This window comes from Canis lupus, chromosome 26 (genome assembly GCF_011100685.1).
Source record: "Canis lupus familiaris isolate Mischka breed German Shepherd chromosome 26, alternate assembly UU_Cfam_GSD_1.0, whole genome shotgun sequence".
Lineage (NCBI taxonomy): Eukaryota > Metazoa > Chordata > Mammalia > Carnivora > Canidae > Canis > Canis lupus.
The window spans coordinates 39092520-39234925 of record NC_049247.1 but is presented as its reverse complement, the minus strand read 5'-3'; the positions used below and the strand labels follow the sequence as shown (position 1 = coordinate 39234925).

Genomic DNA, 142406 nt, shown 5'->3' with positions numbered 1-142406 from the left:
TTTGGGTTTAACACCCAAAGCACAAGCAATAAAAGCAAAAATCAACAAGTAGCAGTACATCAAACTAGGAAGCTTCTGCATAGCAAAAGAAACAAGAGGCAACATATGGCAAGGGAGAAAATATTTGAAAAACCGTGTATCTAACCGGCAGTTGATATCCAAAGCATATAAAGAACTCATACAACTCAATAGCAAAAAAATTTAAAAATTGCTAAAAAAAATAGGCAGAAGACTTGAATAGACATTTTTTTCCAGAGATGTACAAATAGTCAACAAGGACACAAAAAGATATTCAACATCACCCATCATCAGGGAAATGCAAATCAAAACCACAGTGAGAGGTCACCTTGCACCTGTTAAAATTGTTATTATAGAAGAAAAAAAGGGAACAGATGCTGGTGAGGATTAGGAAGGAAGGGAATGCTGGTGCGCTCTTGGTAAGAATCTCAACTGGTACAACCACTACAGAAACCAGCATGGAGGCTCCTCAAAACACTACAAAGAGACCTACTGGGACGCCCGACTGGCTCAGTTGGTAGGACGTGCAACTCTTGATCTTGGAGTCGTGAGTTTAAGCCCTGCATTGGGAGCAGAGATTACTTAAAAATAAGTAAAAAGGGGCACCTGGGGAGCTCAGTGGTTGAGCAATTACCTCGGGCTCAGGGCATGACCCCAGGGTGCCGGGATCGAGTCCCACATTGGGCTCCCTGCATGGAGCCTGCTTCTCCCTCTGCCTGTGTATCTGCCTCTCTCTCTCTCTATGTCTCAAATAAATAAATAAATAAATAAATAAATAAATAAATAAATAAAGTGCCATATGATCCAGCAATCCCACCTCTGAGTATATTTCTGAAGGAGGTGAAATTATTATTTCAAAGAGAGACTTGCACCCCCATGTTCATTGCAACATTATTCACAATAGTCAAGACATGGAGACAACCTAAGTGTCCACCAGTGGATGAGTGGGTAAGCATATATATATACACTGATATTCCTTAGCCATAAGAAAGAAGGAAATTTTGTGGATGGATGCATAGTGTTAACTGAGATAGGTCAGAGAAAGCCAAATACTGTCTGAGCTCCTTGGACATGAAATCTATAACCATCAGACGTAAAACAGAGAGCCAGAGGCTAAGGAGTGAGGGGAATGGGGAGATGTGGTCCCTGAGTACAAACTTTCAGCTATAAGATAAATAAGCCCCAGGATCTAGTGTGCAGCATGTGACTATAGTCACCACTGGACTGCTGCCCTGAAAGGCGCTGAGAGTAGAGCCCTCATGTTCTCTCCAGAACAACAATAAAACGATTGTGCAGCAATCCCACGAGAAACCTAATCTGCAGCTTTGGCAGCGAAGAAAGATAGGCTATTCATTAGTGTGGCCCGCCCTGGAGAACGGAGGGCAGATGTGCAAAGTCCCAAGCCCTCCCGTGGCTTACAAGTGAGGGTTTTTAAAGGCTAAAATTAAAGATCAGGCCTCAGGCAGGCCTGGCATTCAACAGTGAGTTAATACAACATCCTATATTGCGGTAATACATCCTGTGATTCCTATCCCTAGAAATTTATTTATTTTTTTAATATTTTACTTATTGATTCATGAGAGACAGAGAGAGAGGCAGAGACACAGGCAGAGGGAGAAGCAGGCTCCATGCAGGGAGCCCGACGTGGGACTCGATCCCAGGACCCCAGGGTCATGCCCTGAGCCGAAGGCAGGCGCCCAACCACTGAGCCACCCAGGTGTCCCTTAAATTGTTTTTTTTTTTTAAAGAGCTTATTTATTTGAGAGACTGAATGGGGGGAGCAGAGGGAGAGGGAGAAGTAGACGCCCCGCTGAGCAGTCTGCCCAATGGAGGACTCGATCCCAGGATGCTGAGATCATGACTGAGCTGAAGTCAGATGCTTCACTGACTGAGCCACCAGGTGTTCCTCTATTTTAACTACATTTACCTTAAGTGACACATACCTAAAATTCTGCCCCGGGGATGGACACGGGGCCTCCACGCAGGTTAGCAAGCCAGATCTGCTGCCTTTCTTATGCACTGGGCCCTCACCCCCGAAGGGTTCAAGGGCGGCTACTGCGGATTTTGCGGTCCTCATCGTTATCACAAGTGCGGAGTTGCTTGCACATGGTTCCAGATTAAAACGTCTCATTTCAGTGTGTGCTTCCTGAATTTTAGTTTGTGGCATTAATTCCTTTCAGGGTGCGCTAGCGTGGATGCTGTTTGCTGGCTCCGCAGCCAGGGAGCCTCACCTTAGCCGGGGAGGAGTGCACCCCCAGGGGGCTGGGGACCCACTCACGGTCTCCCAGGAGTGCTCTCTGCACCAAAGCTCTGCTGCAGCTGGGACAGGCAGGAGCCGGCTTCCCCCCGCCCCCTGAGCACCCCCTGACCTTCCTGGCCTCTGGGCTTTGGCTCCCAGACTGTGCCCTCTCGCCTGGCAGCCAGCTGGCCGCCGTAAAGCCTCTGCCCTCTCTGGTCTGCGGCACTCCGCACGCTTCTTTAACAGAGGTTGCTTCCTGCTGTTCCAAGGCTGGCCACCCGAGGGTGTCCCGATGGCCCTGCCGCGGCCATCCCGCTGCTCCCTGGCTGATGGCACCTTTTCCAAGCCAGCGGCCTCCCACTCGCTGGAACTCCTCTGATAAATCCTGCGGCAATTACTGCCTTATCACTATTAATAATAATAGTAGCTATTATTTTCTTTAAGATTTTATTTATTTACCCATGAGAGACACACAGAGAGAGAGAGAGAGAGAGAGAGAGAGGCAGAGACCCAGGCAGAGGGAGAAGCAGGCTCCATGCAGGAAGCCTGATGCGGGACTTGATCCCATGTCTCCAAGGTCACGCCCGGGGCTGAAGGCGGCGCTAAACCGCTGAGCCACCCGGGCTGCCCAGTAGCTACTATTTTTGAGACATTTTCATGTGCTAGTAGCCATGGTAACTGCCTGGATGCTTTCCACAAATGTTGTCTTTCCATTTTCGCAGAACCCAGGAGCAGACAGGAGCATCCCGTCCCACGTCTCAGGGGACCTGTGCTTCCCTGAAGCAGCTTACACTTACTGGGTCCTTCTGCCAGCACGTGGGACCGGTCTGCTGGCGCTTCCTTTACACAAGGGGTAGGGTCCCCCAGCCAAGGAGCTCTGAGACTTGCACCTGTGGGGTCATCCCAGGGGGCCGGGCGCTGGGGGTGCTAGCGAGCTAGCCTTTCTCAAAGGGCTACCCAGAGCAGCATTTCTTTAGAGGGACAATATAGGATTGGGCTGCCAGAGTGGTGCCAGCCCACCTACGTGCAAAGATCCAAGTTGTTTATATAGACCGGGGACCCACACAAATGTTTGTCTAGGGCCTGCACAACCCAGGGATGGCCCTGCCCCTAAGGCAAGCATGGTTATGATTGCCATTTTATAAATGAGAAAACTGAGGCTTAAGGGAGCCAAGGAATCTTCACCAGAATCCCCCAGAGGAGCTGAAACTTGCATATTATCCTTGGTGTCAGAGCATGAACTTCCAGCCGCTCTGCGACACCATCCTTCTCTTCCTTTGCTGATCTCAATGTATGCTCAGCCCAAATGCTCCTGCGGGCAGAGGCAAGGATGTGGGAGCCCCGTGACCTCCCGGCTTGGCCTAGCATGGCGCCCCACACACGGCAGCTCAGGAACTGCAGTACTCGGTTGAAAAGCTGGAACGTTCCCCCACAATGAAAGTCAACCCAGTGAGAGTCCTGATCTCCAGGATCCCTAGCTGCTCCTGGGCCCGTGGAGGCCTGAGCGGAGATGCTGAAACGTCCCCAGGTACCAAAAACTTCCCAACTCGTAGGTCTGAGATGGATGAGAGAGACGGTGGGGAGAGGAGGGCCAGATGACCACGGATTTGCTAGAAGTCCAAGAAAAGAATAGGATACCTCTGGAGATGTGCTTTGTGATTCAAAGGTACTATCCACAATTTATTGTAAGTTATTTTTATTGATCAAACTCACTAAATTATAGGAAGTCTTAAAATTCTTTCCATTGGACTTTTAAAACAAGCTTGTTTTCCACGCGCTCCAGCAACCACAGGCTTTCAGTAATGCAACACAGGCTTCGGAGCCCTCGTCGCCAGGCTTCCCCGGGCCATCCCAGCCTGGAGCCAACACCAGTCTCCGTGAGAGAAGCAGGCAAGAGAAGCTAAACTGTTTCTCCGGCTCCATTTCCACCTGCGATAGCAGGATCCAGCCCTGCCCTCCCCACCTCCCACTCCCAGACATCGGTGGGAGCTCCGAGGGGCGTGCACAGTTTCTCCTCCCTGCTCCACGTGCCACAGAGTCACTCCCAGAGCCCGAGCCCGGCCTGTGGTTGGCTGCTTCGGGGCCTGGCCAGGCCGCCTGCTCCCCGGGGACCTGGGGCGAAGGTTGGCACTGAGCCTCTGCCTGCAGCTGAGTCAGCACCCCTGGGCACTGCAGTGATAGTCTCCGCTCCCCTGGGCTATGACGTGGGTGCCCAGCACGGAGAGGGACAGAAGGCAGGTCTGGAATAGAAAGTACTCCCAAAGCCTCCGCTCCCTTCTCACACTGAGCCATGTTCCCAGCCCCTAATTTTTATTCTCTGTCTTGTCTCCCCCTAAATTCTTGGCCAAGAGCCTCCTAGTCATTTCAACAGGGCCCCCCAGAAAGGCCCCACCCCAAGCAGTGACATTGCACACCAGTGAGGACGGGCCCGAGTGCCCCCGTGGCACGGTGCGGTCAGAGACTCTGCTTAGCATAGGCTACGTCTTGTGGCTGGCATCCTGCTCCTCTTGCCCCGGTGCTCACGCACACACACACACACACACACACACATGACCCGTGTACACAGTGTACACACGCGCTGCTCCGTGCCGCGTCAAGGTGGGGATTCCTGCGGCTGCTGTGACCAGTCTTCCCAGCCTTGGCCTCTCAAAGCCGCAGGGACTTGTTTGCCTGGTGCTGGAGGCTGCAGTAGGGATCTGGGTGTTGGCCCTGCCGTGCTCTCGGGAGGACCCTTCCTGCCTCCCGTGGCTCCTGGTGGCTCCCGGTGTCACTGGGCCTGTGGCTGCCTTACCCGGCCTGTGCCTCCACTTCCCCACGGTGTTCCTCCCTGTGTGTCCCCGTGTCTTCTCCTTTCCTCTTACAAGGACACTGGTAAACCCAAGATGATCTCAAGGTCTTCAGCTTGGTCAATGAAAGTTAGTAGCTCCACTGAGCGTGCACTACACGCCAGGCGCTGCACACACTTCATCCAGTTCCCACAACAACCGTGCAAAGGTGGGTGTTATTGGTCCCATTTTAAAGATGGGAAAAGTGAGGCTCAGAAGAGTTGCCTAAAGATGGAGTGTTTTGCAGTGATATCGCTATGGAAAAGTCAAAAAGCAACGTGTGTATCTTATTTGGACTTTTATTCAAACATCCCGACTGTAGCAAGGCATCTTTGAGACAACAGGAATTTTTTTTGATGATTATTTCTTCTTTTTTTTTAATAATAAATTTATTTTTTATTGGTGTTCAATTTGCCAACATACAGAATAACACCCAGTGCTCATTCCGTCAAGTGCAACAGGAAATTTGAATGTGGACTGGTAAATGGCACTGTCGATCCGCCGCATCCGATCGTGGCGTGGTGGCTCTGTTTCTAAAACGTGATTATTTGAAGGTGCCGACTGAAATATTTATGGGTAGATCAAGCCTGAAAGAATGTTGACTATTGATGTTAGATGCTAGATTCCTGTGGAAAGGGCTTTATGCTTTCCTACTTTCATGTGTATTTGAGAATTTCCATAATACAAAGTTCTGGATAGGGGTGCCAGGTAAGCGGGCAAAGGATGTTGGAAGACCCAGTATGTAGATGACGGGGGTCTCGCGAAGAGGGTGTTTTAGCAAAGGCTGCATGGGGCATGGAAGGAGCTAAGTGAAGAATGTCCTCTGGGAAGAAGATTCCAGCAATGGGAGCTTGTGCAGCGCTCCGAGGTGGGAGTGTGAGAAGGGAGGGATTCACTCCAAAGAACTGGGCAAACTGTAAGAAATGGGGGCCCCTGGGGGGCTCCGTGGGCGAAGCGGCTGCCTTCGGCCAGGTCACGATCCCGGGGTCCTGGGGCTCCACGGGGTGTCTGCCTCTCTCTCCGCCCCTGCCCGCCGCCCTGCTCAGCTCTCTCTCTCTCAAACAAATAAAATCTTTTAAAAAATGAAAATATGACAACTAGCTTCCCATCAGCATTATAGATATTAGTAATGTGCTTTATTGTGTTAAGCAATAGAACATTTTCACATGGTATCGCTCACACTGAGTTACTGTTTTGGAATTTCCAAGACCAAAGAAATTTCCCGGCTGGGGCCCAGGTTGCTGACCCTTGTAGCTCAGGAACCTGCTTTTCAATGACTCCCTGGACTCGGACCGAAATTAGCTTGTTTCCTCCCTGGTGTTTTTCTCTGTTGGTTATTAATTTAGTTTTCCTGCTTCTCATGTTTATTTTTTCATTTTAAAACTCTCCTTCACTTTTCCTTCTTTTTTATCGACTTGTCTCTAGTTTGTAAGTATTTGTCTATTTTTGCCCGCCGCTGTGTTTTGGTGTTATCATAAACTTCCTGCAGTGAGCTCCGAACAGGCTCGGACCAAACCTCCCCCCAGCTTCCCCCCAACTGAAGGGAGCTGACCTCAGGCCGCCTTGGGCTCCAGGCGCGGGCTGCGGGACCTCCAGCCAGCTCTGCCGAGGGGGTCCCCACGCCAGTCTCCTCTGGAGCCCTCGCGAGGGGACCTTGGCCACGGTGGAGATGGTCCAGCACATTCTGGGTGGCCAGGTGACAGCAGTGGAGGTCACAGGGGGGCCGCGGGACTCCTCCAGCTTCCAGAGGCCCCGGCAAGGTGGGAGTCATGAAGACAAGGTCACCCCCACAGTGAAATACTCTGTGTCGCTGGGAAGGGCTCTGGTGGGGGGGGGGGGCGTGCGAGCCCCGGGGCTCCGGCGGGAAGAAGAGAGGCAGGAGGCTGCTGCCCCCATCCTGCTGCGGCCTGGGCGGCGGCTCCCAAGGTGCCCAGCCCCGGAAAGCTCAGGGCAGAGAGCCCGCTGTGGGGGGCACGCAGTGCGGGGAGCAGGACTGCACGCTGGGGCTTCAGGACCAGTTCACCTTCACAACGAGCCACGTACCTTCCGTGGCCGCCCCCTCTGCTTGCCCAGGACCCCGGGGCCAGGAGTCCCCCCGCACAGCCCGCTCCACGGCTCCTGCCTTTCGAAGGACAGAAACCCAAAGAGCTCTGCAGTGGGCGCCGAGTAGGACACGCGCCACATTCCGCTCTGGTCAGTGACAGGCTGCTTGGGGACCTCTCGTTCCTAGTCCCAGCAGGAGATGGACTTCAAGACAAACTCTGAAGCTCCATGGACCATGGGGGTCATGAACACGAGGACTAATGCCCTATGCAAAGCCCTGCTCTGGCCGCAAGGACCCTCGGCAGGCTGGCTCGGGGTCCCTGTGTCTTACACACGCAGGGTGGGACCCAAGACCCTCTCACGGGCCAGAAATGCGATGAGATCATGGCCGTGTGTGTGCTCCTGGGTAACAAGATACAAGCCGGAGGGCCACCCGGCCGCCCCGAAGCCAGAGCTTTCAGCTGATCCAACAGTAGCTGGAGCCTCTGCCACCCTCGGGCCACATGACGACCTGCCCTTCCCTCTGTGACCACTGCGCCGAGAGTGTTCAGAGGAGCCACGTGGGGCCCGAGGAGGCCAGGGGACAGGCTGGAGGCCCATGGCACAGCCAGGCTGCCAAGCCCTTCCCTGCCTGCAGCCTGCAGGGAAGGGAGACCCCCGTGCCCCCATCCCCTGCCCCACACCGTGACCTCTCCACCAGCGCAGATCAGAGCAGGAATGCCTCACTTTTGGAGGCCAGGTCTCCATGCAGACCAGGAAAGACCGCTTAACCCCGCCAGGCCCCAGCCCCCAGTCTCCCAGCACCCCTGCCTCACCAACCCAAGTGGGCTGCAGTGAGGCCCAATCAGGCCTCTGGACTGCACCCCACGGAGGGCACCTGTGAGCAGCCAGCGCCAGGAAATTCCCCAGCGTATCCCCAGGGACTCCCATCTACCCACAACATCAGCTGGGGTGGTGGGGCCCCTGGGGTGTCCAAAGCAGAACTCCGGCAGCCCAGATGGGTGCTGGAACCAGAGGTGAGACGCTCGCCTCTCCCTATTGCAAGGTTCACTGTTGGCGGGGATTACGGGGAGCTTCTTCAGGAAGTTCAAGTTCAAACGTACAGGATGAAATCTTTGTCCAAGGTTTGCCAACAAAACTTGTATGAACCTGAAAGAAAGCAAAGAGGGAACGTGCTTTGAGAAACACACTTGGAGTGTGACCCAAAAAGGAAAAGAGTTTCAGGTGGCCAAGCCACATTCCCCACACTTTAGGTGGAGGGCGAAGGTCCTGAGTTCTCCGGAGCCGAGCGAGCTGATGGGGAAGACAGGCTGGTGATCCACGCAGACACCTGCCAGGGCAGCTGCCGTGGGACATGGGCCTACCAGCGCCCTCAGGATGGTCTCCCAGCCCCGGGGCAGTTTAAACATGGATCCTGTACCTCCTTGGCCATCACATCCTTGCTTCCAAACCACCACTGCTCCGGGGCAAGAGGAGGGACTACTCACAGCTGCAGCAAATGTGGGTCTCCTGTTGGCCCTGAGTTGGGAAGGGAGTGTGAGTATAGGGAGGTAAAAAACAAAAACAAAAACAAAAAACCAATACGGGTGCCTGGGTGGGTCAATCAGTTACATATCCAACTCTTGGTTTCAGCTCAGGTTGCGATCTCAGGGTCGTGGGATGGAGCCCTGGGTCCGGCTCCTTGATCAGTGGAGAGTCTGGAGCTGGAGCTTCTCTCTCTCTCTCTCCCTCTGCTCCTCCCCACCTGCTCTCTCTCTCTCTCTCTCTCTCCCATAAATAAATAAATAAATAAATAAATAAATAAATAAATAAATAAATAAATAAATAAATCTTAAAAAAAAAAAGAAAAAGAAGAGGAAGACAGAAGGGAGCAGTCACCGATCCAAGTTCTGCTGCCTGTAGCTTTATTGAAACACAGAGCTCAAGGTGGCCACATCACAGCTTCAGGTTCCAGGGTAATGGAGCCACAAATCAGTGTAGATCCACAGCTCTGGACCTGTGTCCCTCCAGGGAACGTTAACAGCCAGGTGAACTTGTCAAACTTTTCCACTAGAGGAACGTCCCATAACCATTGCCCTTCAGAACCATCCCGAAATGGGGCTGAAGGCTGGCAGCTGTCTACTTTTGGGGGTACTGGCATATCGTATAGAACCATGTATAAATTGGCCCAAATAGTCTCTTCCTTGGTCAGTTAGCCACACGGAACTCCTCATGAGGACACGGGTCATGACTGAGACAGAAGAGAATGTAGTAGGAGGATGGGTTGTGGGAATCTTGCTCCTGTGATTTATTTGTGCCTTTAGGTGTTACAAAGGCTCAATTTCATCTACATCCTTCCACTTGATGGTGGAGAGCTCTTACATGCACCCAACTTGGTAGTTTGATGGGTCAGACTATATCCAATTATCGTGAGTCGTCGAGCCATTCATAACTTGGCAGTTCCTGGTCAAGCACTCAGTCAACTAGAGCCCCGGACAAGCTAGACACTGTTTCTCCAAGAAGAACAGGCATTGGCAGAGGACTGTGCAGCTGTATCCTAAGACCCTAAAGTCAAGCTCTGTGATTCACCTGACAAAGGCTCCCTAGAGCACCCTGATCTGCCACAGGCACTTTGGACGCCATCAAATCTGATGAGTCATGTGGCACAAGTAGCAGAGCGGCCTGTCTACAGTTCAGACATGTTGCAGCTCTTTCTCTTGTTCTGGCCCAGTCAAAACCAGCAGCCTTTAGGGTTATTCAGAAAATGGGCCAAAGAAGCACGTACAGATGTGGTGTGTGTTGTCTCTGAACTCCAAGGAGACCCACTAGGCTGGGTGCCTCTCTCTCAGTGGTCGGAGGGAACAGATGCAACAACATGTCTTTCACATCGGAAGCCACATGTTCAACAGGCCTACAGGCCTCAGACACTGGACTGCTAGAAATGTCATTAAGGAGGCAGAACTCTGAAATGTTAAGGGGCTTTTTTCTCACCTACTCATAACATATGTCTTACCCAGGTGTCTAGAATGGTTGCGACTCCTGCCTGCCACAACTAAATCAGCATAGTGCCACCGCCATCACCCTGCGCCAGCATGAGGTCTGGTCAAATGGAGAAATGATCAGTTCTCTGCAGGGCAAGTTGGGACAGAGGCCTGGAGAATTATATTTCCCTCAGCCTGGGCAGAGAAAGTGGATTTCTTGTCGTGCCAGCTGGAAGCAAACTGCCTTTGTCGGGATTCCTAACACAAATAGAGAGCATAGCACTGACCAGACACACAGCTACATACCGGGTGCCAGAGAATGTGTTGCCTTGCTCTAAAAACAAAAAGGCATCTGGGACAGCAGCTGGAGTGACCACCTGATCAAGTTGAAAATAATCCAATGTCACCAAAATACACCTGCCCCTTGTATAGACACAATTGAGCAATTCTTGAAAAAGGAAGAAATCAGGGTTAAGATTGTGCAATAAACGTCTGCCCAGAATTCAAACCCATCTGCCCGGTTCCAAAGTTTAAGCCACCTCCCGGCAGCATCAGACCTCAGGTTGTCACCCTCAAGTCTGGACCTTGAGGCAGACTCATTACTGCAAATAGTTAGTCTTACATTTTGGTAAAAAATACATTAAGAAAAAAAATTCACCTTCTCCCAAATATTGAATGGCTGGCGAGGTAGTTACCCCAGATAAGACCCAGTCCTTCTGCGATCATTGCGTGGTTTCTGATAGTCCAGATGGCACCTGGAGGGCTTGATGGCTCAGTGTCCTCAGCAGCTGTGCAGGGCCTGAGGGAGGGCCCGGACCGCGCTCAGCTCCCGAGCGGAGCAGCAGCCCCTGGCCGAGCCCATGCAAACGCCCGCAGCGACTCTGTACGACTAAAAGTCCATTTCCGAGCTGTCCGCCAGGGAAAATCCCTTAACCTCGGTGGCCTGGCTGCACACGGCATCACAGACCATGAAGCGCTCCGGGGACAGTGCGCGGTTTCGGGGTGCTGGTGGCTGTGGACACCGATGAGGCCCAGGATCCTGATGGTGACCCTGACGCTGACCGGGCCGCGCCCTGTTCCTGGCTGGTCCTCTGAAGACAACAGCAGGCCCCATACAGCAAACCCCCCGAAGGGGCAGACACTCCCGGGAGGAAGAGGGCAGGGGGTGACAAACACCTAGATGACCTCACGGCAGCTGGGCTCCTACTACTTCCCCATGTCCACACAGCCTGTCACAGAAAGCTGAGCTCCTCTGGGAGGGCAGAAACAGGTGTGCAAACCAAATGCACAGAACAAAAATTAGCTGAAAGACCAAATATTAAAACGCAGAGCTACCATCCTGAAGGGGGAAGGGTGGAGAAAGATGATGCATTCTGGAGACAGGGGTTGGGATGATCTAAATCTCTCGCTGTTGAGATGTGGTCATCCTATATCAGATTTCTTTTTTAAAGATTTTATTTATTTATTTATTTGAAAGAGAGCAATAGCCAGGGGGGGGGCCAGAGGGAGAATCAGACTTCCCACTGAACAGGGAGCCTGAATGGGGTTCAATCCAGGGACCCCAGGATCATGACCTGAGCCAAAGGCTAAGGCTTAGCTGACCGAGCCCCCCAGGTGTCCCTTGTATCGGACTTTTTAACAGTATCAAGATCAGCGTCAGACATTGTTGAGGGCAAGAACTTTATACAGTGACCTAAGGAACCCATGAAAAATGCCCAGTTCATCTGTCAGAAGATGACTTTCATATGCTTGAAAGTTCAATGTTTGAATATTGTGTTTAACCACATCACGTTAAACCTTTGCAGCGCGTCTGCGCAGCACTTTTGTCTCTTTAAGCCAAATGAAAGAATGTAATTGCTTTTTTTTTGCCTTATTCTCCCCTCTGACAAATAGTATCTATTATGTTCCTTTCAGTGAAATACTTATTTGTGCTGGGCAATATCTAAACTGAATTAGGAAAGAAACTGTAGGTCTCTTTTGAATAAAGAAGGGAACAATCAGGAGAATTTTAGACTTATGTGCATCAGGCTATTGAGATGAAGTGAAGAACCTAGGACGAGGCCCATAGGAAGTGCATACAAATGTTTGTTTCTTCCTCTTCTGTCTTTGTTTAGGGAGAATGTTCTCTTTCTTCTGTTTGGGCATAAGGAGTATTTCTAGTATAAGCTGGAGGGTGGAGGGGCTTTCCAGGTGACCAGATTTTCCTGGAGTAGACTGGGATCCAGGAAAAATCTAAGGTGAAGCAAGTACCTGAGTTTATGCTCTTCCTGTGCTGATTGATTGATCTAACCAGATGAGTTCATTTACTGGACATGAGCATTTGGAAAGGAAATTCATATTTCCAAAAGCTAGAGTTGAATTGCTGTCTTGCCAACACAGCACTTCTAATTTTCCTCAGAGGAAACAGTATGGAGGTTCCTCAAAAAGCTGAAAATAGAGCTACCCTATGACCCAGAAATTGCACCACTAGGTACTTACCCCCAAAGGTGCAAATGTAGTCATCCAAAGGGGCACCCGCACCCGGTGTTTATAGCAGCAATGTCCCCAATGGCCAAACGATGAAAGGAGCCCAGATGTCCATCAACAGGTGAATGGATAAAGATGTGGTCTATAGGGGATCCCTGGGTGTCTCAGAGGTTTGGCGCCTGCCTTTGGCCCAGGGTGTGATCCTGGGGTCCCGGGATCGAGTCCCACGTCGGGCTCCCTGCATGGAGCCTGCTTCTCCCTCCTCTTGTGTCTCTGCCTCTCTCTCTCTCTCTATCATAAATAAATAAATAATTTTTTTTTAAAAAAAGATGTGGTCTATATATGTACAATGGAACTTTACTCAGTCATCAAAAAAAGAAACCTTGCTGTTTGCAACCGTGTGGATGGAACTAGAGGGTATTATGCTAAGCAAAATAAGTCAATCAGAGAAAGACAATGATCATATGAACTCATTTATGTGTGGAATTTAAGAAACAAACAGAGGATCGCAGGGCAAGGGAGGTAAAAATAAAACAAGATGAAATCAGAGAGGGAGACAAACCACAAGAGACTCTTAATCATTGGAAACATACTGAGGGTTGCTGGACAGTAGGGAGTGCGGGGGGCCGGGGTAACTGGTGCTATGCCAGTATGTGATACACTATATGCTAATTAATTGAATTTAAATTTTAAAAAATTTACCGCAGAGGGACGTATATAACATGAAGTAATAATAGCATAGTTTATCCTTCTCTGTTCACTGTCCGACTATTTTACAAGTCTGAGCAGAACCAACAATTGAGAACTGGCCATTTAGGAGAAGCCCACAGAAAAGCTTTGTCCATAGTCAAGTACCATGTATGTGACCTGGTCACTAGTTCACTCCCTTGAGACATCTGCCTCCTTATTTTGTACCCAACATGACTGATCGTGATGATGCACAAAAGTAACCTTTTCTTCCTTTCTTCTTCTTCTTCTTCTTCTTCTTCTTCTTCTTCTTCTTCTTCTTCTTCTTCTCTCTCTCTCTCTCTCTCTCTCTCTCTCTCTCTCTCTCTCTCTCTCTCTCCTATTTGGAACAGGGAGAGATGCCTCCTCTACTCTCTCGGCGTAGTATTACAAAATAGCAAGAATGCAAAAATTATCATGGCATAATCCAAGACCAGACACAATCCTTTGCTCCGTTCTGTTATTGTGTTAATATTTACTTAAATTACAGCTCCCAGAATGGATATGCACAGATGAAGGAAGCATGGGTAACATTCTAAATGGCAGAGGAGGTACCTCACTGGCTGCTGTAGGATCGTGCAGGTACACTCAACACAGCGACTCTAGCAGCATCTCAAAAGACAGGGGAGACACAGTCATCTCCTGGGATTTATTCCGTGTGGAAACAGGCTCTCTGGCCCTGCGTTTTTCACATACTAGAAACAAGCTGCTCTAGTAGCGTGATCTACTTGATGCTTCCAATTCAACATTAATCCTGAAATGGTGGGAACCCTGGGTGGCGCAGCGGTTTAGCGCCTGCCTTTGGCCCAGGGCGCGATCCTGGAGACCAGGGATCGAATCCCACGTCGGGCTCCCGGTGCATGGAGCCTGCTTCTCCCTCTGCCTGTGTCTCTGCCTCTCTCTCTCTCTCTCTCTGTGTGTGACTATCATAAATAAAAAAAAAAAATCCTGAAATGGTCTGTCATTAACTATCTTATAATTTTATCTAAGGGCCAAATATAAAAAGTTCTCCGTTGTAAGGTCCAGAAACTGCATGGTTCAGCTAATTTTATCTTGGCTCTTGCCTTCTTAATAGCAATATTTTATAAAATCTTATAAAAATAAAAAATGTTCACCAATGTAAGTTTGCCAGATGAATAGAAATAGCAATCAGTTCCTCTGATTTCACTGCACGTACAGCAAAGACTTAGTCAAAATATGAATGTGTATGACAATTTGAGAAAAATCAGCGAACTGACAAAAAGCAATATTATTGGCTGTGTACTGGATGTTCTGTGGGACACTGAAGTCATATGCCACAATGTGTAAGGGTGCCCAGCACAGTATCATTTATTTTACCACTTAATGCCGAGTCCTACACTTTGACCATATTAAGGACTAAGCAGTTGTCTATCTGAGGGGCAGGTCACATCTGGCAAGCTTACACTGGTGAACATTTTTATTTTTATAAGATTTTATTTATTTACTTGAAGGAAAGAGAGCATGAGCAGGAGAGGGGCAGAGGGAGAAGCAGACTCCCACTGAGCAGGAGCGTGACACAGGGCTCCATTCCAGGACCCTGGGATCATGACCTGAGCAGAAGGCAGACACTTAACTAATGAGCCACCCATGTGCCCCTGTCTTTGGTTTTTTTTTTTTTTATTTTTTTATTTAGCATCCTTTGTTCTTCGCTTTTACTTTTTCTAAGTTTTTATTTTAATTCCAGTTAGTTAACATACAACGCTATATGAGTTTCAGGTGTACACATAGGGATTCTACACTTCCATACGTCACCCGGTTCTCACGGCAAGTGCACGTCTTCATCCCTGTCACGTATGTCTCCTATCCCCCCAGCCACCTCCCTTCTGGTGACCATCAGTGTGTTCTCTGTAGTTAAGAGTCTGTTTCATCATATGGTTTCATTCATTTGGGGAATATAAAAAATAGTGAAAGGGAATAAAGGGGAAAGGAGAGAAAATGAGTGGGAAATATCAGAGAGGGAGCAGACTCTCAGAACATAAAGATTCCTAACTCTGGGAAATGAACTAGGGGTGGTGGAAGGGGAGGTGGGCGGGGGGTGGGGGTGACTGGGTGGCAGGCACTGAGGGGGGCACTTGACGCGATGAGCACTGGGTGTTATTCTGTATGTTGGCAAATTGAACTCCAATAGAAAAAAAAAAAGAGTCTGTTTCTTGGCTTGTGTCTCTCTTATTTTTTCCCCCCTGCTTGTTTGTTTTGTTCCTTAAATTCCACATATGAGTGAAATCCTGTGGCATTTGTCTTTGACTGATGTACTTCACTTAGCATCATACTCTCTAGCTTCATCCATGTTGTTGCAAATGGCAAGATTCCATTCTTTTTATGGCTGAATAATATTCCATTGCACGTATACACCACATCTTCTTTATCCATTTACTAATCTATGGACACGTGGGCTGCTTTTATAATTCGGGTATCGTAAGTAATGCTGCTCTAAGTATGATGGATGCATGTATCCCTTCAAATTAGTGTTCTTGTATTTGGGTAAATAGTAGTGCAACTGCTGGATCACAGGGTAGCTCTATTTTTAACTTCCTGAGGCCCCTCCACACTGTTTCCCACAGTGGCTGCACCCACTCGCATTCCCACCAGGAGCGTAAGGGGGCTCCCCTCTCTCCCCAGCCTCACCAACACCTGTTGTTTCTTGTGTTGTTAATTTTAGCCATTCTGATGGCTGTCAGGTGACATCTCCTTGTAGTTTTGAATTGCATTTCCCTGATGATGGGTGATGCTGAGCATCTTTTCATATGTCTGTTGGCGCTCTAGATGCTTTCTTTGGAGAAATGTCTGTTTATGCCTTCTGCCCAGTTTTTAACTGGATTATTTGATTTTGGGGTGTTGCATTTTATTAAGTTCTTTACATATTTTGGATACTAAATCTTTATCAGATATGTCATTTGCAAATATCTTCTCCCATTCTATAGGTCGCCACTTAGTTCTGTTGTTTGTTTCCTCGGCTGTGCAGAACATTTTTATTTTGATGAAGTCCCAGTAGTTTATTTTTGCTTTTGTTTCCCTTGCCTCGGGAGGCATATCTAGAAAAAACTGGCTATAGCTGATGTGAAAGAAGTTATTGCCTGTGCTCTCTTCTAGGATTTTAATGGCTTTGGGTCTCACATTTCGGTCTTTCATCCATTTTGAGTTTATTTTTGTGAATGGTGTAAGAAAGCGGTCCAGTTTCATTCTTTTACATATTGCTGTCCAACTTTCCCAGTACTACACAGAAACATGTAATTTGTCTTCCCATTAGATGTTCCTTCCTGTTTTGTTGAAGATCAATTGACCATTTGGTTGTGGGTTCGTTTCTGGGATCTCTATTCTGTTCCATTGATCTAGGCGTCTATTTTTGTGCCAGTATCACACTGTCTTGATCACTATAGCTTTGTAATAGAATTTGAAGTCCAGAGCTGTGATATCTCCAATTTTGCTTTTCTTTTTTAAGATTGCTTTTGCTACTGGGGGTATTTTGTGGCTCCCTACAAATTTTAGGATTGTTCGTCCTGGCTTTGTGAAAAATGCTGTTAGTATTCTGATAGGCATTGCACGGACTGTGTAGATTGCTTTGGGTAGTATAGACATTTTACCAGTATTTGTCCTTCCAATCCATGACGGACATTTTTTAATTATAACACCTTGTTAGATTTACCCAGACCCTAGAGGCAACATGTTTTGAGTTGCGAAACTTTCATAATGTTTAACACCAGCCCTTGCATTTAATGAGTGCTTGATGCATGCTCACTGACTCCGTGAGCACTTTTTAAAATGCAAAAGAAGCTAAAATAATTCCAGTTCCAATCCTCAAGAACAAAAATTTTCTTACTGTAGCTCTTGGTTCATAAAGTTGAATGTTATTCATACCTGATTAAAAATGCTTTTTCACAAAAGAAAAGGATGTGTTTACTGATTTCATAGGCTGTTAGCACTTCTTTAAACTAAATCTATGCTCATCGAGTGACTTATGGTGAATTATAATTTTCTGTGCATGTTTAAGTCCTTTGTATGGTATGTTTGGCAGGGTTGGAGGACAGAAATAACTCTGCCATGGCAAACAGAAGGAATCTCAGAACTGAGTTGTTTTCCCCAAAATAACCAGTGACCCACGAATGTTAAACTTGATATCTCTAGCTATTTGGTAGCAATCCGTTAAAAGATCTCTGGTACAGTTTCTTAAAAAAAAAAAAAAAAAAAAAAAGGAACATTACGTAGGTAAAGTCTAACACCAAGAATGCAACCCTCTATTGCTTTTATGGTCTTTCTTTCTAAAATTGGAAGAATATTTTGACACATCTCAAATTGAAACAATGATTTCTGTGTGTAAAAAGCTTAACAAGTTTTTTGTCACGGCTCGAGAGTTCAGGAAAAAAGGTGACTACACCCATGCAAAGGATGGAGAGGTGGGAGAAATGGAGGAAGGCAGATTAGGAAATAAGAGTCTCAGACAGGAGAGGTACTTCTAAGTCAGTGCCCCTGAATGAACTTGGAGGAGGAAGATGATCATGCCCATGAAAGAAGAAATGCCCACAGTTGGGTTCAGTTTCAGGAACCTCACTATCACTACCAGGGAGGACTCCGATTCGGTGCTTCAAACTCAAGACCAGCTTCCGCTCACCCATCAGCGACTTTTCCCACCTTTGGGAAAAGGGGCTGAATTGAACCTCCCCCTTATGGCATGAATTGATTCCCTGACTACCTAATAGGAGAGTTTCCTTGGGGCTTGCCCAAACAGTAACATTATAAGCCAGAATAGAGCATATAGGTTGCCACTTCCTTAAATTGTATAAGAGAGGATTCCTCAAAGTGGATTTTTAAGCTACAAGTTCACTGCTGTGTCAAGGCAGAAGTTGGAACAAGATCACCATCCCTGTGGTGAGACTAAGCCTGTTGCCATCCAGCACTGGGGACCAGGCTTCCTCATCATATATTCATAAATTACTGCTGGGTCTAATAAGCTTGCTTTATGCTCAGGACCCTGGAGCTGAGGGAGTCTTAGGGGAAGGATAATTAAGAGGAAGAGAAGGGAAAGTAAAAGCCAAATTGTTCCCAAGACCCTGATATCTCTCTTGTATGGAAAGAACAGCTCCAGCAAGAAACAGGATAAGAATCTGTGAAGACTTGATGGACTCTCTTGCTGTCTCATGTCTCAGCTGCCAATGCTGAGGCCTACTTCCGTAAGGTAAGATGTTCTTGGGCTTGTCACTTTAGATCGTTCCCCCCCGCCTCCCCGCCCCAGGAGGGATGGTCATTGAGAAGAGACCCTTGACAAGAGCCCTCTAGGATTTATGATGAAGTATGAGCAAAGGATTTGGATTGTTTTTTAAGATTTTATTAATTCATGAGAGAGGCAGAGACACAGGCAGAGGGAGAAGCAGGCTCCCTGCAGGGTGTCGATGTGGGACTCGATCCCGGGACCCCGGGGTGATGCCCTGAGCCAGAGGCAGACGCTCAACCACTGAGCCACCCAGGTGCCCCGAGGTTTTTTTTCTTATGTGTTTGTTTTGTAACCATGAATCACTTTTAAATGATAATATATTATAGAGCTCCAACAGAAATTTGTGGGTTATAATGCAATGGGGGAGACCCCTTAGACAAATGAGTTAAAGACATAAGGACAAATTTTGGCTTTAAAATACCACCTCTGTGTATAATAAAATGACCACCAACTTCTCAATAATAACCGGTATTAGAATAAAACAGTGAAGATATTTTCAAATCAGTAAGAGCCTAAATCCTCACAAGGGTTGACGAGGTCATGCATGACAGGCCGACATCCTCCTCCTCCTCCTCCTCTGCCTCATGGGCTCCCTTGTGGCACAGGCCAGGGGTAGCCCGGCCTCCGCACCTGCTGGGCCTCCGCCTGGAGCGCCCCAGCCCTGCCCTGGTACCTACAGGGCTACACCCCATTTCCTTTAGGGCTCAACTCTCTTGTCCTCTTCTCTGTGATAAAGTTTAAAAAATGGCCTGCTGGCAGCTGAGCTACTAAAAAGTGGAAAATCCAAACAGAAAGCACAAATTTAAGAGTACCCCGACTTGTGAAGGTGATAAACTGACAGGCCTTGTCCTAATGTGTATCATAGCTCAAATTCTTTCTTTCTTTTTTTTAAAGATTTATTTATTGAGAGAGAGAGAGAGAGAGAGCGAGTGAGCTCGAGTCAGGGGAGAGGCAGAGCAAGAGGGAGACTGAGGAGCCAATGTGGGGCTTGATCCCAGGCCCCTGAGATCATGATCTGAGCTGAAATCAAGTCGGTCACTTAACCACTGAGCCACCCAGGTGCCCCACAGCTCAAATTCTTGTGACGCCAGTTTTCTTCGGCTCACACACCTTTTCTTTAACAGCTTTATTGGGACGTAACACACAGACCTGAAAGTCACCCTTTTCAATTGCATACTTTGGTAGGTTTTGGTATATTCACTAAATGGTATAGGGTACAGCGATCCCATTATCTAATTTGTTGAATTCTAGAGCATTTTTATCATCCCCCAAAGAAATCTTGTACCCACAAGCAGTCACTGCCCATTTCCCTCTTCCCTTTGTACCTGCCAGCGACGAATCTACTTTCTCTTTCTACGAATGTCATTAGACAATACGTATAATTATTCTATGGCTCGTTCCACTCAGTATGTCTTCAAGGTTTGTCTGCACCGGAGCAGGTGTCAGCGCCACGTTGCAACCCTTTTCACCAAATATCTATTGTATCGATACATCACATTTTATCTATTGATTCATTATTTTTTTTTCTTGCAAACACTGCACATTATGTGTACCTTAAGCAGAAGAGCATCCCACGACTTTTTGGGAAACAACTTTATGTTATTTCCTGAGGCAACTGTACAGATTTCTTTCCCAGTAACTACAGCCCGCATGACTCTGGCCAGAGGTAATCTGGTGAACTTGTATTTTCACTACGTTTCTTTCAGACAGCAAAGTAGAAATAAATCCTTTTTAAATTTCAGAGATATGTTAGAAAAGTCAGATGACCTAAGTAGTCAAAACAAATCAGAATTAACACACAAATACACACACACACACACACACACACACACACACTTAGACAATCCCAAAAAATCAGGACATAGTGTCATATGTAAAATATTTCATCATGGAAAAAATAAATATGTGTACAGGAAATAGGTCAGGAGAAATGTATAGTAAATGCTACCCAAGTTTTTCTTTTAGTGAGATTATTGTAGATTTTTTGTTTATTTTACTTATTTTCATTTTCTGTTTTTTTTCCTTCAATTAACTTGGATTATTTACGCAATCACAGGAATAGTACTTATGTAATTAAAAAATAATAACAGATAACAAACATACTTACATGACAATGTTCAAGTACTTTCTGTGTATTTTAAAATATAATACATGGGAATGTATAACTCATTCAAATTCTCAAGAGCCCTCGTAGATGAGTATTCTAATAATCTCCATTTTACAGATGAAGAAATGGAAGCAAGGAATGGCCCCAGAAACATCTGAAAAGTGAACAAAAATTACTAAAAGGTGCATTTAAAGTTGTAGAAAAACCTGCATGGTGTCCACCAAATTACTTAAGTATTAGAAAAAAATCAGTTACTCAAACTACTGATTTTGACCAGGTAATAACAATTTGTTGTTGACCAACTTATCTGGAATCCACAATCTGGGGTGAGATAAGGGTGTGGGAAATGGAGAAGGAGGTTTCATTGAGTAGGTATTGCTTGAATCAAATCATGGAAGATAGCTAAATGCTCAGCAAGCTGGCAGGTTGGGGGTAGGGGATACGGGACGGACAAAGGCATCCCATAGATGGGGCGTAGAAGATGTAAGATTTTTTTATATGTTTTTTAAAGATTTTATTCATTTATCCATGAGAGACACAGAGAGAGAGGCAGAGACACAGGCAGAGGGAGAAGCAGGCTCCCTGCGAGGAGCCCAACGAGGAACTCGATCCCAGGACCCTGGGGTCACATCCTGGGCCAAGGGCAGGTGCTCAACTGCTGAGCCCCCCAGACATCCTGATTTTTTACATTTTAAAAGAAAAGACAGAATAATACATTTTTATGCTAGCTCCTTTGATTTTTAATTGGCAGCCACGAATTCAAATTTCTAGAACATTCTAGGGGCCCAGCTATGTTGGCAGATGAAACACATCTGGGGGCCTTTGGGTCTGGCCTCTGGATTAGACCTCGTGCCCAGTTAGTTGCTCAAGCATGTGGAAGACACGAAAGGCTCTGACTCATTTATTTCAGTGTCCCCGCTCGGGGCCTGGTCTTTGTAGGAGTCCGTGAATGTCACTGATGGGAATCAAAGGCAGTCTTGTGTGGAGAATGAATGGGCTCTCATGCGATGATCCTAGAAATCCTTCTGGTGCAGGAATGTGTCCCTGGCAGCCACCACATGCTTTTTTGCAATGGAACTAACTGGAAGGCAGTGCTCTCTCACCTTCTCAGGTCAAAGCCTGGAGTGTCCTGGATTCCTCACTCCATGGATGCCCGGTGACAACTCCTTCCCCTCACCCGCAAACCTATATCACATGCTGGGATCAACTGCAGGCCAATAAGCATTTTATCAGAGCTTCTAACAGAAACAGAACAAAACAAGATATGTTTGAGTTGCCTCCTTTTGGGAGGTGGGGAGGTTACCAGAATTTGCTGAGCATAAAGAGATGGAGTCCCTAGAATCTTAAGTATGGAAACACGTGTGGGCGTGAAAGACGGGAACAACAGGGCCAAAGGGCGGCGAGACCCCGCACCTCCAAGCCCCAGATGGGACAGGACTTCCCTGGAGGGGACCCAAATGTAGAACCAGTTTTCTTGGGGGGCTTCTGCTACCTATGGGCCATGAAGGGTGAGACAACATTCCTTTTTAGTGGCTGAAGACTCAGCCTCTTTCTCCACACCTGCTCGCCGCCCCAGGCCTTCCTGTTGTAAGGCTCCGACTCCCCATCTCCTTGTCTCCTGCATCACACTCTGAGGACAGGAGCCAGTGTTGCTCGGGTCTGAGTCGGCGACATCAGGAGAGTGCCTGCGCTCAGGAGAGATGGGAAGGGCTACAGTTCTCACATAGTGAATGAGCACTGGGCTTTTGGCGTCAGGCGGAGTCTGATTGCTGTTTTCATGTTTCATTCATGTTTTCGCCTCCATATCCTCATCCGAGGGAGAGAAAATAATAACCCTGTAGAGGGGTTCATGCTTCAGTGAGATAGTGTATGCGAACGTTTTTTTTTTTTTTAAGGTATAACCAATGAAGATTGAGTGGCCCAAATCTAAAGTGCACATTTTGATGAGTTTTGACATATGTATACAGCTGCCAAAGCATCGCCACAATCAAAATAAAGACATGCATTCCCTCAAAAGTTTGCTCATGCCCCTTGGGAATCCAACCTCCTCTCTTCTCCAAAGTAAAATTCCCTTCCCAAGCAACTAGTAATAGTCTTTCTGTCAGTGTGGATTAATTTATATTTTCTAGAATTTCCTACAAAAGAAATCATATAGCGTGTGCTGTTTTTGTCTTCTCTCTTTCAACATAATTATTTCAAAGGCCATACATGTTTCTGTGTGCACAACAGTTTTTTTTTTTTTTTTTTTTTTTTACCGCTAAGAAATATTCCACCGTACAGGTGCAAATTTGTTTATCCATTTACCTGTTGATGAGCAGATGCATCATCTCCAGTTTTTGCCTGTTACAAATAAGCTGCTATGGTCACTTGTGCACAAACACTTTTCATTTCTCTTGGGTAAATACTTAGAATAGTGGAGCCAGATGGTAGGTCTATGTAGAGCCTTTCAAGAATCTTTCAAACTACTTTCTAAAGAAGTTGTACCAGGACGCCTGGGGGCTCAGTGGTTGAGCATCTGCCTTCGGCTCAGGTCATGACCCTGGGGTCCCGGGATCGAGTCCCGTGTCAGGCTCCCTGCAGGGAGCCCACTTCTCCCTCTGCCTGTATCTCTGCCTCGCTCTCTGTGCCTCTTATGAATAAATAAATTTTAAAAAATAAAGTAGTTGTACCATTTTACATTTCCACTAGCAATGCAGGCAATTTCCAGCTACTTCTCGTCCTCGTCAAACTTTTTAATTTTGGCCATTCTGGTGGGTAAAATAGTGGTATCTCGTTGTGGCTTTGATTAGCATTTCCCTGATGACTAATGATGGTGAGCATATTTTCATGTGTTTATTTGCCATCTGCGTATCTACTCCCTTTTGCCCATCTTTCACTGGGTTTTTAGTCTTGTTAAATTGTAATTAATTGTAATGTATCATTTTTATAAGGTTTTAAAAAACCAGCTAATTGTCATATATATAATTTGAATACCGTACAAATTACTTGTTTGAAATGTACAATTAAATGAGTTTCACTTTATCCACAGAGTTATGCAATGAACGCCACAATTAATTTTAGAACCTTCGTCATGGCAAAAGGAAACCCACAACCTTTAGCCCTCGGCCCACATTGTCTGGGCTCGTCCTCCCAACCCCTGTCCCCAGCCCTAGGCAACCATTAATCTAGTTTTTGGCTGTATAGACTTGCCTATTCTGGACATTTCATGTACATGGAATTATTTTCTCTTTTGGGGGGTGACTGGCTTTTATCACTTAGCAAGCATTCAAGGTTCATCCATGTTGTAGCATATATCACTACTTCGCTTTCCTTTAATTGGGCAATAATATTCCATTGTATAGACCTATCACCTTTTATTTATCCATTCATCCATTCATAAACATCGAGCTGTCTCCACTTCTTGGCTGTTAGGAATAGTATTTCTATGAAATATTCGTGCACAAGTTTTTATAGAAGGGTGAGTCCTCTTTTCTCTCAGGTGTGTACACAGGAGGGCAATTGCTGGGTTATATGGCAACAGCATGTTACACCTTTTTTTTTTTTAAGGTTTTATTTATTTACTCACGAGAGACACCCAGAGACAAAGGCAGAGACACAGGCAGAGGGAGAGGCAGGCTCCCTTCGGGGACCCGATGCGGACTCGATCCCAGGACCCCGGGGTCAAGCCCTGAGCCAGAGGCAGACACTCGACCCCTGAGCCCCCCAGGTGCCACCAAGATATTTACCTTTCTAATCCTCCATCTACTCACTTGTAAAATGGGGACATTTTGATTGCGGCAATCTGGGTAAAGGGCTTAGCACAACGCCTGACATGTAGAAATACCGCTAAATGTGACAGTCATTTCTCGGTGCTCCCCGCACTCCAGCACCCAGGCCAAGCGCCACCGCTTTCCTGAGGGTTTTCCACTCGGTCCAGCACAGCCCTCGTGGCTCTGCTCCGACCTCCCTGGCTGCTCGGCTCGCCTATCCTCTGCTCTCCGTGTGTTCCCTGTGCTTCGTCTCTAGGAGGCCTCACCCAGTCTTGGGACTTTCGCTCCGTCTCTAGGCTCTGTCTCCAGCCTGGAATTTGACTTTGAACGTGAGATGGGTACGTGCCAGAGCTGGTCTTTGCCATTTTGTCTCTGGATCCATTCCTCGGCTGTCCCCTGCTCTGCGTCTTGGGGGGTGGAGGCAGTGTGGCCCCGTAGCTTCCCTTTCTTAGGCTCCTGGGTCACGAGGGTCAGGCTGCATTTGCCCCCAAGGGGGAACTGGTGGGAGGCTCGGGGGCAGGAGGCAGGAAGGCCACGGGGCGGAACCCTCCTCTCCGGGCCCAGAAGCGTGTCTGGCAGAGGCGGCTGCTCAACACAAGCACCACGGGGCTCTGGCCACACGGCCCTCCCCCAGGTCCTCAGCCCTTCCTGCCCTTGCTGCTCTCTGTGGGCCTTGCCTGAGGCCTGTTGGCTTCCTGGCTGCTCTGCCACCACGGAGCCACTTCCTGGGGGTGGAATCCCTGGTGCGGGTCCCACCTGCAGAGAGTAGCCTAACGAGTGTCTCATAGTCAACACGTCTACCACGACTCTCGTTTCCCTCCCAAGCTGCTCTCTGTGCTTTCATCGCTTGAATTCAAGTGTTTGCTCCCCCTCCGCTGCTCTCAGCACCGTGTCCAAGCCATCACGACCTCTACTTGGATGATTGCAGTAGCCTCTGATCGTGTCTCCCCACTTCCCTAGCTGACCTCAGCAGTCAGAGTGATCTTTCTAAAGTGTGAACCAGAGTATGTTGCCTTTCTATTGGAAACTCTCCACTGGCTTCCCATCTGGGTAGGAAGAAGAAGCACAATCTTTACAGTTGCCCCTCTGAGGCACCCAACTACTTCTGGGACTTCATCACATTCTGTTCCAGCGACACCAACCTCATTGCTCTTCCCAGAACCCACCAGAATATTCCTGCCTCAGGGCCTTTGCACCTGCTATTCTCTCACCCCAGAATGGTCTTTCTGCAGTATCTACATGGCTCTCAGCTGCCTTCCTGTTTATGTTCAGTTGTCACCTCATCAAAGTCCTTTTCTATCTTATACATAACATAGGGGTGTCCTCCATTGTGCCTTTATTGTTTTATTGTTCTTCGTGGCGCTTTCTACTATTTCCTGTTACATGTTTACTCGTGGTGCGTGTTTTCCCATTGGAATGTAACAAGGGGAACAGGGACCTTGTTTGCTGGCTTCTAGATCCTTAGTCTCTCTCTTTCTCTTTTTATTTTTATTTTTTTTTAAGATTTATTTATTTATTCATTCAGAGAGAGCGAGAGAGAGGCAGAGACATGGGCAGAAGGAGAAGCAGGCCCCATGCAGGGAGCCCAATGAGGGACTCGATCCTGGGTCTCCAGGATCACACCCCAGGCTGCAGGCGGCGCTAAACCGCTGTGCAACCGGGGCTGCCCTCTTTCTCTTTTAAAAAAAGATTTTATTTACTTAATCATGAGACCCACACAGAGGGGCAGGCAGAGGGAGAAGCAGGCTCCCCGCGGGGACCCAACCCCAGGACAGGATCCACGGCAGCCGCTCAGCCGCGGGAGCCACTCAGATGCCCCCATCCCTAGTCTGCGCATTTATGAATAAAAAGCCCTGATACTGGGCATATTAGAGATAAAACAAAATGCAAAGCGGCCTTGCTGCTCTGAGCCCTTGCACAGCACACTTCTTCCGCGCGGGTGCGGAGGGCGCGGCCCGGGTGGAGCAGGTGCGGCGGGGGCGCGGCCGGGCTGGAGGCGGAGCCTGAGCCCCTCCCCCGCCCCTCCCCTCCCCTCCCCTCCCCTCCCCTCCCCCTCCCCCCCCCCCCCCCCCCCCCCCGCCGTCCGCGGCGCATGCTCCGAGCCGGCCTGGGCGGGGCGGGGTCTCGGCGGCACTTCCCGGCGGCGGCCGCTGCGATTGGCGGCGCGCGTGGCTGGTGGGGGGGAACCGGCCCCCTGCGTCCCGGGTCCCGCCCTCGGGCTCCGCTCAAGAGGCCTTGCGGCCGCGGCGGGCTGCGGGGCGCGGAGGGGTGAGTGCTCCGGGGTGCAGAGGGTGCGGGCTGCGGGGCTGGGGTGCGTGCCCTGGGGCGCCGGGGGTGCGGGCTGCGGGGTTCCCGGGGGGGAGGGTGCGTGCCCTGGGGCGCCGGGGGTGAGTGCTCCGGGCTGCAGGGGGGTGCTGGCTGCGGGGCTGGGGTGTGTGTGCCCTGAGGAGCCGGGGGTGAGTGCTCCGGGCTGCAGGGGGGTGCTGGCTGCGGGGCTGGGGTGCGTGCCCTGGGGCGCCGGGGGTGAGGGCTGCGGGTGCGTGCCCTGGGGCGCTGCGGGTGCGAGGTTCCCGGTGAGGAGGGTGCGTGCCCTGGGGCGACGCGGGTGAGTGCTCCGGGCTGCAGGGGGGTGCTGGCTGCGGGGCTGGGGTGTGTGTGCCCTGGGGAGCCGGGGGTGAGTGCTCCGGGCTGCAGGGGGGTGCTGGCTGCGGGGCTGGGGTGCGTGCCCTGGGGCGCTGCGGGTGCGGGCTGCGGGGTTCCCGGGGGGTAGGGTGCGTGCCCTGGGGCGACGCGGGTGAGTGCTCCGGGCTGCAGGGGGATGCTGGCTGCGGGGCTGGGGTGTGTGTGCCCTGAGGAGCCGGGGGTGAGTGCTCCGGGCTGCAGGGGGGTGCTGGCTGCGGGGCTGGGGTGCGTGCCCTGGGGCGCCGGGGGTGAGTGCTGCGGGCTGCGAGGTGCGTGCCCTGGGGCGCTGCGGGTGCGGGCTGCGGGGTTCCCGGGGGGGTAGGGTGCGTGCCCTGGGGCGCCGGGGGTGAGTGCTCCGGGCTGCAGGGGGGTGCTGGCTGCGGGGCTGGGGTTTGTGTGCCCTGGGGAGCCGGGGGTGAGTGCTGCGGGGCGCCTGGGGGTGCGTGCCCTGGGGCGCCGGGGGGTGCGGGCTGCGGGGCGCCAGGGGTGAGTGCCCTGGGGCGCCGGGGCTGAGTGCTCCGGGGTGCAGGGGGTTGCTGGCTGCGGGGCTGGGGTGTGTGTGCCCTGGGGCGCCGGGGGGTGCGTGCCCTGGGGCGCCAGGGGTGAGTGCTGCGGGGCGCCTGGGGGTGCGTGCCCTGGGGCGCCGGGGGTGCGGGGCGCCGGGGGTGAGGGCTGCGGGCTGTGGGGCTCCGTATTGCCCTGGCCCTGGGGGCGCCCCCCGCCCGAGCTGAATCTCTGCGCCCCGGGCCGGCCGGGATCTAACGGTGCTCGCCCAGGTGTCGGCCCAGGTGGGAGGGAAGCCGGGCGTGGGCGCAGCGAGTGTAAACGGAGCCGAGCTACTGCCGGGCGGTGGACTGGGTCCTGACCACACCGTTACCTGGGACCTTGGGGCCGACCCCTGTCTCGTGTTCCAGCACCTGCGCCGCGCACCTGCTGTGTCCAGGGCGCCCCCGAAGATCCAGGGGTTCTAAGTGACTCAGATGCCGCCGAGGGAGGGCCGGGGTGAAACAGGGCCGAGCCTTGCTCGCCTGTTACGGTGTAGAAAGAAGGGAGATTAAAGTTGCTAAGAAAACCCGGAAAAACAAACAGAATCCAGCCTGGAAGGGAGCTTTGTCTTGCTCTAAACTTCTCAGTCATCATCCTTCCCAGGACCAGTTGACTACTTGGTTGAAAAGCTGGCTTAATGGGATGGCAGGAAAAGTGAGCAGAGGGACGCGTGCAGTTGAGAGCCCTTAGCTGTTACCCTCCTGCAGCTTCTCCGCAGATGCTCCGGGCTCTGTAGGTTAGCATCCGGTGGAAGGCGTCTGCTGCCACGGAATTCTTTAGTTGTGGACATAACCTTTCTTTCTTCCTTTCAATCTCTTCCCTGCTCCCTAGTAAAAAAAAAATGGACTTTGGGGTGGTTGAATTTATGATAAAAGGTGGCCTGGGAGGTGGCCTTCCCAACCACCACAATAAAACAGTTGTGGGTAATTGCCAAGGGAGCCTCTCTGCCAGTGCAGACTCAAGGTTACATTCCTTTCTTTCTGGATGCACAGTGTGCTCCGTGGCTTGGAGAAGTAACTGCAGCATCAACAGGACTTGCACTGGCAGGATTTGCACGACAGTCTCTAGAGAACGTCTCTAAGGTTGGTGGAATACTCAGATAAACCGCCCTAGTGTATGGATGTACAACGGCGACACTTTAAACCAACGGTTCCATAACTTTTGCCGTACGTGTGCTCCCATGAAACCCTTGGTAAATTCAGCATAGTGAACCTGTCCAGCTCCCTCAAAACATTCCTTGTAGCCCCTTGTAATCCTTTCTTCTCGCTCCTTTTCTTCTCAGGCAGCGGAGATCTGCTTTCCATCAATAGAGATTATGTTGCATTTTCCAGAGTTTTATATAAATGGAATCATATGTATTTATTCCTTCTTTTTTTTTTTTTTTTTAGGTCTGGCTTTCATTCACATAATTGTTTTGAGATTCATCCATGCTATTGTGTGTTCACTCCTTTTATTGCTGAGTAGTAGATATATTCATATGTGTGTGTGTGTGTGTGTATATATATATATATATATATATCCACCCATTTGGGGCATTTGGGTTTTTCTAGTTTTTGTGTATTATACACAGGCTCTTATAAACATGTTTGTACAAGTCTTTGTATGGATATACATGCACACACCTTTTTTTTGAGTGAATATATTTTTAAAAGCGAAGGACGCTTTGGCTGCAGCTCCAGTTTTGCCTCTAACCATCCAGGTTCCTGGGGGGACTCTCTTCACTTTGCATTTAACATTCAGCCCCAAGGTCTTTGCTGTGCTGTGATTTTGCACCATCCCTGGTGGGAACTAGATCATCTTTGTGGGTGGTTGCAAGGTCTCAGCAGGGGAGAGGGATTGGTCTTCTATCCTGTTTCTCTTCCAGGCTCTCGTTCATTCCAGTCTTTTCCTTGGATGACATATCTGTTTTATTTACTTTTAAAAACATATTATCATACATTATAATGTGTAGTTGACACAGTGTTGACACAATGTTACATTAGCTTCAGGTACACAACATAGTGGTTCAACACCTTTGGACTTCATGCTGTACTCAGAGTGTAGCTACCATCTAGAACCATGTAACTCTCTTCCAAAACCATCGGCTCTATCCCCTGTGCTGTGCCTTTCATTCCCAAGACCTATTCCTCCCATAACTACAAGCCTGTAGCTCCCACTGCCCTTCACCCATTTTGCCCACCCCCTACCCCTATGCCATCAGTTCTCTGCATTTATGGGTTTGTTTCTGATTTTTGTGTATTCTTCTTCTTCTTCTTCTTTTTTTTTTAGATTGCACATACAGGTGGCATCATACAGTATTTGTCTTTCTCAGTCTTGCTTATTTCACTTAGCATAATATTTGAGTGACAAATTTGAATCCTGACGTGTAATTTTGTGTGGGAACAGAAACAGTAGAAGGCAGAACTGATACTGGACTTGAAAATGTTTAAATCACAATTAGAAGGGAAAAGGTGGGAGGCTAACAGGCGCTGGAATTCTGTGGCTCTTCCCTATTTTCAGCCTATTGTCTTCTAAGTCCCCTCTTCTGTTATTTCTTAGGAACAACTGGTTGAACCTTGTGGTGAGAGAGTGAGTGGGTGTGCTGGGCTCCGAAGGTCACATGTTAACTGGTGAAGGCAGGTGGGGGAGTTTCCTAGTAAAAAAGTGATTCCTTATTTTTTGGTTTCCCTATATGGCTGGAGTCTTTTGTATCGTATTTGCCCTTAACCTGATGTTTACCTGCCCTAAACCTGGTTCAGAACTTTTTATGGAAGCATTAATCTACCAACATAAGCTGTGTAGTGAAATTCAGACAAATAACTGCAGACTATTTTGTGCAGAATGAAAATGCAGCTCCTGGGATTGGTGATCTGTTTGGTCCTTGGGACCCTGCGTTCTGAGGCCCTCAAAGGGAAGCTGGCATCCTTGGATCCTGAAACGAAGATGAACGTGGTAAGTTTCTCAGAGTCTCAAAGCAAAGAGGCTTTTAAAATGCAGCAATGACAGATGTGCACTATTTTCTGTGATTCAGTTATGTGGGCTACATGAAGCTACAGACTAATCTCTTTATATGTCATTGTGCTTTTCATGTTCTCTGAACCTTAGATTTCGTTTGCTGCCTTTCCCACCAGGTAATGTGCGTTTCATGAATTGCACTTAACTGGTAAAACTACATGCTTCTTGATGGGATAAATGACATTTTTATAAATTCATTTCATCTTTAAGTCTCACTGCATTTATTGAAAGAATGATAAAAATGTATCAAAACTTTGCAAGAATGTGCTACCAAGTGCTACTTTTATAATACACTGGACAAGGAGTGTGATTAGCAATGCCCAGGGAATACAGTTCAAGACAAAGATCAACATATCTGAAAAAAAAATTGTTAGACCAAATAAGCAAATATAATTTGTTGAGTAATTGACACAGTTCAGAGTTATTAATCTTAAGTAAACAGTAAAATCTGGAAATACCTCACTTAGACATAAAATATTGGGAAAATACAAGTGACTAAAGAAAATACTTTATTTTTTTATTATTATTATGTTTTTTTAAAGAACAAGCATGGTGGGGAGGAGCATAGGGAGAAGGAGAGAGAGAATCTTAAGCAGGTTCCATGCACTGTAAGGAGCCTGATGCGGAGCTCGATCTCATGACCCTGAAATCATGCCCTGAGCTTGAATCAAGAGTTGGACACTTAACTGAGCCACCCAGGCGCCCCAAGAATAGCTACTTTGAAGCAGATGATGCAGTGACCTCAGTGAAGAATCCAGGCAAGCTCAGAGGCAGATAAATCCATAGTGAGTCAAGAGAATATAACCTGATATATCAGGGTCTTAAGGCCAAGTGTTATTTCTCGTCCCCAATTTTTTCTTTCATTCCTCTCCCTCCTCTAAAATTTTTATTCTGTAAAAATGACGCAATAAATTCTTTCAAATACTTGTGATAGAGAGGATAGTGAGCACTTACATTAAATCGAGATGCTTGAATTATCCACACCCACTGAGCTCCTGATTGACAGTTGGCTCCATGGGTTGTTCCTTATGGAGAAGTGAATTTGATCATAACTTCCTATTTTTCATCTCTTATTCTTCAGCTCCACCTTACTATCGTGTATTTTATTACTGTCTCTTGTTAGCATTATTTTATTAGGTCATTGATAAAAATGGGTTAATGAGATACTTTGTTTCCCAGGACAGGCCCTCTTAAAATAAGGGTAGTGGTAGATGGCTGTATTAGCTGACATATTTAGAAAAGAAAGAAGTGTGTGTCTCCCTGTGGAGCCAAGATGGAAACAGAGAGGTCGAAAGCCGTGGTGAATTAGACACGTTTGGTGTAGAACATGCTAGAATGTTGAAACCAAGGTTAATCAAACACCTGTGAGCAGAACACATGGATAAAACGTGCGGAGGCTCCCCCCTGTTTGGGTGGTGCTTCTGGAGAGAGCACAGTAGGAGTTCAGGGACAATCGATGGCTTAAAGCCTGAAGAATGCCCACACTTTGTCTTCCCCTCAACCTGTTCAGGTGGGAGAGCGTGTCAGCTTCTGTCCACAGACTTTCCAATATTCTTTTTCTCTCTAGAGTGAAATTATCTCTCACTGGGGATTCCCTAGTGAGGAGCACTTCATCGAGACGGAAGATGGATATATTCTTTGCCTCCACCGAATCCCTCACGGGAGAAACGGCCGTTCTGAAGGTATGGGCCTTTTCTCTGGTGAGAGAGCAGGGCTCTGCGAAGTACTCGCACTGCTGGTATTTGGCTGGTTTTGGTATCAGTGACCAAGTTGAGTTTTAACTTCAAAGCATTGAAATGTTATTTTTAGGTCAAAGTACTAAAAGTACTAAAAGTACTAAAAAGTACTAAAAGCGTTACAAACAGAAAATGTTAGAGCATAAGGCACGTCTGGAGAAATGACTGAATTGGGATCAGATCCTTAGTCTGATACATGTTTAACAATTTCAAGTAGTCTGTCTAGAAATTCATTAATCTGAATCAGAAACCACAGTTTTGCTATGGGAAGATACATACCTATCTTCAAAGCTTTAAGGACTTTCATGTATTACTAGCGAGAGTGGAACAAGACCACACGACAAGCAATTTAACAGCATCTGTCAAAATCACAAATGTATTCAACATCCTCCGACTCAAAAATTCTATTTCTGGAAATGAATCTTACAAACAAACTTGCACACATACAAGGTTATGTACAACTGAAGTATTCGTCTTCTACCGGAAGACTAGAAACAGCCCAAATGCCCATTATTAGGGCATCTGTCAAGTAAGTCATGGTATAGCTAAGCATGTATAGCTGTGCGATTCTATAGACTCGAACAGTGAAGGGACGCCTGGGGGGCTCCGGGGTTGGGCGTCTGCCTTCGGCTCAGGGCGTGACCCCGGGGTCCCGGGATCGAGTCCCGCGTCGGGCTCCCCTGCATGGAGCCTGCTTCTCCCTCTGCCTGGGTCTCTGCCTCCCTCTCTGTGTCTCTCATGAATAAATAAATAAAAACTTAAAAAAAAAAAAAAAGAACAGTGAAGTATTCTATGTATTTTATGGAAAGATTTCCAAGATATTAAGTAAAAAATTCAAGAATCAAAAGAATGTGTGTTACAGTCCACCTTTTGTATTAAAATGGAAGCAGGGAAAAATAATAATTATGTTCATATCTGTTTCTAAAGATATTTTTTTAGAGGTGAAGAAATCAGAGATTTGGGAAGGATACATACACACCTGGGGGAGTCCAACAACGAGACAGCAGGGAGGGATTTCACTGTATGGCTTTTTATTTCCTTTAAGTTTTGAACTATGTGAATACATTGCCTATTCAACAATTTAATTTTCAAACAGCAAAAGCTATCTACGTAATCCTCAAAACCTTTCATTAATAAGGTGCTTCCTTATGACAAAGAGAGCAGAGATTTCAGCACGTCCTCCAACAAAACTGACCTTTGAATCTTTTTTTTTTTTTAATTTTTATTTATTTATGATAGTCACACAGAGAGAGAGAGAGAGGGGCAGAGACACAGGCAGAGGGAGAAGCAGGTTCCATGCACCGGGAGCCCGACGTGGGACTCGATCCTGGGTCTCCAGGATCGCGCCCTGGGCCAAAGGCAGGCGCTAAACTGCTGAGCCACCCAGGGATCCCTCATTAAGCTTCCTTCTTGTAAGTATGTTGCAAAAAATGAGTAGTGAGCTATGCTGAGGGCTTCTATTTTTTTTTTCTGCTCAAAACACACAAAAATGTATACTTATTCCCGAGTGAACATAGGATCGTACTTTCCTTGCTGTTTGTTTCTTTGTTTGTTTTTTGTTTTTTTTTAGTAAACCCTTTGCTTTCAGATCCCATATAAAAAAAGACTGCACTGATATCATATCTCTTAAGGTTAGTTGACCAATTAGTAATGTGAATCTCTGCTAAAAGAAGCTCCATGAAAACAGGCCTAGACAATGCACCCCCTCTGTTCTGTGGATGTGCCCCCAGGCTTGGGTCTCACGCAGCATTAGAGCTGATAGATAGTGAGGGCTGCCCACCATGCGGGTGGGCAGCACCACTCCTGCAGCTGGAGCGCTGTGCTCTGCCAGGAGAGGAAAGTGAGCACCGGTCTCAGTTGGCTCCCTGGTGGCAGGAAGGGGTCATGAGTTCAGCGCTAGGTCTGTGTCAGCTGGCAGAGGCGCTGGTGCTTTTGCCTCTGCATCTTGGATTCTTCACCAGCAGAAACAGTTGATTGGCTGGATGATCCCATAACTCCCTTTTAGTCTTGCTCACTTGGGTCCTGTGGCTTCTAGTCTAAAGTCTTTGGTGGTGGTGGTGGTGGTGGTGGTGGTTGGCAGGCATGCGTGCTGTGGGGCCATGGATACCCTTGGTCCTCGGAATGGGGAACGCACAGGACCCTAGGACCCCGAGCTCATGACCTGAGCCAAAGGCAGATGCTTCACTGACTGAGCCCCCCCAGGCAGCCCCATACACCTTCTCTGTAGTAAAATAGAACAGAACCCTGTGTACACACGTATGACACACATTTGTAGAGGGTTTTTGGACTCAGTAAAGAATGTACTGGTGTAGACAATCATTTGCCTGTCTGGCCAATGTCCTACCAGTCAGTCAGTGTGGAAAGCTCTCAGTGGCCTGTGGAGCGTCTGTGTGTGCTTCTCGGTGTTAAGCCAACTTCTCTGTCAAGTGTTGAGCTACCCCTGCCCTGCACTTGCTCCAAAAGGGAATTGAAATTAGGAAACCCATCTTTAGAAGGGAAGTGGTTCTGTTTTCACGTGCTCAACCTAATTTCAGAAAGTCACGGGACGCCAGCACTGGAAGGATGTCAACGTCCTGTGTGAACCCGGGATCTGGAGAGTTTGCATTTTAAACTTACTTCCTGGTGGATTCCAAGGCCCTTGCATTCTGGAACCTGTGTTCTAGGTGAACACCCTCATTTTACTGGGTGATACAGAAAGAAACTGCTTTGAGGCAAAGAGTAGTGGCCCAGCCAGTCTGACTCCAGAGACAGTGCTCTTTGAACTAGAGAACGCAACCTTAAGTCATAAGTATGGGGCAAGTGGATCCCATGATGATTAGGTGATTTCTTTTCTTTGACTAAAACCAGGAAATGCATATTGTCTTGCCTAAAATAGAACAGCGACCACAACAAGGCAGACCTGTTGCTTAATTGGGAAATACGTTCCCTGTAACGCAATTGCCCAACAAAGCGCCAGGAGTGGATTGGTTTATCTGATACAGGTACCTCATGAGTACCTGTTGATGGTGGCATGATGGCCCCATGAGCCAAGCGGTGGGACTGTGGGAGATGAGTAGTTGTCTTCAGGTGTTTTGAACTTCCCCTTGGCCGAGACGCCTCAGGGCTGGCCTCTGGAGCTTTTGAAGTCCTCACTGAAAAGTCACAGTCAGGCTTGTGAATTGGATCTTTGGACAGAAGGGCCATTGACTGTGTTTGCCTTTGATTATTTTAGGGTTCTGATTATTTCTGGATTTTCTGTTCTTCTGTGCAATCGCTAACTGAGCAGTCTGAGGAAACGCTGTGCCCCAGCGAGCTCCCCGAAGGCCCCAACAGGCTGAGATGTAATTCCTGGCCCCTCAGCTACACTGGGCACAGGCAGGGTCTTTAATCAATGCCCGGCTCGTCGGCTCTGGCCAGCTGAAAGCACGCCCAGGTGTGCTCGGCTCCAACGGCACGTGGGGTAGGCGACTGTGTTCAGACCTTGGCCTCACGGAGCTGCGCAGGCCGGTTCCAGCCTTGCACGTGCTGTCTGTGTGCAGGCTGGGGCTGCAGCAGTCGGGGTGGAAAGCAGAGTGTCCCGCCGGCAGCCGTGCCTCCTGCAGTTCCCCGTCTTCCTCCTGGTTCGCCCTCCCTCTGTCCTGTCCCCCGCGTCACCTCTCCGGGAGGATTCCCCAGCCGCTCATTCTGAGCCCTCCAGTTTCCCTCCCAGCACCGACGGCGGGAAGACCAAGGTCATAACGTGTTCCGATGCTCACGGGGTCTGTGATTTCCATCCTCACTAGACCGTACACTCTCTGAGGCCGAGGATTCTTCGGACTATTCAGTTGTCCCTCCAGCCAAGGCTTCAGTCTCTCCAAGAGGCCTTCCAGCCTGGGCCCTCCTGGGACGCGGTGGAGCAGGGCACGAGGGCCAAGGCCACGCAGGTGAAGGAGTCCGTGCTCCGGAGCTCGCGCATAGCCACAGATGCCCGTGGAAAGTGCACGGCTTGGAGCCTTTCCTGGGGCTAGGCCAGGTGCTCCCCATGGATCAGGAGGTGGATTCTCGTGCAACCCTTACCTCTGTTACAGGTGAGGGGACCAGGGTTTATGGGGCTCGATTGGTTTGCCTGTGGTGAGGCAGCTGGTTGACATGGCTTAGGACTGAGCTCCTACCCACTCCGCCCTGGGGACAAGGCGATGTCCCCAGATAAAGCCACAGTATGGGAGGTGCTCTGTTCAGGTGACCTGTGCACCAGCTTCTGTCGTGGAAGTTCCTGGCCCTGACTGCTTTGGAGATAAACCCCTCCTTCTTCTTTTCTCCAGTGTGACTGTGTTATGACCACGGCTTCCCCCTGGTACTACTTGCTGAGAGTGCTCTGGGCTGTGTTTTGAGGCCGACTCTTCAAATTCACTCAGTAGCCCTCTGCTCTGGATAAGTGGAGGTCTGCTCTTCATAGTTCTTAACAAGGAGGCTCTAGAACCGCCTCCAGGAACCTGTGGGATGTCAGCCCGGGATCTCCACGTGTGGCCTCTCTCTGGGCATTTAGGCAGTACGGTCCTCTCTGGGCCAGGCTGGTGCAGCAGAGGGAGAACCTGCGCCCCGTTGGGTGAGGGCCCCTTGAACGCAGCTGTGGGCGGGCGGCATCCGGAGAGCTGAGGCAGCCTGTCGAAAATAACTACTTCCAGGCCTGTCCCTGGAGTTCCTAAATCAGGATTTAGTTCCCTAAATCAGGAGCTGGGCCTGAAAGGTGTATGTTTTTGAAGTGCTCCAGCCGGTTGCGTATCTTTTGATACGCAGCCAGCTTTGGGAAGTAGCGTGCTCGGCTTGCGTTGAAGTGGTTGGGTACAAATGGAGTACTTGTAAGCACACCTCTTGTCCCCTACCACTTTGCTTTTTAATGCCGATTTTGTTGGAGCAGTGGTTAAAGCGGGGACTTTGGAATGAGGAGAGCTCGGCTCCCGCTGGGTGAGTGTGCTAGCACAGGTCACGTAACCTCCCTCTATCTCCAGGCATCTGTTGTTTTTATCACGGGGGTGGATCGTCACATTCTCTCATAACAGCACAATCCATGTGGAACACAGTGCCGGACCCATAATCAGGAGCTGTTATGAAAATACTAGTGATAACCACAAATTAACCAGATGCCAGAATGCCTGCTACGGTTTGGGAGTTTTTTGTGATCGGAGTCCTGCCTTAGGGATGGTTTGAACCATCCCTGGACTTTGGGCTCGTGCACTATTGAGGGCCTGCCTTGCTGGGGCTCCAGGTCTCTTGAATTGTCCAGTCCTAGGGATGATTGCAGGGACTCTAAAGCGAGGGGCGATCCTGACTTTGCCTTACCCGGTGCGACATGGTGGCAGTGTGTGCACCTCAAGCAAGTCCTTGATGCCATTTTGTCTAGAATCTGCCTTGGCAGAAGGAGCAGGAGGCCGGGGAAGCCCTCGTGTGACTCAGAGCCCACCTTCTGAGCTATTCTGGAAGGTTTTAGGTTGTGCAGACTCCTTCCAAACCAGCGAGGAGCCAGGCCTGTTTCTTCTTTAGGTCCTGGAGACGTACGGCCCGCCTGTGTCCTGGTCCGGGATTGCTGGCTCTACGACCCCACACAGATTCCTTAGCCATACTGTGGCTTGATACCTCACACTCCTCCTGTCTGACGGTTCTGGAGGTCAGAGGTCCTAAGACCAAGGCGTTGGCAGGGCTGCGTTCCTTCTGGAGGTTCTAGGGGAGAATCTGTTTTCTTGTCTCTTCTAGCATCTCGAAGCTGCCCACATTCCTTGGCTTCTGGTCCCATCCCCTACCTTCAAAGCCAACAGCGAAGCATCTTCCACCTCCCTCTCCCTCTCTGTCTAGTCCTCCTGCCCCCCTCTTAGAAAGACCCTTGTGGTTACATGGACTTGCCAGCTAATCCAGGCTGATATTCCCATCTCAATATTTTTTTTAAAAAAAGTTTTATTTATTCATGAGAGACACACACAAAGAGAGAGGCAGAGACCCAGGCAGAGGGAGAAGCAGGCTCCATGCAGGGAGCCCGACCTGGGACTCGATCCCGGGACCCCGGGGTCACACCCTGGGCCGAGGGTAAAGGCTCCACCACTGAGCCCCCTGGGTGCCCCACTAGAGCGATACTCCTTTTCCAGCAAATGCTCAAGTCCTTGATTGATAGTGGGATGGGGAAGAATGACATGATCCCTTCCCTCCTCTCGCCTGACAGGAGCGGGGGAGGGATGCCGGCGGGCACGCGGGCAGGCCCATCTCCATGGCCCTGTCATTTCTGGGTGCCCTCCTGCAGCCGCCGAATGCCAGGGGGAGGAGACAAGCTTGTCAGCATCTCTGTGCCACCTCTGTGCCACCCCAGGCCAGGCTTGGTTAATGTTTTGTCTGCCGATGACCGATTGTGTTTAACAGAATCATGGGTGCCAGAAGCCCATGAGGGCCCTTTGGTTCTAGAAAGAAAGGAAGGTGGCCCAGCCTGGAAGGACGTGCACCCCACAGGGTCCTTCATGTCTCCGGGTCACACAAGGCACCGACCTTGACCACCGGCCCCCACCCCTCCTGGCATCTGACCTCAGGGAGCATCCGCGTGTGCTCTGGGGTCCCGGCTGGCTGCAGCCTGGGGCGCCCTGTCGGTTCTACGAATCCAGGAACCCTTTTCTTCGCCAGAACCCCCCGTGCGGCCATCTGTGTCTCCCTCCCTGGCTAAAGTGTCCCTGCCTCTGGCTGCATGACTTTTTTTCCTGTGGGCTTTCCTGAGGGGGCCTGGCCTGGAAGGTGACTGTGTGTCTGTTCCTGGGCCACAGTGGAGCGCCCCGGGGGAGGGCGTGTGCGTTGCCCACCTCTGTCTCCCACGTTTAGCCCAGCGTCTGAGGTAGTGTAGGTACCGGGAAAGGTTTATGCAAAATACGTGTTTTCAGTCACTTCTCTTTTTTTAAAAAAAGATTTTATTTATTCATTTAAGAGAGAGACAGAGAGCGCACAGCAGGGGGGTAGAGGCAGAGGCAGAGGGAGAAGCAGACACCCCGCTGAGCAGGGAGCCAGACTCGATCCCAGGACCCTGGATCATGATCTGAGCCGAAGGCAGATACTTCACTGACTGGGCCCCCCTGGGTGCCCCTTGAGTCCCAGCTTGATGGGTTTGGGCTTCTAGCGCTCTTCTTGTCCAGCAGGCTCAGTAGAAATTCTGCAGATGCGTGGCTAGGACCGAGCAGCCCAGCATCGCCGTCAGGCCATGTGTCACCCCCTGCCCCGGTGGCAGCTCCTTTCCTCACCTCACTCCCACGAGGTAGGCTGGGGTCCCGAGCACATGCTGCCCTGACGTGTGCCCCTTCTCGGCTTTGCATTTGCCCTTCCCAGAGAGCCTCGGGGGCTTCTCGCCGCCCGTGGGATCCAGGGATTTACTGGTGGTGGTTTAAGAGTTTCCTGGTGTATCGTCAACTTGCCAATTCCTACATTTCTCCTTTGCAGCTCCTCGGTGAGGGAGGGAAGTGAAGTACAGAGCCCCCGGGGACCTGTGGCTGCTGGCCCCCTGCAGGCCTCGGCCCCGGCCTGGCTGCACCCCCCAGGGAGGCCATGCCTGCCTCCCCCGAGGTGGCCCAGTGCAGAGGCCGCTTCTCGGCCAGGGGTCACCAGGCTCCTGGAGCACCTGACTCTGCGTTCCCCCGGGGAGGCGGCCCCCTGCAGACCGTGCTTCTGTGTGACCGCGGATGTCACAGGCAGGTGCACCCCTCGGAACAAGGCAGTCCAGGCCGGTCATGCCTGAGTGCGGCCAGTGTCTCCTCGATCAGCCTGACTTGCTGGCCTTTTAAGGTCAAGTCTTACTCCTCCCAGCGTGGCCCAGAGCACCTTTGATGGAGGCGAGTGTCTCACTGTGCGGAAAGAACACGTTAGCGGCAGCGTGTGGCTTCCAGGGGCCTGTCACACGGGCTGCCCCATTACCCTGAGCCATGATGCCTCTTGTCGCTGTCGCTGCACACAGGGCAGCCCTGCTGACGAGCAACTGTTGTTTAAAACCTATCACGTGCACTAAAATTTATTTACTGTATTTATTTTATTTTTTTAATTATTTGGGAGCGTGAGAGAGAGAGAGAGAGAGCAAGAGTGGAAGTCAGGGAGGGGCAAAGGGGGAGAGAGAAGCAGATGCCCTGCTGAGCAGAGAGCCCGACGCAGGACTCGATCCCAGGACCCTGCGATCATGACCTGAGCCAAAGGCAGACGCTTCACCAACTGGGGGGAGCCCCCCAGGAATCCCTTTATGATGATTCTTATTTCCGCCGCCGGATTATGATCTTCACTAACGGTGAGGAGCTGGCCTCTCAGATGCCATAGATGCCCTGGCCCTTGTACGTGGAGCTTTCTGAGCTGGGTCACCCTGGTAACGTGGCACCAAAATGAGCATTGACCTCCAAGGAGTGCTCATAACGCTGCCCCAGTCCTGTCTGTTTTGCCCTCTATTCTCTCCGTGACGGTGGGAGGTCACGGACGGGTCCCCGCTGTGTGTCATGAGGTCAGAGGAGTTGCGTCGGGCCCTTGCCGGGCAGGGCGTCCCGTTGCCTTTACAGACGCAGCACCCACGCGGTGCCCGTGCTGGAAGCGCTTGGACGCTGCCCCCGGAGCTGCCTGGAGAGCCCACCTTGCTTCAGAGGGACAGTCACCACCCAAATCCGTATTTGGACATAAACAAAAATAAACATTCGTCCAGACAGATCTTTCTTCCCTTTTTCCCTCGCTGCTTCACGCTCCTCCCGCTTCCTGCGCGTCGTCGCTGCCCTGCTGTCGTCCAGAGTAGCCTGTTGTCTTGTGCTTTGCCTTCTTTCCCCACCTTCCAGGCCGCGTCATAAGCTTCCAGGCTGCCACGGTCCTTGTCGTCGCTGGTGGCAATAAATAATTGGACTACTTAACAGTTAGCTTCCCCCGCCCCCCAGGGCCAGACAAGCTCATTCATTTCTGTTGACAGTTGTTTATGGAGTGGAGACCCAGACTGCCCGGGTGACGGTAGTGAGCCGAGTGCGTCGGACGCTCCTGCGTGCCAGGCACTTCGCTGAGAGCTCTTCCAGGAGCATCCCGTAGCTCGCTGCCCGCTGGCCCTCGTGAGGCACGTCCTACATCTCCCTGCTGCGGGGGACCGTTAGGATGGCAGATGCTGAAGGACCCTGCGCGGGGCAGCACGTCCCAGGTTGGAGGGACAGCCTTGAGCCTGGGCGTGTCTGTCTCCAACACTCATGGTCAATATGACGTCAGCTCTGTGAGGGCGAATTGTTTCCCCCCTGCTACGTCCCCAGTGCTGGGAGTGCCTGGCACATAGTTGGTGCTCAATACGTGTTTGGTCAACGAATGACTAAATGGTCTTAACATGATGTCAGCAGCCAGAGGTCACGTTTCTCTGGCTCCCGAGTCTTTGTTTTTCCACTACGTCACCGTATAGGTGAGCAAAAAAAAAAAAAAAAGTAGATAAAAGAACGTGTGTAGGGATCCCTGGGTGGCGCAGCGGTTTGGCGCCTGCCTTTGGCCCAGGGCGCGATCCTGGAGACCCGGGATCCAATCCCACATCGGGCTCCCTGCATGGAGCCTGCTTCTCCCTCTGCCTATGTCCCTGCCTCTCTCTCTGTGTGACTATCATGAATAAATAAATAAAATCTTTAAAAAAAAAAAAAAAGAACGTGTGTATATAAGTTTAGGAATTTGTGTGCATATTTTTCTGTCTTTCGATTTATTTTGTCAGGATACATTGTAAGAAATGCAATTACTGGACAAATAGGTTACAGAAGCATTTCACGAGGTCTTAAGAATGTATTAACATTTTTTATGGTGAAGTGAATGTGTCTTGTTGCTAGCTACACAAAATCCTCTGTTTTTGCTGTGACTTTGCCAGCAGCACTTAAAAAGATGTTCTTTACTGACGTTGTATAGGAGTACGTTGTTACCTTGACATTTTAATTTGTTTTTGAGTCACTGTTTGGGATCTTTTATGAATTATCTGCTCATCACGATCTCACGTTTGCTTTACAGCTGGGTGGTCCCCCGCCTAAACACGAGTGTTTTCCAGGTCCTAAGACAGTGGTGTTCCTGCAGCATGGCCTGCTGGCAGATGCTAGTAACTGGGTCACCAACCTGCCCAACAGCAGCCTGGGCTTCATCCTGGCCGACGCCGGTTTTGACGTGTGGCTGGGGAACAGCAGGGGCAACACCTGGTCCCGGAAGCACAAGACCCTCTCCATAGACCAAGATGAGTTCTGGGCTTTCAGGTGTGTGAGTTGCTCTGCTTCCTTAGCACCCTTCAGGCAGGCACTCTGGGGAGGCAGATCGACAGGGAACTCAGGGCGGTAGGAGAGGTTGTAAAAGGTTGTTAAAGGGTGAAAACCTACTGAGGAATTTAGTAAATCACAGCAAGTTGAATTACAAGCAAATAATTACGTTTGAGACTTAGATCCGGTTACGATGTTTAGTTATTTTGGCAGTCCGGGTCGTGTGGGAGCTGCTGGGTGACTCGTGTCCTATGACCTTCTTCCTTCCTCCATAAACATGCGCTGCTTTTCTATTTCCAGAAATTGTCCTCTCCTCTCTGTTACTTCTGGCTCTGCCTATTACTCATGGCGTGACATGTCAGTAATGTTTTTTTGTAAAACGGGGCTAATAAATGCCTAACTCACGAGGTCATCGAGAGAATCAAAGGAGAGGATACAGGGGAGAGCCTGGCGCAGGCGGGTGGTAAAGTCTGCACGCGCATCTCCGGATGACAAGCGGCACACGCGCGGGCCCACGGCTGTGTCCTGCTACCTGGTGTTAGAGAAGGTCAGGGCTGTGGACTCCTCCAGGCTTGTTTCCCATTTGAAAATCCGTAGTTACCTAAGGACAGGAAACGCGAGCGTGGGAGTTTTTACCAAAGGGCCAAGCAAGGATATACTTGTTGTCACACCATTTGTAGTGGTGAAAAGGCCGAAACTATCAATGCCCATCAGAAGTGGATGGACAAGGTGAGTGTTGTGTGTCTACACAATGGATGGCCAGCGGCCACACAGCAGCATGGATGTAGCCAGACGTGCTGTTTGGCCACACTTACGGGAAAATTCAAGAATTAGGGGCACCTGGGTGGCTCGGCATCTTAAAAAAAGAATGGGTTAAGCTAATTTATGGCACGAGAGATGAAGGCAGTGGTGACCCTTGGGAGGCACAGTTAGAAGGCGGCCCGCACCGCCCTGTTAACACATTCTGTGCTCGGTGCTACTCTTCCCGGCTGGGCTCAGCTTGCGGGCACCATCACATCGCAGCCTTACTGTGCGTGTGTGCACTTGTGTTTGCATGTGGTGTCCTCACAAGAGTGTTCCTTTTTTGGATTCCAGTTATGATGAAATGGCAAATTATGACCTACCAGCTTCAATCAACTTCATCCTGAATAAAACAGGCCAAAAGCAAGTGTATTACGTGGGTCACTCTCAAGGCACCACGCTAGGTATGTGATAAAGACGAGAGCTTGATGGAATGTCTTAGTCCGGTTTGCATTTGTTGCTGAAAGTGAAATATGGAAAAAAAAATAACGTTAGTTCAAATTGAGATGTGTGTTTTTGTTTTAATGCCAAGCAGAAATAACGAATAGGAGAAGGGCAGAGAATGTGGGTACTACCTCATGTTCTCTGGAAATGCAGACTTTTGTATCGAGAGATACGTTAGAGCTAGAACATTCTAAGCACATAAGTTCCTTTTGAGTCTTTGGTGACTGATCTGAGGGCCGCGGTAAACGTTCCCTGGGGCTGGTGGTGGGGCTGCCTGTTGGGGAGAGTCTTTCCCAGGCTCGGCTTAGCTGACCGAGGGGGAGCTTCTGGACCTCGTCCAGCGCGTACGCAGGCTCAGAACTGAATCAGCTGCACACGTCCTGGCTTCACTCAGCACCCTCCTGGTTTGCGGGTCCTGCCCCGGGGGCCGTGCTGCTGCTGCAGGGCCCCAGGGCTGCCGCGCAGCCTTGCCGGCCCCAGAGGAAGTCCCGCAAGAGGGAATTCCAAGTATCTTCCTTCTGTTCCCACAGGTTTTATAGCATTTTCACAGATCCCCGAGCTGGCCGCAAAAGTCAAAATGTTTTTTGCCCTGGCTCCTGTGGCTTCGATCCAGTTCTCTACCAGCCCTCTCAGCAGACTAGGAGAATTGCCAGAATTTCTCCTGAAGGTACGTGGACTCCCCCAACCCCAAACCCTCTTGCCCCACAAACTTCCTTTTCAGACCTGAAGAATTGGCCCTTAGAGGGAGAATCTGCGCCTTCCCCCCGGTACGTCTCGCTGTCGATGGAACAGTGGGGCTTCTCGCCATGGTGTTTCTGTCCCCGTCACCCCTGCTTCCAGGTCCTAGGGGGTCAGGGAAGGCGGGTCACTAATGCTGCAGGGGCATTGTCTTCTCACAGGTCACTTGTCAGTGCCGCTGGCCACCCACCACACAAAGGGAGCCCAAGGGAACCCTTAAGCAGCTAGAGTTGCTCTTGATGCTGCGTGGGGAGTCCAGGGAGCCTGTGCCTGGGAGGAGGAGGCAGGTGCTGCTCCCACATGCTGGCTCCTGGCCCCGAGGTCAAGGCCCAAAGACACTGTTCCTATTGCATGTCATAGCCTGACCCCAAACACAAGCCAGTAACCGCCTGAGGCTCAACCCAGGAGCTCTGTGAGCCCCCCAAGCTCTGTCCAAGGACGAAGCAGTTTTCAGGAGGAGGAGTTGAGAGCCAGCAGAGGCCAGATGGCCCATTACTCATGCACCCGATGTGCTTCCCGTGTGATACATTTATACACACGCACAGGGAATGCTGCAGACTGTACTCTGGTCTCGGAAGCCGACCATCACATAAGATGGATCCTCTGCCCCCGTGACCAGAAGTGCACGTAACGTGTGGCCCCCTCTAACCAGACTCGGGTCATAGAAGCTTCAGGTTTCATTACAAACAATTCAGAGATTGCAAATAAAGCGCCCTTCCATTCGTTACCCAGGTCCTCTCACTCCTTAGAGTTGAACAAGGTGCTCAGGGTGGGGCCTTTTCCTATAGACCTTGGGTGTGGATTTATTTTTTATTTTTATTATTTTTTAAAGATTTATTTATTTATGATAGACATAGAAAGAGGCAGAGACACAGGCAGAGGGAGAAGCAGGCTCCACGCAGGGAGCCCGATGCAGGACTCGATCCCGGGACTCCAGGATCGCGCCCTGGGCCAAAGGCAGACGCTCCACCACTGAGCCCCCCAGGGATCCCCTGGGTGTGGATTTAAATACACACACAGATCCTGAGAGAAATTCAGTGTTTTAACGCTGACGGTGGCCGACTTAGGTATATATTGCTCTGCGGGTCGTGGCTTCCACTTGGAGAGCTGTCATGCGACCGCATAAAACACCGTCCCGTTCTAACCACGGGGGAGGGAGTACCCCCTTAGCAGGAATTACCGCTTACTTTTTCTTTATTTGTCTTTTGAAATCCAGATAACTAAAACTAAGGGCTTTTTCCTACCTTTTTCTTCTTCTTCTTTTTTAAATTTAAATTCAATTAAGTAGCATAGAGTGTATTATTAGTTTCAGGGGTAGAGTTCAGCGATTCATCACTTGCACATAACACCCAGTGCTCATCACGTCCCAGGAACTGCCGCCTACGTAGCCAGACTCCCGTGGTAGATGCTGAGGTTGTTGCTTATGTGCCGTGGCCGCGCCCCTGTACCTTCTTCCCGAAGAACTGAAGTGGCTCTGTCATAGGAGCATCTCTGATTTCATGTAATCCTTGGAGGTTGTGATCTAATAGCTTTGTAAAGGTAGACCCCCCACTTCCCGCCTTGGAGGCGGTGCCTCGTTAAGTCTGCAGAGGGCCCTGGAGATCTGCAATTTCACAGAGCACCCCATAGGACCCTACTGTAGACTAAACAGCCTGGTCCTCGGGAGTCCCTGTCCCAGACAGCGGTGTTTTCTGATATCCTGGGACAGTGACAGAATAGGAAAAATAAATGTTCCTAAAACCTCTCAATTAGCAGCTGTGGGAAATCTGGGTTGCCTCCACGGAAGTTCAGTGCCCTCACTCTCAGAACACGATGATGTAAGTTAGGAAGACTTCAGGATTGACCTGAGCAGGCCTGTAAGTGTACATAAGGTGAATTTTTCTTTTTTGGAACACACTGTCCTGCTTTGACGTAGTTGCCGGTGGAGCATGCCACAGTGACGTTCGGTTAGCAGTTTTAAAGTTCAAGGTCAAAAAAATAAAAAATAAAAAAAGATAAAGTTCAAGGCCAGCGTCACCACCCCATCTGTCCAAAGGAGAACGTGGCGTATTGCACCCCATGTCAGGGATGCCCTGTCTCCGTGGTTTTAGTAAAGAACCTCAAAATCTCTTTGTCACATGTGACCGTCACGTAGACTTAAAGCCAGTTTTGCATACTGATGCCTCTTCCTGCAGCGTCCTGCTCTGCACATGCTTCTCGCTCCCCCCCAGCCAGTCATCATGCAGCTAGTCAGGAGAAGAGGCAACCCGAGGGGACCCAGAGGCCATCCTGTAGAAGACGGGTCCGGTAGAGCTCACGGGCTCTGCGCACGGGGACAGAACTTGCCCGAAGTAGGGCTGAATGTGGCCCGTGTGGTGTAACAACTTCAAATCAGTCACACCCTTTAAAAAGCATATCTAACGCTGAAATCTCAATAATTGATTATTTTGGGGGGCGGGGAAGTGTTGTGTACCCCAAAGCGGTTGCACCCTTAGGCTGGGTTAAGCTTTCCGGTTCAGAACGTCACCCAGGCAGCGTGGCATTTCACATTCGCCGTTTCACACGCTGCGCTTTCGTGCCGCCGCCGCGGGTCTGTTAGGCCTGTGAGGAGGACCCTGCCTCGTGCCTCGCCCCCCGCTTCCGGCGGCTTGCTCGGCTCTCCTTGGCTTGTAAGAGCCTCTCTCCCGTTTCTGCCTTCATCTCCGCATGTGTGAGCACCCCCTGCGTGTCTGTCTCTACCCAGAGTCCTCCTTTCTGTAAGGACCCTGGTCCTACCACGTGGGGGCCGCGCTGCTCACCTCATCTTCCCTTGACAGCCTCTGTAAGGGCCTGACTCTAGTAAGGTCACATGCCGAGATACTGGGAATTAGGGCTTCCACATACCTTTTTTTTTTTCTTCCTGGGATGGAGGAACACGGCCTTGGTAGGCATTTGAACTTTTCACCCCTGCTCGTCCCTCCGTGGGGTAGGCATCTGCAGAAGTATAAATCCTAGGGGGACAAATTTGGGTGCAACGTAAGGAAGATGCTTTTCCTGTTTCGCATTGCACCCGTACGTGAAGATCTTTGGGGGCATAGTGATTGCCCCAGAGATCCTTGAGCACAGACTCAGCGGCCATTGGTCAGGGCTTGTGGAGACAGGAGTCGGCACACTTGGTCTCTAAAGGGCCCCGTAGGACGTGTTGTTGGCTTTGTGGGTCACATGGCCTCTGTCGTAACAACTGAACTCTGCCCCTTTAGTGTGAAAACAGCCAGAGACAAAGCAGAAGAAAATGAGTGCACCTGTGTGCCAATAAAACTTTATTAACGAATAGGCAGCGCCGGTGGAGGAAGAAGGAGGAGCTATTGTTTAGTGGGAACGGAGTTTTCGCTTGAGATGTTGGGAGAGCTCTGGAGAGGAGTAGTGGTGTGGGTTGCACAATAATGTGTGTCCTAATGCCCCTGAACTGAACACTTAAAAAATGGTTAGAATGGTAAAATTTTGTGTTCCTCATGCTCTATCACAATGAAAAAGCATGAAAAGAAAAACACAACAGGCAGTGGGCAGGAATCGGCTCACTGGCCAGTAGAATTTATATGGATTTTATATGGATGTATGTGTCCTACGTGAGATACGTTGTTGACCAGCCTTGGTTTCGACTTTCTTGGAAGTCACTACCAGCTCGGCAGTCAATGAGAGTTCTTGGGGATGGCCCTGGGAAGAGTGATCATTAATGCCCCTTCCTTTTCTTTTTCTTTTTTTTTTTTTTTTTTTAATTTTTACTTATTTATTCATGAGAGACACAAGCAGCGGGGGAAACGGACTCCATTCCAGGACGCTGGAGTCACGACCTGAGCAGAAGGCAGAGGCTCAACCCCTGGGCCACCCACACATCCCATTGCCCCTTCCTGCTGTACAAAGTCTGCTGTTTGTTAACTTATTTGGTTTTTCTGCCTCTTTTCCTCACTGGAGACTTTAAGTCCACGTCTCTAACATCTGCTTTTGCCCTAGTAAACCTATCGTGTATGTATGCTGGTGTGACCGTCCGCCGGTTGCCATTCGCCTTCTCGGGTCTCATGTGGGGACACTTGGCGTGCGTCTCCGCTTCGGAGGTGGGGCTTGTAGGCCAGAATGAAATGCTGAGATATTCTTGGGTTTCTTTTTATTTTATAGGACTTACTCGGGTCCAAAGAATTTCTCCCCCAGAGTATGCTTCTGAAGTGGCTGAGCGCACACTTTTGCTCTCACGTCATTCTGAAGGAGCTCTGTGGAAATGCTGTTTTTGTTGTCTGCGGATTTAACGAGAAGAACTTAAACATGGTATGTGTGTTTATGATCACACTTGCTTGAGCTTTCAGTGAGTTTATCTTGTGTGTGAACATGTGTATGTGCTGGAGGATGTGAGAGAAGCATGAAATGACCTCGCTGAAGACGCACGGGATTCACTTTGGCAGGTGCCTGGGGATGCTGTCTGCTGGTCTCAGGCCTGCTGTGGGCAACTTCCTGCTGAGTGAGGAGACTTGTCGTAGTTTAAGTCCTGATAATTATATTCATTCTAGTGATCTGTTTCTTTTGAAACAATATGGTTAAGTGTATTTAAATTTGTGTGTGTGTGTGTCTATGTGTGCACACATTTCTTTACTTATTTTATAAGATGTAGATCTTTGGTCAGCAATATGCTGGTACTTCTAATGCTTTTTTTAAAAAGATTTTATGTATTTTGAGGGAGAGTGAGAGAGAGTTTGAGCATGCACAGGGGCAGGGGCAGAGGCAGAGGGAGAAGCAGGATCCCCCCGAGCAGGCAGACGCTTACCCGGTTGAGCCATGCGGGCGCCTCAGTGCTGGTATTTCTAAATATATTTGTCATTTGTAATGTTGCATTTTGAAAACAGGCTTTAAAATTCTAGAATGAAGACTCCAGGGAATTCTTTTAAGTGATATTAATTTTTCTTGTTCCCAATGACAAAAGCAAGGTCTGAAGAAAATGGAAATGACCCGTAACCTCAACCCACGCAGCCCTACAGTTAGTTACCGTGTCGCTCTGCTTCCTTCCTACGTATTCTGCGTGTGTGTGGTTGTACGTCTTTTTATAGGACGTATTTGTAGTCAGAGAACTAGAACTTTTTTCCTTGCTCTTCGTCTCATATATTTGAGATTGTGGCTCCGAAGTGCAAAACATGATTCTTACCCGTGCCTCCTGAATGCCGTGTCCTTTACTTATTTCAGTGTATTTATTTTGCAGTCTAGAGTGCCTGTGTATATATCACACTCTCCTGCTGGAACTTCTGTGCAAAACATCTTGCACTGGGCTCAGGTAGGTGTTCTGGGGGCGCGCCGGGGTTTGCCCACCATCCCAAGCCCTTCCTGCCCCCCACAAAGCCGGTCCGCTTCCAGAGTGGCGCTGGTTTCCTGCCCCCGTGTCCTGGGTTCCTGGCATTGTGCTACTGTACTGCTTGCAAGTTCACCCAGCAGCTATCAGGCTTGACCTTTTTCCCCTGCCCTCCCCTCCCCCCGTCAGTTTTTCACAGAGTCCTAGATTTATCTTATTTCTGTGTTGTTCCACAAAGCAAGATTTTGGAGCAGCTTTGAGAGGGAGGCTGCAACGTCAGCACTAACCCATGAACACAGTGGATAAACCAGAGCTAAACCAGTCATCGCATCAATGGGAACCACTTGCTTTTAAAATGCAGTTTTGATTGTCTTGTCCTGTACCAGAAAGCAATGCATGTTCATTCCAGAAAATTCAGAAATCATGTATAGGAAAAAAATAATAATGCTCTTATGATAGAAATAATAGTTGTAGGAAGAGGCTGATTAATTAATTAGATGGCTTATATTATTTTCTTCTACTTATTCTTTCATAACTTGCTTTTTTTCCCACCTAACAGTATTATCAGGGACTTATTTCTACCTTAGGACATATTTTTGTAGGAATTTCCTTCCTAATCTTTTTTTTTTTTTTTAAGATTTTATTTATTTATTTGAAAGAGGGAGAGAGGGGGAGGGACAGAGAGAGAAGCAGACTCCCTGCTGAGTAGGGGGCCAGCCCCGTGTGGGGCTCCATCCCAGGACCCTGAAGTCACCACCTGAGCCCAAGGCAGATTCTTGATTAGCCTACTGGGACACCCAGGTGTCTCTATAACTTCTTTTTAAATATGAACTACTCACCATTTAAGCTCCAAACCAAGATGCTGTAGGTGCCTTGGAGACTACACTGGGTAGTCACCATTTGCATCTGAGTTGCCCCTTTTAACAAAATATTGTTTAAAAAAAGTAAGGGGAGTTGGGCTCACGGTAGGCTGTTGGGTTGGCTATAATCAAGGCTTCTAAAAGTGGATATGTAGAAACTATGATGGGGATGATAAATAAATATATTAATTCACAGATTAGTAGATGTAGAACATAGTATTTATAGTAATCCACATGAGTACGTTAATATATGATCAGTATTTTATGCTAATATGAATATATTAATCCTTGTACATTTTAATCCCTATGTAAGTCTTAATATGTATATTATATGTAATATGCATTTCTTTCCCAAATAAGGTAGTTAACTCTTTGAAAATGTTTAAGATTCAAATTTCAGTAAACAGCATAAAGTTTATCTCATGAGTATAGTCATCGATCCAGTCATTCACAGCACTGTGTAGCTGCTTTAGTGTGTCATAGGGTAGCTACATTCCAACCAAAATGAAATTCTTGTATTATTTATTTTATTGAAGTGTAGTTGATGCACAATGTTACATTGGTCTCAGGTGTACGGCACAGCGATTCGACGAGTCTTCGGGTCATGCTGTGCTCCCACGGGCGTAGCCACCATCTGTCACCACACAGCACCGTTACAGTACCAGTGCCATTTAATTAATTTATGTAAAGATGTTATTATTTATTTAGAACTATTTAGAGTAGGGGAAGGGGATGGAGGGAGAAAGGGAGAGAATCTCAAGCAGATTCTATGCTGAGCACAGACCCTGATGTGGGGCTCGATCTCATGGCCCTGAGATCATGACCCGAGCCGAAACCAAGAAGCAGACACTCAACTGACTGAGCCACCCAGATGCCCCCCCCCATGCGGTTTTATTTTATTTTATTTCATATCATTTCATTTTATTTATTTATTTATTTATTTATTTATTTATTTATTTATTTATTTATTTATATTTTTTATTTTTTGCAGTTTTATTTTAAATTACAGTTTGGAAATAAAGAGTAAATCTGGGGTCAGCATAAAATGGACTTCTGGGGATACAGCTAACTCTAGCAACCTGTGACGCTTTCTCAAACTTCTGTGTCAGATAACATTTTCCCTCAAATTATCTTTTTTTTTTTTTTTTCAAATTATCTTCTTTTTAGTTTATTAAATACCAGAAGTTCCAAGCCTTTGACTGGGGAAGCTGTGCCAGGAATTATTTCCATTACAATCAGGTAAGGGCTTCAAAAGTCTTTAGAATTAAACCTGGCTCTGAAAAACCACCAGTGGAGCCAGCTGGAGTCACCCCTCTGGGCTGGGTGGGGGGTGGGTGCTTGGGTGCTGGGGGAGATGTGAGGGAGACCTGAATAGACGGTGGCAGTTTCTCTCCATCTTCTGGAACAACCTGAGCCTTGTGGTGGGTGGTGTGGTCTGGGCCTCCCATCCTGGTCCTTTCCGCTGGCTCTGTAACAACTGTCACCACCTCACATCATTCAGCGTGACCAGGAACACGGACTCTAGGGTCAGGGAACCCTCAGTCTGCTCCCTGGCAGCTGGCCGGGCTGCACAGCCTAAGCCTTTTCTTCCACATACACAGAAACAGACCATTTTCTGAGTGCCGAGTGCTCTAAAGCCTGAGGCACGTGGCCCATATTTTTCCTGTTTAGTTCTCATGCTGCCCGTGTGGCAGGTGCGCTGGCTGTTATCATTCTGGAAGGTAAGGGAACTGAGCTGGGCAGAGTTCCTATGACCTGTGTGGAACCCCAGAGGGAGAGGTAGTCAGAGTAGGGTATAGGACGGCCCCGCCCAACCACCCAGGCTCCAGGGCTTCGCATCCGCTGCCCAGAGACCAGCACCTTCCTCTGGGGCCGAAGCACTGAAGCACCTGCCATGGTGTCCGGCACGGGGCAGGGGGCGATAGCTGGCAGTTACTAGGGTTACAGGTCTGTGCTCGGGGTTAGGTTTCTTTTTGCTCCGATAGTAGTGACTTCAAAAGTGAGCTGAGAGCCATTGTCAGAACTTCGTCTTCCACTGTCCCATCACACTTACTAATCGGTATCGAATGAGGATTGCTTGTGTTTTTGAAAAGTGAAACAACAGCAAAGCCTTCTGTTGGTTTTACTGCAGACCTACCCTCCCCCTTACAAGGTGAAGAACATGCTCGTGCCCACCGCCGTCTGGAGCGGTGGCAACGACTTGCTGGCGGATGTCGACGACGTCGGCATTTTGCTGCCCCAGATCACCCACCTGGTGTACAACAAGCTCATCCCTGACTGGCAGCATCTGGACTTTATCTGGGGCTTGGATGCTCCTTGGCGGCTCTACAATGAAATAGTGAACCTAATGAGGAAGTATCTGTGAGAGCCACGCTGGAGAAACTGTCACCGGTTCGGGTGACGAGTCACGTTTAAATTTGTTGGCTTAATTTCTCTAAAATCATTGTCTTTCCCAGGCCTTTTAAATTTTTTGTATCCCATCGAGTGATGACTGAAGTTGCTCAGGTCTCTCCGGGATCAGAAACATGCTAGCTTACTTTCTCTTGTTGTGGCCTGTGTAAAGCTCGTGTCTCAAACATGGTGCAGCCTCTTTAAAGCTACCACTGACTTGCAAAAGGTCCTAACTGTCGTGTATATCCTTACAATTTAAAATACACAATACTGCCTTTTTACCTTGCACAAGACACACATGCTGAGTATGTGATGGGGTTTGAAAGCTGTGAGGTTCGTTGGCAAATAACCGGACTTTTGATTTGAAAACGGTCAGGATGTACCCAGTTCTTATCTCTTTGCCTCAAAGGGCTGCTCAGTCCAGTGGCCTTGGAGTCACCGGGGAGCTAAGTGACACCCTCATGTTCTCATGCAGTCGGTGCAGAGCTGGGCCAGTCGTAAAGATTCTATAATGAATTTTAGCCAACAACCATGATTCTCCTTATTTAGCAAATGTTTAAATTGCTCAGACCAAACAAAACAATTGGCTGGAATCTTCAGACAATAAATTCTACTCATTAACACGACCCCCCAACACCCTATATTTTACATGGCCTGAGTACAGGCAAGCCTCCGTAGTCAGGAACCCCTCATCGTGCAGCAGGCCAGAAATCCACTGGTGTGAGAAGACAAGTGGACCAGGAGGGAGCCCCAGTCTCCTCTGTGGGGTTAGCGTCTGCTAGGCCGGCCGCTGTGACTCGGTGCTTGGGTGTTGGAGGCAGGAGCCCAGGGCTGCCCGGGAGGAGTGTCCTAACCATTTTCACCCAAGAGAAATGTGACATGAATGTTTTCAGATTAATGCTCAGGGATTCTTCCCGTGTCTTTAGTTTCGTACGTGTCCGTGCTGTCAATGCTCCTGACCCCACTCCTAGTTCACGAAGCCCTTACTCACCTGCCTTCCTTGCTGCGCCATGTCCTTGCAATACGAACAGATGGACAGAAGGACAACCGATAGGTTTTTCTGGTTCAGCTCTTTTGGCTGCGATAATAAATGATGCTTGGTACTGGCTGATGTGTGCAGGCAGCACGATACCACTTTGTAACACTGAAAAGGTCTTGTTGGAACTTTGCAATAAAACTCAGTAGCTTCATGGACCTGAGGGGCTGTGTGTATGTATGTGTGTTTTTTTTTTTTTTTTTTACATTTTATTTACTTATTCATGAGAGACACAGAGAGAGAGGCAGAGACATGGGCAGAGGGAGAAGCAGGCTCCCTGCAGGGACCCGATGCAGGACTCTATCCCAGGACCCAGGGTCACGCCCTGGGCGGAAGGCAGATGCTCAGCCACTGAGCCCCCCGGGGGCCCCTGCGTTCTCCTTTATTTGCTGGCCCTTCTGTACTTGCCTGTCTCTTATGGCAGGATTTAGGCTTTTCTTTCTCATCTTCTCCCCTCCCCTCTCCTTGTAAAGCCTCACTGACACTGCCCGTGGGCCTTTGGGCCCTTCACTTGGTAAGGAGAGAATGGTCGCGAACCTAAGGGGCATGGGGGATATTTTGGACACAGTGGCTCTCAGCCTTACCCCAGGGGCCGTTGAGCTCGTGAGGTCGGTTGGAGACCAAGCAGAGACCCCTATCCGCAGGGGGTGGCCGGCTGCAGGAGGAACCGTGGATTCAGGGACTGTCCATCTAACCCCTCCCTTGCAGGAGGCAGCCAGGCTGGCAGAGACCAATCATTCATGCTATCAGGTCCCCAAGGCATTGATCTGGGGGCATCTGGCACGATCTCTCCATCACTCGGTGTGCTTGAGGGCCAAAGAGCCATCTTACCCGTTTCTATAGACCCAGAGTCGAGCAAAAGCCTGGAATAAAGCGAGTCGATATGTACCCGTGGACGGACAAGCAGTGTGGAGAACGAGACCACACCAGTCAGCTGAGTGGAGTTAGATGCACAGTGACATCCTGGGAGGGGCTGAGGTCTGAAGCGGAGCCTGTGTTTTCAAGGCACCACAAAAGACCCCAGTGGCACCAGAGGCACAGGCTATACGTGCCCGGGAGGGTGCCGCTCCTCACTGTCTCTGTCCCACCCCCCACACACACACTGCCTTTTCTCCTTGGGCCAAAGCAACCCCTTGGGCCAAAGCAACCGCTCGGGCTGAGCAGCCACGGGATGCGCGGGCAGGGCTGGGAGGAGGGAGCTGGGCAGGTGCTTCCGCCTGCTGCCCTCGGGCACTAGTGGGCGACAGCTTGCCCCAGACGCAAGGACTTGGATCTAGGCTCCGCTTGTGCCTTGGAGAAAGAGTCAGTAGAGTTTTGGGCACCGGGCGACACGACACGGATGTGCAGGGTGATTCGTAGAGCCCCTCCCACCGGCATGTGTATCGCTTCCCCCCTTCCCAGGCTTTCCTCCGGGGCGTCGTCTTCAGTGTGGGGCAGGCTAGACGTTGCATAGCTGTTCTTGCTACAGTCCTGGCACCTTGCACGTTTGCCTCTGTTGGTGGCCTCTTGTTCCTGACATCGCTGCATAGCTCCTTTTTTTAAAAATTACAGAAGCTTTATTGTTTTTTTAAAGATGTTATTTGAGAGAGAGTGAGCAAGAGAGAGAGCACAAGCCAGGGCCAGAGGGAGAAGCAGGCTCGCCGCTGAGCAGGGAGCCAGACTCGGGGCTCGATTCCAGGACCCTGGGATCATCACTTGAGCCAAAAGCAGATGCTTTATGGACTGAGCGACCCAGGTGCCCCTGTTTTATTGTTTAACAAAACAGTCTTTTTTTAAATTTTTTTTATTTATTTATGATAGTCACAGAGAGAGAGAGGCAGAGACACAGGCAGAGGGAGAAGCAGGCTCCATGCACCGGGAGCCCGATGTGGGATTCGATCCTGGGTCTCCAGGATCGCGCCCTGGGCCAAAGGCAGGCGCCAAACTGCTGCGCCACCCAGGGATCCCAACAAAACAGTCTTGCTTTATCTTTGGCTGAGTGGAGAGGAGCTTGTCCCTTAAGAGGTCCTGGTACAGGTTGGTAGGAGGTCTGACTCTTCTTTTCAACTAGGTTTGATATATATTCCTTTGAGCAGCACCAAAGATACCCAGAGATCTCCAGGGCAAGAAGACTAATTAATGCACCCAACTTGGGCTGTAAGATGCTGTGGTCACCCAGGCAAAGCCCCCAAATGGTTGAGAACACAGTCATTTCTTGCCGTCGCCATCAGAGGGCTCTCTCGGCTTTGCTTCCAAATCTCTCCCTAAGGAGGCTTTCCCTCCCTTCTCTGGCGGCAGGTGGCGATGGCAGAGAAGGTCCTTGATCTGAGAGTCACTTGGCAATTTGAGGACTGGTGAGAACAACCGTGTCTCTGGTCATTTCTATCCAGGATTATGACCAATTCTTGCCTAACTCATAATATCTGAAAAATGTCCTCAAAGAGTAGCTGTGCCCCAAATGCAACATGAAGATAAAAATATGCCTGATGGGTAAGAGAGTCCTGGGAGCCTCAGACAGGCAGGGGAAGTGGGCAAGGCTTCAGCCTGGCCTCACACTTAGGAAGGACCAAACTTTAGACCATTGATACTATCTTCAAATAATGGAGATCATTTTATGTCTGAATTAGAGGGGTTAATGCATTAAATGTAAGTATTTAAAATATACTGTATTTTTTACTTCATTTATTTTTTAATTTATGGAGATATTTTCAAAATGTGACACCCTCCCCCCCAAAAGGTGATATTAGATGTCAATAATTGTTCTGATTTTTATTTTTTAAAGATTTTATTTATTTGAGAGAGAGCACAGGCTAGGAGAGGGCCAGAGGGAGAGGGAGAAGCGGACTCCCTGATAAGCAGGGAGCCTGACGTGGGACTCGATCCCGGGACCCTGAGATCACGACCTGAGCTGAAGGCAGACGCTCAACCACTGAGCCACCCAGGGGTCCCCCAACTACATGTTCTATTTGTGGAGGTGGGGACAGTATCCAGAATCTTCTGGTGAGTAGTACCAAATAACTTCGAGAGTATGTTAAATACACACAGACTTGATAGCTGCACTCATAGACGTGATTTGATCTCCAGGGTAGCTGGAGAAGAAAGGAATCCTGTCCTCCCACCCTGTCAGAAAGACCATGCCAAGATAAAAATGATACACAGAAAGTCAAAGTCAACTGGAAGAGCACAAAAATAGTATGGCCCAAGTTCTAATACTACTAGAACCCAGTAAATACCCCCTCTATGGAAAACCATCCCAGTGGGGAGCGGTTCCACCCTACATCCCAGTAGGTAAGTAGCTGAACCACATCAATCAGTGCTCTAAAAAAAAAAAATTCACTTTTAAGCTTCAATTTAGAGCTAGTATCTTTAAAAACAGGCATTGAGTCCACAGATATCTTTTGAACACTCACTATATGCAAGGTATAATGCTTGGCACTGGGGGAAGAACCCCTAAAAGATGGTACCTGTGCCCTAAAAAGACCCAGCAAGCTGTTCAATCTGTTTTGTGTATGGAAGTTTTTAAAGGTGCACATTTGCCAGTTCAGGAAATGATACCACTCTAGTCAAGACTAAATAGGGTTCGATTTTATTTGGGTCCATTACGTGATGCTGTCTTTGTTGTCCGTAATGTCATGCTTACTTTTTCTGCATCCTCCCTGTGACCTCGAGTGGACAACGATGAGATTATAACTGATTAACGTCCCTGAGATGGTTGCATTTGTATATCAGACACCGACTTCTGTCCCAGGCAGCTGACGGGCTGGAAAGGCAGGGACGCCAGTGGCTCTTCTCCGAAGTTCTATGAGCAAGAGGGGAGAGCCTGAGCCAAGTGGAAGTTTTACTGAAGTTTTACTGCACAGGACTTGATGCAATTGGCCCATGGAGAATATTCGAACAGGTTTAGTGATAGAGGATGGAAGAACCAAAGAAGGCAAAGAACAGGTTTTGGTTGGAGCTGGGGGCACAAAGGGGGCAGTCCTGACAGCAACCTAACAGCTAAGTGCAAATGAAGCATGTTGGCCAATGCCACCCACTGAAAAAATCCACAAGAGTATCCAAAGCACCCAAGCATGATTGCTGAGACCTCGGGAAGAGGACAGCGTGTGCTGAATGGAAATTTGCAGGTTGACTTAATTTCTTTTGAGGGCAAATCTGAGTGATGATTTACTTCTGGGCAAATCCTTTCATTCGAAAAGTCGGAGAAAGTGAGCTCTGGCCATCCTGGGGCCCGCCGAGGGTCTAAGAGTGAAGGAGACCAAGCCCATCCTCTTCCCTCTGAGATGCTGCTTGAGCCATGCAAAGTTCAAGGGCAAGCCATGTCTGCCAGGACTGGGAAAGAAGGAAGTCCCTGGGTTGCCCTAAAGGTGAATTGGACTGAGCAATAGATTGGGGTGGGGGACTGAAGAGGAGCCCTGAACCTACAGGCTGCCTGCGAGCTAGACACTCGCCAGCGAGGGAGGCCAGGGGCCTGCGCCATCCCTAGCTCTGCTACCATCTAGATATCCAAGCAGTCAGAAAATCCCCCCTCCTCCTGTTTTTGCATTGATGGTCAAGAAGCTCAGAGCTGTTTCTGAATCTCTGTCTCATCAATATACAAGCAGAATATCATAACGTTCTCTGTCTGGCACACTGAGGTTCTAAAGAAAACAAAGCTGCAGCATGGCCAGGGGCTGAGGCCCCAGGGAATGGGCGTCTAGGGAATAGTGTATTCCATCAGGGTCGGGGCAGGGGCACACACCACTCAGGAGGTTCTGAATTGGGAACTGGCTTGTTTAGGTTATACGCGTAGCAGCCAACACATTACTAGATTTCAGTATATAACCATGTATTATGAACTGGCTTATGGTTTATCATATGCATATGTGTACACATCCCATAGAGTGTTATATTTCTGGGTCCGTAAACTGGTTTATATTTCTGTTGTATTTATTCTTTCCTCATAATATGTGGCATTATCCTTTTATTTCTCTTTACGTGATTTTCTTTGATTTTCATTGTAAACTCCCTCGGTTCTTCAGGTGAAATGTGGAGCACACATTTAAAATAATATGTGTCTTCCTTTGCCAGCTTGCTGTGTGCCAGACACTCTGCTTTTGCCCCTGTAGGGCCACAACGTGGATAGCCACGCTGCTTCTGGGCAGCTTGGGGTTCCCAGTCTGGATGAAATAACTTCAACTGAAGCACTTAGCTAATGCCTGGCAGACATTCTTTAATTATTATTGTCTTCCCATTTTAATGCTTGAAAGAACCTCATGAGATGGTGACCTGCCGTGGGGATGGATGGGGGGTGGATAAAAAAAAATGCAAAGCTTCGAGAAGTGGTGCGCTGTACCCCAGCCTCACAGGGACAGGAGAGGCAAAGTTAGAATCAGTGGGGAGCGGTTCCACCCTCAAAACGTTCATCCCCGACTTCCACGCTCTAGGGGACCCTTGGGTCAGCCGCCTGGGGTCAAAGGCGGAGATGGTTTCCTAGCGGGTCCCAGGGAAGCCCCAGGTCGACCGACTCCCGCTGGGCCCCCCCACCCCAGAGCGGGGAGCGGGAAGCGGGGAGCCGCGGTCAGGGGAATGGGGTCGAGGGGGCAGGGTGGGCGGTACCTCTGCTGCACCTGCAGCCCCTGGAGGCCGCTGCCCAGGAGGGAACGGGGTGGGGGTGGGGCGTGCAGCGGCTTTGCAGCCAGATCCGGGTGGGATCTGGGTGTTCAAGTCCAGCACCTGTGTGTTTTGAGGTTTGTTGTTCTTGTTGTTTGAATTTTTTTTTAATTTTTATTTATTTATGATAGTCACAGAGAGAGAGAGAGGCAGAGACACAGGCAGAGGGAGAAGCAGGCTTCATGCACCGGGAGCCCGACCTGGGAATCGATCCTGGGTCTCCAGGATCGCGCCCTAGGCCAAAGGCAGGCGCCAAACCGCTGCGCCACCCAGGGATCCCTGTTTGTTTGAACTGAAGCCACACAGCCCAGGTCTCTGCCCAGTCGGCCGGGCCTGCCCGTCGGGATGCGGGTCGGGCCCTGCACGCCACAGAGAGGAGCAGCGGGCCTGTGGGCGCCCCGCGGGGGTCCCTGCGCTGGGGAGCCGGAGCCAGAGCTCCTCACGGATCGCGCCCTCCGTCCTCTTCCTCTACCTGCGCTGTACCCCCTGCCGCAACCGGGCGCCCCGCGGTTCCCGCCTGCGGAAGGATGCGCAGCTCGCAGGTGGTCAGATCCGCCAGCTCAGATCCAGCAGGTCAGATCCGCCAGCTCAGATCCGCCAGGAGGTGCGCCCCTATGGAAGCGCGGAGACACAGGAGGGCCGGGGCCCAGCGGTGGAACGTCTGCCTGGGGCTCAGGGCGTGACCCCAGGGTCCCCGCGGGGAGCCTGATTCTCCCTCTGCCTGGGTCTCTGCCTCTCTGTCTCTCATCAATTAGTTAATTAAATATTTTTTTAAAAAAGAGAAAATGACACGTCTGCACTGAAACGCACAGGGACTGGCGCGGATCGTAAAGCTCCTGGCGGCGGCGGCGGAAACACTGCGTCTTGTTTGGGGTGAGGACGCGGAGGGATGCGGCTGTCGGGGTTCGCGGGTCCGCGGAAGGGCCGCGCGTCGTACCCCGCGGTCGCCGTTCGCCAGCCGCGCGCACTCGGGGCGACCCTCCCCTCCCCACGCCATGCGCACAGGGAGGTCCTGGGGGTCTTCCCGCGGGTCCGGCTCCGGTTCCAGCTCCAGCCCCGCCCGGGGAGGGGGGCGAGGGAGGCTGACCTCGCCGGGGCGGGGCCGGGGATGCTCCCCGGGGCGGCCCTGGGGGGTCTTCCTGCCCGTCCAGCTCCAGCTCCAGCTCCGGGCTGACTTCACTGGGGCGGGCCGCGGAGATGCGCCCCGGGGCCGCCCTGGGGGGCTCTTCCCGCAGCTCCAGCTGCAGCTCCAGCTCCAGCTCCAGCTCGGGGCTGACCTCGCTGGGGCGGGCCGCGGAGATGCGCACCCGGGCGGCCCTGGGGAGGGGTCTTCCCGCGGGTCCAGCTTCAGCTCCAGCTCTGGGCTGACCTCGCGGGGGCGGGGCCGCGGAGATGCGCCCCGGGGCGGCCCTGGGGGGTCTTCCTCCAGCTCCAGCTGCAGGTCCAGCTCCAGCTCCAGCTCGGGGCTGACGTCTCCGGGGCGGCTGACACCACCAGGCTGACATCACCGGGGCGGGGCCGCGGCGCCCACAAAAGGCGGCGGGCGAGCGCGGCCGTCAGAGCCGAGCATGAGCAGCCACAACAGCTCGGGGCCCCTCGCCCTGGGCCCGCCGGGCCAGCTCCTCCTGCAGCCGCTCTGGGACCAGGTGCGCGCCCGGGCCGCGCTCGCGCAGTCGCCGCCGTTCGCGGTCCTCTTCTCCATCACCGCCTACCTGGGCTGCTGCCTGCCCTTCGTGCTGCTGGACCTGCTGTGCCCCCGCGTGCGCGCGCTGCGGCGCTACAAGGTGCACCCGGACTGCGGGCCGTCGGCGCGCCAGCTGCTGGGCTGCCTGGGCCGGACCGTGTGCCAGCACGTCGCGCTGCTGCTGCCCGCCTCGCTGCTGCACTGCGCCCGCGGCCCGGCGCCCTGGCCCCGCGAGGCCCCCGAGCTGCTGCAGCTGGCGCGCCACGTGCTGGGCTGCCTGCTGCTCTTCGACGCCGAGGTCTTCGCCTGGCACGTGCTGCACCACAGGGTGCCCTGGCTGTATCGCACCTTCCACAAGCTGCACCACCAGCACGCGGCCTCCTTCGCGCTGGCCACGCAGTACATGGGCGCCTGGGAGCTGCTCTCCCTGGGCTTCTTCCACGTGCTGAACGTGGTGCTGCTGCAGTGCCACCCGCTGAGCGTGCTGGCCTTCCACCTGCTCAACATCTGGCTGTCCGTGGAGGACCACTCCGGCTACGACTTCCCCTGGTCCACGCACAGGCTGGTGCCCTTTGGCTGGTACGGTGGCGTGGCCCACCACGACCTGCACCACTCGCAGTTTAACTGCAACTTCGCCCCCTACTTCACACACTGGGACAGAATCCTGGGGACCCTGCGGTCCGCTCCGGCCAAGTGACGCGCTCCCTCCCGGCGCCGGGGTGCTCGACGGCCGGGGCACTTCATGCTACAGTCGGGAGAAACATGCCCGGGCTGCTCTGTTCTGTGTTGTTTTTTTTGTAAGTAATTTATTGCCTGATGGAGATTTATGGGTGAAATCCGAGGTGTTTTCACCGTCTGGTGAAGTGATTTATATATCATCCTTGTCTATGACAGTTGTATTCTTGGACTGAAATTCTAGCTCGCTTCCATAGCCTTGATTCCTGGGTATGTTAGACACTCATCACCGGCATATTTAAATCATCTCACAAAGGACTCGATTGTAGGACAAGGACTTGGCTGTGCTCGCACGTGTCACAGAAAGAGGTGAAAATGACATATTTTTATGGAGAATAGGATCTCTGACTCTATTAGCAATGAAATATGTTCCTGCTGGACAGTGATCGCAATTGTTGTAACTCTGTAGTATTTTTTCATATGACTGTATATTTATATTGAAAGAATTATTATTTGTACTTTAAAAAAAAAAAAAAACCCAGATCATAAACCAAACAAGTACTGGCTGCTGTTTCACTGGCATTGAAATACGAAAACGGGAAGAGGGAGCTGGGGTGGCAGGTGTGAGCCTCCATCAGCCACAGGCCGAGAGGAATCTGGGTGATGGGGTGTTCTGTAGGGGATTTGCCGGGGTGTTCTGGGGGGATGTGTAGGAGAGACAGGCCGGAGAAGGGGTCAGTTTGTCTGTTTGGGTCTAGCAATCTCACGGAGGCAGAACCACTGTTCTTCTGAATGTTTTTCAGCTGATGTCTGCGTAACAAGCAACTCAAAGAATTACCCTCTCAAGTTTTAGAGAGATTAATTAACACCGCTCAACCCTTTGATTATTTGGAGGAGAGCAGTGTGGGGGGGGGGGGGGGGGGGGGGGGGGGGGTGGGGGGGATGCGTAGAATCAGCAGAGTGCTTTGCTTTGCAAAACTGGCGAGTGCGAGCGTGTGCCTTAGAGGTGCTGATACCTACAGAGGAGACTCTGAGTCGGCCCTTGTTTTTATGGATGTTTCTAGCATAAGTGACCCTCGCAGCTGCTGCAGGCTCTGCAACTGGGGATTTTGGGGTATTCACTTTTCTTAAGTCAAGACATACATGCAAATTACCCCTTTCTCAAAGAGGAAAAAAAAAAAGTGAAATTTGGCCTTAGGCCCCTGGTTCCTCATTTGTAAAAGGGGATTGTGTTCCAGATGTTCTGGGGATTACTTGCCACGGTAAATGTCCCTATTCCCGACCACACACCTGCTACCCATTATGTACCCCAGCCAGCTGCTGCCTGCTTGTTCTCATTCTATCTTTGGAATTGGGTTATACAGGCTAAAGTAAAACATCGAGACCGTTTAGACAGAAAAGCATAAGGAATGGGAACTTTGCATGTAATTCTAGGCTCATTATATACGGACTAAACGGTCTTGTTTAAAGGTGGAAACATCCATCTAAAGACCCGGTTTCCGCAGCTGCCAGATGAGACTCCCAAGAAGACGCCCCCCACCCCACCCCCCCGCCCCAGGCTGGCAAGCTGCAGCAGGATGCCTGGCTGCTCTGCGGATTTTCCTACGTTCCCTCCAATGCGTGGGCTCTCTTGCTTCTTCACTAACTACCTCCTCCCGAGCCTGCAGAGGGTTCATGCTGGTCTTACAGATTCTCCTGATGCGTAAAAGCGAGGTCCGTGAAAACAGGCCATGAGATGTAGGTGGAATGGGCTGTGTTGGAGAGAGTATGAGGGCAACACACTGGACTGAGAGGGAACAGAAAAGCGGGCGGGCGTGGAGTACTTGGTACGGCTATTAGCTGTTCCGAGCAGCTCTGGGCACCCCCCGAATTGCCTCCAAATCTGGACTAATGACAGCTTATCACAGCTCATTCTCAGAATTTTTTGAAAATGTTTCGTGTTGTCTCACCGTAGAAGGGAATTTTTGTATTTCGGGCAAGCTGTATCCGTGGAAATTATCTAGGGTTAGAAACATTTTGTCTAAATCGAGGTCTTAACGGTTTTTAATACCTTGGGAGGTGAGGTAGGGGAGTGGAGAGGATGAGCGGTTTTTCAGCTAGTTTAAGAGCCCAGGAATAATAATAGTGAAAAACCTCACATCTGCATGCACTTTCACACTTTGTTCCACTTGCTCCTCACACTCTAAGGGAGGTAGGATGGCCCCTATTATTATCATTAGGATCGCCATCTCATGTTACGGATGAAGAATTGCTACCTGCATAGGTTAAGTGACTTGCTCCTGACATTTTTTTAAGATTTTATTTATTTATTCATGAGACACATAGAGAGAGAGGCAGAGACGCAGGCAGAGGGAGAAGCAGACTCCCTGCAGGGAGCCCGATGTGGGACTCGATCCCGGGACCCCAGGGTCACGGCCTGACCCGAAGGCAGACGCTAAAGCCCCGAGCCACCCAGCGGCCTCACTGCTTTGCTGTGGGTGTCCCTGGATTCGGAGCCGGGGAAAGCAGGTGAGGCCAGTGCCCGCAGGCCCCCGGAGAGCAGCCGCAGGACAAGCTCCGTTTCCCGTATCCCATTCATGGGGGCAGGAGCACAGACGCCGCAGCCAGACTGCCCTGGGGGAAGCGTGTCCCTGGGACCTAGCTAGCTGAGTGACCCTGGGCAGATTACTGAGCCTCTCCGCCTGGCCTCCCCTCCATGGATCACCATGGAGCTCACCTCCTGTGGTCCCTGCGGGAGGTTCTGAGGTGCATGCAGGGCTACGTGGACCGGGGCGGAGGGGGGTCTCGGCTGCGTTTGTTGGCTGCAGTGGGTGCTTCGGGAAGCCAGCAGCAGGGTGGCCCCGCGGGGACCGGGCCTCCCAGCCACACCCTTGAGCTCTCCCGCCCCGTAGGGGACCAATGCAAGCTCAGGGTTTGATCCTGCCTTACCTGGATCTTTAGGGCTAAAGGTTCGAAAAAGAGAAGTCTGTGTTTGCTTCTCGCTCCTCACCTCTGAGACCTCCCACCCCTACCTCTTCCAGGAGCGCCCATTTCTGGGTCCCTGCTGTTTCCCCATTGATCCAATCCAGTGATTTCTTCTCCTTGCTTTCCCATCTTCCTGCCTTTTTGTCTCTCTTTGGTTATCCAGCCTCTTCTTGGAACATGGCTCTTGCTTGGTTTCAGTGAGGTTGCTCCAAGCTGCTTTCCTTCCTGAGTCTCTAGTTTCCACGCGTGGCGTAGCACAGAGGCCAGCCTCAGCCTCAGGGTGTTTCTCTTCTTGCTAAAAAAGCATTGACTCTGTATGTGTAGGTCAGATGGGTAATAGGTGTAGGTCAGGGTGTGGGTCATTCGTACCAGCTTCTAGTGCAAATCTCCAAATCGCCGCTCGCAGAGCCTCTCGCACACACACACAATGCATAATAGGCGCACCTGTATGTCCATGCGCATGTATACACTGCGTGTGGAGACACCCTGAGGGTACACGCGACACGCGAACTACATAGTTCAGCACACCATTATGTGTCTGTAGGCGTGGTTTGCATAAACACCATCACATGCACGCACAGGCACAAGCACGCAGGTATTCACACATCTGCATGTACACACCCAGTATAGACATGTACTTCCTCCTCTCTGTCTCTACCACTTCTTTTTTTTGAGATTTATTTATTTATTTATTTGAGAGAGAGAGTGAGTGGGGGAAGGGGCAGAGAGGGAGACTCTCCAAGGAGATTCACTGCCCAGCGCGAAGCCAGATGCAGGGCTCCATGTCACGAGCCTGAAATCACGACCTGAGTCGGTGCTTATCCGACTAAGCCACCCAGGCGGCCCCACGCACTACCCAGCGTGGCCTGGATCCGGGAAGCTTTGCCATCGCCCTGCCCTTCCCCGTCGGGTCCTCATTCATCTCTAGTGCAGCCCGGCTTCCTAGCGGGGGCCACACTCCCGATACGCGGTCTCCATAGGCGGGGGCCCAGGATGCCCAGCCAGCACGGGCGCCTAATCTAAGGCAGCGCGTGCTCCAGCAGAGGGTGTTCGCAGGGTGCCGAGAACCGGGGCACCTGGGTTTGAAGGACAGAGCTTAGGGAGGATTTGTCCGTGTTCACAGGCAGGGCAGGGCGGGGGGCGCTAAAGGGACCTGGGCGCCCGGTGAGGAAGCGGCGGCTCGGGGACAAAGGGCCGCGGCGGCTTGGCACCGCTTGCCCACCTGCTGCGCCCGGGCCGGACCGAGCAACGCGGGGCTGCCTGGCGGCCAGTCGGTTTATCGTGAGCCCACGGGTGTGTGAGTGAGCCGACCCCGGGGTGGAAACTCTCCTGAGAAGCTCCGGCTGTGTTCTCCAGGCAGCCGTTCCTTCGGGAGAGAGCTGAGCCCCCAGATGCTAAGCAGAGGACGGATGTGGTTCCATCTGGTGGACGAGGGCGACTGAGACGCGGTACCGGCTCCTGTGTCGGGGCCCCTGCAGGCCTGGCTCCAGGCCCAGCTCCTCTGCCTGCAAGCTCTGTGAGTGCAAACAGGCTACTGCATCTAAGACCCAGTTTTAAAAAAAAAGGGCGGGGGGGATTGTGCTCAATAAGGAGGGTATTTGGAGAATTTTGCGCTCTGCTTCCCATGGAGCAAACCCTCGGGGTAGCAGCTCCTCCGTCACCAGCTGTGGGGAAAGCATCAGGGCTGCAGGTGGGACCTCATCACCTGGCTCCCAAGGTGACCAGGGCAGGTAAGCGGGGGAGGAATAGGTCTCTGTCCTGAAAGCAGCACAGGCTCAGGGAAGGGACGGCGTGAGGGAAGCGCGGCCTCCGCCTCAAGCCTGGACTTCCTCCTGCCGCGGATGCAGCCGGGCCACCCTGGCGTGGGCTGCAGACCAGAGCCACTGGCCCGGCCCCGTCTCCCTTCAGCCAGGAGGCACGAAATGGTCTTTGAAAGTTAAAAAAAAAAAAAAAAAGTTAGTGTGAGCAAAATTTTTAGACAAAAGCCCAAGGGCATTTCCTCCCTCTAAATATCTTTGGCCTATTTCCTTTTTCTGTACTTTTTGATCATGACTCAAAGCAAGAAGAGAAACTGAAGCTGCCTTGCCCAGCGGCTGGCTTGGGGCGCGGGGCGCGGGGTTCTCCCCTGCCCACCCGGCCTCTCCTCGGCCTCCCCTTGGGCAGCCACTCTGCCCTCCCTGCCCGAGAGAGAGGCCTCGGGAGGAAGGGGCCGTGTCCCACGGATCCGGATTCCCTGGAGAGCGCGGCCAGCGTGGCTGCAGGGCTCGGGCCGGTGGCGGTTGCTGAGCTCCCTGCTCTCCCATGTGATGGGAATCTTGAGCCCTCGGAACATCAGTTTTCCTTTCTGTGAAATGGGCGGAGGTTGGGGTACGTGCAAAGTAGGGGGCCTACTTCCCAGGCTGCCAGGCGACCTCAGGGGACAGTGGGAGGACACGGGGGAGGGGGGACCCCGGGCGTGTCAGGAAGGCACCCAGGCCATGGCCTCCTGTCTACCCCTGATGCCACCTCAGGCCTTCCCCGCCAAGCCTGGCCTCGAGGCTCCTGCCTGCAGCCCTTCCCTGAACCCTTCTCCTCAGCAGCCCAGGCTCTGGCCCCCTTGCTGCGTCTTGGGGGGAATCCGGGGGGAGAGTGCCTGGGGGTGAGCAAGGCGAGTTTGCAGAATGGGGGGCGGAGTGTGCGGGCAGGAGGGGTGTGGGTGGGAGAGGGCTCTTCCTTCCTCCTGTGTGGGGACCTGGACGGATGCACGCCCCACGCCCCGCGCTGCAGCTGGCTGCAGAAAGAGCTCGGCAGCCAGAGCCTTAGAAAGACGCCCCATGCCCTTGGAAGCTAAGTGGATGGAACCCCCCCTGCCAGCACTTGGAGTTCCCAGCTAAGTGGCGGGGGCGGCTCACCCCGGGCCATGGGCTCGATGCGTCTGAGTCCAGCAGGGCCTGGGAAGGGAGCCGGTGTGCCGCCCTAAGGAGACTCTAGCAACGCGGAGGCAGGATCCCTGTTTCCTGCTGCGGAACCTGAGGCCCGGGCACGGGCAGTGCCTTCCCCTGGGTCACAGCTGGGCTGGAGCTGAGGACTGTGCCGCCCCTGCGCCTCCCTGCAGGTGCCCTCCTCGGGGTCCTCAGAGCCCCTGGGGGCTCCCTCCCGCTGAGCAGCAGAAACGTGGTGAGTGGCCACGGCCTAGAAAGGGCCGCAATGCATACTGTTTAGTCACTTGCACAAACAGCACATAAACAGCTCTGCTGGTTTTTAGCAACTCAGGTGCGGTGTTTATTCCCCACTGGGCCGAGCTCCACATACCTTTGCGGGTACTTCGTGTAAACGTTTACTGCATCCCTGTGACCCCAGACAACCTCTGTTTCGACAACGCTTAAGAAAGCAGCCCCGTCCTGGAGCCCAGTGAACTCAGCAATGAACGGGGAGGGCGGGGGGCTCCCACGATCCATGCAGGACGAGGATGGATCTTAAAATAACAATGAGAAGTAAGGGAGGCCGGACAAAAGAAGTGTGCATCTGTGGTTCTATTTACATGAAACTCCAGAAAATGCAAGTGAGTCTGTTGCGACAGAGGCAGACCCGTAGTTGTTCAGGGAAGGGAGAGGGCCTCGGAGATGCATCACCCAGGGCACAAGGAAACTTTCAAGGAAGAGGGTTATGTTCACCACCACCTTGATTGTCGTGCTGGTTCCATGGGCACATACACATGTCAGATTTATCCAATTGGATACTTTAAATATGTGTAGTTTATTGTACGTCAGTTATGTTGGTGATGATGACGACGATGATTTATCATTTATGAATTTTAGCTTTGGGGCCAGTTTACCACGAGAAAACTATGGCAGGGGACGTCATGATACCATCATAAGCAAGCACACGCCTACAGAGTGTAAGGTCCGTCCTTTGCCCATCTGTACCCCTGACCTATCGGGAACCTTCACCATCACAAGAAGCCCACTTGAGAGCCTACAAAACCTCAGACCCCTTTCTCTGAGGCCCTCCCCCTGCTCCGCACATGTACACAGACAGGCTAGGCTCCTGTAGCCATGTCCTACTATGCGATCCGTCTCTCGTGGTCACAGTTTGGGGGACCTGGGTTGGAAATCTGTTTCACATCGGAATAAATGGACCACACAACACGTGAACAAGGGGGTCGAGATGACCACGTTGAGGCTGCCGTCTTGGATCATGTGAATGGAGACGCTGCGGAAGCTCATCTACAGAACAAAGGAAGGGCGAGTAGGTTATCAGGGAGGAGAGACGAGACACACAAAGATGCCTCTTCTTGGCTGTTCAGACGTCATTGTGGTTCTCATATGCAAAGAGAACGTTGGCCAACACACGGGGGCTGGGGCACCCTTCTGCATTTAGGTGGAAGGAGGAAACCCCTCTGGTGCCAACCAGGCTAGGGGTCACGGGCGGTTGTCACCAGTGGATGCTAAACAGATACCTCCTAAGCAACGGCTGGAGGTGGTGGGAGTGGAATCAATGTGTGGCCTTTCTCGATTGGCTCCTTTCAAGTAAAATAATGTGTTCGAGGTTCATCCATGTTGTTGCATGTATCAGTGTCTATTCCTTTTTATTGTCAAATAATATTTGATTGTACGGATAGACTGAATTTTGTCTCTCTAGTCACCAGTTGCCGGACACTTGGGCTGTTTCCGCCTTTGGCTCCTATTGTGAATAACGCAGCTATGAACATTCATGTAGACTTTTTTTGTGGAGACCTATGTTCTTATTTCTCTTGGGCATAACCAGGAGCGGAATTGTTGGGCCATATGGTAACACTAACTGTTGAGAAATAGCCCCCATGTTTTCAAAGCAAATGCATTATTTCTCATTCCCACCAGAAATGTGGAGTGTTCCAATTTCTTCATATCCTCCCAATCTCTGCTGTTTTCATTTTTTAAAATTATAGCTATTCTCGTGGGTGTAAAGTGGTCTTTCATTGTGGTTTGATTTGCATTTCCTTAATGACTAATGATGTCAAACATTTGCTCATGTGCTTACCAGTCATTTGTAAATCTTCTTTGAAGAAATGTCTGTTAAAGTCTTTTGCCCTTTTATTTTTGGTCTTTTGTTATTGAGTTGTAAGAGTTCTTTATATATTCCAGACATTACACCTTTATCAGATATGTGATATACAAATATTTGAGCATATTTAAGACAGATTTAAGTTTTTGTTGGGGTGCCTGGGTGGCACAGTGGGTTAATCATCTGACTCTTGGTTTCCGCTCAGGTCAGGATCTCAGGGTCATGAGGTCGAGCCCTGTGTCAGGCTCTGTGCTGAGCTCGGAGCCTGCTTAGGTTTCTCTCTCTCTCCCTCGGCTCTTCCCCTCCCTATCCTCTCTCTCTCTCTCCAAAATACATAAATCTTTAAATAAATAAAGTCTTTCTCTACTCAATCCACAGAGTGTGCTTCCTTAGGAACAGTGTCTTTTAGCTGCTTTCCCCTCCTGTGGTTGTTTCTTTGCATGGCTTATAATTTTTGTGAAAAGCAGACATTTCAAATATTCCAGTGTGGCAGTTCCATAAATGCTTCTAATTGCAGACATGTCTATTTTTTCTTTAGTTCTATCGGTTTTTGCTTCGTGTATTTTGAACTCTGTCTCATGAGGTATAGAAATATCTAGAATTATTATGCAGCCCTAATTTATTGAACACTGACTCTGTGGCAAGTGTTCTCCTCCGTGCTTTCCCTAGGTAGCCTCCTTCCTCTGCTCAAAGTATATTCAGGGGACATCTGGGTGGCTCAGGTGTTGATCTCAGGGTCATGAGTGAGTTCAAGCCCTCTATTGGGCTCCATGCTGGGCAGGGAATCAAATTTTTTTTAAAAAGTGTATTCAGTAGCCACAATATCAGTTTTATAGAGGAAAATCGATGCATGAAGCCTTACACAGCAGGAGGAAAACCTAAGCTGTTAGCAAGAGTCCTGGTTTTCACTAGTGAGTCATGTTAATGGGTGGTGATTCCAACTTTGGGCCAGGCCAGGGGAAGCGATTGCAGTCTCCCTTGAAAATTTGGCCCTTCTGTTGCAGTTGAACTTGTTCCAATTTTGGCGCATCACACACACACCTATTACCAAGATGAGAAGACAACACGCTTTTCCTGGCAAAATAGAAGTAATTAAGGTTGGAGCCAACCTTTGAATTCCTCGTTTCTGTTCTTCTCTTGTAATTTCTGCGAGGCCTGAGAGAGCTGATCAATGTCTTCCTGTCCTTGGGGTTGCACAAAAGCAGTCCCGAAGTGGCCGGTGAGAAAAAAGGAAGCGTCTTAAATAGATCTCTGTTAATGAGTTCATAAAACCCGCGGGCAAAGCAGCTCAGTGGCTCACCCGCTTTGCCGATCGAGCTTCCTTCAAATGCTTCTTCCCCCGAAGCCCATTTGTTTCTTGCTGAATCGCTCAGAGAGAAAGAGCATTGACCTTTAAGTCAAAAGCAGGGATTTGAGTTTTGGCTTTTCACTCCGTGAGTTTGTGACTTCGAGAAAGTGACTTAAGGAATCTGTAAAATGGATCTGCTAAGAGTGTTGTAAAGGCCGTTTTGATAGTAATATGTGAAATGCTACTTAAATATGGGGTCCTGTTATTACTATTATCTTTCTTTATAAATAGAGGAAGCCCGCTTCCTTCCGTGTCTGCTTGGCAGTCAGAGTCAATACTGATAATTGTCATTTCTGAGTTCCTTCCATGGGACAGGCACTTTTATTTACATGGTGTCGTTTGGCCCTCATTGACCCATCAACCTTGTAGGATCTTGCTCGTTGTATCCTTTTTCTACAGAGGATATTGAGGCTCAGAGTGGTTTACGTGCCTTGCCCATAATCATGCCCAGAGTGTGTGTGGAAACCAGGACACAAAATCGATTTTAAGCAAAGCTGCTCTTCCACACACCTCTCCTCTGCTTCATCCCTGAAAATGGCAGAAAGGCTCTCCCGAGCCTGCCATACACAGCCCTGCAGGTTGCACACTGAACGCCTCCAGAGAGTGTCATCTTCATAGATATCAACTCGAATGCCTCCCCCCACCACCACGGAGGTGTGCAGTGTTCCATCCATGGTCCGTATCAGAAGGCTCTGGAGCAGTTCGTGGGCCTTGTTCAGACAGCTGCAACCACATCTTGAACCCTGCATCCCCTCTTGCAGTTGTTCTTGGAGGTACTTTCCACACTTAAAAATCTGAGTAAATGACCTGAAGGCACCTGACCACACTACCTCTTCACGTTTGCTGTGACTTTCTCAACATGATGATGCTACAAGTGCCTTCTTGGCATTCGCCTTCCACGTGTGCCGACAGTGCCTGCTACCCTCCGAGAAGTGGCTGTGAAAGAACTGCCTCACCGATTTGACCGTAGGATGCCAGGACACGGGCAAAAGTGACTTACTTTCTTCGAGTTCATCTTCGAAGATTTCCTTCATCTACTTGTATACTTAGGCCACTTTTTAGTGTCTTAGAGGCAGTCTCCTGTGAGATAAACTCTCTCATGTCTCACTTCCAGAAAACGCGGCTTAGCACGGCTCTATGCACTGACTTTCAGTGGATCTGAGCAAGATCTGTGGTCTGGGCTAAACACACTTAAAGATCTTATCTAATCAGCTCAGTAATAGTTAGAAAAAGATTATTCTACTTCTCTTACCTGGCTATAGGGTTCTATAGAATGTGCTCACAGTCAGGAGCTTTGATCTGTGAAGTTGGATGCATGGATAATTTTATGTCTTGCAAAAGACAAATCTGAAAGACAAGATTAGAGACGTCCAGCATGATGTCTAGTTCACAAAGCAAATAAGAGTCTGGACCACGTTTGAGCTTTCCTTCGCAGATTCCCATAGCAATCACTGCATCCATTTGGAGGTCACAGAGACTTAAATCTTTTGCGTTTTTCAATTCCTAAGAGAAAAGATTTGCTACAGAAACGTTGTGGAGAACATTATTTAAAGCCTCTCCAAGTTATCACAGTGATTTTAAGCTAAGTCCAGTGAGCATTCCAGCAGAATAAGTCCATGTCTCTGTCAGCTGCCCTCTTCCAGAAATAGCCCTTTCTGGAATTCTCTACCCCATTAGAGTCAACATACAAGAGTCAACAAAAACAGTAAAGGGCAGAAGTCCAACTGTCGTCTGTTAAGAATTGCTTCAGCAAGAACTAGCCCCAAACCAAGCAGGTGTTCCTAACCCTGTATGACCTACAGAGCAGTAAGGAGGAAGAGCCCAGACGGCGCCAACTATTGGTCGTCACTTGGCCAGATGACGATGCTATATTCATTCTCAGAGACTTGGAGATCATTTAATCCCCTCAGAAAACTGTGCTTATGCTGCCAAGTGGTCCCCTCTCCTGCTCTTACTGTCTTAAACTGTGGTCTCCAGGGGGGCACAAGTCTTTTACGTCTAAATGTGTATGTTGATAGAACTACATACAGTAATGCACATCACAAACTGGTGACAAAGAGGGCCTTCTTGCTCTCTTTCAAAATCTAAGTTCTTGTGAACAACTGAATGAGCTTGAGGTAGGCTGCTCTTGATGGGAAAGGAAAATAGTATTTTTGAAAATAGATACGTCTTTTAATTCAGTGGAAACTGATGCTGGTCCACAGCTCAAGGGGTTGTTGTTGAGTACAGAAATCAGACTGGGAGGGGTTGGAATGAAAGAGAGAATTCAGGAGACAGAGACTTAAGTTTTAAGGTTTCCAAATTCTTTGTGTGGCTTGACATGATTCCAAAAATGTTTTCCAAGTGAAATACAAAGGCAGTAGTTCCACTGAATATTAGTGTTTCTGCCTCCAGCTCCCTCGAGGGCATCCGCCTTTAATCAAATCTTAGCTGGTGGGGAAAAAGTTTACAACATGTAAGCACCATTTGAAGTGTTCCTTCTGGTTGACCAGAAACATCGAACAAGACAAGAAAGGAATGGAACGGAATGGAATATAGCATGGGAAACTCTTTGTTGGAGATAAATTCTTGAAATGTATCTGTCCTAAGGTGATGGTTTGCCATCTTTCTTCCTTGTCTTCATTGAAATTCCATGTGGTCGTGATAGAAAATGTAAATGGAGACAATTTGGAGCTTTTATGGTTGAATGGGAGGTGGTTACACAAGCCTACTTGATCTGTCACCCATACATCCTCAGGGAACATCTGAGGCACTTCAAGAGCTTGAAAGAACATAGTGAAAACCCAGTGGACTAGGGAATTTCTAGAATCTCACTGTGGGGAACGAGGTGTTTGTTCTTGAGCGATTGCCAGAGGAGGTCAGGAAGAGAGCATCAGAGTGTGAACTCCTGATGGGAAGGATTCTAACTGACTTATTTCTATATCGTTGGTGACTAGCATAAGACCGGGGTCATGGCAGGTGCTAACTAATTCAACAATCCGTTAAATAAGTGACTATATTTTCAAAGTCTGCATTTGAGTGACAAAAGTACCTAAAACTAAGGGAGCCCAGGAAAGTAAGTATCTTAAGGAGCATGCATGTGGGCCTTTTGTGACTTGACATCCTCATCAGTTGCCTACTTAGAGAAAATTAGGTCTAATGAGGAACAAAATAGATTGACACTAATGAATTTCCCAGCTTAATGAGGTACAGCCTCATTAGGTTGAGTTTATACCCACCCTTGAAGTTGGCTGTAAGAACCTGTATACCATGGTTTTCAAATTTTAGTGGGCATAAGGATCACTCCAAAAGTGCTAAACAACATAAATTTTGGGTTGCTCACTAGAGGTTCCAATTCAGCAGATCTAGGGCAGGAACTAGGACCCCTTTTACAAATAGCTCACAGAAACCCTGATTGCCATGGGCACAAGGTACAGAAGAGGTTGACTGTGTGTTCTTGGAGATGACAACTATACTTGTAGATTTTGTGAACTCTGGGCAAAGTAGGAATCCCCGCACCGACTTTGAAGGCAGCCTCAAAGCATTCTATTCCTCCAGAGGTTCTCAGAACGGGAACTTCCACCTCATGGGCTTTCCAGCCCTTGCCCTGCTATGGGGCTTGCCGGAGGAGGCCTTGGGAAGGTGACCCCAGCTGTAGCTGTGGCCTGGATGTGCTCTCTTGACACATTTCTATTCAAACCCTGGAATGACCCCAAACGTCGTAGTTGGAATGTGTTCAAAAGAATGTGGGAAGAGTGACAGAGCAACACAAAGTGAATCTCTGTAACCACATTCCTTTAAGAAAGTCATTTTATTAGGAATCTATTGAAATCTACCAGCAGGACAGGATGGAAAAACCAAATTCCTTTGTGATTATGATATTTTCCTAGTAGCTAAATATTATGACTATGAGGCACGACCTTTAGATGCCTCTTCCAGATGGTAATAGCAACTGACATTTGTATAATGTGTGTATGAAGGGCAATTCTAATCAATTAGCCTGCAGAGCAGACTTGAGAAGCAGATACAGCAAATTTGAGTTTTAGAATATTAATTTAATTTTATTTTAATCCCAAACGTAGTTAACATACAGTGTTATATCAGTTTCAGGTGTGCAATAGAGTGATCCAACAATCCTGTGCATTCCTCGGCGCTCATCGTAAGTGCACGCCTTCATCCCCATCACCTGTTTCACCCACCCCTCCACCGTGCCCCCCAGGTCACCACCGGTTCATTCTTTGTAGTTAAGGGTCTGTTTTGGTTTCTTTCTTTGTTTGAAATATAGCATATTAAGTGGTCTCTGCAATGAAGAAACATGATCTGAGATGATGTTGGTTCCATAATTAGCTTCAATGTCAAAAAATCTTTTAATACCATGGAGGATGAGTGAAATAGTATGTAGCAGACAAAAGCCTCTAAAGACAGATTAGAAAGGGAACTCCCTCCCCCTCACCATCTCCAGAATGTTCTGAGTAACAGTGGCATCTTTATAGGAGGTGTCAATCAGTCACATCACATCTCATTGGAGTGGATCAAGTCATGGTATTTTTTGTTTCAACAAAATACTGAACAATCAGCCTTTTACAGCTGAAACATCCCTAGATTATTGATGAGATCCATTATTTCAGCTACCTCTCAATCTTGTCAGCTCTTCCTCAGAAATACCTAAGTGGAAACACCACCCCAAAATTTATAGAACCTAAAACACACATTTCTGAGGCAGCGGAAGATCCTTGCCAAGAAGCCTTTTGATACTTAGCGTTCTCTTACGGAAACAACGTTGTTCCATCTTTGGGGAACATATGTCTCCCTTTCAATTAACAAAAAGATCTCAAATTCTATCTTGTCCCAATTCAATACCTCTCTCCTTCTTCCTCTGAGAATTACCAAATTTCATGGATGGGATCTTCTGTGAACAGGGATTCTTAAAAATAATCTTCTGCAAGTGTGGAGTAGAATAAAGCGGGGTGGTAAAGACCTCTAGAGTAGAAGTTAAAAAAAAATGGTGGGTTTTATTCACTCGCATGGCTCTTACCCCATTAAATACAGCCTCGTACAACTAACCTCCCTCTTTGGGCCTTGGTGTGTGTCTGGAGTTTCTCATTTAAGAACTTCCATCTTTACCTTCCTCCAGCTCTGATATGTTCTAGTTTGCCATCAGAAATACAACGGTTATAAATTGTCATCATGAGGGATGGGAAATGTTAAGTAGTCGGCTTGTTTCCCAGGCAGATAATTTTCCCAGAGGGGACTCTGGAGAGCAAAACACTCTATGGGAAGGAGCGGGGGGTGGGTGGGAAGTATCAAGGGTCTAATCAGGGCTAGTCCATTATCCAGATAAGATCTGGTTCAGGCACATGGATGCAGGCGTAGCTCCATAAATGGAGAGCCCTGTTAGGCCAAGAGGACACTGCACCCTGCCCAGAAGGGTGACCATGAGCTCCAGGGGCAGACAGGGCTCCACACACTTGCCTCCACCCAGCCAGCCCCCCATCACCCATCTTCCCACGTCTGCGTCTGCCCTGGGTGCAGGAGCTTTGAACACCCAATGAGGCCAGCACGACCACTTTCCTGATTTTTTCCTAGAAGGCTGTGTCTGGTGGAGGGGAATGAAGGCAAGGTGAGAGGAGGAGGATGGATAAAGGACACCAAAAGCTCTATGAATTAATTGTCTGCTGCTATGGTTGAGTTCCAAAATGAGTCCTTTCTGCTCCCAGCTCCCCTTGTTCCCTCCCCCCCAGCCCCCCACCCCCACCTTATGATATCCACAAAAGCTGGGGCAGGCAGGGCAGAAGCAGGAGTCCCTACTGCTCTGCCCTAGGTCCCCAAGGTGCCAAGTCCTTGATGGTGCAGTGGTCCAGGCCTCAGCCAGTCAAAGCAGATGCTGGCCATGAAAGGGTCAATCAGGGTCTCATAGTCAAGGCAGATGCTGGCCATGAAAGGGTCAATCATGACCTCACAGTGTATCTATTGAAATAAGCTGTGTCCCGAAATTATTATTACACTAGCCAACACCAAAAACAAAACAACAACAACAACAACAACAAAAAAAACAAAAACAAAAAAACAACTGCTCAAAGTCGTGCTGCGAAAATTTCCCCCCACAACAGAAGACCTACCGTCGTGGGAGGGGCCTGAAGTGTCCCCTTTCCTCGGCACATTGGTCGAGACAGTGCAGCAGACTCTGGGCAGGGAATGGACGCGGGGTGAGCGACTCTCGCCCTTCGCCAGGCTGCAGTGGTCTGAGATGACAAGTTGGAATCAAGCAATGGGAGCATAAACCGAGGCTAGGAGTTCCTTCTAGATGATGGTTGGCATTTATTTGTATGAAATTTGGCCTTGAATGATACTTGCCTTCCAATTCTTAAAGACTCCGCAGAAAACAACACTTAAAATCTTTACACCAGGAAATCACTGAGAAACCAAATATTTTCCTCATCAAAGAATTGCAATACATACTTTTACCCCTAAAGTTACATATAAGTGTCTACAACATTTGTAGATACTTAAAAAAAAAAGATATTGTTTGTAACATATCAGGTCTAAAAAAATATACACCTAAACTTTTAAAGAGGTAATCTGGATAAGATTGCTTTCTTTCCTATTTTTTTTCTAACATATACACACATAGAGAAAAAGATTTATTTTAAGGAATTAACTCATGTGACTATGACAAGTCAATGAGCCAGAGACCTGGAAGAGCCAGGGTGTGGCTCCGACATGCTCTTTGATTTCCAATTTTTCAAAATAAGCATTTATATGTCAAGGGAAATGTGACGATTCTTGTTAACCATCCTGGAGGCCTTTCTCTGTGCCTGGTTCTGGGCTCAATCCTCTGCGTGCCTCGTCTGTTTTAGTTCCCCCAGATACCCTTTAAGAGTGGAACTTGCATTATTCACATTTAACCGACAGAAGCAGGCTTCTCAAGGTTTGGTGGTTTACCGAAGGTCGTTATGGCAAAGCCAGGATTTGAACACAGGTGTTTGGGGACTGTGGGGCCTTAGGAATAAACTCATTAATAAAATCAGGACAGTTCTTCAATTTTCCAGTGCTACCAAACCCTAATGCTTTCAGCAATATCTAACCACTAAAATAACCCTAACATGGCAAACTCTGGCATCTTATCTCAATAAGCAGATTTTTCCTTCGCCTCTTACTACTTTGCCCTCTCTCTCTCTCTTTTAACTTGAAACCCCGGGAACTTAGTAATTCTGAAACTCAATCTCATTTGTCAGGACCCTAGTTGTTCCAGGACATTGGCAGAAAATTCATGGTGTCAGAATATTAGTTATTTTAACAAAAGCATTAATTTTTCTTCGGAGTTGTCTCGCTCGCTCACTCGCTCGCTCTCTCAAAGGTGAGTGCTCACACAACCTCAACTGACCGCAGTTCGCCTCCTGAGTGTGGCTAACGGAGGATTTCTCTTACTCCCTGGAGGGAAGCGTGGGCACCAGCCTGTCATCGCGGCAGGCCTGCGCGTTAGGGACGCTCCTGCTGGGCCTCCGTGGGTACACAGGTTGCGAAGGCGGGTGAGTGAGCAGGGCGCAGAGCGGCTGGGTGCCGGGGTGCTCAGTGTGCAGGACCGCTAGCCCCTGGGGAGCACGGCGCACCCCGGACCTGCAGCCTTTGGTGCGTGTGTGAGGTCTCCGTGCACCCTGAACCACCCAGCCGAGCCGGGGCTCCTCGGGGGAGTCAGCGCTGGGGCCTGGGAGCCCCTGGTGGCACCATATTTGCCGACCGATAACCCTGACTTTCCATTTCGAGGCCCTGACCAGTGGACACCCCTGCCTGGCACCACTGCCCGGGCTGTTGCTGTGGCCGCCACTCAGCCCCGGAACCAGCTGGCCTTCCCTGGGAGCCACCTCCCAGCCCTCCTGAGCTTCGGGGCATGAGCACGGCAGCGCTGGGCCGGGGACCTTTTAAAAGTGAGATCACCCAAAAAAACCCACAAAACTGCAGGCTGCGCAGCTACGCAGACCGTGCAGAGGCCACCTGCTGGCGGTGTGAGCCCGAGACAGGAAGACCGCGGGTCGCCTGCTCCACCCTCGGCCCTGAGCGGCCACATCAGGTGACTCATTCTTTTTCTTGCTCTGCACCTGTCCACGAATGACGGCGAAAAGGCCAGGAGAACCGCTTTGGGGGTTAAGAGTGACCTTTGGCAAGCAGCCAAACTTGCAGCTAGAGACTCGGAACGACGAGGACCAACTGTGCTTCTCTACCTTTGTGTCCGGTGAGGCCACCGCAGGCCGGGCTGAGCACCCGCGCTGGGCATCGTTCTGTGGCCCTGGGCCCTGGACGCCGGCTCCGGGCAGCTGGCCTCCGTACGCCCACCCTCCGTGCCGCCGCTCTGGCTACTTCTTCAGTTCCAGCAAATTGCTACTTCCTTTGCCCCGTTTCACCATTTTCTTGTGTTTTCCATCCTGTAAGCCTGTCAAATGTGCAACCTTTTCCATACGGTCACCCTGATAATCTTAGGCAATATTGGCCTCTATCCTTCCTCCTCCTCCCCACCAACAAATAAATACCGCTTGGTGGTGAGATCTTGCTTCTTAACACTGGGGCTCTGTGCTCTGCAGCCACATAGGGGTTACTCAACAGAATGGCCCCTTGGGGACTGTGGTCTGTCCCCTTCATGTCTCTCCTTACTCTCCTCGTATAAAACTTGCTTTCAAAGGGCCCCTGGGTGGCTCAGTGGTTGAGCGCCTGCCTTTGGCCCAGGGTGTGACCCTGGGGTCCCAGGATCGAGACCCGCGTCAGGCTCCCTGCATGGAGCCTGCTTCTCCCTCTGCCTGTGTCTCTGCCTCTCTCTCTGGATCTCTCATGAGTAAATAAATAAAATCTGTAAAAATAAATAAATAAACTTGCTTTCACAGAGTTTAATGAAGTTGATTTTCATCCAGTCATGGAATGCAAAAGCTCTTAGGGACCACTGGATGAGAAGTCATACACATAGATTGAAATTCCATCTACTTGACCTAGCTTAAAATTTTGACCTTGAAGTCATCTTCCTAACAGATCCTCAATTCAGTTTCACTACAGACCACATAGCAGCTTCACGGTCTGAATTTTGAAGTTGTTTGGTGCCACATTTTTATTTAGTTATTTTCTTTTTTTTATTGAATAAATCTACCATGTAACGTGTATCTCATGTAGTGTTTATATAGTACGACTGCCTGTGTAGCAATATCTGTCACATGACATAATTGTAGCACAGTATTATTGTCTACATTCATGATACTCTGTGGCTTATTTAATAGTCATTATAGGTTTGTACCTGTAACCACCATCACCCCCGCCCCCCAATATCACGTGGTAGCCACCATTTTACTCTTTGTGTTTTACAGGTTTGACTTTATCAGACTCCACATATAAGTGATATCACACAGCACCTGTTTTTGTCTCGTTACCTTGGTAAGTGTAATATGCTCAAGGTCCAACCATGTGGTCACTAAGAGGAGGATGTCCTCCTTTCTCACAGCCAAATAATATTCCATTGTGTATATATACTACATTTTTTTAAAAGATTTTATTTATTTATTCATGAAAGACACACAGAGAGGCAGAGACACAGGCAGAGGGAGAAGCAGGCTCCCTGCAGGGAGCCCGATGTGGGACTCGTCCCGGGGTCATGACCCGAGCCAAAGACAGATGCTCAACCACTGAGCCACCCAGGTGCCCTGCAGAAGGGAAAATTAAAGCCAGGAAAGAGCAGCGGACAGGCTAGGAAGGTGATGGGGGTTGTCACAATTTTCTATAGGAGCAGCAAGGGAAGGCTTCCCTAAGAAGGTTCCATTTGATTAACAGCTGAAGGAAATGGGGCGTCTGTGAACCTGGCCGAAGGGAATTCCAGTGAGAGGGACTCCCAGTGGTGATGGCTTGAGATGCGCACATGCATAGAGTTTGTGAGGAGAGAAAGGCTCAAGTGGACTGAGCAGCTGGGAAGGTAGAGGAGGGAGTCGGGGAGACCAGGCAGTCTCCCCTCCATGGGAAGCCACGGGAGAGGTTTTCCCAGAGGAGTGATGTGTTCTGGCTCTAATGCGTTCGCTCCAGCTGCTGTGTGAAGAACAGGCAGCAGAAGCAAGTCTGAAATTGAGTAGAGAAGTTGGGAGAAGGCGGTAGCTCTGGCCAGGGCGTAGCAGCGAGATGATGACAAGCGGCTTGAGAAACCGGATGAACAGGTTTTACTAAGATGGGTTACCTTTATGGAAGCAGCAGGATTTGGGATGGCAGAGAGGTAGACGCTCAGTGTTTGATATATTATGTTTAAGATGTCCATAGAGAGGCGCCGGGGTGGCTCAGCGGTTGAGCATCTCCCTTGGACCCCGTCCGTGACCCGGAGGTCCCGGGATCAAGTCCCGCGTCGGGCTCCCTGCATGGAGCCTGCTTCTCCCTCTGCCTGGGTCTCTGCCTCTCTCTCTCTGTGTGTGTATTCTCATGAGTAAATAAATTTTAAAAAATCTTAAAAAGAAAACTGAAGGTAATATATTTAATATAAACAAGCTGAAAGTAATCTAGGATATGAAAAAGGAAAAAAGAAAAAAAGAAAGCAAGCAAGCATTTCCTAAAGTCACCGTTCTGCTAATGAGCGAGGTTAACACCTCAGTGCTTTCCTCTTTCTCTTCTCTCTTGCCTGGAATGAGGCCCTTATCACGAATTCCTGCAGACGGAGGAGGTGGGGAGGCCGGGGAGGGCTTTCCTACATCAACACTGAGCCCTACCAGTGCTCTGGTTCTTAGGGACTCTCGGCCGGAAGGCGTCTTTGGGGCTTGCCACCCAAGACCTACTCTGTGTTCTTTGGGGTTCTTCCCTAAGACTCTAGCACTTTCCACGTGGGGTGTCATGTAGCCTCTTAAATTCATGCCAGCACAAGTTAGATAAAGATCCACATTCATTTTTTTTCTCAGGTATCTGAACTTTCTGAGCGCTGTTAGCGGAACGTTTGTTCTGATTTTGATCCGAGGTCAAGGTCTAGAGTCTGCCCACGGCTCAGGGCGTACCTGTGCATTCGTACTTCTGATAAATCGTGCCAAACTGCTTCTGCACAGTGACCGGACCAGCGTGTACTTCCACAAGCGATATCTGGAAATGGCTGTTTTCCGGAAAGCCTTTATGAACCTGTTATATTTTTCTAGGCTGACGGGTAAAAAAATGGTATTTCCATGTAGTTTTTAAAAAATATTTTATTAAAAAAATATATATTTTATTTATTTATTTATTTGAAGGGGGTGGGAGGGGCAGAAGGAGAAGCAAAATCCCCGCTGAGCAGAGGGCTTGACCTGGGGCATGATCCCAGGACCCCGAGATCATGACCTGACCTGAAGGCAGATGCTTCACTGACTGAGCCCCCCGAGGGCCCCTTTATATGTCTTTCTGTGTGGTCTTGTTTGGACTGATGGAAGGTGTTGTTTTGGAAATAATTATGTACATGCTGCTCTGCCAAATTCTCTTATTGCATGTATTTTTTTTTTAATTTATGCTCTTGGGTTTTCATATTTATAATAATACTATTTGCGAATAATAATAGTTTTACCTTCTTTCCAATTATACTTGTAATTTCTTCCTTGTATAATAGACTGGCTCAACCTTCCAGGAACTGTTAAATAAAAGCAGTGAGGGCACCTGGTGGCTCAGCGGCCGTCTGCCTTCAGCCCAGGCCGTGCCCCCGGGGTCCCGGGATCGAGTCCCGCATCGGCCTCCCTGCATGGAGCCTGCTTCTCCCTCTGCCTGTGTCTCTGCCTTTCTCTGTGTCTCTAGTGAATAAGTAAATAAAGTCTAAAAAAAAAAAAAAAAGAGTCGTGAAAGGAGCCATTCTTGTCCACTCCCTGAGGTATGTTTCTTTTTAATCATATTGAGGAATGATTTGTCTTTTTCTATTTCACTCCTATGGTTTTGAATAAAGAATGTTTTTGAATTTGCCAAATGTCTTTGATGTCTACAGAGATACGAACTTTTATTTATTTTTTTGTTTTTTTTTTTGAGATACGAACTTTTAATACAATCTACTTAAAACCTTTCATTAGAGTGACCTCTTAAATAGATTGAATTATTAGATATCATTATATTGAGCTACTCTTATCCTGCTGGAACAAAGGGTGTTTGGCATAACATATAATTCTTTCCGTATGCTGCTGGATATGGTTTGCCAATATTTTATTTGGGATTTTCCCTCAATATTTATTACAGAGTTTCGGGTGTGCGTGTGTATGAGTGTAGAGTCGAGGGTGGAGGGGGAGGTCTTTATCAAGTTCTGGTATCAATGTTACATTCCTTTCATAAAAAGAACATGAGGCATTTCCTTCTTTCTCTTTGTTCTGAAACAAATCACATCGGAATACTCTGTTCCTACTTTTTTTTTAAAAAAAGATTTTACTTATTTATCTGAGAGAGAGAGCACAGAGGGAGGGGGAGAGGGAGAGAAGCAGGGAGCTGGGTGCGGAACTCGAACCCAGGGCCCTGTGACCACGACCCGAGCCGAAGGCAGCGCCTGAGGCGCCCCAGGATGCTCTGTTCTTTACCAGCCGTTGACCCCGGCACATTTTGTGACAGAGGCTGCGGCATTTCTTCTCTGCTCACTTTGTGCCTAACTCTCAATTTCCTAAATTATGTTGTCGACTGACCCACGGCAAGAAGGCGAGTGAGAGCTGACCACATCCCTGTCCTCCTCGGTCCTGGGAGACTTCAGAGAAGTCACGGGAGGGACAGAAAATATGTGGGAAAAGAGCAAGAAAGAAATTCTTGGGAAGCGGCGGCTGCAGACCGTCGGCATGTGCTCTGCGTCTTCACATAAAGTACGTGCGCCGGGGACTGGCTGGCTTGATCCCAGGTTGTTGTTGGCTGGTGGCACCTTGTAAAGACTCCGAACGAGGGTGTCCTGTGCCTGAGGTCTCCGGGGCCGCCCCCCGCAGTCGTGTTTGCAAGAGCCTGAACAGCACCGGTCACTGGACACCCATCCAGCAACGAAGGCTCCGGGCTGACGGGCACAGATGGGGACACCGAGGGGGCTCTCCTGGGCGTCAGAGCTGGGGGTGGGAGGAGAGCAGCAGCGTGGCCTGCCCGCACACACGAGCACCCGAGAGGGCGGCAACCGGGGGAGCCGGCCGCAGCCCCCCGCGACTTAACAGCCTCGTGCTCCTAGCGCAGGTACAATGTCACTTAACCAAGGTAAAACAGTGGCTCCTGCGGGCTTCGTCGGGGAAGCGTCTGCCTCTGGTTCAGGTCGTGATCCCAGGTCCTGGGACCCAGACCCACGTCGGGCCCTGCTGGGGGGGCGGGTGCGGCTGCTTCTCCCTCCCCCTCTGCCCCCCGCTCTCTCTTTCTCAAACAAATAAATAAAATATTTTTTAAAAAAGGAATGAGAGCAAAAGAGAGGAAGCCCCAGCAAGACGAGTAATGTAACACGGAGTCCCCGAGCGAGGGAAGTCCTCAGCCTGGTTAGCAATCGTGGGATTTACCTGCGAGTCCTCAGCCTGGTTAGTGATCGTAGGGGTTTACCTGCGAGTCCTCAGCCTGGTTAGGGATTGGGGGGGTTAACCTGCAAGCGACAGTGAGACAGCCCCGCATCCGCGCTGGGTTAGTGAAAGCCGCCGACAGAGCGAGTGTCGGGGACGATATGGAGCAGATAACGGTCGTCCACGGTTTCCAGGAGTACATGCGGAAATTACCTGGAAATTACCTGGGAAACACTCTGGATGACCTCGCAGAGTTGAAATTAGGATGAACCGGGGACTCCGCATCGTATCAGGGCTCCTCTAGGGAAGGGGAAGCCCCTCGAATCGCAAGTAAGGCGCCGGGTTCTCTGAACCCCACGTGCAATTTCCTGGCCCGACCGGTGCTTCCGTGTGGGGTTACCTTTAGCTTCACAACAGCCGTTCACATGATGCTTCCTCTTCTTTTCTGCCTACGTGCTGCATTGATGATTAAAATGCTTGTAAAACGTGAAAACGTTGCTCTCCGCGTGCCCCTCGGTGTGGCTCCCCGGACACAACCCCTTGTCTTCTCTTCCAGGACGCCTGCCCGCCTTAGGTATTTCTAGTACTTGTTTAAATTACTGTTTCCCCCCCAGTTTGAGTTACTTTTGTTCTCACTAACGTAAGTTGGCCGGTTTGGTGCTTTCCTTTCGAGGCAGCCCCCACTCAGCTGTCTGTCGGGTTCCCCGAGTCAGGCTGACTGTGCTGCCAAGTCCCTGGGGCTGCACCACGGATTCTCTGTCTCAACCAGGGGCGAGTCCATACCCCGGGGAACATGTGGCCAAGTCCAGAGACAGTTTCACCAGCACGACTTGGGGAACGACTGGCATCTGCTGAGTAGAGACCTGGCTTGCTGCTGCACATCGTAAAACACCCAGGATAGCCTCAACCAGCAAGGGATTATCTGACCCCAAATGTCAAGATTGCCGAGGTTGAGAGACACGGCCCTCGTATGTGTCCCCCTGGGAAATTCAAGGGAAGAGAAGGGTGCAAGCCCTAGGACTTTAAAAATGACAGTGAATCTGTCTCCTTTGGAATCACGCACCTAGTAACCCTGCAGCTGCTCCGAGTCATCAGCACCGCTTCCTTTTCCAGCTCCCAGAGAGAACAGGGAGGGGAGGGATTTTGAAACACCAGCTCTGGGTGCTGGCAGGGGTGGGGTGGGTTCCTGGTGCTGTTCAGGCCCGGACACTTTCTTCACGCCTCCCCCCATCTGGGCTTGCACTCTTGGGCTTGCACTTACCAACGGCCACAGCTCATTGCTGTGGAGTCCTGGGGAGGGGGCAGGTGATGGCTGCACCAAACGGGGTAGAGGAGCACGAGGGCAGAGCCCAACTTGTCCTCCCCAGTGCCAGCCACCTCCACCCTGGGCCACAGCGTGTCTCACTGCGCTGGCCAACACACACACGTACACATGCACGTGCACATGCATGCACCCATGCACACGCACACATGCACACAGGCACAAACACGTACACATGCACATGCACACAAATGCACATACACATACACATACCTGCACATACACACGCCCATACATGTGGACACGTGCACATGCACAACATGCACATACGTACACATGCACATGCACACAAATGCATATACACATGCACACACATACATGTGGACGCACAGGCACACACACATGCACACACATGCACATGCGTAGACGCTAGTTCAAAACAATCTTCCATCCCCCAAGGGGTGTCTTCTCTCCCTCTCTGCTCCCTCCCTTCCTCTCCTCCTCCTCTGTTGGTTCCTCCTCCTCCTCTCCACTCTCCTCTCCCTTCCTCTCCTTCTCCTCTTCATCCTCAGTCATTCCGAGTCTACAATCTTCTACAGTTTCCTCGGGTCTGATTTCACCAAAGGGGCCCACACCCTGTGGCATCCAGGCTCTCGTGGTGACAGCAAGAATCAGGCTGGCTATTTTGCAATGTTGTTTATGGAAAGCAAATACCACACAGTTTCTCAAAGATGGGTAGAGTTTCAGCAGTGTCTCCAAAAACAGTGAAAACACAAATTTTGTCCTGTTTTTCTGGCTCACTTCACTTGTTTCATTTGTTTTGTTTTGTTTTTTTAAGCAGGCTCCACACCCACCATGGAGCCCAATGTGGGGCTTGAACTCACCACCCCGAGATCAAGGCCTGAGGGGAGGTCAAGAATTTGAGGCCGAATCAGCTGAGCCGCCGAAGCACCCCTATTTCATTTTTTGGAATAAGTTTCTGAGGTGCAATGGACTTTGTTTGGAACTGTTGCTGAGAATACGGAACAATAACTTAGCCAAATGCTTTAGTTAAGTCATAAACACTTGGGCCTCTTGAAAGCTGATGATACTTAATTTTATGTCAGGATAGTTGGGGTACAGTGTCCAGCTGTTCAGTCAAACACAAGGGACATAGATGCTGCTGTCCAGGTGTTGTGCAGGTGTGGTTACTATCATCAGTTAACTTTAAGTAAAGGAGATGACTCTTGATAATGTGGGTGGGCCTCATCCACTCCGTTGAAGGCTTCAGGAGCAAAAATGGATTTTTCAGGGAAGGATTTCTGCCTCGAGACTGTGACCTAGAAATCCTGTCTGAGTCTCTAGCCAGCCAGCCCACCCTACAGATTTAGGGCATGACATGTCCACAATCACATGAGCCAGTTTTCCAGAAACAAATCTCCCTCCATAAATGCAGACATATCCCATTGGTTCTGCTTCTTTGGAGAACCCCTACTGATATAGAGGTTATTTGTACCACATCTTTTTTTTTTTTTTTTTTTAAGTAAAAGGGCTTTTAGGTCAGTTGTTCGGATGAGATTCTCAGGGTCAGTTTACCGGGGCTGAGAAGAAGCAGGTGTAGCTGGTGCTTGACTAGACCTGCTCCATTGCCCAGAGGCACCACACAATAGCTTCTTCCGGTGAAGTCGAAGCTAAGTTGACCCAGAGTAAACGGACACCTTGGTGAGAAGTAGTGAGGTAATTAAATGCTTTTTCCCAGAATCACATGTATCTTTCCGCCAAAGCTAAGTGTACAGCTCTTGAAGCATAGCCAGGAGCCCTGGGAGCCCGCACATCTTTAGCCGTATCCACCAATCCCGACATTTAGTCCCTCATCCGTGCAGCGTTTACTGAGGAGGACAAGGATCCTCTCTGGCCTGTTCACTCTGCGCGGAGCCACCCGGGCGCCCGACACGGCGCCGGAGCATTTGTGGAATGAATATGCGTCTTAAATTGCCCATTTCTGTGTCCGTTAAATTAAAGAGTGAACTAGAATATCTGTGGAGAGGTGTCATCTTTGTAGTTTGCTCCACCGTAACTTCCGTCATTGGTGCTTATGGCCGGTGTCGCTCCTTGCTCCCGCGGTAGGGACCCTGCAGGTGGGGCACTGGGCCCCCTCCAGGTTTGGGGCCAGCGCTGCTCCGGAAAAGCACAGTGTTGGAGGCTTTGGTTGGTTCGGCAGCTTGTTCTGGGCGTGCTCGGCCCTGAGCTGCGGGATCGGCGAGCTGCCACCCGAGCACACCTGGCAGGCTGTGCTCCCCCTGTTCTGCCGCTGGTCCTGAAGGCAGGGGGCCGCTCTGTCCCTCCGGCAGGGCCCGTGATCCGAGGTAATGGCCACAGCTGTGGCCTCGGCTAGGCTGGCGTTCGAATGTCAACCGTGCCTTTTACGAGCATGGTTTGCTCACCTGGAGCCGTGCACCTGCCTCAGAGCTGCCGCGAGTCCGAGGTGGTGGTTCAGCCTGGACACTGCCAGCGCCTGCCCCTCCGCACCCCGGGCATGGCCGGTCCTGCTCCCCACGCTCTCGTGGGCGCCCTGTGCAGGCCGGGTGCCTCCTGGGGCCGCGCGCCGAGGGGGGCTGAAGCTGGGTGTTAGGCTGCAAACCGTGTCGTAGGAAACGGCAGGTGTCCATTGAACAATTCCCTTACAAACACCCACTGAGTGTTACCTTCGGGCCGGACGCCTTCATGCATTCGGAATTCAGCGGTGAACAAGAGGAAACCCCATGCTTGCGTGGAGCTTACCGAACGTGCAGAAAATTGAAATTGGTGTCACTAGAACTGGAGGGAGGCCAATGGCTGGTGGTCGGGAAAGTTTCCCTGAAGAGGTGCATTCAATCAGATCCTAATAACAAGAAGGAGGTGGTCATGGGACGGTTAGGAGAAGAGGTTCTGGGCGGGGGGAACAGCTCGTTCCAAATCCTGACACATGGTGCCTGGAGAACTGAAAGCATTTTGTCCTGGGTCAGGCCAGCAGCTGGTCGACGCACTCTTGTAGAGCGACTCTTGCAGGGGATGGTCCGTGATGCTAATGGACATCCCATGTGACGAGAAGGGCTCTCAGGTCCAACAGACTCGGGAAACACAGCCCACAGATCATCCCCCTTCTTGTGCTCGCACGCTCTCTCTCTTTCTCAAATAAACATATAAAATCCTTTTTTAAAAAGAGATGCTTGCGGGTGCCTGATGCTTGGCTCAGTGAGTTAAGCATCTGCCTTCCACTTGGGTCATGATCTCACGGTCCTGGGATCGAGACCCGTGTTGGGCTCCCTGGTCTGCAGGGAGCCTGCTTCTCCCTCTCCCTCTGCCTGAGACTCCCCTTGCTTGTGCGCGCGCTCTCTCTCTCTCTGGCAGATAAACAAATAAAATCTTTTTTAAAAAAAGATACCTGAAGACAAGGCACACTGGGGTTGTTAAACATCAACCACCAATGGAAGCTGCTGTTTCCCCTCCACCCCCATCACACCCGCTTCGGGAGCCTCACCACACAGAGCCTTGTCTGATATACCTATTTACTCCCAATTCTTCTTCTTTTTTTTTTTTTTTTAAAGATTTTATTTATTTATTCATGAGAGACACAGGCAGAGGGAGAAGCAGGCTCCACGCAGGGAGCCTGGTGCAGGACTCGATCCCAGGACCCTGGGGTCATGACCTGAGCCAAAGGCAGACGCTCAACCACTGAGCCACCCAGGCATCCCAGAATCTGTCTTTAAAATTAACGTTCTCAAAGCTAAGGTCACAGATGTATTCAATTCTCTGCTTTTAGCTAATTTGACCAGATTTACAGATAGGAGAGATTTTTATCTTGCCACTTTACTCTGTGCTGGCCTAGCAATCTTTGTCGGGGGGTGGGGGGTGGAGGGGGATGATTTCCAGAATTTATTCTCTTATCACTATTTCTATACTTTTTTTTCGTTTTCTCTAATTCCCCAGCCTTAGATTTATGCATTCTCCTTAGGTGTATAAAGATTTATAATCTATCTTTGTATCAGTGTCAATGTCTTTCAAAGATTGAGAGAGGCCCAAGCTATTTCTAAGATTTCCAAGTTAGTGGATTGTTTAAAAATGGTAAAAATCCAAAATATGGTGCTGAAATTGTGGTATATTTTAACTGATTATATTTTTGGAAATATGGTTTTTCATATACAGAAAATTACCTAGTAATAAAATTAAATTTTTGGTAAGTTATTCTAGATTTATTTAAAATATTAATTCCCAGTGTGATACTCAGTTGGTCTGCCCAGTACCCTTTTCCTACTTTAGGAACAAAAGAATTTTTTTTTTTTTTCAGAGCAGAGATGAGAACAGCTGAACAATTAGATCTCTGGTCGTAAGAGGCTGGTCTCTGACAATGCATTGGTCAATGCAGGGAAGTCCTTTTTTTTTTTTTATACATTTATTTTTTTATTGGTATTCAATTTGCCAACGTATAGAATAACACCCAGTGCTCATCCCATCAAGTGCCCCCCTCTGCCCGTTACCCAGTCACCCATACCCCCTGCCCACCTCCCTTTCTACCACCCCTAGTTCGTTTCCCAGAGTTAGGAGCCTCTCATGTTCAGTCTTCCTTTCTGATATTTCCCACTCATTTTTTTCTCCTTTCTCCTTTATTCCCTTTCACTATTTTTTACATTGGGAGGTCCTTTTTGAATAAAATAAGCAGCAGCTTTGCTTTCTGCCCATCACCATTCTGTTTCTTCCTACCAGAAATGGGGACATGGAAGCTTCAGTTGCGGTGGTTATTTTGTCAAATACAGTGAAATGGAAGAAGAAGAATCTGGCAGACAAGTAAAATCCTCAATTGTTATAACCTCTAGTTGTTCAATTTCTCTATTTGTGTCCACACACGCTCCTAACCATGCACAGTGGTCATGTGGTGAAGGTCTCTTCTTGGTTCTCCAGGTATCTCCTGAGACTGTCAAGTCGTTTTAGAGCCCCTGGCCTGATGGCCTTCTCACCACCCTCCACCACATGCAATCCTCATCAGACCACCTGCTTTTGAAAAAGAATATTCCTTCTCGATGACCACATCTACGGTGTGAATTCCATTTAATATAAGAGCATTAATTATTGATATTTATGGCATTAGGCTTGCCTCTTTATGTGAAGAGCTCAAAAGCACTCCATTGGTGTCTCTTGTCCTGTGCCTCAGCAGACGGCCGTCTGCAGCTAGACGTATGTTTGCTAACTCCATTTATTTTCCTTCAATAAATGCTTCCCAGGGATAGTTTTTCTGTTGGTGACTTTACAGAGTTTTTTTCCACTGATGACCTTCCTCCCCATGAATGATCCTTAAAGTTCCCCACATCGCCACCCTCCTCCTGGGTTATACAGTGTACTCAACCCCAACGCCCACCCATTAAGAGCTTGCTACAGTGGCTTTTAGAGTTGGTTCCCCTTGTTTTCTCCACCATGTTTGACTCTGCCTTCGGCCTCCTGTGCCTTCTGAGATGCCCCCACAAAAGCCACTGGCAGCCACTTGTCCCCTTCTAGTCCCCATGAGTGGCCATGCTACCTCCTTTTCAGCACAGACAAAATGTTTTCTTCCCTAACACTGAATAGAAGGCAGAATTTGCAGAGTGTATTATTCCCAGAGAATAATAAATAATCATAAAATAATCATAAATAATTATTTAAATAATAAATAATAAAAGGCTCCTAATGCCACAGTTACTGGAAGAACAAGTAGACATTCCACTCAAGAACTCACTAGCCGATGACACAAGATCAAAATGTAACATTGCTCCCAATTCAGATTCCAGTTGGTCTCATGCATGGGCAATTACATAAGTCGTGATGCTGACAGAGCAACGCTGAGACATGCTCTCTGGCACGTGGCCTCCTCTGTTTGGTGGCCAGTTTCAGTTTCCTGATAGGTCTTGTTCTGTAGCTCATCCGGGACAGATATGTGACAGGGAGCCAAGGACAAGCAGAAAGTCTGCAAGCGCAGGAAAGGTTAAGTCATCTTGTAGGTGATGTTCTTGCAGACACCCACTCGCTTTTTCCTTTCTGAAACTGGGTTATAACCTATTGGTCATTGGCAAGTTGACCTCCAGTGAGATTAGAATTTTACCCAATTTGCAAAGGGCAGGTCTTGGTCATTTGCACTAGAAATGATGAGTGTCTATTTCAGCTTTTCAGGGACATGCCTAAAGCTTGTTGTTGTCTTGCTTAATTCTCTGGTACAGGACCCTGTTCTACCTTCCGTAGAAGGAACCACTGAGCTTGGACTTGCTGGAAAACATGTGGGCAGTTTTCCTTGAGAAGTGCCAGGCTGAGACTCCTACTTGCTACAACCCACCCAGGGCCAGTCATGCCTCTGCCACCAGCAATGAGGACACCAAGGTAGGTCATGCATCCTCAGGGCTCATTGAATTAGGGCTCAATGTCTTCATCTGTGAAATGGGAATGATACTATCTATTTTGCAAGAGTGTTCTGCAAATTTTAAATCACTTCAAGGCATACATGAGATGTAAAACTGCCGTCCCACTCACTATTCATGGAATATTTATTGAGTGTCTAGAGTGAGCCAGACACTGTGCTAAGGATGGAGTCCCTGCTCCTAAAATGCTTATAGATTATCTAGTGGGGGATACAAATATTTTACAGATAATCTTACAAATAATGTCATAATGAGAATAAAAATTAAGAAAGTGAACAGGATACTATGTTCGTTGCTGCCACCACTTCACGCTGGGCACAATATTATATTGGAAATCAGAATTGTTTAAGGTAAGGCAAGTAAGAACACATGTTCACATTCATTTCTTGGCAGAAAATTGGAGCCACTACATAATGGGTTTTACAATATACATAGAGTTGAAAGTTGTCTGGTGGGCAATCATTTGTTTTGCCTTAATCTTCTCAAATAAGGAAATGGAAATCAATACTATCCAAACCAAAGAGAACAGGCCAACTAATCAACAGCAAATCAACCAACCAACAAACATAGAAGAATTAAACAGTAAGGGAAGTGATTACAGTGACACTTCTTTCAAAATCCAGTAATGAGATCCGCTGATATTTATTAAGTTCTTTTCATGGCCCACTCCTGTGCTAAGTGCTTTCCTGGATGTTCCCATTGGCCGGATAGTCACCATTCTTCTGGGTATGCTGTGCGATGCCCGCACCTTACAGATGTGAGAACTTGCCAAGAGTCACACAAAACAGTTGGGCTTCCACTTCCTGTAAAGATCTCTGGGACTGAAAGGCCCTGGGCTCTCAACCACCGCACAACAAAGCATTTATCTAAAAATAAGATTGCTTACCAACCAACTTTAGAAAAAATTAAATTCTCAGACCATCCATGAGTAAATTCCAGGTGGGTAAAATATCTAAATATAAAATGCAAAACTATAAAAAAAAAAAAATAAAATAAAATAAAATGCAAAACTATGTGAAAAGACAGAATGCAGAAGAAATATTTTTATATAATTAGGGGCAGAGAAGCCCTTCTTAAGTATGGCATGCAGCCCATAGGTTATAAAAGAAAGTGATGACCCTTAGGAAAAATTTAAAGTATTGTTGGGGCAAAGGAAACCATAAATGAAATAAAAGGGAAATGAAAACTGAGAAGAAAAATATAATTTAGTTAACAAAGACTTAAGATTTACAATATGTAAAGAAACTAATAAGCTAATAAAGAAAACAAACAAATGGAAAAATAGATTAATAATATAACTATCATGGTAAGATTAACTTTACTGACAAATAAATCAAAAGTATAATTATTTCTTTTTTTAAAAGATTTTATGTATTTATTCGAGACAGAGAGAGAGAGAGGCAGAGACACAGGCAGAGGGAGAAGCAGGCTCCCTGCAGGGAGCCCGACGCAAGACTCGATCCCGGGTCTCCAGGATCACGCCTTGGGCTGAAGGCAGATGCTAAACCACTGAGCCACTGGGGCTGCCCACTATAATTATTTCTGAAATATATTTTCAAATTTAGAAAATTCTAATATCAGGTATCAAACACACAGAAATACTAACAAACTGTCAAATATTAAAATAGCTATTATGATTTTAAATGTCTCATTTGTTGGTCTCTTCTAGTTCTGGAATGTCTCCTGATAAGTATTTCCACACCTGTGCAATAATTCATATATAAGGATTCAATATTATATTTTATAAAATAGAGAAAAACAGAAAAAACTTACTAATGTACATATCATTTAGTGGAAACAGGTTCTCCAGGAAGATTGCAGGTATTATCATATGATGGAATTTGCAGTTATTAAAAAAGAGAGTTGACCGCTATGTTCAGATAAGAGGGGTTTGATTTGTTATAATGTAGAAAAAGCATATTGTTGAACTGTATTATTTTATTTGTATTATAAAACCATACTTCCGGCAGCCCGGGTGGCTCAGCGGTTTAGCGCCATCTTCGGCCCAGGGCGTGACCCCGGGGTCCCGGGATCGCGTCCCACATCGGGGTCCCTGCGGGGAGCCTGCTTCTCCCTCTGCCTGTGTCTCTGCTTATCTCTCTCTGTGTCTCTCGTGAGTAAGTAAATAAAATATTTTTAAAAATTAAAAAAATAAAACCATACTTTTATTTTATTTATTTATTTTTTATTTATTCATGATAGTCACACAGAGAGAGAGAGAGAGAGAGGCAGAGACACAGGAGGAGGGAGAAGCAGGCTCCATGCACCGGGAGCCCGACGTGGGATTCGATCCCGGGACTCCAGGATCGCGCCCTGGGCCAAAGGCAAGTGCCAAACCGCTGAGCCACCCAGGGATCCCCCTAAAACCATACTTTTATATACACAGGAAAAAAAGCCTTGAAATGTAAGTACGTAAATACTAGTAATAGTTACCTCTAGGGAATGGAGAGCAGGGAGGCTTTAGTATCTACTTCTGTATTGTTTAAATTTTCAACACACACACACACACACACACACACACACACAATGTATTTACCATAAATTTTAGGGATGGGTCAAAAATAAAACATTTCAGTGTTTCATAAAATTTTAAAAAGTTTATTTATTTAAGGTCCCATTGACCCAAATACGCTTTTCAGTATGGATGGTTGGTTATTTTCATTCTGCTGTAGCTACTCTGAGGAATCTCTCAAGATTGCTTTTTTATCTTTATTCTTTCCAAGGGTTTCAAAAGTTCTATCTGGATTTTTTTTTCCCTTAAGAAAAAAAAAAAAAACACAACTACTACTCTACTACTCTATGTAACTGGTGATGTGGACCCATCATTTGGCCTGGAGAGGAGCGTCTGAAACCGGGAGCCTTGCTCGTGCTGCGAGCACAGCCGGCCGGCCTCAGCGTCCTCAGCATCCTCAGCGTCCTCAGCTCCGAGCGGCTGTTTGCACAAATGACTGTGTCTCCAGCTCTTCCGGAGAGAACTCTGGTTCTTGTTAGCAGCTTTCCAGCTTTGATCGCCAAGCCCGAGACAGGAGAGTTGCGCCTTTTGAAGTAGCCAATGTTGCTCATTCAAAGGCAACAGAGTTTGATCACCTTTGGTTGGATGCTTGTCAGCTGGGACATGAGATCCTGGTATTTGGCTGCCATCCACACTGGCCACAGGGGCAACCAGAAAATCCCTAAATGGAAATCACTTAAAAACATTGACGATGGTCAAGGTGCTAAAAGTAGAAATCCACTTGTAGAAATCGTATAAAAACGTTCTTAACTCCTAACTCTGGGAAACGGACTAGGGGTGGTGGAAGGGGAGGAGGGCGGGGGTGGGGGTGACTGGGTGACGGGCACTGAGGGGGGCACTTGATGGGATGAGCATTGGGTGTTATTCTGTATGTTGGCAAATTGAACACCAATAAAAAATAAATTTATATTTTAAAAAAGCATTCTTATCAGGGTCAGCGTTTTCTGGAACACTCCCTGATCAGTGGAACTGGCTTCCCATTCCGTGGTGCCCACGACTCTAATGACTTGCTTTCCTTGAAGCCACGTGACCCCAAAATCTGTGTGTAATTGGCCTCATTCCTGCTGGACTTAGAAAAGTCAGCCTTGCTGACATGCTGGATTCAGCCTGCTTTCTGTCTGGGTCATTTCCCCACAAAGCATGTGTGGTTTGGGGTTGGGGGAAGGCAATGAAATCCATGTGCTTCCATGTTCAGCTTCGCTGCTCTGCAGGCTCAAGGTTCAGCCTGTCCACTTCCTCCTGTTCTTTGCCCCCAGTAAAATCAACCCATTTCCAGTAAGTAGACCCACGTCCCTAGGAGTACGGCGGGAAGGTTAAGTGTTGATGCAGCCAGTGAGCTATGGGGAATGCTAAAGGATGAATGACTTTAGCCGTGTTGGTATATGTGCTCATTGTAAAACCAAAGTGAATAAAATATTAAAATACATAAAAGTAAAAATCCTTCTTCCTAAAGTTAACGTATCCTCAAGTTGACTTCCCTTATTAAATGCCTTCATTAACTAGTATCAACAGGATTTTCTCCAAGATTGGAAACACATGGAGCCCTGCTATCTGTTAGACAAATTCTCAGAACTGAGTCATAGAAAAACAAGACAAAAAAAATGTCTGAAATGAGAAGAACTCAATGCCTTCTCGTTTCATTCACAGTGAGATTCTAGTCCTTTCCGCACGGTGGAGGCTCTGCACTCTCCTGGCACGTGTTCCTCTCTAGCCCACTCTCTACAGCTCCTTGAACTGTCCTCCAGTCGTGCTGGTATCTTTGCCGTTCCCAGAAGGGGCCAAAGGACACTTTCCTGCCTCAAAGCCTTTTACGGGAGGGAACCCTCTTCCTCTGGACATTCCCACGGGGCTCTCATGTCCTCCACGTCTCTGCTTAGGGGGCGCCTCATCGGGAAGGCCTTCCCCGATCACCTGATATCCACTGGCACCTCTATTCCCCATCACCTCTGTTTCTTCTTGGATATTCTTCACTATATTTATCATGTCTGGACATATTATAGATTTGTTCCTCTGTTTATTGCCTGACTCCTCCCATTGGATTATAAATTCCTTGGATTCAGAGATTATATTTTGTTGAATGCTATATTCTTCATCCCTTAATAGATGCTCAATAAATAAATACAGAATAGTGAGTAAGTGAATGACAGCTACCAACTCTCGAGTGCTTGCTATGCAGCAGATACTATACTGTGCATTATCTCATTTAATCTTTTCAACAAACATCTGTCCTTCTTCCAAGTTATAGTTGAGGAAATTGAAATTTAGGAAGATTAGGAAAGTTGCCTAGGATTGTGGGTGGGATCTATCAGACTGTAAAGCCTGTCCTTTACATTGATTTCTTTGTGTCATCCATCCATTAGAACACCTTTTCACACATATTATCTTATTTTTACTCTGGTTCTTAAATGAACTCCATGTGACAGGCAGGAAATAGTTTATTATCCTTGTTTTAACATTGAGAAAATTGTGGCTCAGATGACTAAGCTACTTTTGTGGAGTCTCAGAACTGATAAATGTCATGGTCAGGATTTTAGTGATTGTATCTCAAGTACAACAAAGAACTTACTTCAAATTTGGGGATTTATTTGATTAAATAGCTTTCAACTACTTGAAAGTAGTTTACCTGGAACCAGTTCCTTTTATTGATAAGAATCAACTTTATTTAAAAAAAAAAAAACCTGACAAAGAATCTAGGAGGTATGAACTGTGTATTTACTCTCCAAGACTTGTCTAGAGCCTTGTGGGTTTTTTTTTTCTTTTTTCTTTTTATTTATTTGTTTATTTGTTTGGTTTGTTTGTTTATTTATTTATTTATTTATTTATTTATTTACTTTTGCCTTGTGGGTTTTTAAAAAGTTTTTATTTAAATTCCAGTTAGGTAACATATGGTGTAATATTAGTTTCAGCGGTACAGTTTAATGATTCAACGCTTCCATACAGCACTCAGGGCTTGTAACACTCCTGAGTCCCCATCACTCATCCCACCCATCGCCCCACCCACCTCCCCTCTTGCAACCATCAGTTCGTTCTCCATCCTTAAGAGTCTCTTGTGCTTTGCTTCCTTCTCTCTCTTCTTCCCCTTCCCCTGTGTTCATCTGTTCTGTTTCTTAAATTCCACATATGAGAAGCACCTGGGTGGGTGGTGCAGTCAGTTAAGCTTTCGACTCTTGGCTTCAGCTCAGGTTATGATCTCAGGGTTTTGAGGTCAAGCCTCATGTCAGGCTCCTCAAGGAGCATGGTGTCTGCTTGGGATTCTCTCTCCCTCTGCCCTTCCCTCTTGTGCCATCTCTCTCTCTTTCTAAACCAAATAAATAAATCTTTATTAAAAAATCCACATATGAGTGAAATCATATGGTATTTGCCTTTCTCTGACTGATGTATCTCGCTTAGCATAATACTCTCTAGCTCCATCCATGTCACTGCAAATGGCAAGATCTCATTCTTTTTTATGACTAACATTCCATAATATATATAATATTCCATAATATATAATATTCCATACATGTGGAGTACTATTCCGTATACCACATCTTCTTTATCCATTCATCAGTCGAAGGACATTTGGGCTCTTTCCATAATTTGGCTACTGTAGGTAATGCTGCTATAAACGCTGGGTGCACATGTCCCTTCAAATTAGTATTTTTTTTAATCCTTTGAGTAAATACCTAGTATTACAATTGCTGGGTCATAGGTTAATTCTATTTCTAACTTTTTAAAGAAACTCCTTATTGTTTTCCAGAGTCGCTGCACCAGATTACTTTCCCACCAACAGAGTAAGATCCCCCTTTCTCCCCATCCTTGCCAATACCTGCTGTTTCTTGTGTTGTTGATTTTAGCCATTCTGACAGGTGTGAGGCGATATCTGATTGTGGTTTTGATTGTATTTCCCTGATGATCGGTGATATTGATCACACAATATCAAAAAAATTTTTTGATGTGTCTGTTGGCCAGCTGCATGTTTTCTTTGGAAAAATGTCTCTTCGTGTCTTCTTAGAGCCTTGTGTTAATAAATGCTTTGTAAGTATACCTTCTAAATGTTTGTTCCTTGTTGTTTATAGCCCTCGCCCTCTATTAAGCTTCTGGCACCCATTGATGGATGATAAGGTGTTCAGTATGAAGAGATTGTTTTGCACAGTTTTAAACCCCGAACCACCCCACCCCACCCCAGCCCCGCCCCTGGAAAAACAATCAGGCAAATGGTAATAGATTTGTGCCTTTTTCCTTCTTCTTCCTTCCTTATCCTTTAAAGGATTGTCCACCCCCCAAGCTTCCAAGTCATCTCGCACCATCCCAGACAGTCCCATGTCACTCTTATTCTAGTCGATGTGTGTGCCAGGTCCAGCCAGGTTCACACTTCACTCTGTCTCTACCTTCCTCTCTACCTCCAGCCTTTCTCCCACTTCTTTCCCTCATGTGATCTTAGGCAAAATGAAAAAGGAGGTGAAATAGTTTCTTCAGCCCTTCATTCCTTCTTTGTTAACTCTTGGCTCTTTTTGGGTACCCAGGGACTGAATGGTCTTTCCCCCTAGAATGGGGAAGACATCATGGTGAGAGCTTTACTGACCCCGACTCAGGCGTGGATCCTTGGCAATAATTTAAACTCCTTTCATTTCAATTTCCTTACCTGCAAAATGGTGATAAAATAGCACCTACCTCAAAATATCAGCAGTCTGAATGAGGAGTGACAGGAAATCTATGGGAGGCAATGCAATGAATCACCAACAACTCACGAGTGATTGCATCTTTATTATAAATGTCAGGTGAGCAACTAAAATGTGTGATAAGCACTGTCAAGAATATATTATCATGGATTAACGTAGCTGGAGCTCACTTTCTTTTATTGCACAACCATATGTGATACCCTGAGATAAGCAGATAAGCCAGACCCATTTGGAGAGTACTTAAGTGCTGGAAGAGATCATATGCTACTGCACTCAGCTATTTTACTTGAGCAAATATGCATCAGCCTGAACTCTTGAGACACCAGACAGCTACTTTCTTAACAATGACATTTACAAGGAGTGAGAATACATTCATGAAGATAGTGGGAGGAGATTTATCAAAAGATTTGCAAAAAAAGAAAAGGTAATCAATTCGGCTGCACGCTGCAAAAGAGACAAGAAAAGACTAACATTTATTGAGTATTTGCCAGATGCCGGGGACAGATCTACATGATCTATGTTCATTCTCCAATTTCACTCTCCAAACCACCCTAGAAATAAATGCTGCTTTTTAGAATATAAAAGATAACAAGCAGATCTCATTTTTTAAGCTTAAAAAGAAGTATTGGATCCTACAACCAAATGACAATCAAACAAATAACCAGATTTTAAAATGGGCAAAGAACTTGAATAAACATTTCTCCAAAGAAAATGTACAAATGGCCAATAAGCATATGAAAAAGATGTTCAAAATTTTTAATCATCAGGGAGATTCAAGTCAAAACTGTAACAAAATATTACCTCACAACCATTAGGTGAAAAAAAAAAACAGAAAATAATGTGTTGGTGAAAATGTGGGGAAATTGGAACCTTTGCACACTATTAGTGGGATTGTAAAATAGTGAAGACCATATGCAAAACAGCAATGAATCCTCAAAAGATAAAGAATAGAGCTACTATAAGATCTAACAATGCCACTTCTGGGTATATATTCAAAAGAGTTTAAAACAGGATCTTGAAAAGATATTTGCACTCCCATTTCATTGTGGCATTATTCACAATGGCCAACATACAGACGCAACCATCCATAGATGAATGGATAAAGAAAACATGGTGTGGGGTCACTGGCTGGCTCAGTCAGTAGAGCCTGTGACTCGATCTCAGGTTGTAAGTTCAAGCCCTACATTGCGTGTGGAGATCACTCAAAAATAATAAAAATCTTAAAAAGAGAGAAGATGCGGTTCCATAAAATGGAACATTTCTCAGCCTTTAAAAAGGAGGCAACTATGCTCTAACATGAATAAACCTTGAGGACATTATGCTGAGTGATATAAACCGATCCTCAAAAGACATCCTGCATGGTTCCCCTTCTAGGAGGTATCTAAAGAAACGTGGTGTAGATGAGAACGTTCTGGAGCTCTATTGCACTAGATGAACAGAATCATCTATTCTATGATGTGCATGGAGTTAACAATACTACTGTGCCACACTCTTAAAAATGCAAGTGTGTAAATTTATGGTATGGGTTTTTTTACTACATTAAGAAAGAGTATTTTTAACCAGATTGAAATTAAATTATTTCAAAGCCATCAGTCCAGCTGAGATCCCTCGTTTTATATTTGAGGAAACAAGTTCCAAAGAAGAAAGTGAATTGGTTAATTCACATGGCTGAGCAGGGATGAGGCAGGGTGCGTGGGCCATCAGCCCAGTACCCTGTTTGCTACAACACCAAATCTAAGGTAAATTAGGGAGCCCTAGAGGAGAAGCCTAACACTGACTTTCCTGGGAAGAATTGTTTATTAATTGTTTCCCTTCCATGGGCTTTACAGAGAGGTATCACTCAACTAACCCAATTTAACAAACCAACAGGATCAGACCGAAAAGTGCCAACAGATGAAAGCATCATCAATCCATGACTTCTTCTATTTCAGGATTTCCTGAAACGCACAAGTGTGCAAAGCAGTGTCATTGGTCTGAGCTCGGACCATCCCCAAATGAGGCCTCAGGACAGCACAACGGGTTACGGGGTCAGAGTCTGACAGGTCAGCATGTGTAGGGTGGACATGTTCAAGTGGCTGAACCTTTGTATGCACATAATTATCTCTAGTCTCTACCATAAACCAATAAAGCATCACATATAATAGCCTTTATGGATTTCTGGACACGTAAGTATGTGTTTATAAATGTACGTATTTATTACATGGTAAGTGTGTATCTGTAGTATTTCCTTCTCTAAATCATACAAGGGTTAGGCGGCTCCCTGACTTCTCCACCACAGATGGAGTCAGAGATCGGGCCGGGGTGGAGCCCTGGGCGGGGCACAGTCAGAATTTCCCTTGGCCTGAGGTGAACTGGAGGAGTGAAAAGAGTGGGCGTGAACTTAATTTCCTTCTGAAGCAGAACCCAGTTTTTGGATGGGACAGATCTGGGTTCAGTTCCCACCCATGAGGCTTATCTGCTGTGTGACACCAGACAGATTACTCAACGTCGCTACGCCTCATTCTCATCCCCTAGAACCACATGAAGCTCTCTCTGGTGGCATCATTGGGCGAGTCGGGTGAGCTCATACACATAATGTGCCAATCCCAGTGTTTGGGGCCCCCAGTGCACACGTAAATAGAAAGTTCTGCTACCTTTCAGAACTTCAAAGTCATTTTATCCCCAGAGAAGCCACTAAACTCAAAAGCTAAGTGCTCTTACACAAAATGGAATTACCCATTACTGATGGAGCACTTTACTCGTATCCCGCGTGTATTGGACTCCAGAGCCTGGCCGGGGGAGGATGGTTGTGATGTCCGACTGGGGATCAGCCGCTGACTAAGATGTTTGGGATTAACAGTCTTGCCTCATAGAGTTTCCCCCATATTTTTGAATCACTTTTATAAAGTGTGTGATTGCTTCTAATCTCAATCTTGCCAGAAGAAGTAAGCCTCCCTGGGGGATAATTAGGATTTTCTACTCGCTACTCATGTAGCAAAGTGTTTGAAACTCCCCCAAAGGCACTGATCTCACAGCCTCTTCTTTCATTTTTAGCCTCACCTACTCTTGCCTAAGGCGATTGGATGCCTTTGTTTCCTTTGCTTCCTTATTGGTTTGTTTCCCATTAGTTGAACACCGTCAATCGAAATCCTTGCTTAGACTTGCAAGAAAATCTCTGAGGTATGTTTGGAACAGACACGTGATCGCAGTGACGTATCTTTCAAGTTTTCTTGAGCTTCCCTCTTGCCCCGGTGTCTGTCTTCACAACTCCCCATTTCCTGTTTCCCATCGCTCCCCAATCTTTCCAGACCTCCAGGACGCACTAACATATAAAAATTCAAATGATTCAGATAATTATTATGTCCCCTGGAAAACCAACCTCTGTCCCTATTTGCATTCCCAGAGGCAATCACAGTTACTAATTAATATGTACCCTTCCGTGCCTTTTCCTCCACAATTATTAGATTGGACCACTGTAAGATTGTTGGTTTTGTAGGTCACAAATGACTCAATATAAGCAATTTCATATGACTTAACTGACTCTCTCTTTACACATACACAGGGATATATGGACACACAGATACACGCACACACACACAGAAGCATAGAGGGCCATTTTATGGATTTAAAAAGCACAAACAGGATCATATTATACATATTTTATCATATTTTTTTTCGCAGAGGAATACATCCTAGAAATCTTCTAGGTTCATCACTGCAACCCTACTCAATTCTTTTTGACCGCTGGTAAAATTATTTTAGTATGGATCATTTATTTAACTTTTTTCATTCCCTTCTCCATGTCTCTCGTTGTTATAAATTCTACAATATTCGTACATGTCTCTGTGTTTATGTGAGAATATTCAACATTTACTTTCTAAAACAAAGGTTTGTGTAAAGAAACATATTAGAAATAAGTTGGTCCTTATTATCTGTAGGATTAGTGCATAACATGGGATGATCGTGTGGTTAATCTTGAGTCCACTCCTCTATTTTTCCACCTGTTGTGAGATGTGAGCTCAAGGTAGCGCTGGAAAAATAAGCGACACTCTAATTCTCTGCCTAAAGGTGTCCTCCCTGAGTCCGACGTTTTTGGGGTCTGGCTTTGAGGGTCTTCTGGCTCTGTGTGCCGCCCCTGTTATTTGGTTATTGGGAAGTCTTCCTTGAGGTTGCAGGTAGGCCATCCTTTTTATAGGAAATACAGAAACAGAATCCCAACAGCCGGATTCTGTTTGTCTTAATTTCCTAATCTGTGCCTCAGAGTTGACATGACTGAACACCTTGTACGGCTCCAAACTTTCCTCTCACTGAAATCCCTCCACCACCCTTTGTATTTGTTTTTTACCATAAACCTTGGAGTTTGAAGGATTTCTTTTTGACCACCAAGTAGCATCTATGAGTCAACATGTTGGATCTCACAGATATTTGTCACAGACAATGAAATATGTCGATCAGTCTGACAAGCGGCGGGCGGGAGGGACAGGTGTGGCTGCACCGTGTTACCATGAGTCCAGGTTGAAGTGAGAAAATGTAATATTTGGGGTCACCTCAGACCCTTTTTGAGGGTTCTTTGAGGGATTGAAAAAAGCTTTGGGCCTCTCTACTCCCCTTAGAGAGTCAGTAAAGGCAGGGGCTGCACAGGGCCTAGTGCAGATCCCATCCCAAGGAATGGTCTGTCAAGTGAAAGCGACTTGAAGCATTTCACATGTTTCTTAGAATCTGCTGTAAAGAAGCTGTGGTCTCTGTGTACAGTGGGATATTCCTCAGCCATTAGAAACGACAAATACCCACCATTTGCTTCGACGTGGAGGGACCTGGAGGGTATGATGCTGAGTGAAGGAAGCCAATCAGAGAAGGACAAACATTATATGGTCTCATTCATTTGGGGAATATAAGAAATAGTGAAAGGGATTAAAGAGGAAAGGAGAAAAAAATAAGTGGGAAACATCAGAAAGGGAGACAGAACATGGAAGACTCCTAACTCTGGGAAACGAACTAGGGGTGGAGGAAGGGGAGGTGGGCGGGGAGGGGTGACCGGGTGACGGGCACTGAGGGGGGCACTTGACGGGATGAGCACTGGGTGTTATTCTATATGTTGGCAAATTGAACTCCAATAAAAATAAATTTATAAAAATAAAAAATTAAAATTAAAAAAAAAAAAGAATCTGCTGTAAAGCATCCGCGAGGGCCCAGTTCGTAGCCCATGGTTGAATAGTCTTTTCCTGTTTCTTTAAAAATTTCTTGTTTCCCATTTCTCTTGCTCTCAAGATCTCTCTCAACCCATCGCTACTGTGAAGATCTCTCTTCACCCCTCCGTCTCACCTCCAAACCCAGCGCTGCCTGGTTCTCGACCTCCTTGGCTTCCATTTCTCTCTTCCATGTATTTCTTCCCTTAAAACTTGTCCTCCCTCTCCTGTTACATGGTCGTCTCAGACTTCTAAGGTAAGAAACCCTGATTTAGGAGAGTCTCAGGAAGAGGGGAAGACGGGCTTGTCCCTGCCTGGAGGGAGCAGAGAGGAAGGTGGCTCCTTCATCTCTCCTGGAGGCTGATGCGTTCCCAGGAGAAGGACCGAGGTGTGTGGGGCTGTGGTCATTTCTTGACTTTTAGTTCCTGAAAATAATGTGTGTGTAATACACTTCTTGACCATTTTCTTGGCACTTTGGAGGAAACAAACAATAAGATAGGACTCCATGTGTGGCCTCTGGACTATGTATAATTGTCCTCTTCCTTGATTTTCCATAGAAGAAATACTACGTGTTTCGTAGGAGTGTAGGGTCTGCCTCCTTCCGCAAAGGCCTTTGGGGTCCCTACTAGGGGCAGGTGGGAAGAGAGTGAAAGGAGACTGGAAGCCTGAACTTCCAGGAACATATTGATGAGGAGCTGAACAGTCCTTGGGGGTCACTGCTGCTCCTTCTCTTACCCTGGGCTCTGCTCCCCTGAGTCCCAGGAAAGAACTTCTGGAACATCGAAAAAAAAATTAGAACTTTTATTCCTACTCACTTTTTAATCTCATGATTTTTAGTTTCCGTCCGGGCGTATGTTTTCTCGGGTACATAATGTATATTAACAGAAGAGTACACAGACGCAATAGCGAAATATGTAAATGTGCCGCTGTCGGGGGTGCTCGGTCAAGTCTTTTTATCCGCACGGGCACGTGGTCAAAAGCGCATCTCTCTGTTCACTCGCGGCTCCTCATGGCCTCCTGCTCTATGTCGCTATTTTCCGGGTGATGGGGAGCAAAGCTCGGCGATCAGTGCCCCTCAGGAAACCCTCTGCCACCCTTCACTCAGGGTCAGGGGTTAGTAGTCCGTAACCCACGAGGCTCTTGCTTCAGCCTCTTTTCAACTCAACCACAGAATCGGCCCCGACGTCTGTGGAAGGGGTCAGGAGACGTGAGCAGATTCTCTGCAAGGCAGGCGTATGAGTCTAAACATCTGGGTTGTAATAGTGTAAATAGATGGTTGCTTAACTCTGTTCTCAGAAGACAGCAGAGTGGGAGGAAGGATTGCTCAGAAATCGTCCAAAGGACGGAAGCGGGGGCCCGCGATGGCGAAGGAAAGCTCTTTCTTCTGAGTCTCCTGTGGCATCACCATCAAGGCGTAGCGCAAATTTCAATAAATTATTCTGCCAATCCCTGCATGGAGCCTGCTTCCTCCTCTGCCTGTGTCTCTGCCTCTCTCTCTCCCTGTGTGTGTTTCTCATGAATAAATAAATTTTTAAAAAATCTTTAAAAAATTATTCTGCCAAATAAATATTTGATGCACGTGTCTCAAGTGAGAGGAACGGGGCTCCTCCACCACGTGCCTCCGTCACGTCACGGCGGAGTAGGTGAGACACCCCCGTTCCCTAGATGAGCACACCGAGGGGTGGGCAAGTATGTCCCAAGGCCCCAGCGGTTAGCCAGGGAAGCTGGATCACGTCACCTGAGGGCGAGGGTCCGGGACAGCCGTCCAGGTGAAAATCCGGAAGAGCCGAAGCCCAGTGTTGTGATGCTCCTCCAGCTGCCATGCCCTCTTGTCAATTCTCTTATTCCCGATCCTTGCATGGAAGCACATGAGAACGGGACTCAAAGAGTCTGGGTGTGCTCGGGCTGAGTTCATGGCTGGCAGGTCACCGAAATCCGTGAGGAACATGTGGGTGGGGAGGGGCTCGGGGCCCGCGGGGTGGTGGAGGGGCTGTCCTGGTGCAGATCACGAGCTCCCAGGGCCCTGCGCGGGGGCCCTGCTTCAGCCCGGGTGTGCCGGGGCCAGTCCTTTACCATCTCTGGACTCGGGCGTCCTCTTCTCTAGGTAGAGCTAACTCCACTTAGGTTGGGGTGGGAGGACTGGACGCGGAGTGTGCAAAGGATTGACACGGCCACATGCACAGAGCAAGACTCAGGGGAGCTTTGCTCTCCTTCCCGGGGAAGCCGACGCACCTGCTTCACGGCTGGGATGAATAAGCAGCTAGAAACCCTACAAGTACGATCCGGCTTTCCCGCCGTCGGAGCAGGTGGGCTTCCTAGCAGCTTGTAAACTGTGCTCCGGGCGCCTGCGGATGTCAGCCTCTGTGCGGCCACTGACCCTCCGAAGCTGGGAGATCCGGAAAGAGGAACTCCAAGGGGCCAGGGCGCTCTGTCCGCGGAGCTGTTCTCCAGGCCCGGTGGCCACGCTGGCAGGGGAGGCAGGAGAAGCGGGGGAGGCGGGACCCCTACTCTGAACTGTGCAGTCAGGGCAAAGCAGCAGGTGTGTTTCCTCGCCTCCTAAACGCCTCCTGGGGTCCAAGGTGGTGACATTTCTTAAAAAAATTAAGAACAGAAATAGGATCCAACATATTTTTAAGCCAAATAAAACAAAAACACTAATTTGAAAAGATACACACACCCCTATGGTCACTGCGGCGTTATTCCCAGTGGCCAAGGGATGGACGAGCTGGGGTGTCCCTCACTAGGTGGCCGGGAAAGCGAGGTCCCCAAATTTGCAGAGATCCTACTATTGTTATTCTAGAAGCTTATGTCTATAGAAGCTTGAGTTAACTGTGGTGTATGGTGTGAGGTAAGGGGTGACGTTCACGGTTTTCCACGCAGATACTCAATGTCTCCAGCACCCGGTGGAAAGACCATCCTGCTTGTATTTCTGCATTTTCCCATTTGCCCATTGCCAATTGACTACGTATACGTGTGGGTCTACTTCTGGACCTTCTGCTCTGTTCCACTGTCTGTCTGTCTATCCTGACACCAAGACCACACAGACTGTCCTATGACGGCAGCTTCATAGGAAGGTTTTTAAGGAGTTTTTAATACGCAGAGCGTGAGTCTTCCTACCTCGTCCCTTGATCCAAACTGGTTTGGCTCTTCCAGGCCTCTTGAACTGCCATTTACATTTTAGAATCAGCTTGTCGGGGATCCCTGGGTGGCGCAGCGGTTTGGCGCCTGCCTTTGGCCCAGGACACGATCCTGGAGACCCGGGATCGAATCCCACATCGGGCTCCTGGTGCATGGAGCCTGCTTCTCCCTCTGCCTATGTCTCTGCCTCTCTCTCTCTCTCTCTCTCTGTGTGTGACTATCATAAATAAATAAAAAAAATAAAAAAAAATAGAATCAGCTTGTCCATTTTTACCAAAAAGCATTTTTTGCTGATTTGTTGGTTAAGGTAGAAATCCAATTTTATTTTTTAAAAATATAGATGATTTTTCCAGCATTATTAAAAAATGTCCATCCTTACTGGGGCGCCTGGGTGGCTCAGCAGCTGAGTGGCTGCCTTCGGCTCAGGACGTGATCCTGGGGTCCCGAGATCAAGTCCCACATCGGCCTCCCTGTAGGGAGCCTGCTTCTCCCTCTGCCTGTGTCCCTGCCTCTCTCTGTGTGTATCATGAATAAATAAATAAAATCTTAAAAAGAAAAAGCCATCCTTACTGATTTGCACTGCCGTGTGTATCATGTATCGAATACACATGTACATTTGAATTTATTCCTAGGCTATATCCTGTTTCACTGATACCTTTATTTTTTCTTGTGGTAATAATGCACTATGTTAATCATTACAACTTTATAGTAATTTAGGGAATCTAGTAAGAGCCATCACCCCTCCTTGTTTTTTGACTTTAGGAGTGTTTTGACTACTCTTAGCATTTTTATTTACCTTGCCAGTTTCTTTTTTATTTATTTATTTTTAATTTATTTATGATAGTCATACAGAGAGAGAGAGAGACGGAGTACACAGGCAGAGGGAGAAGCAGGCTCCATGCACCGGGAGCCCGACGTGGGATTCGATCCCGTGTCTCCAGGATTGCACCCTGGGCCAAAGGCAGGCGCTAAACTGCTGTGTCACCCAGGGATCCCTACCTTGCCAGTTTCTACAAAAAAACAAATATGTTGATCTTCTGACTGGAATCATTTTGAATCCTTAGGTGAATTTTAGGAGAATGAACACCTTTATATATTAAGCCTTTTAACCCCCTGTTTTATGTCTTCATTTATTTAATTTTTGTGTAATGCTGCTTTTGAATAAAAAATTTTAACTTTTTTTTTCCATAAGTACCTTACATACATTTGTTAGATTTATTTTCTTAAGTTGTAAATTTTGGGGAGTTATTGCAAATGGTTTTTTTTTTCCTTAAAATTACTATGTTGTAAAAAAAAAAAATTACTATGTTGTATAGAAATGCAAATAACTTGTTATTTTGATTTTATACTCAGCTAAACTCTTATAAGGTCAAATAGTTTTTAAAAATTCTTTTGGACCGGGGCACCTGTTTGTAGTTGAGCATCTGCCTTCGGCTCAGGTCATGATCCCGGGGTCCTGGGTTCGAGTCCCACGTTGGGTTTCCCGCAGGGAGCATGCTTCTCCCTCTGCCTGTGTCTCTTCCTCTCTCTCTCTCTCTCTCTCTCTCTCTGTGTGTGTGTGTGTGTGTCTCATGAACAAATAAACAAAATCTTAAAAAAAAAATCTCTTGAATTTTTTAAGATTATAATAGTATCATCTAGTTAAAGGGGTTTTATTTCATCCTTTTGTCTATATACCCTTTTATTTCTCACTGCATTGGCTAGCAATTCTAATACAATGTGGAAAAGACAGTGATAGGAGGCACCCTCGTCTTGTGTGATCAGTATTTTACTGCCAATACGCTTATATATCTTAGTGATGTACTGATCTGAGCCCATTTGGTTATGTACGAGGCTTAGAATAGGTTAGATAAGCTGTTTTGAAAATGCTTACAAATATTTGTTTAATAAGTGTCTGTATTCATGGTGAAATTTGGTCTGAGATTTGTCTTTCTTTGAATGGATATTGATTTTTATCAAAACGTGTTTCACGGGATCCCTGGGTGGCGCAGCGGTTTGGCGCCTGCCTTTGGCCCGGGGCGTGATCCTGGAGACCCGGGATCGAATCCCACGTCGGGCTCCCGGTGCATGGAGCCTGCTTCTCCCTCTGCCTGTGTCTCTGCCTCTCTCTCTCTCTCTCTCTGTGACTATCATGAATAAATAAATAAAATCTTAAAAAAAAAAAAAAAAGGTGTTTCACATGCACTGAGTCCATCAGGTAAATTTGCTCTTTTAATCCATTAAAGTATTAAATTAAACTACTTGATGGTTTAATGTTAATTTGATTTTGTATTTTTTTGTTTGTTTGTTTTTTGATTTTGTATTCTTGGGGAAACCAAACGTGGTCATTACATATTACTTGCTACACGTTACTATCTTCAGTTAGAAGAGAGCTCGCTTAGGATTTTTGCATCTATCCTCATGAGGTCACTGGCTCATGACTTTTCTTTTTAATGCTGTCTTCCTGAAATGTCAAGATCTGACTCCTCAAACATTGCCAACATATCCTATTGGTGAAGTAAAGCTAACAGTTTGATGAGATAATTGTTTACACCCATTAGAGAGCACCAGCTCTGCAGGGCTTTGGCAGTGTCTGTGAGAAAGGGAAGGCAAGAGAAGAATTTATTGGATTGAAAGTTCTACGGAGCATTTTTTATTTTAATGAAGTTTGGCTATCAGTGATTTCTTTCATGAATCCTGCCTTTCACACCATATCTAAAAAGTCATCGCCATACCCAAGGTCGTCTGGGTTATCTCCTGTGTTATCTTTCTGGGAGTTTTATAGTTTTGCATTTTGCATTTATGTCTATGGTTCATTCTGAGTTAATTTTTGTCAAGGGTCTATGTCTAGAGTCAATTTGCTTTTTTGTATACGAATATCCAGTTGTTCTAGGACCATCTGTTCTATTTTAGATTGGACTGTATATTTAAAGGGGTGTTTCAAAAAATTTTAAAAAGTAAAAAAAATAAAATAAAGGGGTGTTTCATGTATCCTGTGATTTCTAGGTATTTTGCAGTGGGAGATCTTTCAGTGTATCTTTTCGATCATGGTGTCAAGAAATGGAAGTCCTCTATAAATTTTTGTTGAAACAAATGAATCACGTGGCTGGGGAAGTATACTGAAAGTTGAGTCTGTTGAGTCTGTGTATGCATGGCCTGCATTCCATGGCTAACCAGAGTGGGCTGTGGTCACCAAGGAATCACACCTTGTTGGTAGAATGAAATGACCATTTAGCTCAAGCAGTCCATTAGGAAAATAGGAGAGATGAATTAGTAAGTTCAGTAGTTTGCTAATTTTCTATGTAATTTGATTTCAAGATCTCATCAGCATATATTCTATTCTACATAAAACCACAAACATGCTGTGCTATTACACAACCTTAGCCATGGACATGATCTTCCTGGGCCAGATCCAAGGCCAACATCCGTGGTCAGTCCAGATCCTCTTTGTGGCTGGTCCGAGGCAGGTTGCAAGGGTGGCATGGGGTCAGGAAGTAGTGGCCATTGAGCCTGCAGAAAAAGGGAATGCGAAATAAAAGACCTGTTCTAAGGAGAAATTTTTTACTGCTGCAAGTTATCGCAGAGCCACGACTCTTGTTTAAAGATGGCAAAGAGAGCACGTGTTAAATATTTCATGTGACTCATAGCCAGGGAGCCACACTGACGTTATAACCAGTTCAAAGGAGAAGTGACAAAAGTGCAAATGGATATGAAATAAAGGAAAGTAGAAATGACTGTGCACGGGAGACACCACGAGCCTCTTCCAAGTCTGGGAAAGGAGTCAGCAGAATGTCTCCCGGACAGGACGGACTTTGCTTGCCCGCAGACGTAGTGGCCCCTTCCCTCAGTTACCCCTGAGTTCCAGAGCTGGGAATAGCTTGCACAGAATTCCAGTAAGACGCCCTGGGAGGGTGGGCTGCAGACAGCGGTCTTCCCTGGACTAGCAAGTGTGACACAGAGCCCGCGTCCTGGGACACTTGTCAATCTGGAAAGGAGCACAATCTACTAAAGAAGTGAGTTTCTTTCAGCTCGGAGCGATGCTGCCTTTCTGAAGTGGGACTGACTCGCCAACCCGGCGCACGCAAAGCAGAGGAGGGAATGAAAGCTCTGGCCTGTGTGCCTGCTCCCCCGGCTGGCCCTGCCTGCGAGGACCCCTGGCCTCCACCTCATCCGCTCAAATCTGCATTTATCACATATTTTGGACCATAACACATAGGAAGTGGATTGTAACAGTGCAAGCACACACACAAATACACACTCATAAAACAGAAACAGGTTAATTGAAACGAGTCCGACATTTATTATGCAGAACACGTTGTCTTTCCCTTTTCATTCCATTCCTTTTATAAAATGCCGGTTGTAAAAAATGAAATGAAATAAAATAAAATAAAATAAAATAAAATAAAATAAAATAAATAAAATAAAATAAAAAAATAAAATAAAATAAAATAAAATAAAATAAAATAAAATGCTGGTTGTGACTCAACTAATGTTAAGACCCATGAATGAAGTGGTTTTTGACTTTGCACGTTATACTCCCTCAAAGAGCTTTCAGAAATACCGATGCCTGGGTGCGCTCCCAAAGATCTGATATAAATGGGCTGCCTTGCACCCTGGGCATCTGTGTTATTATAAATCCCTCAGGTGATTGGGTGCATACAGCCAAGGTGGAGAGCTGCTTCCCGGTGCAGCCGCAGGTGTCTAGGCCCTTGCTGTGCATGCATGACCTGCCTTCCATGGCTAACCAGAGTAGGCTGTGGTCACCAAGGAATCACACCTTGTTAGTAGAATGAAATGACCATTTTGCTTAAGCAGAGCAAAGACAACCTGTTCCTTAATCCGGTCTGTACGGAATCATGCTGATTATCAGAATTTTAGGCATCTAAGAGCAACCAGAACAAGACTATTCCTTATTATTTTCTTCAAAATTGAAGAATTAATTATTCTTTTAAAGATTTATTCATTTATTTTAGACAGAGGGAGACAGCAAGTACGAGAGTGGGAAGGTCAGAGGCGGAGGAGAGGGAATCTCAAGGGGACTCCAGGCTGAGCATGGAGCCCAACAGGAGGCGCGATACCACAACCCTGAGATCAAGGCCTGAACTAAAATCAAGAGTAGGAGGCTTAACTGGCTGAGCCACCTGGGCGCCCCAAAGACCATTTTTAATTATCCACAGAATGCAGCTTAATTCTCCTTAGAAAACTCATCTTTTTTGATGCTGATCTGGGATCGGGGTCCCCGGGTTGTCATTTGTCATTTGTCTCAGATATAATTAAATCTTACTAAGTAATGGAGACTGAATTACAGCTGAGAACCAAGGACAAGAAAAGGCAAAATAACACCCTTATTACGAATCTTATTTATATGTGCAGCACGCAATTTACCAAAAAAAAAAAAAAAAAGGGGGACCCAAGAAAATATGCAGTACTCTTTTTTTAATTTATTTATTTTATTGCAATACTCTTTATTGCACATTCGAGTGGCCAAGTGATTCTCAGAGAATGCCTACGCTGATTTGGGCCAGCCGCCAGTGTCGCTGGTCACTTTGCAGTCACAATGACAAAGGAATGCAGTTCCCATAGGACTCCTTGCTGAGATGTTCATGTGTATTAATGAGTAAGTTGAAAGGTAAACAGCAAAGATACGTTGGAACTTCACTCGGTCATCAGTCCCATGAGTGACACTGCTCAGTTGACTAATGGTTTTAGGATATTACGGTTTTGGTGTTACAACAGCGGAGACACACTCTAGCGTCTAATCCGCAGGCTAACATTCCCCCGTTCCTTCCTTAAGCCTAGACTAAGGGTTGCCAGATTACAATGAAATCTATTGCGTCACTCCAATACATTTTGGGTTTATGAAAAAAAAAATAAGATGACTTATTGGAATGCAGCACGCCGGTAGATTGTTTCCATGGTGTGTACGGCTGCTCTTCAGCAGCAGCGAGAGCCGAGTTGTCACCGGGTTGGCTTGACGTCCCAGATACTTATAATCTGCTCTCTACAGGAAAAGTTGACTGACTTTCGGCCTAGACAATCAACAACGCAATGAGTTATGCTCTATTATGTAGCGTTTGCCAATTTCCGTGTCGCGAATACACCCTGGAGCATCTCAAGCTGACCGCGTGACAAGGCTGAAGGGTGACACTGGAGCGAGGTGCACTGTGGCACACCATTGTGGGGTCTTGATACTAGACTGTTGAAATTAACACAAAGAATCTCAAGGGCATGGATAATAGTAAAATATGGCAAATAATTAGGAAGCGATGAGTTTTAAGTATTTATCTCTGTTTTCAATATAATTTATTTGAGTTTGAGTTTGTATAATTTACTGTGCTTGGGTTTAACAACTGACTCACAAAATCACTGAACGTTTTATAACAGGGCCTCGGGATCTGGTATGAAATGGCTCAGCCCCCCGTCCCCCAGTGTGGAGGGTAGAGGTGCCTCGTTTTGGGGGGTGTGCTGTATTTTTATGCCAGGGATGAGGGAAGACTTCAAAAGGGGGAAGCTGGAATCATAGGATGGGGATCCTTGAAGAACGAACAGGAGTTTGACTGAATACCTCATTTTCATAAAATTTACTGAGAACTTACAGGTGTCAGCTTAGAGCTGGAGCTACAGAGATGAGTAAGACACAAACTTTGCCCGTAGAGTTCACGATGGATGGAACTGGTACCCTTCCTTCCTCCCTCCCTCCCTTCCTTCCTTCCTTCCATTAATAATTTCTTGCTCTTCTACTGTGAGCCCTTTTGCACAGATTTAATAGTCAATGAGATATCGCAAACTAATAATTCTGATGCAGAGTGGTAAATGCCACAACAGAGATATGGGGAAAAGTGTTATGAGAACATAGGGAAGAAGGGATTAACCCTAAGTCGGGTTAGGACCCTTTAGGGTCCATCCCATATTTGCATAACACTATTTCCTTCCGAACTCATGGTCTACACTGCCTCTGAAAATGCCTTGGGCTTCTTGCTAGACCTTGGAGTCCTTGACATTAGTGACTAGATGTTATATTTCTGGGCTGCGTGCCTGGCACTAAGTTGGCTTACATTATATATTTGTTAAAAGAAGGATTACAAAAAAAAAAAAAAAAGAAGGATTACATCAGCTCTCCGTGACTACTATGGAATCATTTAGAAACATCATTACTTCTCACTGCCATGGAATCGATCAACGGACTTTTTCTCCATCCGTGTGACCAAAGTAACAACTTACATCAATAACTTCAGAAGGAAATTAAAAAAAAAAAAAAAAGGAAAAGAAAAAGAAATGTGAAAGGAGAAGTGAAATTAAGTGCTCAGTGGATTTGTTAACATGATCTAATTCCTTCCTGTGGTCACTCACTGTAGATGTGTCTGTTCCACTTCCTAAAGTCTTGGGGTATTTCCACTTTCCATTTACTGGGGATCCTGTCCTTTCCACCTGTTTATGTCGAATCCCCAGGCCCCAGGCCAATCTGAATTGCCTGTGGTGAGGGATGGAGGGAGTGCGTACGTCCTAGAGCCACCGTCCTCCTTTCTCTGCTCATACTTTTGATTGATCCGTGCATCCGAAACACAAGGGGCACCTGGGTGGCTTGGTCAGGCAAGCGTCTGACTGTGGTCAGGTCCTGGGTTTGAATCCCACCTCGAGCCCCCTGCTCAGCAGGAAGTCTGCTTTTCCTTCTGCTCCTTCCCCTGCTCATGCTCCCCCCCTCTCTCTCAAATAAATACATGAATTTTTTAAAAAAGAAAAGAAAAGAAACAGAAGAAACGTACCAAGAGCAGTCATTGTCAGGAATGAGGCCTGTGATATACTCCTGCTTACTGTCTCTATGTGGGCATCAATTTTTAAAAGGTGACAATGATTTAGGACTAAGTCCTAGCACCACCTGTGGTAGGCAGAGTAATCATTCTCCCAAAGCGCCTGCATCCTACCCCCAGAAGCTAGAAATATGTTACCTCTCATGGAGAAAGGGACTTAGCAGAGGTGATAAAGTTAAGAAAGGATCTTAACGGACGGAGCGAATCCTGATCGCCTGGGTGAGCCCGGTGTCATGAAGGACAGAGACATAGGACAGAGAGGACAGAGAGACGGGAGATTCAGAGGAGACGGAAGGATGGAAGTACAGGCTGGAGGGATACGGTTGCTGGTTTTAATGACAGAAGAAAGGGCAACAGGCCAAGGAACGTAGGTCACCCCAAGAAGCCCAAAAAGGCAAAGAAATAGACTGAGAGCACACAGCCCTGCCTCAACTTTGATTTTTTTTCCCAATATGACTCATTTGGGGTCACTAACTTCTAGAGCTATAAGATAATAAATATTTGTGTTTTTAAGCCACCAAGTTTGTGGTCATTTGTTACAGCTGCCAGAGGAGATAAGACACTGCACCTTTGTCCTCCGTGGGTTATAATGACGTCTTGCTGCCTGACCCCGCGGGTCCCTGCCCCTCTGCTTTGCGTTCCCGGGACTGTCGTGAACCTACGTCTCTGCAGGAACCTGAGCGCCACTGATTCCTTCCAGTCAAACCGGTGCCATCAGAGTCCCTCTAAAACCTCGAGAACAGGGATCCCCGGGTGGCTCAGCGGTTTGGTGCCTGCCTTTGGCCCAGGGCGCGATCCTGGAGTCTCGGGATTGAGTCCTGCATCGGGCTCCTGGCATGGAGCCTGCTTCTCCCTCCTCCTGTGTCTCTGCCTCTCTCTCTCTCTCTCTCTCTCTCTCTCATTCTCTCTCTCTGTCTGTGTCTATCATAAGTAAATAAATAAATCTTTAAAAAATAAAAATAAAAAAAATGAAACCGCGAGAACACACTGTGAACACACACACGCACATACACACACCCCTTCCCGTCCACTTCCTTCCGCCCACACATCCCCACAACCAAATTCTCCCAGCTCTTCCAGCCTCAGAGCCCTTTGATAGTTGACAACATGTGTAGGACAGGGATGAGACGCCCGTCTTATTTTCCTCTTGCATCTCCTTTGCCACAGAGCTAGATAGATAATAAGTCAAATGGCACTTGTTGCCTTAGTCATTCTGAAGCTCCTGAGCCGCCAGACTTTGGTACGGAGCTCCTGGTTGACCCTCGGATCCTATTAAACTATTACAATTTCCCGCGTTAGAAAATGAAGTCCTGTAGTTTCTACATGTATCGGGTCATGAAACTAAGAGTTTGGCTTCTAAAGAGCTTAGGTTTTTGTGATTCCAAGTGTTTACTGGGCTGTGAGTTTGTGGCTGGAGACGGGCCTGTAACCCAGCAAGGCCATGGGGCAGCTTGACGGCACGGAAGTGTAAGGCCTTGTACCAGTTCCGTACAGACTGTACTACCAAAAATATTAGTTCTCTGTTCCGTCTGAATTGGTTGCATCAGCCTTGTTACCTCCCCAAAACTGACTGGTGATCCCTGTCTGGTTTAGGGTTGCAAAACAGCACCAACTAGTTTTGCTTCTGCAAGTTGAGCTTTCCTTGTTGGGAATGGCTCTGAGTGCACTGGGACAGCTGGTGTCGTCTCCCTCTGTCTCCACCCCCTCCTTGACCGAGCCTCTCTCTCCGGCTTCCATGAACGTCAAGTGTCATTGTGTTGTGTCCTCTACTCATGTCCTTTTTTTTTTTTTAATAATAAATTTATTTTTTATTGGTGTTCAACTTGCCAACATACAGAATAACACCCAGTGCTCATCCCGTCAGTGTCCCATCATAAGGGCAAGTTTCTGCAGTCGTTTCTGCTTTCCGAGGCGGTAGGATCCCGAATGGTGACACGTCTTAGGTGCAGGCCTCACATCTGCAAATGTTGGATTTCAAAGGACCGACGGGATGAGTACTCACGTCCTTTGAAATCCAACGTTTGCAGATGTGAGGCCTGCACCTGAGACATGAATCCGTATGTAAGCATTTGTTTTTCAACAGAGTGGAGGTAAATGGAGTCTAAGAGCAACACTTTCCCCGCTGACTACCCCAGAATGATCACAGAAACCACTTCCTGCGTGTGATTTACAGCCGCCTCCCTCAACCTGCGCGGTCACCATTCGGGATCCTACCGCCTCGGAAAGCAGAAACGACTGCAGAAACTTGCCCTTACGGTGGGACACAACTCTCCAGCTCTGGCTTGATTAAATCAATCATCTTCCCAAAGCGTATACAACGGAAGCCAGGTTTTAATAAACTCAAATAATTCTGGCCTCTTCACAAGGCTCCGGATGTTGCTGTTCATTCAAAACATTTCTGTGCTTCAAAAGGAGGGGAAAGCAAGTGACAGGATGGGCGGTCCGACCGTGCGGAGATGGGATGAGTCACCAGCAGGGGACTGCTCTCAGGCACAGCAGAGCAGATGTGTCCCTCATTGGATTTGGGGATGGGAGGAGGGCCAAGGGGACATTGCAGAGTTTTGCGAGGAGCTTTTATGAACCCTCTTGCTCACAAGTGACAGGAATTCAGTTCGAACCAGGTTCAAGAAAAATAATTTTTAGGAGCGCCCGGGTGGCCTCAGCCTCAAATGGCTGAGGATCTGCCTTCGTCTCAGGTCATGATCCCAGGCTCCTGGGTTCGAGCCCTGCATTGGGCGCCTCCCCCACCCCGCCCGCTCCCCACCTCTGGCAGTCACCGATCTGTTCTTACATCTGGGAGTTCACTCTGTCGTTTGTTTGCCTGCTTTTTAGATTCCACGTGTATGTAAAATTATATGGCATCTGTCTTTCTCTTCCTGAGGTTTTCACTTAGCACCTGCACTTGGTGCCCGTCGACATCGTCACTCGTGGCCAGGTTGCTTTCCTTTGTGTGGCTGGATAATGGTCCGATGGGAGCGTGTGCACGTGTGTTTACATGGGCCGCACACACATCACATTTTCTTTTTTTTTTTTTTTTTCACATTTTCTTCGTACATTCATTCCTCCTCCGGGAGACGCTTCGCTGCTTCGGGAGTTGGCTTCCGTCAGTAAGGCTGCAGGGACCGTAGCGCGCAGACGTCCCTTAGAGTCAGTGTTTTGTTTCCTGTGGGTAAATACCTACACGTGGAATTACTGGATCTGTTTTTAATTTTTCTTTTTCTTTTATTTATTTATTTATTTATTTATTTATTTATTTATTTATTTATTTATGATAGTCACAGAGAGAGACAGAGAGAGAGGCAGAGACATAGGCAGAGGGAGAAGCAGGCTCCATGCACCGGGAGCCCGACGTGGGATTGGATCCCGGGTCTTCAGGATCGCGCCCTGGGCCAAAGGCAGGCGCCAAACCGCTGCATCACCCAGGGATCCCTGTTTTTAATTTTTCAAGGAACCTCTCACTGTCTTCCTCAGTGACTGCATCCGTGTGCCTTCCCACCACCAGGGCACAAAGTTTCCCTTTTTCTCCACATTTTCCAAAACTCGTTATTTCCTGTCATTTTGATAATAGCTCTTCTAACAGGTGTCAGGTGATGACCCACGGTGGTTTTTACTTGTATTTCCTTGATGATGAGAGATGTCGAGCACCTTTCACTCACCTGTTGGCCACCTGTATGTCTTCTTTGGGAAAATGTCTTTTCAGATCCTCTGCTCATTTTTAAATCAGATTGTCTGTTTTTTTTGGTGTGGAGTTCTATGACTTCTTTATATATTTTGGATATTAACTTCTTATCAGAAACATCATTTGCAAAACTGCAAATATTTTCTCCCATTTTATTTCGTTGATGGTTCTCTTTGCTGTGCAGAAGCTTTTGAGTTGGATGCAGTGTCCTGTGTTTATTTTTGCTTTTGTTGCCTTTGTTTTTGGTATCAAATCAAAAAAAAAATCATCACTAAGATGGATGTTGAGGATGAAATTGCTTATGATTTATTTTAGGAGTTTTATGGTTTCAGTTCTTATATTCAAATCTTTAATCCACTTTGAGTTAGGTTTTGTGTATGATGTAAGAAAGTGGATCGGTTTCGTTCTTCTGCGTGTGGCTGCCCAGTTTTCCCAACACTGTTTATAGAAGAGACTGTCTTTTCTCTATTGTATATTCTTGGCTCCTTTGTCATAAATTATTGACCTTACGGGCATGGAGCCTGCCTCTCCCTCTGCCTGTGTCTCCACCTGTCTCTCTCTCTCTCTCTCTCTGTGACTATCATAAATAAATAAAAAAAAAATTTAAAAAAATTATTGACCATATATGTCTGGGATTTTTTTCTTGGTTTTCTATTAGGTTCCATCGATCTATGTGTCTGTTTTTTATGCCAATGCCATGCTGTTTTGATTACTACAGCTATTTGAAATCAGGAAGCATGATGACCCAGACTTGTTCTTCTTCTTTTACTTCTTTTACTTTACACACAAGTGGACAAGCAGAGGGAGAGGAAGAGGGAGAAGCAGGCTCCCCCCGAGCAGGGAGCCCACCATGGGGCTTGACCCCTGGGATCATGACCTGAGCCGAAAGTAGATGCTTAACCAGCTGAGCAACCCAGGCGCCCCTTTTTTATTCTTTCTTGAGATCCTTTAGCTATCTGGGGTCTTCTGCGGTTCTATACAAATTTTAGGATTGTTCCAATTCTGTGGGAAAATGCCATTGGAATTTTGATAAGAATTGCATTGAATCTGTAGATTGTTTTAGGTAGTATGGACACTTTTAATAATATAAATTCTTCTAATTCACGAGCATGGAATATCTTTTCATTTATTTGTGCTTCACTTTGCTTCATCAATATCTTACAATTTCCAGTGAATTTGATTTTAAATGTTCTGGCAAAAGAAAAAGAAAGTTAGATGGAGGATTAGATAAAATAAAGCATCTGGAAGTTAATAAGTTTGGGATCTTGCTGATGGGAACATGAAGGTTCGTTTTACTATTCTCTCTACTTTCTGGATCTCTGAACTTTTCCATGATTAAAAAGTTTTCTGTGATAAAAAATGTTTTTAGAAAAGTCTTCTGGGCAGCCCGGGTGGCTCAGCGGTTTAGCGCCACCTTCAGCCCAAGGTGTGATCCTGGAGACCCGGGATCGAGTCCCAGGTCGGGCTCCCTGCATGGAGCCTGCTTCTCCCTCTGCCTGTGTCTCTGCCTCTCTCTCTCTCTCTCTCTCTCTGTGTGTGTTTCTCATGAATGAATAAAAAAATAAAATCAAAAAGAAAGAAAGAAAGAAAGAAAGAAAGAAAGAAAGAAAGAAAGAAAGAAAGAAAGAAAAAAGCTCTTCTACCATTAACTGTCCCTTTCTGAAGTTTCAGAGCTTTCCGCTAGATTTGCTTGTTTTTCCTTTAAATCATCTACATTTTCTACCTATGTGATTTCAATCTTATCCACAAGTTCTACTGTTGGTTCCATCCTTACCTGACTTATCCTACATTTCCCAGCTCTTCTCTGTTTTCAATCTGTATAATTTCTTGTCTGTAGCCAGGAATTTTTTTTTCTGGGATGCAAATCATAACATGCATGCAACTATTTCGTCAGAAATACCAATCCAGATATATGGTCATGGTCATATTGAATCCACAGGCTTAGGCTTAATTTTCCATCCTCCAGATCACATTATAAGGTGATACATGCGTGCCAGCTTCTGGAATTCATGGTCTTGCTAATTATTGAGTTTGAGGTAGCTGTTTCCAGCTTTCTGGACACTCATCTTTTCTTTGGATAAAGCCTTTGTTTGGATCCCAGGAATTCTCTCTTATTCTTGAGAGCTACTCTTCTCAAACCAAAATTCATCCCAAATCCTTAAAAGTTTTTTTTCTGACTCATTTTCCTTTTCCTCTGACTCCAGCTATTTGAATTCCTTTGCCTTTAATGTCATTGTTCTCTATTCTTCTGGGGGTCATTAAAATTGTTTCCTTTTAGTCTTGACATTACTTTTTATTCCCAAGTCCAGAAAATTTCAAATTATGCTATTATGCTAGCCTGTGTGTGGTTAGCGATATGTTTACCTCTCTGTCTTCCCCACGAAACAAAGCAATGTCCTTGAGGTCAGGAGATGGGCTTTCATCTCCCTGTCTCTAGGGCCTGGGCACGGTTCCTGACGGAGGAAGAAGAGGTGATTGAATGAATACCTTTCATAAATATTCAGACACAGTCACCACAGGTCTACTTGTTAGACTTCTGAAAACTTGGTGAAATATATTTAGTGAAAAAGTAATGAAATCTTTTTTTAAAGATGTATTTATTAAAGATTTATTTATTTGAGAGCGAGAGAGAGAGAGAGAGAATCTCAAGCAGACTCTGTGCAGAGTAGAGCTCACCTCTGGGCTTCATCCCATGACCCTGAGGTCATGACATGAGCCAAAACTAAGAATCAGATGCTCAACCCACTATGCCACCCAGGTGCCCCTGTGAAATCTTAACATGAGCACACTAGGGTTCCATTAAGTCCCAGTGCTTATTTCTCAGAACATCTTGGTTTTCATTATCCCTGAACACCTTGATTTTTTATTCTGACAGATATCATCTGTCTCTTCAATGCTCAGCTCAAGTGCACCGTGGTTCTTCTGTAATCCCCCCAATTAGGGGTGATTCTCACTTCTTCGGACTCCTGTTGCTCCTTGTACTCCTTCTGTCATAATTCCCCACATATCAATGAACCTAACACTGTCCTGGATTCCTACGGTCGGGGAGCTCATTCTATTATACACTCAAGATTGTAAACTCCTGGCGTAGCACACAGACCGATCTGGTTTTCTTTGGTATCCTGTGTCTGCCCAAATGGAGCTTTGATCTAGGGTAGAAATGACCAGGTATTTGCTGAATAAATAACAGCTAGCTGTATGTGTCCTGTCGCCCAGCCCCAGCTTAGAGAACTGTATCTGTCATACTGCTTCCAGATGGCCAGCAGCGCTGAGGTCGAGGAGCACTTTGCTTTGCCCTTATTCTTTCATCTTGAGATAATAGTGTATATTGTGTAGGGTTCTTCATTTCTTGAAAAGTCTATTTGACTTTCTTTTTTTTTTAAGATTTTATTTTATTTATTTTGATAGTAAGAGAGCACGAGCCAGGGGAGGAGCAGAGGGAGAGGGGGAGGCAGGCTCCCTGCTGAGCAGGGTGCAGGATATGGGGCTCCATCCCAAGGCCCTGAGGTCATGGCCTGAGCCAAAGGGAGATGCCTAACTGACTGAGCCCCCCAGGTGCTCCTATTTTACTTTCTCTGGTAAGACTCTGTGAGAGTCAGTAGAAGATTCATGAACCAAAGTTTTGTAGTCCTATTAGGAAATTTAGACAATGTCTCCTTAATGCTAGGCAGGCTAACCAAAGCCTGAATGTCTGACGAGTAGCTGAACATCTTCCACGATGCCTTACTGGTTGAGTTCTCTAATATTCATACCAACATTTTGGTGTGGACAGACCCAATGTGTGCTCTTCCTCTTCCACGAGGTTAGTTTCACCTAGCTACCACCAGCTAGAAACATAGCTCGGGGAATGGGAGACACTGTATATAGATTAAGAGCACACAGATGTGTGCTCCGGAGCGAGACAGATTCAGGTTCAAAATTCTGCTCTAGAATGTTGGCAAATTGAACACCGATAAAAAATAAATTTATAAAAAAAAATTCTGCTCTACTGTTAACTAGCTGTGTGACCACCAGTAGATTACAAATCTCTACATGCTTCAAGTTTCTCATCTCTAAAATAGAAATAACTGGTGCGCCTGGGCGGCTCAGTCTGTTAAGCATCTGCCTTGGGCTCAGGTCATGACCCCAGGGTCCCGGGATGGAGCCCGATGCAGGGGGGTCTCCCTAGCAGGGGGGTCTGCTTCTCCCTCCCTCTGTTCCACTCCACTCATCCTCTCTCTCCTTCAAATAAATAAATAAAATCTAAAAGAAGAAAGAAGAAAGAAAGAAAGAAAGAAAGAAAGAAAGAAAGAAAGAAAGAAAGAAAGAAAAAAGAAAGAAAGAAAGAAAGAAAGAAAAGAAAGAAAGAAAGAAAGAAAGAAAGAAAGAAAGAAAGAAAGAAAGAAAGAAAGAAAGAAAGAACCCGGTACTGGCTTCATGGAGCTTTGGTGAGGATTTAATGGGACAGTTTATGTAAAGAGCACTGTAGGCAAGAGCAATGATGATTTGGCATTATCTAGTCAACTTTAGGTAGGGCAGATGGTTAAGAATGAGGGTTTATTGAACGTCTATCACATTCCAGCCTCTGTACCAAACACATGCACAGGTTCTTTCATTTGAATTCTCATTTTCATTTCCTACAGGTTTTCATAAAAATTACCCTCTTTGGGAATGTAAACGTTCTATGCCACTGAAATGACATTTTGGGGGGACAAAAGTGTTCTCCTTCATTAAAGGCTGCATCCCTTTGGTATCCTGCTTGAGAATTTTTATTTTATTTTAAATTTAAAGAATCAAACTTAAATTGGAATACGTTGGCACTGACATCAAAAGATTTCTTTCATTTTCTAGAACTATAATACGTGAAAGAGAATCCTGTCTTAGGACAAAGGCACATGACTCATAGCCAGTTTCCGTTTTGAACTTCAGTTTTGCTCTCATGTGTGTGATAATAATCACATTTGTAAATATTTTTTCTTAAAAGTTTCAAAGTTTTACATCTTGGGGGTTTAAACACTTGACACGCTTTGTCGAGGACCAGCAGAGATGAACTCAAGGAAGGAGAAGGAGCCAACGGGAACAAAGCATGACTCTTACAGGAAAGAAAGGGTGGCTGTGAGGCTGCTGACTGCGCCAAGCACTTAGGTGGGGACCGGCTGGGGGGAGCGAGGAGCCGCTGTCCTTATCTGCTAAACCACCCGCCTTGTCAACGCGCAGATGCGAGCCGTTGCACGGGATGCTCGAAGATGCTACCTAGCCTGCATTCACCAGTTTGCCGATATGCGTGTATGTGCTGGAAATAAAACAACACTTTTCAATGATTTTGCCACTGATATTTCACGAATGATTTTCAATTCAGAAAAACAAAGAAGCACCGAGAAAACCAGTTATTGGGCATGATTTTAGGCTGAAGATGCAAAGTTGAATAAGACATAGACATTATCCCATGAGAGCTTGCAATCTGGAGGAGGGGTGAGGGTCACTTTCCCCTCAAGGTTAGTGTAATAATTGGTTTCCTAAGATACAAAGGTTTATGTCCTAGAGATATACAAAATGCTCCATGCCTACAGGGAAATCTTCCGGGGAAAACACTCTAAGTTCCTCAATGACAGAAAAGATGTGATATGAATCTTTGTACCCTATTGCTGAAGCCTCCAAAAATGGCCCTTGGACTGGGGCGCCCGGGTGGTGCAGTTGGTTGAGCATCCGACTCTTTCTTTCAGCTCAGGTCACGATCTCAGGGGCCATAAATCAGGCTCCTCTCCCTCTGACCCTCCTCCGCTCTCGCACGCACTCTCTTTCTCTCTCAAATAAATAAATCTTTAAAAAAAAAAATCCTTGGACTGAAGTGAACATTGGCAGTGAAGAAGGAGTAGTTAGACATTTAGGTGCAAGAGATTAAGGTTAAAATAAGATTTGGGTGAATCCTTCCCCTTGGCATTTTTCCTTATGGGATATTTGTTAGTAAAATTGGATAAAAGTACCACTATATTGATTGCCTGGTAAGCACATTCTCAACAATTCTGTGAATACATATTTTAAGGTAAATTTTAAAGAACAGGAGGAGAACCTAGCTGGCTCAGTCGGTGGAGCATGTGACTCTTGATCTCAGAATTGTGAGTTAGAGCTCCATGTTGAGTGTAGAGACTACTTAAAAATAAAATCATTAAAAAGAAATAGGAAAACGGGTCCCAAAGAAGGGAATAACATGATTGTTAAGATCAGGCTTTCCATCACGCTCCACCCCTACAAATTTAGTTTACTCTCCGTCCTGGTTCCTACTACCATGGAAGCCTTCCAGACCTTATGCCAGACTCAGCCTCTTGCTGTCCTAGACGGCATATGTGCTTGAACACTTCAAACAGAGTTCAATGTCTGTTTTTAAAACTTGAGACACAATTGACACAAAACCTTACATGAGTTTCGGGTACACAGCACGATTCGGCGCTTGCATACACTGTGGAATGACCACCGGAGTAGATCTAGTGAACATGTGTCACTACACATACATTTTTTTTTTTTCTCTTGTGATGAGAACTTTTAAAATCTGTTCTCAAAAAAAAAAAAATCTGTTCTCTTAGGACCTGTCAAATATACAATACCGTACGATTAGCTGTAGCCACCATGCTGTATGTTCCATCTGTAAGACTTTATTTGTACCTTTTGACTGCCTTTCATTTAGCTTTGTTTTCAGTTTCTTTTTTATTTTATTATTTTTTAAATATGTATTTTATTTATTATGAGAGACACACATAGAGAGAGAGAGAGGCAGAGACAAAGGCAGAGGGAGAAGCAGGCCCCATGCAGGGAGCCCAATGCGGGACTCGATCCCAGAACCCTGGGGTCACGACCCTAGCCAAAGGCAGCTGCTCAACCGCCGGGCCACCCAGGCGTCCCTCTGTTTCTTTCTTTTTTTTTTTTTTTAAGTTTTTATTTATTTATTCACGAGAGACACAGAGAGAGAGGCAGAGACACAGGCAGAGGCAGAAGGAGAAGCAGGCTCCCTGCGGGGAGCTCGATGTGGGACTCGATCCCGGGACCTTGGGATCACGCCCTGGGCCAAAGGCAGATGCTCAATCACTGAGATCACTCGGGTGACCCTGTTTTTTAGTTTCAGTAAGATTGCATTTTTAAATTTCTTATTTTTAACTTTGTAACATCTAATCATAAACAGGAAATAACGTAATACACACCATCTTTCTGAGTTTGAATCCTTCTTCCAGAAATATATCCATCCACTGCTCTTTTAGCAAGTGTACGTAAGTGATGAGCTCAGTTTTTGAGCCTGCCTGTAGTTTTCCTTCACTCTGGTATGACGGTTTGGGTAGTGCTGGCTTCTTGGACCACATGTACTCAATCTTCTCCAAAAGACAGCGGCCTTGCTATTGCCTTGGCTTTCACAGCCTAGTGCATGAGGAAAGCATCTCAAAACATGGGGGCCAGAGTGCTTACTTCAGGAGGTATTTAAAATTAGTTTACTAACCACGTCGCGTCCTTGTTCCATGGAGTCATTCACCTACAACACTTGTTATATTTTCCTTATTTTCTCCAACCCTCATGTTACTGGCTCTTGGACATTCCTAAGTTGAACGATTTGTTTTAGACACAGACGAGCCCCTTAGTGAAATGTCAGAACAAAATTTCCAGTTAAGTCTCGGGAGGAGAGAGAATGCTGCGGCAGAAAGGACCCCGGGCCCAGCTGAGGAAGGCACCTGTTTTGATATTTACAAGTCATGTCAACATCAGCAAGTCATTTCCTGTCTCTGGACGTGGGTTCCTGTAGCTGCAAAATGAGCGATTATGCTAAACGATTCTGTGCTGATGTTATGTTTCCAGGTGCAGGTTAAAATCTGACAAATGCTAACTTGCACGGTAAGGAGACAGGTCGGCAAGCCCACAGATGGTGCTTCTGGTCCTTGGTGCCCGAGCTGAAGCTAGTAGAGAACATGCACAGCATCCTTCTCCCTACACGTCCATGTGTACCTGCAACACCAGTGTTGACCTGTCACCCCTCACCTCTTCTCTTTCACTTATACTCTGTGATTTCCATACAAAATTGTCACGAAACAATCAGGAGTCTGGGCTGGTCAAGGCCTAAGGACAGAGGGGGCTTTAGATTCTATCTACTGTCTGCAGCCAAGAGGGAACCCAGCCCAGAAACACGTGTATGTCTTGGAGAAAATGGACGCATGTTAATGTGAACTGAAAGATGAAAGAGCTCTCTTGCCATGTTCTGAAGCACTTTGGGATCGGAACTGCATTGCTGTGGGATTTCACTTGAATGACTACTACGGTGGAGGTGGAGAGGGGAGTGGAAAGAGGAGCCATCCAAGGGGCATGGTTGCCTAAAGGGATTGGCAAATCCTATAATGATGTCAGGATCAGCATGAAGCCTGATGAGACTTGTGCACGTCTCTCTTTATCTTGGCATCTGAGCGGGGAACTGCCGACAGAGGTAGTGGTAGGTGTCTGACTACACCGAGAGCTGTGGGCGACAATCACGGTCATTCCACGTGGCTGACCCTACCAGGCCTACACTTCATTGGCTATCTTGGCTTCCAAGGTCTCCAGCCTCAAGCACCAAAGAGGTACCTCTGAGTTTTTATCAAGAGAGTGGCAAAGCTTAACCTTGGATGATAGTTTAACACAGATAAGCAGCTTTTAAGACACCCTGAGTATTGAGAGGATAGGACAACTGTAAAGGTACGGATTTCCTACAAACCAAGCCAGGAATGGGTGGGAGTGTACCTATTTGCGGTGATAATGTAAATGTATTCTCATTTATTTTAATAAGCAGGCCAAGCCTGGGATATAAAAGTTACACTTCTTTGACCTACTTTAGTGATTTTTGGATTCACCTGCCAAACTACTGAAGTCAACTCTACCTACGTCCCTCTCAAAGAGCTACGTTTATAGGTCCTAGAGTCTAAATGTTGTTAATCGTCGAGATAGATCCATAAATACATTCCAACACCATTATCACGGAGTAAAGGGGCTAGACTTCATTTCCTCCACGCTCTTTTTCCACTTTCCACTGACAGGAAGCCATTACAGCTGCACGTTGACCATGAACCTGATGGTCATGTCTGGCCAGCGATGGAAGGAACCTGGTCTTTTAATGACAATTTGGGACAGAACCAGACTTTTTTTGTGTGAGGAGGCTAAAGCCCACCTTCGGAAATATCATTGGGTCCTTCATTAAAGACGCTTAGCTGTGCCCTAAAAGATGCAGTTACCCTTCACTGTTTCCAGGGGATATTCCGTTCTCACTTGAAGATTCTGAATTCATTTGACTTTTTCAATCTGTCTCCAGAGCCTTTGAACTCTTGGCTTTCGCTTGTTGCTGGGATTTTGCTACTACTTGCCTTGCTGTTCTTTTGTAAAGTTCTGACCTCAGCCAACAATAATGCATCATTTATTTATTTGTTGAGAGAGAGACAGAGAGAGACCATGACAGCAGGAGGAGAGGAGGCCAGAGGGAGAGAATCTCAAGCAGACTCCACGCTCAACGCGGAGCCCGAGTGGGGCTCGATCTCACGACCCTGAGATCGTGACCTGAGCCAAAATCGAAAGTTGGACCCTTAACCAAAGGAGTCACCCAAGCGCCCCCAATAATCCATCTTAAAATGTGAAATAAGCAAGACATAATTTTACAGTTAAGGTAGAAATTGGGAATATGTTCCACACTGGAGACAACAAAAGATTCCCGCTGAAGCAGGCCGGGCCGTCCAGATTAGATGAAACGCAGCATTCACCGCATGTGGTGTCCTTAGAATAGGACTTCCCACGGCTGGGAAGTAAATTTTGGTAACTGGGAGCTGACTGCACACATGCTAGTGTCCGATCTATAGCACAGCTAATTCTTCATGAAGGTTAGAGTTAGTTTAATTGAAGTCTCATCTAGCTTCAGAATCAAAACTAAATGCAGATTCCTTTTCTCTGAGTAGGCATTACACACAAAAATATATATTTACCAGGTATTATTAGATTAAAATAAGCTCCATTATCCCTAACTGAAAATCAATCCTACTTGAACTTAAAAGTTACTGTTTATCCTGAAACGAAATCTCTGCACTATAACACACTATATTATCTTCCATTTAAGTTGAGGCCTGTAGGCTTGAAGCGATTTAGCAGACACCCTGGTGACCATCTGGTGATGAAATGAAGTTTTATTACAAGCCAGGGGTTGCTGGGAGGGCCAAGGATCCATAAAATGGGATTTCTATAGGTTGATGGGGAACAGATGCTTATGTGGTATTTTTTTTTAAAGATTTTATTTATGTATATCAGAGAGAGAGAGAGAGAGAGGCAGAGACCCAGGCAGAGGGAGAAGCAGGCTCCATGCCGGGAGCCCGATGTGGGACTCGATCCCGGGACTCCAGGATCACGCTCTGGGCAGAAGGCAGGTGCCAAACCGCTGAGCCACCCAGGGATCCCCTTATGGGGTCTTAAAGAACAACCCAAAGACTTATTTATTAATTACAAAGGTAAAAAATACACCTTTACAATGAAGAGCTCTGCCCTCACCCCCAGCCAAGGGTTCAAACTTAGGATCCCCAAAGGCGAGACGCTCTGACATAATGTGCCTTCTGAAACAGGTCATATTTCTGCCAGAAAAGTTTAGCTCCAATGTAATCGTGACAAACAGCCAGAGACATTCAGAATGTGGGACGTTCTGTAGGTAACTTGACATGGGTTCTTCAAAACAGCAACAAAAATCCATGTCACGAGAAGAATAGCTTTAGAGCAACTGTGTAGATCCAAGAGATGTAATAAATATGAAGTAGCAACTCTCACTGGATCCTACATTTGAAATACATTTAAAATACAAAGCAACAGAGTCATGGGTTTGGGAGGAACCAATTCTCTGTTAAAAAATGGAATATTAGAGGGGGATCCCTGGGTGGCTCAGCGGTTTAGTGCCTGCCTTTGGCCCAGGGCACGATCCTGGGGTCCTGGGATCGAGTTCCGCGTCGGGCTCCCGGCATGGAGCCTGCTTCTCCCTCCTCCTGTGTCTCTGCCTCTCTCTCTCTCTCTATCATAAACAAATAAATTTTTTAAAAAATGGAATATTAGAGGGGTGCCTGGGGGCTCAGTCAGTTAACTGTCTGCCTTTGGCTCGAGTCATGGTCCTGGGCTCCTGGGATCAAGTCCCATGTTGTGTTCCCCGCTCAGCGAGGATGCTGCTTCTTCCTCTCCCTCTGCCACCCTCCTCTCACTTGTGTGCATGTGACTCTCAAATAATAATAAATAAATAAATAAAAAAGAATAAATAATAAATAATAAATAAATAAATAAATAAAATCTTTAAAAAATGGAATACGAGATGACATGAAATTAGCATCAACTTGCTCAGGCAGGATAGTGAGACTGTGGTTCTGCAGGACAGTGTCCTTCTTCTTAGGGACGCATGTGCCAGCACTTGGACAGTGAGTCTAATGGTTTCTGAAACTGCCAAGCTGTTGAGCAACAAAGAAGTGTCTGCGGAGAGGGAGAGATTAGAGAGGAAATGTGGCAAGATGCTAGTGCTCGTTGAATCTAGGTGAAGGGCAGATCGGAGTTTATTGTATTTTTGAATTTTTAAAAAATTAAAAGTTGGTGGAAACATGAAAGTACCTGGAAATTGGTCCTACTTAACGCTTTGCAAGGATCCAATACCCCAGAGTGCACAGTCGCTCTGCCATCCGCACTTCGGACTCCGTGGCCTCTGCCTTCCTAATGCCCTGGAGACAGTGTTTTTCTTCTTGCTCCCGAGACACTTAGAATTTACCTTCTGCTCACCCAAAAGTTAGCAGACCCAGTTCCTGGAGAGAACGGAGGAAGGGTGCCTAGCAAACAGGGCAGTTCACTCGCAAAAACACGTTGCTGGAAAGTGAACAGAGGCACCTGGCAAGTGAGTTTGAACCTAAGAGACCAGCTTTAGCAAAGAGGCAGAGAAGGTGAACTCCTGGTCTCTTCTTTCCAAACATTTTTTCCTTCCATGTTAGAATTCCCTCAGTAAATGTTCTCATTTCATGGCTTTTCATTCCTCTGCCCTTTTCCTGAGGCCCCACTGTGCCTCGGGCAGCACGCTGGTTAATGGGAATGACGAGGATGGCCCGCGTCCTCAGTTTATTAACCTCACCTATTCTGAGCTTCCCATCACACTGAGTGGAAGAAATAAGGTAAAACTTCTTGGGTTCCAATAAAACATAAATGTATTATTAAAAGAAAAAAAAACTTCTTGGGTTGACCCTCTCACATCAGGTGGAGGCAGATGGATATGAATTCTTTTTTTTTTTTTCTTAAAGACCTTATTTTTTATTCCTGAGAGACCCAGAGAGGGAGGCAGAGACACAGGCAGAGGGAGAAGCAGACTCCCTGTGGGGAGCCCGATGGCCCGATGCGGGACTCGATCCTGGGACCCCAAAGGCAGATGCTCAACCCCTGAGCCCCCCAGGTAACCTGGCTGGAAATTAAATCTCAGGAGTAAATCTGGTGGCATCATTTGAGGTATTGGGGTGGGGGTGGGGATGGGGGTGGCCTGGAGCCGAGCTCAGAGAGATTTCTCATCCCACAGCAGCCACCCTTACCCCGGCTCTTGCAATACAGTCAAGACAAGAGCACCAGGCAGGATAACAGAACCCAGTGTCCTGATATTGAGATAAGGAAGAGACTAGAAGGTCCGGGAAGAGAGGTATCTCTTTGGAGAACGGAAAGAGGTTCCATATAAAGGCCGAGAGGCCAGGTGAGTTGCTCCAGGCCTGCCGCAGAGGCAGCCAAGAGCCCCGTGGGCAGCTGCCCGGGAAGGGGGGCTGCTGGATTCTGAGGTGTCCCTGTGTTCCCTGGAACGGGGCAGCCAGGCCTCAACTGTTACTCATCTCGGGAGAGACAGTGTTTATGAGTCATGTGGACACGAGCCAAGCACATGAAATGAGAGTTTTCAGCTAAAAGTTTAACTCTTCTCCAGAGATAGCGATGACTCTGTATTACTCCGGGAGCAGTGCACGCCGGGCGTAAGTGCTCAACAGTTTACTCATCTTCTCTACAAAGTAAGCCTACTTGGGAGTTATTACCCCATTTTACAGGAGAAGGCGGGAGCTTAGGAAGGCGAAGTAGATTTCCCATACGGAACACTCTGGAAGTTATGGAGCTGAGACGAGCCCATGTTGTCGTCCTGCCCCCAATGCTATTCTTTCTGTTGATCCTGTACTTGCTCCGCATCTGGTTATCATTTAGTTGTGAGAGCACAAAAATATTAACTTACAAGGGTTCCAGGAAATTACCACGCCCTCCTCGAGCTTACCCACTAATGGGTCTTATCTGTTCACTTCCTTCCCCTCTGATCAGGGAAATGTGCACAGGCTTGCTTGGATCCAGGAGAAATTGTTCTAAGAATTTAGAAAGAGGGAAACAGGAAGGTCTGTGGTGTGAGGGGAGCTGGACGTGGGAGGAGGTGAGAGTCATCCTTGGGGGATTTGGAAGAGTCACTTTTATCCACTCTTTTTCCCATGGGAGCTGGAGAAAGCAGATGGGCTAACCGCCACTCCTCCCCAGGAAAGAAACCTCTGGAGTGGGAGACTGGACAGACCCCAGGGCTATGCACAGCAGAAGTCGTCCCCAAAAGAAATGTGCCCGCCCCGAACATGCCTGAAATTAAAAAAAAAAAATCATAATATGTTTGGTGAGATTCGACTTCTGGTAGAAAATGGCAAAATGACAAATCTGCATTCAAATCGAAAGTGCCTAAGCCTCATGTCAACACGTAAACAAAGTGTGATGAAGAAATCAGATTAAAAAAAAAAAAACACCTTATGGATGTCGTTAGGAGGGTGCTGGGCTAACATGGATTAAGACATTGGGGGTTGGAGTCGAGGTTTTAAAAAGACAACCCAATCGGAGAAGGACAGACATTATATGGTCTCGTTCATTTGGGGAATATAAAAAATAGTGAAAGGGAATAAAGGTGAAAGGAGAGAAAATGTGTGGGAAATATCAGAAAGGGAGACAGAGCATGACAGACTCCTAACTCTGGGAAACGAACTAGGGGTGGGGGTGACTGGGTGTCGGGCACCGAGGGGAGCACTGGGTGTTATGCTATATGTTGGCAAATCGAACTCCAATAAAAAATAAATTTATAAAAAATAATAATAAAAAAACTAAAGCTTCCTCTCCCCTGAAAATAAATAAATAAATAAATAAATAAATAAATAACCACCCAAAGCTAAGGAGGTCTCACGCGGCGACCTGGGTTACCTTTTAGGATCACAACTGACGCTTATATGGAGGCACCTGCTTGCCACACCTCCTGGGGACCGCAGTTCGTCTCCAGGAGCTCAGCCCGATGTGCGTGTCCACGGTGGCAGGCGACACGGTGGCAAACTGCTGGACGTGAGTAGCTGCGTGGGCCGTGGTGGTCTGCAGAGCGGCGCGGTGGCCAACCCGGATGGGGAGCTGAACTGGGAGCGGCCACCGAGCTGCACGAGCAAGAGTCCTCCAGGAGAAGTGCCAGCTCCCCGTCTTGTGTTGCACGTTTTCCCACAGAACAGCCTTGGATGAGGAGCAGGTGACACGACGTGCAGTACAGTGGGGAGAAGCCATCTCGGTGGTGACGGATCCCAAGCTAGGGGCTCCTGCCCCTCTGGGGAACTAGGACCCAGAGGGAGGGCAGTGAGAAGAGATGGGAGTGAAAGGTCCTGAGTCAGAGGAGAAAATACGTTAGTCAAGACCCGGGGCGAGGAGGTCCTGGCAACACGTAGGCAGCACTGCAGGCGTGAGTACAGCGCCGTGGCCCAGGATGCGCGGTGCGGCCTGCATCCTCGGCGGCTCCTCCCTTCGGGCAGCTGCGGCGCATCCAGGCTGGGCCTGCAGGAAGCCCAGTCAGGCGCTGCCGCTATGGATGGGGAGGGTGTTCAGAGGGTCCGCAGGGGTGAGAGGGGTGCCCCGGGCTCTCGGGAGAGAAGGGCGGGGCGACACTCGCTGCGCCTTCATGTACAAACCTGCTGCTAAGAACCTGGGATCTTTCCCGATGGAGGGCACGTACCCCTGTGCTGGCCCATGACCTTATTTTTTTTTAAGATTTTATTTATTTATTCATGAGAGACACAGACAGAGAGAGGCAGAGACCCAGGCAGAGGGAGAAGCAGGCTCCCTGTAGGGAGCCCGATATGGGACTTGATCCCGGGACTCTGGGGTCACGCCCTGGGCTGAAGGCAGATGCTCAACCCCGGAGCCCCCCGGGCTGCCCGGTCCATGACCTTTTTGCTTCGTCTGCCCAGGTAGGAACCACTGACGAGCACAGAATGACCAATCCTTCTCTGGAATTCCTCGTCAAGGCTACGTGTTGCCAGAAATCACAGACACTTGGGGCATTGTAGTTCCTGATCCTAAAGACAGTGATTTTGGGCTTGGGCCTAAGACAGGGCCCGACTTGCCCGGGAGAGGTGTCTCAGTCCGGAGAGCAGACCCAGAGATAAGGATTCAGGGGTAAATCTGGTCTGGAGGTGATTCCAGAAAGCTTGCCAACAGGACCGCAAGTGAGACAGGGAAGGGAGGAGAGCCGACATGAGGGAACCATAGAAGCGAGAGGCGGCTGGGGTGAGCTGGAGTTTAACCCCACTGGGGGGCCCTGGAGAAGCCGCAGGGAGCACGCTTCCGAATCGTCCCGAGGGGCAAGAACTCTTTCCTGCCTTGAGGGTAGGGATCACCCCCGAGAGCACAGGCCCCGGTGCTTGCCGCCTTTCTGATGCCCAGGCGAGGTGAGCAGAGGCTGGCGGAGGAGAGCTGCGGGGACCAGGGCCCCGGGGAGACTGCGCGGCTGTCGTTTGGGGTGAGCACAGCTAACCGCACCTGCTCCGGGGTGCCTGGCCTCAACGGGTGCAGCCTGTTGGGTGCAACTGCCCCACTCCCTGGAGAGCCGGCTCTCGACACATTACACAGCATCATGGGGATGTCCATGGCTGTGCCTTTGGGGCCTGAATCCAGTGGCACCTCAGAGGGTGTGCATGACGTACGTGGCTTCTGGCATTTGTAGGTTGGGGGGGCTGGCCACACACACGGAGGGGACAGACCTCTGGACAGTCCTCAGGAATTCCACAGAGCGCCATGGAGCACAGTTCGGGACGTCAGACCCCAGCGGGGCATGAAAGGATGCAATGGGTATGTTGTCCTCCCTGTCCCCGCGGACGTCGCTGTGATAAAAAATGATTCAAGAGGAGGAAGAGAAGAAAGGCCAAAAGCAAGGTCAGAGGATGAGACCAAAGAGGGAAGGCAGGCGTGGAGAGGCCAACCCCAGTCCAAGGTCTGAAGCTCCCAAGGGCGTGAGTGAGCCCCTCGCTTAGGGGACCCTGCCGGCAGCTCCTACAGGGGCGACATGGACCGTCCCCCTGGGGTTACCCACCTCCCGGGTAAGCCGGAGCTTCTATCTTTTAATTCGTGCCCAAATGCAAAGAGGTCTGTGTAGAGGACAGAGGGGCGGCGCTGTGCTCTCTGGCGCACACTCAGCCCTGTAGGTCTGCTTTTATTTTTAAAAGGACGGGAGCAAAAGCGCGGGTGAGCCGGAAACAACTGCTGTCTTCGGGCTGTTAAGGGGTCAGCACGTGCAGGAGGCTCCCCTGCGGTCGCTCCCAGAGATGCTGGCGAGCTGAGCTGCTGCCTGGCTGGAGAGGGGGACGCCCCGGGGACGGGAGGGGCTGCGGGGGCGCGACCCCCATCCCGACCCCCACTAAGCGGGGCTTCCTCCCAGCCTGCGGGGCGGTGGCCCCGGGACAGGGTCTCGGCTTTGGGGCTGCCCGAGATGCGGGGAAGCAGGCCGCGGGGCCCTAGGGACCTGACTGTGCCTCGGCTGGGGCCATCCTCCATCCATCCCCCGTCCCCCACCCCGCCGTCGCCAGCCCCCATATCAGGCTCCCGGGCGGGCCGAGAAGCCCCCAAAACCTCTGCCTGCACAGAAGCCCCAGAGCACCTCTGAGTCCTCAACTAGTCATGGTTCTCAGAGGCGGTGGTAGCCTGGAAGCCGAGGTCTTTAGGATCCCCCTGTATATGGGGTTGGCTGCTTTCTCCCGGGCACGTCCCATGCATGAGGCCTCGGTTGTGCTGGAGCTAAAGCGCCCGAGCCTGCAGCGGGACGGGGGCCTCTTGGCAACCGGCTCGTTCCCCTGGGATCGTACACGACTCCTCTCTAGAGGTTTCCCGCACGGCGGGAACCAGAGACATGCGTGCAAACCCCAGCTGGGTGTCGTCGGTGTCGTTTTCCGTGTGCTCTTCTTCCCAGACAGAGGGTGGAGATGGGCTCACGCCCCTGTGGGGCGGCGCAGGGTGTCTCCAGACGTGCGCCCCGGCTGCTACGGCCCGGCGATGGCCCCAGGCCCCTTGGAGAAGTACGTGCCGGTGACCTTATTTAGCTGAACAATCACTCGTTCCATTTTCGAGAATTAAGGTGAAAGTTCACATTTTCCTCACTCAACAACACAAATTCTCAGTACCGAGGAAGTCCGTACCAAGAAACTAACTGGTTTGTTCTGCTTTCTCTCTAGTCCATTTTTTTTCCTAGAACTGGACAATTGGAGGGCCTGGGACCAGGAAACTGAGCATCACACGGATTGTGCCAACACGTGGCCCCAAACCAAGGCCCTGAGTGCAGAGTCAGACTCTTAGAAACAGAACCGTGGCCACCGGGCGGTGGTCTCTCTCCTTCAGGACATTTCTTCTTTTCCTTCTTTTTTTTTTTCTTTTGTTTTGTGTCCTAAACTCCATGTTTGAGCGAAATAATAGGGTAAATTTCTTCCTCTGTGTGGCTCCCTCCAGCTCTGTCCACGCCCAGGCCAGACCGTGCTCTTTCTCACGGCCGCGTGGTATTCCACGCAGAAGGCACCACAGCTCCCATACCCGCTCCGCTGCCGCTGGAAGCCTAATTTTTTTAATTTCTCCCCGTTTTGTCATCCAGTCGCATAGTCGACGAATCTTTGTTAGTGCCCTCCTCTGAGCCCCACTTCTTCCCGAGGTGAGGAGTCGGGCGGCCAGCACGTCCCCTCACCCAGAGCGGCCTCGTGCAATGTTGCTGCGCAGCGAGGTCCTCCTTCGGGTGCTCCCGTGTCGCACCAGCCCTTTCCTCCCCGCACCTTTGGTTCCACAGAACAGGGAGGCCACCCCCCGAGTCACCCCTCAAACTCACCGCAACTCGCAGGCCCGTTCTGGTTCCTGTGTCAACCCCCCCAGCACCTGCTTCCTCGGCCCGTGGTCAGCTGTGTCCCCGCCCGCAACCCTCGGAGGTGGCTCCTCTGGGTGGGCCCTGACCTTGCCCCGGGGCGCCCAGGTGTGCTCACCCCGTCCGTGACCCCGCAGGAGCCGTAGCTCTCGGCCGTCCCAGGCGCGCAGCACCTTGCTCGCTCCTGCTGCTCTGTGGCCGGGAGCCCTGACGTGCTGAGGCCCTTGGCCAGCTCAGAGCCCAGGAGAAGTGGGGCCGCGGGCCCCAGAGCCCTCAGCCCCGGGAAGAGCCCCCGGCGGCAGCCAGGTGGGGGGACAGCACAGAGCCAGGCCCACAGCAAACCCCAGCTCGGGCGCCGATCTGACGGGACTCGGCTCCCCGGGGCAGCGCTCCCCGCCAGGTTCCAGCGAAGGCCGCCTCTGCCACCACCATGCCAGCCCGAGCCCTCTGTGCCTGCCAGTGCATCGCATCTTCCCCCCCCCCCCGGACTCCCCTCCTGGTCCCCTGGGGGTCCCCGCAGTTCCCGAGCTCCCGCAGCCCAGGTGAAGCCCGGAAGCCCAAAGTCTGGACTCCACCCCAACCAATGAGCCCGTCTGTGCCAGGGGGCCCGGCCATGGCCATGGGTGTTTCGGTTTTCTCTCTTTCTTTCTTTTTAGGTTCTTGCAGCGACTGTCCTAAGCGGCTGGGGCGGCGCGAGCTGAAGACCAGGCTGAAGAGAACGACCAGGCGGAGAGGAAGGGAGGTGAGCAGGGGTGCGGCAGCGACGAGCGCGGAACACGGGGCCTCGGGAGCCCGAGCAACACGTCACTGTGGCTTCTGCAAAGCAGGAGGCGGCCCAGCTGCCCCCCATGAAAGCGAGCACGCGCCCACCCGGTTCCCCTCGCGCTTCCATGGGGCCAGGAGCAGAGGAGCCCCGGAGGGAAGAGCAAAACAAGAGAATGTGCTACGGGCTCCGCTATCGCTTACTTCGGACAGTTGACCTTTTATTGAAAAAAAAAAGTTCCATTTGACAAACTCCATGCGGCATCTCACACGGAGCTGCCTTCCTGGTGATGAGAGTCCCTACAACAGTCTACACCCTGCAGCAGTCTACACCTTGCAGCACTTTATACCCTACAACAGTCTACATCCTGTAGCAATCTACACCCTGCAGCACTCTATACCCTACAACAGTCTACACCCTGCAGCAGTCTACACCCTGCAGCACTCTACACCCTACAACAGTCTACACCCTGCAGCAGTCTACACACTGCAGCACTCTATACCCTACAACAGTCTACACCCTGCAGCACTCTACACCCTGCAGCAGTCTACACCCTACAGCACTCTATACCCTACAGCAGTCTATACCCTGCAACAGTCTACACCCTGCAGCACTCTACACCCTGCAGCAGTCTATACCCTGCAGCAGTCTACACCTTGCAGCACTCTACACCCTACAACAGTCTATACCCTGCAGCAGTCTACACCCTGCAGCACTCTACACCCTACAACAGTCTATACCCTGCAGCAGTCTACACCCTGCAGCACTCTATACCCTACAACAGTCTACATCCTGCAGCAGTCTACACCCTGCAGCATTCTACACCCCACAACAGTCTACACCCTGCAGCAGTCTACACCCTGCAGCACTCTACACCCTACAACAGTCTACACCCTGCAGCAGTCTACACCCTGCAGCATTCTACACCCCACAACAGTCTACACCCTGCAGCAGTCTACACCCTGCAGCACTCTACACCCTACAACAGTCTATACCCTGCAGCAGTCTACACCCTGCAGCACTCTATACCCTACAACAGTCTACATCCTGCAGCAGTCTACACCCTGCAGCATTCTACACCCCACAACAGTCTACACCCTGCAGCAGTCTACACCCTGCAGCACTCTATACCCTACAACAGTCTACATCCTGCAGCAGTCTACACCCTGCAGCACTCTACACCCCACAACAGTCTACACCCTGCAGCAGTCTACACCCTGCAGCACTCTACACCCTACAACAGTCTACACCCTGCAGCAGTCTACACCCTGCAGCATTCTACACCCCACAACAGTCTACACCCTGCAGCAGTCTACACCCTGCAGCACTCTACACCCTACAACAGTCTACACCCTGCAGCAGTCTCTCGGGTGCGATACCATTGTGCCTGAAACAACGTACGCTCCTTAGTTGAAAGAGACTTTCTCTATGGCTAAAAACGCTCACTGCCTTCTGAGCCTTCGGGACTTGCGACCCTCCCGCTGGCGGGGCTCCGGCCCGGACCTGGGTGGCTGGAGGTTGGGGTGTGTCTGGGAATCTCCTTCAACAAGGCAGCAGTGAAGTTCACCGTGTGGCTCGACGCCTCCTTTCATGAACAATTTCTCTGCAGCATGCGACGCTCTTGACCGCATTTGACCACTGTCGAACTTCATCAGCTGCGCGCACCCTCAGTCCTTTGTTGTCACCCCGACAGCCTCACAGCACCATCAGCGGGAGCAGATCCCCGCTGAACATCGAGACCACAGTCTTTGCTCATCATGACAAGCAGAGACTCATCTGTTCAGGTTTGATCCTCAGATCCCAGCAATTCAGTCCCATCTTTATGAGACTCCACTTTTTTTTTTTTTTTAAAGATTTTATGTATTTATTCATGAGACACAGATTGAGAGAGGCAGAGACCCAGGCAGAGGGAGAAGCAGGCTCCATGCAGGGAGCCCGCCGCGGGACTCGATCCCAGGACCCCGGGGTCACACCCTGGGCCCAAGGCAGAGGCTCCACCCTGAGCCCCCGGGCGTCCCCAGCCTCCACTTCTAACTCTGGTTCTTGCTGTTCCCAGAGATTCCGCAGCGACCTCTCCACTGACCTCTTGAACCCATCTCAGACCTCCGTGAGCCTTGGAATCCGCTTCTCCCACATTCCTGTCAATGTTGACATTTGACCTCTTCCCGTGAATCATAGATGTTCTTCGTGGCGTCTAGAACGGTGAGTCCTTTCCAGAAGGTTTTCAGTTTAGTTTGCCCAGATCCATCACAGAAATCACTATTTGTGGCAATAATAGCCTTACAACAGTTATTTCTTGAGTGATAGGACTTGAAAGTCGAAATTGCTGTCTGATCCGTGGGCTGCAGGACCGGCTGCGTTAGGGGCATGAAACCAACTTTAACCTCAGGGCACGTGTCGTCGGGGCTCCTGCGTGTCCAGGCGCATCACCCGTGAGCAGCGGTACTTTGAAAGGAATCTTTCTTCCTGAGCAGGAGGTCTCAAAAACGGACTTGAAATATTCAGTAAACTGAACGCCCTCCGACGTGCTGTCGCCCAGGCTTCGTCATCCCCTGATGGGTCACGGAGACAGGAGACCCCGCCTGGTTCTTAAGAGCCCTAGATTTTAACCTGCTTCGGCTTTCATCACGCCTTCCTCGCCAAGCTGAGTCTCTGCTAGATTTTGAGTTCGAGTGGCAGGTGCGTGACTCTTCCTTTCGCTCACTTAGAGGCCGTTGTAGAGGCAGTAACGGGCCTAGTTTCAATTTTGTTGTATCTGAGGAAACAGGGAGGCCCAACAGGGAAAGAGACGGAGGGGCTGGTTGTTAAAGCAGCCAGAACACGCAGTTACTGTTTGCCCTCTTATTCGGGGGCGCTTTGTGGTGCAACGGTCACGTCGAACACTGCTGATCACAGATCGCCGTAACAAATACGATGCAATACAGTGAAACAGTTTGGAATATTGGGTGAATCACCGAAATGTGACACAGAGACCAGGAGTGAGCAGATGGCATGGGGACACGGCGCCGGAAGACTTGCTTGATGCAGGGCTGCCGCGAGCCTTCAATCCGCAGGACACACCGTATCCACTCAGAGCAAGAGGGATGAGAGCAATGAGGCGCCGTGTGACGGCCGCCCCTGCAGGTGTTCCCAGGTGAACCGGGGAACGCAGATGGGGCAACACGAATGTGAGCGCACGTCTGCAGGTGTGAGTGACTTCCCAGGATGGCTCTTGGGTAGCCCGGACTTCGCTGGACGTCGGAGTCATCTGGGGATGCCCAGGTGCCACCCTGTCCCGCTAACGGCACAGTGTGCGCAGTGACCGGGGAAAGCCTACGTTTCCTCAAGGCTCCCAAGCGATTCAGCGAGCGGTGGAATCTGAGAACTACTGTCCTAGTAGCTATTTCGTGGGGCTGGCGGGTGTCTGGAGGAGAGTGACCCTGATAAGTAATGGTCTGGGGCTCAGGGGTGGAGCTTTGGCCCAGGCTCAGGGCTTGACCCCGGGGTCCCGGGATCGAGTTCCGCATCGGGTCCCCACAGGGAGCCTGCTTCTCTGTCTGCCTGTGTCTCTGCCTCTCTCTCTGTGTCTCAGGAATAAATAAATAAAATTTTTGAAAAAGAAAGAAGAAAGAAAGAAAGAAGAAGAAAGAAAAAGAAAGAAAGAAAGAAAGAAGAAAGAAAAAGAAAGAAAGAAAGAAAAAAGAAGAAAGAAGAAAGAAGAAAGAAAGAAAGAAAGAAAGAAAGAAAGAAAGAAAGAAGAAAGAAAGAAAGAAAAAGAGCACTTTTCCTTTGTCATTTTCTGCAGATTCTCTCCCACTGCTCCTGCGCAGTCGCCTTCATGGTCATTGGGATCCCAAAGCTTCAAATGACCACCAGGTCCTGACGTTCGGCCGTGCTTTCCCTCCCGGTGCACGCGCCCTGAAGCCACAGGGCAGTGTGCAGCCCTCGCAAGGGCCTCGGGGAGGGTGTCCTTCCCACTGTTCCCCACGGTGAATGGCTGTTCTGCGTGGCGGGGCAATGTCTATGACCAGAAAAGGACTCACACAGGAATACAACCTAGAGGAGCGCCCGCCACAAG

At 48.3% G+C, this 142406-nt stretch overlaps 2 protein-coding genes, 3 long non-coding RNA genes and 1 other non-coding gene across 13 annotated transcripts; all 6 read left to right on the top strand.

Annotated features, from left to right (window-relative positions):
- The first annotated feature begins 26491 nt into the window (after window positions 1-26491).
- Window positions 26492-54234, top strand: LIPA (lipase A, lysosomal acid type). 3 transcript variants are annotated; one of them, XM_038576080.1, is made up of 12 exons: window positions 26563-26628; window positions 28581-28670; window positions 30127-30207; window positions 30408-30519; window positions 32150-32264; window positions 42316-42514; window positions 43610-43719; window positions 44290-44426; window positions 48629-48775; window positions 49698-49769; window positions 51812-51883; window positions 52776-54234. In XM_038576080.1, the coding sequence occupies exons 3-12, from the start codon at window positions 30188-30190 to the stop codon at window positions 53007-53009; spliced, it is 1218 nt and encodes a 405-aa protein (XP_038432008.1). In that variant the 5' UTR covers window positions 26563-26628; window positions 28581-28670; window positions 30127-30187; the 3' UTR covers window positions 53010-54234. The 3 variants fall into 3 exon arrangements, with proteins under 3 accessions (XP_038432010.1, XP_038432009.1, XP_038432008.1); XM_038576081.1 differs by lacking the exon at window positions 30127-30207 and having other exon boundaries at window positions 26560-26628; XM_038576082.1 differs by lacking the exons at window positions 28581-28670; window positions 30127-30207 and having other exon boundaries at window positions 26492-26628.
- Window positions 54235-61241: 7007 nt separating this feature from the next.
- Window positions 61242-62613, top strand: CH25H (cholesterol 25-hydroxylase). The gene is given in 1 exon segment (NM_001313827.1): window positions 61242-62613. A coding segment is annotated over 1 exon segment (813 nt). The 5' UTR covers window positions 61242-61267; the 3' UTR covers window positions 62081-62613.
- A 3569-nt stretch (window positions 62614-66182) lies between these two features.
- Window positions 66183-83046, top strand: LOC111092651. Of its 6 annotated transcripts, XR_005379579.1 has the most exons (5): window positions 67728-68178; window positions 75476-75530; window positions 80716-80782; window positions 82276-82511; window positions 82944-83046. It is a non-coding gene; the product is annotated as an uncharacterized LOC111092651 (long non-coding RNA). The 6 variants fall into 6 exon arrangements; XR_005379582.1 differs by lacking the exons at window positions 67728-68178; window positions 75476-75530 and adding an exon at window positions 66183-66538; XR_005379581.1 differs by lacking the exons at window positions 67728-68178; window positions 75476-75530 and adding an exon at window positions 66568-67389.
- Window positions 83047-83718: 672 nt separating this feature from the next.
- On the top strand, window positions 83719-88093 carry LOC119866260. Its single transcript, XR_005379577.1, has 2 exons — window positions 83719-85787; window positions 86922-88093. It is a non-coding gene; the product is annotated as an uncharacterized LOC119866260 (long non-coding RNA).
- Window positions 88094-91819: 3726 nt separating this feature from the next.
- LOC111092672 lies at window positions 91820-95761 on the top strand. The gene is made up of 3 exons (XR_005379039.1): window positions 91820-92063; window positions 92284-92440; window positions 95202-95761. It is a non-coding gene; the product is annotated as an uncharacterized LOC111092672 (long non-coding RNA).
- Window positions 95762-139562: 43801 nt separating this feature from the next.
- Window positions 139563-141914, top strand: LOC111092681. The gene is made up of 3 exons (XR_005379038.1): window positions 139563-140133; window positions 140406-140551; window positions 140657-141914. It is a non-coding gene; the product is annotated as a proline-rich extensin-like protein EPR1 (transcript).
- The last annotated feature ends 492 nt before the right edge of the window (window positions 141915-142406 follow it).

What these genes read in the sequence shown, in the direction of transcription:
- LIPA (XM_038576080.1), top strand. Translation starts at nt 30,188, where the DNA reads ATGTTAACTGGTGAAGGCAG. An exon ending in TGCCAGAATTTCTCCTGAAG is followed by an intron (nt 44,427 to 48,628) that starts GTACGTGGACTC and finishes TTTATTTTATAG; the next exon opens with GACTTACTCGGGTCCAAAGA. An exon ending in ATTATTTCCATTACAATCAG is followed by an intron (nt 51,884 to 52,775) that starts GTAAGGGCTTCA and finishes GTTTTACTGCAG; the next exon opens with ACCTACCCTCCCCCTTACAA.